General features: G+C 42.4%; 6 protein-coding genes and 1 long non-coding RNA gene across 15 annotated transcripts in view; 5 read left to right on the forward strand and 2 right to left on the reverse strand.

The window, feature by feature from the left end:
- Positions 1 to 48,615, forward strand: part of LOC105921033 (zinc finger protein Aiolos) — a 51,479-nt gene extending 2,864 nt beyond the window's left edge. Inside the window, exons 1-10 of one of the 6 annotated variants that reach the window (XM_036137081.1) lie at positions 10,371 to 10,482; positions 11,129 to 11,216; positions 33,700 to 33,999; positions 34,743 to 34,851; positions 35,181 to 35,288; positions 38,491 to 38,877; positions 41,672 to 41,839; positions 42,292 to 42,408; positions 43,225 to 43,338; positions 47,498 to 48,615. In XM_036137081.1, the coding sequence (XP_035992974.1) occupies positions 34,800 to 34,851; positions 35,181 to 35,288; positions 38,491 to 38,877; positions 41,672 to 41,839; positions 42,292 to 42,408; positions 43,225 to 43,338; positions 47,498 to 48,129 (1,578 nt within the window). In that variant the 5' untranslated portion in view covers positions 10,371 to 10,482; positions 11,129 to 11,216; positions 33,700 to 33,999; positions 34,743 to 34,799 and the 3' untranslated portion in view covers positions 48,130 to 48,615. Of the gene's footprint in view, positions 1 to 10,370; positions 10,483 to 11,116; positions 11,217 to 33,699; positions 34,000 to 34,297; positions 34,648 to 34,742; positions 34,852 to 35,180; positions 35,289 to 38,490; positions 38,878 to 41,671; positions 41,840 to 42,291; positions 42,409 to 43,224; positions 43,339 to 47,497 lie in introns of those variants that run through there. The other 5 variants (XM_036137084.1, XM_036137082.1, XM_036137083.1 and 2 more) reach the window with 5 other exon arrangements.
- LOC105921160 (insulin-like growth factor-binding protein 4) lies at positions 2,079 to 28,221 on the reverse strand. Of its 2 annotated transcripts, none has more exons than XM_012856868.3 (4): positions 27,259 to 28,221; positions 14,240 to 14,400; positions 8,115 to 8,240; positions 2,079 to 5,562 (listed from the first exon to the last, which is right to left on the reverse strand). In XM_012856868.3, the coding sequence occupies exons 1-4, from the start codon at positions 27,608 to 27,610 to the stop codon at positions 5,425 to 5,427; spliced, it is 777 nt and encodes a 258-aa protein (XP_012712322.2). In that variant the 5' UTR covers positions 27,611 to 28,221; the 3' UTR covers positions 2,079 to 5,424. The 2 variants fall into 2 exon arrangements, with proteins under 2 accessions (XP_012712322.2, XP_012712314.2); XM_012856860.3 differs by having other exon boundaries at positions 14,240 to 14,403; positions 27,259 to 28,218.
- Positions 48,616 to 58,051: 9,436 nt separating the features above from the next.
- On the forward strand, positions 58,052 to 88,469 carry LOC105921185 (MLLT6, PHD finger containing). Of its 2 annotated transcripts, none has more exons than XM_036137085.1 (20): positions 58,052 to 58,450; positions 60,567 to 60,646; positions 60,730 to 60,790; positions 60,886 to 60,995; positions 64,675 to 64,778; positions 67,531 to 67,624; positions 68,078 to 68,185; positions 68,824 to 68,913; positions 70,606 to 70,753; positions 70,839 to 71,666; positions 72,105 to 72,304; positions 73,813 to 73,930; positions 74,080 to 74,146; positions 75,864 to 76,012; positions 77,196 to 77,393; positions 77,670 to 77,731; positions 77,869 to 78,239; positions 79,553 to 79,646; positions 82,203 to 82,415; positions 85,135 to 88,469. In XM_036137085.1, exons 1-20 carry the CDS (start codon positions 58,342 to 58,344, stop codon positions 85,168 to 85,170), a joined length of 3,240 nt encoding a protein of 1,079 aa, XP_035992978.1. In that variant the 5' UTR covers positions 58,052 to 58,341; the 3' UTR covers positions 85,171 to 88,469. The 2 variants fall into 2 exon arrangements, with proteins under 2 accessions (XP_035992978.1, XP_012712337.2); XM_012856883.3 differs by having other exon boundaries at positions 60,736 to 60,790.
- A 2,477-nt stretch (positions 88,470 to 90,946) lies between these two features.
- LOC105921196 (CDGSH iron-sulfur domain-containing protein 3, mitochondrial) lies at positions 90,947 to 95,663 on the forward strand. The gene is made up of 3 exons (XM_012856894.3): positions 90,947 to 91,143; positions 91,817 to 91,933; positions 95,125 to 95,663. The coding sequence occupies exons 1-3, from the start codon at positions 91,033 to 91,035 to the stop codon at positions 95,311 to 95,313; spliced, it is 417 nt and encodes a 138-aa protein (XP_012712348.2). The 5' UTR covers positions 90,947 to 91,032; the 3' UTR covers positions 95,314 to 95,663.
- Positions 95,664 to 97,107: 1,444 nt separating this feature from the next.
- Positions 97,108 to 104,332, forward strand: LOC105921208 (CDGSH iron-sulfur domain-containing protein 3, mitochondrial). The gene is made up of 3 exons (XM_012856912.3): positions 97,108 to 97,331; positions 102,266 to 102,382; positions 103,098 to 104,332. The coding sequence occupies exons 1-3, from the start codon at positions 97,245 to 97,247 to the stop codon at positions 103,278 to 103,280; spliced, it is 387 nt and encodes a 128-aa protein (XP_012712366.2). The 5' UTR covers positions 97,108 to 97,244; the 3' UTR covers positions 103,281 to 104,332.
- LOC118563158 lies at positions 99,846 to 100,544 on the forward strand. The gene is made up of 2 exons (XR_004931056.1): positions 99,846 to 99,885; positions 100,088 to 100,544. It is a non-coding gene; the product is annotated as an uncharacterized LOC118563158 (long non-coding RNA).
- Positions 104,333 to 107,397: 3,065 nt separating the features above from the next.
- On the reverse strand, positions 107,398 to 121,100 carry LOC105921219 (polycomb complex protein BMI-1). Of its 2 annotated transcripts, XM_012856922.3 has the most exons (9): positions 120,778 to 121,100; positions 120,015 to 120,142; positions 118,010 to 118,106; positions 117,866 to 117,921; positions 117,638 to 117,767; positions 115,286 to 115,325; positions 115,090 to 115,188; positions 110,039 to 110,119; positions 107,398 to 108,704 (listed from the first exon to the last, which is right to left on the reverse strand). In XM_012856922.3, exons 2-9 carry the CDS (start codon positions 120,130 to 120,132, stop codon positions 108,324 to 108,326), a joined length of 1,002 nt encoding a protein of 333 aa, XP_012712376.1. In that variant the 5' UTR covers positions 120,133 to 120,142; positions 120,778 to 121,100; the 3' UTR covers positions 107,398 to 108,323. The 2 variants fall into 2 exon arrangements, with proteins under 2 accessions (XP_012712376.1, XP_021168831.2); XM_021313156.2 differs by lacking the exon at positions 120,778 to 121,100 and having other exon boundaries at positions 120,015 to 120,752.
- Between the last annotated feature and the right edge of the window lie 796 nt (positions 121,101 to 121,896).

Raw genomic sequence — 121,896 nt, forward strand, 5'->3', positions numbered from 1 at the left:
CAGGACAGCAAGGTGTGGTTGTTGTTCTCACCTTTCTCCTGCAGGGTGCAACATGCAGCCGCTGGCTAGCAGGTGTTTTCCATCATCATCTAATCATGAGGAGCATATAAGGCGGCTGGAGAGGAAGGAAGGCGTCAGAGCATTAGCTCACCTGAGTGGTACCTGACCACAGCATTGCACTTTGTTGTTCTCAACTCAGTGTCGCTACTCTTGTTTAACTCTTTATCTTACCTCTTTAGATCCAGTTCTGTTGTTTCTCATCAAGTCCAGTCTCTCTCTGGTTATCTTCACTCAGGTCTGCTGACAGTTCCGAATCCCCTGAGCCTTCCTGGAACTCCAGTCAACCTGGCTTAGCTGGCTGGACGCCTAGCTTGCTGGTCTCCAGCCATACTCCTGGCCTGTGCAGTGTGCACCCTGTGTCAAAGAACTATCCACCGGACTTGGAATCACACCTTGACCTGCCACTGATCAGTACAACCAGACTTGCAATCCTCTGGTTCGTCACTCCACAAGCAGCCTCTTAACACCAGCCTGTCTGTTGTCGGTGCTCACCGTTTCTCTCTTCTTCAGTCTGCAACCAGAGCCTTCCCAGCCGGCCAATATTCCCATCTCCTCCATATTCCTTCTGTCCTCTGTCACTTTACCCTAAACCGTTATCTGTCTCTGTGTTTGTTGCTTCCGGGTCAACATAGAAAACAAATATATGACATCTGCCATAAAATCACTAAATGGCTTGGCACCAAAATACATCACAGACTTATGAGTGAATCAGACCACTCAGATCTTCTGGCTAAAATCTACTCCGCATTCCCAGAACCAAACATGGGGAGGCTGCATTTAATTCTTATGCTCCAATTTTCTGGAACAAACTCCCAGAAGACTGTAAAAGTGCTGAAACCCAGAGTTCCTTTAAATCAAGGTTACAACTTGTTTAGTGGCCTTTGACTGTTAATGTTTTAGTTTGTAGTCCAATGTGGCTTATATCTTAACCTCCTGCTACTATTCCACTGCAATGTGCTTTCCTCTATAATGTTTTCTTTTGTTCTGTTCATGTACAGCACTTTGAACTGTCTTGTTACTCAAATGTGCTATACAAATAAACTTGCCTTGCCAAACCCTAGACCTTGTTAAGCAGCTCTGCAGCAAATACTGTGACATGATTGTTCAGCAAAAAATAATAGAAAACAGAGAAAACAGAATGGCTTGAAAATATGACCCAAATAGAATGTAAAGATATCCACGCAGCCCCTGCAGAGATTACATTCCAATTTTCTGCATTCTTTGAGACTGCAAGCACACGACAAAATGTATTTAAGTTCTTAAAAAAAAGGATTTAGCATAACATGTCCCCTTTAAAAGCATATTCTTAGTATATATAAACTTCATAATTTAAATTTGAACAATGCAATAAAAAGCGCCCCAAAATGTCTTTCAGATTACTCCTTGCATTTAGCAACAACAAAAAAAGATCTTGGTAATTCTAAATGACCCAAAGCAGGGAAATTTGTCTGATTTAATGTCCAACAGTTTGGAAACAAATGGTTATTTGTCTCTTCATGCAGTGTATGTGACTTTTTGGTTTCAACTGTATATGCATGTAGAAATACAGCTGCTTTGGTTGATTAATTTAGGTTCTGAGGCTTGAATTAAAATACACACAACTCATAGAAATGTGGAAACACGACAGATTTTGAATGATTGCATCTGAAATGCAATTGACTTTTTTTATATCTAGGTGGAGTTGTTTAAAAAAGAAGTCTCACATTACTGGGAGTGAAAACAGTCCAGTGTTGATCCAACAGATCAGAGCATTAACCTTATTCTGGATTGTCTTTAGATACAGAACTTAGCTTATTTTAATTGAAACAATATGCAGAAAAAAAAGATTTTACATACATTTCCTTTCCACCTATATTACACAAGCAGTTGGAGAGCTCATCAAATGCTATCCAAGGACGATAAACTGATATAACCTCTTGTACTTACAGCCTAACATACCAACATTAATGTGTTTTATGTTACAACCATCCAGTTCTGTTAATACTGCTTCTCTCACTAAGAATTACACAGGTACAGAGTAGTTTCTATCATATTTTAATTGATACATTACAATGAGTACATTTTATTTTCAGGTCAACATTATTAATATCCGCTCTACTGCACAGTCCTCTTCTAGACAAGACAGACGTCCTCTGTCTCTGGTTTATTTGTATGCATGCAAACATTAATTCATACAATCTAGACATAAACAGATAATATAAGATGCAAACAAGAACAGTCTATTCTCAAGAAACAGTTTAAAACTGCAAAGTCTTAGATCAAGCAGCTTACTATCAAGTAACTATGCACTCAGAAGGCATTTAGAAATGAAAGATAAACGTCTTTGTTTTCTTTGCTAAAGGTTTAAACTTTAAAACAAAGAAATTATTTTCAACATGTTTAGTGGCATAAAGATAGATTCAGGTAAAACATTCATCTGTGGCCCATTGAAATATAGATGACTGTGTTTTTGTCTGTGGTTGTTTGTCATATTTCCATGTCTGAGAAGGGTTCTCTAGCACTGTCTTCGACCATCAGTTAATTAGAAATAGCATTGAAAACCTTTACATTTTCAACAATATTAGTTAAACTTTTCCTTGCATGAAATACATTCTTCAATGAAAGGATAAAAATTAATCAGTTCCTTGAAAATTTTGATTGATCTATTGACATGTAATGGTTGTGAAGAGCAAATAAAAGAATTCAAAGTTTGCATTAGATAGCGGTGGCAGAAAAAAAACAAGAATGCAAAAAAACAAGAAAACACTCTAGCTGGAATTGTGCATCTAAATAAAGCTACAAGGTGTAAATTTATAGAAATTGAGCTTGTTTTTTTTAATAACCATTTATTACGCTTTTATATTACTATCTAAATTTTCTTCAAAAAATACAATAGGTAAAAGGGGCAAAATTAGTCAGTAATGGGCCAGCCCATACCAGTTTTCTTAGTTTAATGTGTAGACTTCTATTTTGATACCTAAGACTCTTATGTCATCATTGTTCTCACAATAAATAATTAAGAGGAGTTTTTTCCCTTCCATTTTGTCAATGTTATAAAGTTGTATTCTTTGACATTAAAATTTGCAACTTATTTTCCATTTGACCACTGTTATGATCTGCGTTTGGGCCAATTGACCTTTATGGAAATATGACAGAGTATGAGTCCTGATTAGAGCTGCACAATATATTGAATTAGAATAATCATCGCAACACCACGCACATGTGTGCAATGTCACAATTTCAAAGCACCAGTTGGATACAATGTTTGTATATTTCACTGTCCCTGAATTATTTGCCATCTAGGTCATTTGTCTAGATCTTTGTGAAAGAAATGGTAAAGGTTAGGGAAAGTTACGGTTATGATAGAGAAGAGAGTAGCATGGAAAGCCTAGGTTAATTGGAGTCGATAGTGTCATTGAGATGTTCGTCAGTAATATTGCAATGTCATGTTTTCCTGATATTGTGCAGTCCTGCCCCAGATCCTACCAGAGCAATTCTGGGTGACCTCCTACTGCTGGTAGGTTGAAATTATTGTCACAAAGCCATATTTCCCTTACAGTAGACTATGAGTGGATTGGAGAAAAGAACTTTAAATTCAAAATGTCCTGAAGGCGGGTATAAGCTGACGTATGGTGGTCAGGAAACTTCTAATGACTCCTTTGTCAAGTACAAATAAATTTGAAACTGTGACAAAGAAAATCTGATCCCACCAACGAGGCTTAGTGTTTGGCTAGTGTCAATCCTTTTCTTCACAGTCTCACTTTCTATTCAAACTTTGGTGCTTTTGGTCTACACAAAACACGAACCCAACGACAGAAATAATAACTTTCAATGAACATTCAAATAAAGCAGTCCCCGTCTAAAAAACGTTAAAAAGTTTGCTTAAATCCAGTACTCTGTTCTGAATGCCCACTAGTACACCTTATTGCAATTAGCTTGCTACTAGCTAGAGCTACTAGTTACTTTCTGTAATATTACACTGCTAAGAACATTTCTTTGTTTCCTCTGGATATTTGTGGTAAACATGCTGCAATACTGGATTAAAACACTCAATTTGTGGGTTAGAAGTCACCCAGAGGTTATTACAAGACGCCGTTTTGTTTAACAGAAATGCTCTGCCTGCTTTAGAACACTAGCCATTTGAAAATGTGTCAGCAGCAATGATAGTGCAAAGATGAATATTACGTTTTCATAGTTTCAAAGAAAAGGACAGCGTTCAATAGCTAAAGCAGAAAGCTGCACACACAGTTGCTCCTCACATACGCCAATGCTAATTCCCCATTTCTTTTTCCTTTTTTTTTTTGAAAACAATTGGCCAAAAAAAGTGCAGAAACCTCCTTCGCTTAACATTATGGCACAGTCAGAATATAGCACCGTGAAAATCTTGCCAAGCAGTCTGCTGGGGAGAAATCCTGTATGCCGAAGCAAATCCACTCAAACACAAGGGTCGTACTGGCATCTTTTAGCACCAGCTGGAGAAAGAAGATTAGCCTATCAGCAATGTACAGAGTTGTTAGCAGAGCAACGCTGCCAATGCTTATTCTGCTACTGATGCTCATCAGAGAATACGACGGTGTTGTTCACTGCCGGATGATGAATCAAATCCGCAGATTTTCTTGCTTAATTTCACTTTTCACTTTGGTGCTGTCGTGTGAAAGGCTATGGCTCTTTGTTTGTTAGCTCACAAGGGTTTTGCAGTGTTTGCCAGCCCCTTCTCATCATTTCACAGAATCCGTCCCTACATTTTTGCTACTTTTATGCTGTCGCTCAGTTAAACTCTTTATCATGCCGTTGTGCTTTATTCTACGTAGAGAATATGAGATACAAACAAAAAAAAAGAACAAAAATTGCTAATGAGCCATATCTTTCAAATCTAAGTATTTCTGGATTGTCCTGATTCAGTATTTCCAACCATCCTCGTGCTCCAGAAAGAAGAAAACATCAACAGCTTCTGTTGTTCATTGGGTATACTTAAGTGGAGTAAATGCTTTTTGGTCACTTTTAGGAGGATTACATAAAAGATGTTAGAGTCTCGTACATAGATCACATGTACAGCAACCCCTTTCTGAAGAAGTGTGTTCTGTTTGTCTACCACCTGATGCTTTAAAGCGCACATGTTTAAAGACGATCTGTCTTAAGTTCACATGGTAGGAACAAAACAAGACAAGTGCTCAAAAGACTCAAGTCACGTACGCTCACATACAGAAACGTAATAGTAAAATAACTCAATTTAACGGTTTTTCTTTCTGTTGCACAAACGCCACAACCGTTTGCCTTTGGTAGAGGAAGGCTGAAGTATAAAGTCCTTTAGTCATATGGTCCTACTAACAGCACCAGTAAATTCAGCTGGTCCAGCAAACCCAATCTGTCTCTTTTCTGCCCCCCTTAGTCTCTTAGGGTTGCGGTCATTAACTGGTGGCAGTCCAGATCCCCACGCAGCTCCAGGGGCCCCGGCAGCCTCATGCCCGTCTTCGGATCCACACACCAGCACTTTCCCCGATGGCCGTCGCGTGCGGGATGGCACTGTGGATGTAAAGACGAAGGAATTATTCGCAGAAATGCAGTTAGACTGATTGCACTATTCTGTTTCCACATAACTTTATCATTACAGAGGAACTTTGGGCAAAGCACACCACTTCACAACATGGCTTCAGTTTGTTAAGGCTTGAAGGGTCTGTAAAGCCCACTGTAGCCATTCTGTTGTAGATTTACTGGTGTAGGTGGGCCAAGCTTCAGCGGTCAGATGGATGGTCAAACATTTGACTCTAGAACTATTTGGTATACAGATGAGTTCATGGTCCACTCAAACAGTGCACAGTGGCCTCATCCTGTGACTGCAAATTTTATTTATTTTCTTAAAAAGCCAGGTTGTGCTGTTTTATTGATATTTTACAGATAATAGACCTTCTTTTGGCAACCCTTCCAAACAACCCATAATTGTTCATTAGTTGGATTTGGGCTTTTCCAAATTTTGCAATGTTAGTATGACAATATGTTGTTGTGTCTCCAAATCAGAAAATGTGTTACAAACGATTTTTGTTGAATTAAGCACCCACTGCATTGATTCTAATAATTGCTCAGTCCAAAGATTACCTTCACTACTGTATTCTATGTGTGTGTGTGTGTGTGCGTGCGTGCGTGTGTGTGTGCATCATCAAATATGCATTATCAAGCTAATCTTTCTTATGCAGGGTTATCAAATTAAGATTCTTTGGAATTTGCCCCCTCCAGATTGACGGCCAGCGGCAGTTGCCTTTCCTTCATGTACCATTCTGCTTACAGCCTCCAGGAGAGCAAACTGTCAAAAATTCTGTTTTTATAGTGCTTGCCACACCAGCTTTTGATCAGTTGACTGAGTCTGATTTATTAGCATCACCAGACTGTTATTTTCCCTCGTAAATCTTGTAGAAATGGCAAAGATGTATTTTTGTTTCTTACAAATGCACCTGTAAAGTCACAACTTGAATCTGGGAACGGGTTTACATCCAGCCAATAGGATTTGACAGTTTCTTGTGCAGAGCAAACTCCTATTAACAGAATAAAGTTATAAATATTAACTAATGTATTTTTGTGATTTAAGAAAATAAACATTTCTCTCATAAGTAGAAATATTGGACTGAAAAGGAGTGAAAGAGCTCCCAAGTCCCCCAAAAAGTTTTTTTTTTTCAAAAGAAAACTAGAAAACATTGATCACCATAAAAAATACAAATAAGTGTAGCTTTATTAACAAAATAAAAAAATAGTATAATCCCTGTGGGTTTTTTTTTGTTAGAATGTGTGTGCGTGTGTTTAAGAAAATTCAACCATCTAATAAATGTAACAATTGGCTACCATGAAAATCCAAATATTTGAAGAATATGTGACCTAGATACCTACATAGCTGCAGAGGAATGCAGACATTGCTCTGCATGTACTGGATGAGCAAATAAGCAGCTTGCTCTTTTGACTCTTTACTTTTCGTGGCCAGTGTTCTCTAAAATGGTGCGAATTCTTTTAAATCCACTCTGGTCGATAAGCAGTAGCCACTAACTCAGTTGTCAAACGCAATACTCCAACACCTAATCTTTTAAAGAGATCAAAATCATATGTTAAAGTAATTCACAACAATCTGGTGATTAACGTGGCACTAAACAAACAGTAAAACACATTTGGGTAATTAGATTATCAGATTCAAATCCCCACATTCCCCCTGTGAGCTTTCAGCTGTTCCCGTAATACGGTTTTTGCGTGCGTTCGGACCTTTTAACAAGATGATTTCAGGTTTTTTTTTAAAAGCTTCTAACACTGCCGGCTAAAAAAAAATCTCGGCGCAACCCCGGCTTAAAATTGGTCCCAGTCGTCCTTAATGACCTGTGCTTTGCTTCCCTTTGGGTATTATCGCGGTGCAGTTTTAGTTAAACAGTAAACAGATGCCTGAGAACCTGAGCAGACTTAGATACTTTAACCACGTTACACAATCAGCATAACTCAGACATTTGATGGCTGGTGCCTTAGCAGAGCTTTCTTTGTATCACACAGTCTGAGTCTGCAACTTAAAGTGGTCTTATCTCTGGGGTTTTTTTATGTTCTTTGATTCTCTCACTCTTATCTGCACGTTTGCTGAGTCTTGCAAAAGCAGGATAACAAAAGAAAAGAAAAGAAGAAAGAAAAAAAAAACACAGCAGCTGCGTCCAAAACCTAATTGCATCCTTCACAGTGATAAAGTGACTGTTGTTCAACAGTTTAGGGCAAACTGCCTTACACATGACATCTTAATTTCTGAGCGTAAATCACTTTCCACACCAGCTTGGGAAAACAAGGCCTTGGCTTCACCGCGGCAGTCTGTTTGGAGACGCTTTTGTTGATCTTGAACGAGTAAGATAGTATGTCATCGTCTGCGGGGCCTGTTTTGAGTACTGGCCCACAGATTGCTGATGCGGTCTGAAGAGAGACGTTTGAAGTTTAAAGATCTGTGTTTTCATTTGATTTGGCGTAACAATAGGGATTCGCGGGTTCACCAGAAGACATGGCCCAAAGAGCTGTCTGCTCGGTGCTTCCAGAAAGCTCACGCTGAGTTCGTGCTCCGAGTCACAGACCTGCTTTGGGTGGAAATCGCCGTTCTTGTCACAATTAGGGATGGGGATGGTGAAGAGGTCGTCATGGGTGCGGCTGTTAGATGCCAATCTGTCCAGTGCTCTTTGCAGCTCAGCACGGCACGGCGCCTTTTGGGAGAAACAGGTTTTTGATTAGACTCATGTGCAGCATCCTAATCAGTTGATTTGTGTACGTACTGAACAGCTGCAAAAAAAATAAAAATAAAAAAACTCACCAAAGAAATGTGGAAAGCTGAGTTAAACTGGAATAATAGTAAATATTACAACAGGAAAACTACAAATAAATATTTGGAATTTAATGTCTTTTTGACTTTTTAAACTTTTTTGGCTAATTTAGAAATATTTCCAGCTGCATATGTAAAAAAGGTTATCCTCTGATACAAATGAGCTCCTGTTTTAACAAAACCCTTTGTTTGGAGCAAGGTGACCTTTTCAATCATCTGCTTAATAGTTCAGGGTCTCCCTTTCCCCTGTTTTTCAGTATTATAAAGCTCCAAATGTTTTCAGGGGGTGACAGGACAGACTGCAGGATTGCTAGGTTTGGCACACAGACCCTTGTTGTAGATGGTAATGCTCACAAATCACTTTCTCCAAGTTAAGTCTCAAGCAAGCATTGACAAGCCGCACCATATACCCTGTGTATATGGTTCAAAAGTCATTATTTCCGAGCGTAGTGGTGGCACAGGGGTAGCGTGCACAAATCATGTATGGAAGCCTCTGGACGTGTGTTAAGGCTATCCTGGGTTTGAGTCCTGCACTTGCTGCACGTCTTCCCTCTTTCTCTCAACATTATTTCCTGTCAGCTTACTGTCAAATAAAGGCTACTAAAGCCACAAAAACAAAAATATAAATGACATTATTTCCATTATACGTAGGGATTAAAGTCGTTATTACCAAAGAAAGTTCCGCAGGGATCTGCAGCGTTGCCAGTGTTGGGCTTCTTTTGAACACATTGGGCTGGAAAAAAAACAGCCTTGGACGGGTTGTTAAAATTTGGGCTGCTTTTCACATCATTTGACGGGTCTTTAGAAAGTTTTCATAGGAAAATCTTGTAGAAATAGTTGTCATTGTGTCGCAGAAAAGCAGTTTAAATAAAAACCCATTTCCTTGCACTCATTTTTATTAGTTCTTCTATTTTGGAATGCCTAGAATTTATCAAACCTGACATCTTCAATGATTTATTGTCATTGATTGATCAAGTGTCTCTATGAAATGGTCAATGTTAGTAAACACCCCAAATGGGGTAAAGAGTTCAACCGATCAACTTAAAAATATTTCATGTCCGTGTGTGAAAGAGAACTGTTAGATTGAACTATACTCGGTGAGACTAAAAAATGTTGTATTTAGTTAGATATGCAACACATGTTGGTAGGCTATTGATAACTTTTTTTGCAGCTGCTATGTCAACATGATTGGGGAAAGTGATTTTTGCTTGTAGTATATGGTTGCCTGGTTGCACATCTTGAGGGTGTGGTTATATGTTGTGTTTGGGCACTGAGCTATATAATACACTGGAGTGCTGATTTTGCCGAAAAACTGAAGTCACTGGCCGCCATCTTGCTACTCCCTACTCTCACAGAATCCCATAGGATTTGGTTGCAACAACAAGCAGTTTTCTGACTGAGTGAAAACGTTTCATAGGTAATTCTACAGTCAGTGGATGTACTAACACTATCAACTACTAGGAAATTAGGTGCTGAAATATTTTACATGTTATTCATATTAAATATACATACATGTATATATAAGTATGTGTATATGTATATATGTATATATATGTATACACATATGTAAATATATGTTTTTGTATATTGTTATTGATATATTTATAAATGTTAAACATATATATTTAAATGAATAAAATGCAAAATATTTCAGCACATGACTTTCTCAGTACTTGATATTTTTAGAACACAGCATAAAAGTATATGGCATTTGACATTTTAAAAGTTTTAAGCCCCCCCCCCCCCCCCCCTCCCTGAACATGAGAAAATCCTCGTTATTCGATGCTGTAGCGCACATATTCCCTAGTTACTGGATGAAAATAGGGAGTACCAATATGGCGGCTGGTGGCTTCACAGCGACTCGTTCATGACGGTGATTAGCACTCCAGTGTATTATATAGCTCAGTGTGTTTGGGAAAAAAAAAAAAAAAAAAAAAAAAAAAAAAAAAAAAAAAAAGCTCAGTGTGTTTGGGCTGGAAACTGTCAGTCAGATCTGGCAACCCTGTTACCCACTGCACCTCCCTTAGCAGACCTGGTCACGCATTCTGTCTAGAGATTGGTCTGTCTTCTTGGAAAATTGGATGTAAGCTTAAAACACAGGAGCGCCATCAGTGATTTTTATTAAGGTAATGAAAGTTCTTCTGAAAGTAAACTTTGCATGATAAAAGTCCAGTGCAGTGTGTCTGCTAACCCAGAGTGTAGGCGACCTGACCGAGCTAATTAGCTACCTGAGCTAATTAGCTAATGAGCTAACTAAGCTCATTAGCTAACAGCGCTAATTAGCTACCCAATATTAGCCTTCTGTCTTTCTCCATAAAGAAGCAGATAGGAGTAGTAAGGCAGAAAGACATTATTTTGCACTATAAGTAGATTTATCTAAATCTTTTAACTATATTCTGCCTTTTGTTTCTTCAATGTTTTACTGTATTCATCCACCACCCTGTATATGTGTAATATTAAATAAAATGGCTTACTATCTTAGCTAACACCAAATTGTATCCCCTAGTAAATTAAATGCGCTTTAATTCTTAATTCATCTCAACATATTTAGCTGAAAAGAAGAAAAAAAAACTAATTAGCAATGCATTTGTCTGACTACATGAAACTGTTGACTGTCAGCAAGCCACTCATAAATACATCTGTAATGTTATTATTTTAGCAGCAGCAATGCAACAGCTGTTGCTTGTTTTTTAAAGATTGTTAGATCGTGTTATACTTATTGTTTCAAATGTTTGTGTTTAATACAGTGAAGCGGTGGTACTTTTTCTTCAGGTCAAAGCGGGAGAATCTCATGGCGGGCCCAAGATGTGTCAGAGCACGCTTGGAGGGGATCAGATGTTGCTCCAACACCTTAACTAGGGTGAGCTTTGAAGGAAAATGTTTAGGCTTGCTTGTGCCAGTAAGAGGTTCTCACAGTATGAGAAGCTTGAACAGAAATTACATAGTTTTACAATATTTCGGTAATTTCACAAAGATTAGAAATGAAAATGCAAAACATGGTTTAATTCAACTGTATTTATCTTAAAACACATAAGCAACAACTATACTACCTCTGACAAAAATATCTAACATATGGTTTATAATAATGTTAATAATAATAATAATAATAATAATAATAATAATAATAATAATAATAATAATAATATGAACACCTGCATCTTACTGTGCTTTTGCACAGAATAGTATACGTTCCTGCACTTTAAAAGTTCTTCCTTTGTTATTAATCTTAATATTTTCCTTTTTTCTGCTAATGGAAATATTTTTAACTGACAAATGTGTCTTTCTAGTGAGCGGGGGGGAGGTTTTTTTAGTCAGTTGACTGGCATTATACTGCATCAGATGGTCGAGAGGCAACAGCTCTATGCTACATACAAGTGAAGAAAACTCCAGTCCCATTTGACACTGACACACCATCCGGATTTATAAAATGTAGGAATACTATGGTGGAAACCTTATGCAGTTTTGAAACCATCTGCTGGTTGATATACTCTGGTCCATGACTCTAGCTCTTGAGGTCTGGGTTCCTACAACCTTTAGATCCATATGTGGTCCAGTGAACTTCAATCAAATGGCCTAATTACATCCTCAGCAGGAACTCAAGAGTTACAAAGTCCAACTAAAGGACTGATTATTTGATTTGGCTGTTGAAGCAAAGAAACCTCTGAAAGTTGCAGGGAAAGCAGCATAGATAGCTTAGATTATGAAAGTTATGTTAACTAAGTTGCTAACATGTGTGTTTTAGAACAGATAAGCCTTAAATTTGCTTAAACACATTATATTTCTGAACTTCTATTAATTAGATAGTGGCAGAATTTGAGCAGCCTTTAAAAGTCGAATAAAAAAAAGTATTCTATTGTGTTAACCATAATTCAATAAAGAAGTTGTTCTGCATTATACAGTTGTGAAAGGAAAACCTTTGATCCCCAAAGAGTAAGATTGCTCACTTCTAAAGAGATGCAGTCTTATCCTTTGGTAGCTTCAGTTTGTTGTAGAGAGACTGACTGGCATCAAAGTTTGCCATTTACCGAGTGAAATAAGAATGTGATCCCCTACAACACAGCCTGAATTCTGGCTCCCACAAACTGGTAAAGTTCCCATGTGGCAGATGAATCAATCAATTACAGATGCACCTGATGTCGACTCATCACCGGTGTTAAGCACGTTTGCCACAAAATCAGTTTCTTTCATGCAAACTTCTCCAACATGATGAGCAAGACCAAATATTAGTCAAACTATGCTGAAAACAATACATACAAGGTATTTGGATATGTAAGAAAATAAACAGAAATTTTTGACACCTGGTTTGGAGATCCGTAAAATATCCGACGATATATCGATAATAGAAAAAAAGGTCAATAAAAGGTTCAATAGAATAGTTTTCCTTTTTGCATTCTACCCTATCATGTAGGTTAATACTAGTCTCTGTATCCTCCAAACCAATCATAAATGCAGACCCAGGAACGCTCCGTCACCAAGCGCCGCACCTTTAAAGAGTTCAAAAAGCACATATGAAAAAAATAAATTATAGTTTTGGTAAAAAGTTGGTTGAATATTGGGTTGAGCTAGAATTCAGTGTTTGTGCGTTCTGTATCTAAAAATAGGTTGCTAAGCAACAGCATTAAATGGCCATGGCTGCACTTAAAATAAGTGTTTTGAATTTGTTGGTAATTAGCGCTATCGATCAATATGATTTTTATTTTATCTATACGCTTTTTTTTCCCTATATCGTCCAGCCCTATGGTCGGGTGACGGCAAAATCGAGACTTTGGGTATCAACACAACACACACAGGTCTTTGGGAGGTAAATAAATGCTGGGTATGATCCAAAGAGCGGCATCTGTCTGGAGAATGTAGTGGGAGTCATAATGCTGTAAGGATGCTGTTCTGCTAAAGTACACCCGAGGATGACTTCACCAAAGTGAGGGGCCGTCCCTAAATCTTGAATCAAAACGGTGTTTCTGCAGTCAATACACTGAAAGTGAGTCGTGTATGGGCCCCCATGCAATATTTCCAAGATTTACCTATCTGCCATCACGGCGGAGGAGTGGATCGAGAAAAGTCACTTAGTGTGATCTAGACATTCCTTGGACCTTACTACTCAAAATCCCTCTTGGGATGTCTGCAAGTCTGATGCCCAACCACAAGAAATGTTTAATTGCTGTATTTAACAAGAAAGGGTTTTCTGAGTTTAAGTTCCCTCAATTATAGATAGTGTCTTTTTGAACTTTTAATTGATTTGCTTTTTTAATGCAGTTTTGATTCATATTTTGTCTCATCACCTCAAAATGCAACAACTACAACAAAAATAATTAGTAGCGTCATGAAATGAAAAAAATAAGCAGACTTAAATGTCTTGCGTATTTCTGCGATTCTATCTTCATGTACAAATGGTTGAGAATCAGTTTGTCTGGGCCTTACAGTTGTGTGTGTGAATGGAAAATACTGTCCGGCTGCGTTCTCAAAGACAAGTTAGAACCTCCCATATCTACTTTGGGTGGGGGTCTACCTACCAGTGGACAGCTGACATTAATCTGTGTGTGTATTCATGGCTATGCCATGTTTTCTCTGTGTACATTAAGGTATTAAAACATGAGGCTGGCATTGACTAATGGACTGTTATGACCGTTCCTTTGCCAGCAAACACAGCAAGCTGCACACTGATGCCAGTGTGTGTTCAAACTTTATTCCCCAAGATGTTTATTTAATGTTATGGTGTGTAAATAACTAATTTGTGGAATTTATAACCTCGCTGTTCCACTCGAAGACCTTTTTAAAATCCTAATGTGAAACATCTGCCTGGGGTTTAGGTATGTATTGGAGCGCAGATGGTCTAGTTGTTGTTTTTTTTCTGTTGTTTTCTGTTAAGGTGATCATTTGTCTCACCAGCACTGGCTTGGTCTCCTCTCTGGCGCTGTTGCTTCTCAGATTTGTGGATTTCAGAGGGTGTCGTGCCATGGTCTTCTGTATGCAGCGCTTGTCCTGTGGACTGCACCGGATATTGCTGTTGTTTGGGTGTTCAGGGATGATCTCCTCCTGTCTTTCCACTGCTAAAAACATGGACATGGAGAGGATTTAGTTTTCCAAGGCATGCAGTTTGTCTGAACTTTTTTTCTTTTTGCTTGTTACATGCTATTAATTACAGCTTTATAATATTTCATTTAGCACATCCAGCCATTCTGCTCTACTAGTCTTCCTCATCTTTCATTGCACACTCCCTCACAATCGTAGATACAGCTTGAACATTTTCACATTTGGTCACAGTACAACCCCACACAAATTGCATTTTAAATGGAACTTTATGTGTTAGTGCATTTTAATGCCATCCCCAAGTTCTTTTTGGAGGTATGTGTCTACCAGCTTTGCTTTTCTGGAGCGCAAAAAAAAAAAAAAAAAGAAAAATCAAATTGTCGAATCTGGTGCACCTTCTGTACGTAGTTGACAAGAATCAGACAGAGAGCCTGGTGGTGCTGAGGGCTGACTGCTCACAGCAAAGATGACAGGCAGGTAGGCGTCCGGGAGACAGGCTTGGGTCACGCACAGGTTGTCAGAAACAGGGCAGAGAGATCCAGGGGCTTGGCAAGGCCTCCGGGTCGTGTGGCACAATTCCAGGTCATGGTCCAGAAATCAGAAACCAGCGTAGATGTCCGACAGCAGGGGTCAAAAAACGTGGCAAATGGGCCTGGAGAAACGCTGGACACTTGTTAGAGGCTTTCAATAATCTGGCACTGGTCTGCTGTCGGCAATGAGCCTAAAAAGAGCAGGAAACAGGTGTGCAGAACGAGGTTGATTACGCAGCAGATCGGAGAGGCGGGGTTCACAGTGTGCAGAGCACGAGGCATGATTATCACCAAGCCTGGGAGGATTGACAGGACAAAGATCATGATGCAGCATCAGAATGCCTTATGGTTTTTGCTCTTCCGTAAGGACAATACCCGACTATTCTCTCGCCCACAGAGTCTCCCACCTGAGCTGCGCACCTCTGCAGCTCCTCCGGGTTACTTCGTTAGATCAAGGCTCTCCTTACCTGGCACGTGAGTTTAGGCGGGCGGGCAGTTCTTGGTGGGATTGCAGTTGTGCCTTTATACTATTTCCATTTTCAGGAGATGGATGTAGAAGAGCACAGTGAGAACAGCTGGAGCGCTACAAAGAGGAGATTACGCACAGGCGGACTCCCTTTACTAGTTAGGTTACTCCTAAAAGCAAATAACTACCCTGGATTTTATGCTTATCACAGTGTTCAAAATTCCAGACAAAGTAAATTAAAGGAGGTTGTTGGAAAGTGTCAAAATGTGAGGGGGTTAAAAGGGACGAAGCCCTGCGATCGGGCTCTGTTCCCCAGCGCTGACCTTAAGCACCCTTCAGCTACCGTGTTGCAACCAAGCTCTGCAGTGTTTCAAAGTGATGTTCTTTCATCCTCTCTGCGTTGTGGTCAGCACCACGTTCACCTCTGTGTGCCTATAATTGTGCAGCTCTTTGGGCCCGAAGGCACCCAGCTGCTTCCTGAGGAAATGCCCCCCCCTCGCTCCGCTCTCCGTCCTCGAGAAGGCCTCAGCACCGTTCGCTCGGCTCCGAATGGAGGTTGTTAAAGGGCATTCGCTCTGTCCTAGGAGGGCACCGGTCAGTGACTGTGGAGGCAGGAAAGGCCAAAATATTTCATAAACGTTGTAATCCTTTGTGCTCAGGCATTTTTCTGTTTACTTGTGGCTCGAAAGAACTTTGGCACCAGTATCAAAGCTCTTTTTAAGTTTCCTCACAGCACACAAAACATTTTTGCTCTGATCGCTAAGCCAGATTTTAGCTTTGGCTAGAGCCACTACCAGACATCTCGTTATTTGCAGTTTGCCAAACAACAGCGAAGCAAAGGTTCAAAAGCCTCTTTCTAAGGATTTTTGTTGCTCTACACAGCCTCCCATCCAGAGCAGTCCTGTATCTACTTTACGTTTGTGCCTCTCAAGCAAGAGGGGAAACCAGGAGCTCAGAATCGGCTTTATTTGCCAGGTATGCGTACACGTACGAGGAATTTGACTCCGAGCTGAACAATGACCGGCTTTCTCAGAGCCACGTAGACAGTTGTGTTGCTTGTCCGAAAATGGAAAGCGTCTCTCAGCTGTTTTGTATTTTTAGTCTTGTTGGTGTTAAGCACTTTCTTCAGGGAGAAGCGGCAGCATTTCAGCTGCTTGCTTCACTTTGTCCTTTTGCTCTTCGTTCAGCTCATACTTCTCTGATTCCAGGGGTGGGTCAGGGGTGGCACGTCCTGTTTCCTACCCTGCTGTTTTACACGCAGGAAGTCGCTACTTCTGCGTGTAGCTTCACTTAAAATTTTTCCTACGCTATGTGGCACTGACAGGAGATGGGTAATGGTAATAGCAGGTGAGGATGAATTGTGATTTTAGTTGTTGTTTTTTTTGGTTTTTTTTTTTGAAGGCCTCGCAACAAAGAATAATGTGTGCTGTGCTTTGTACACTGCAAAAACGGATCTAAAAAAAAAAGTAAAATGTTCTTAAAATTGGTGTATTTATCCTTGATTTGAGCAGGTAAATAAGATTATCTGCCAATGTAATGAGTATTTTGACCCCTAAAATAAGATAATTAGACATACTGCACTTGAAATTAGATGACTGAGATGGATTGTTCCTATTTTAAGTGCAAAATTCTTATTCCATTGGCAAATCATCTTATTTACCTGCTCAAATCAACGACAAATACACAGATTTTAAGAACATTTTACTTATTTCTAGTTCCGTTTTTGCAGTGTAAAATGCTTCATACACCATGAACCTCTTCACACTTTAAGTTAAAACGACAAGACCCAATGCGTTTTCCGTGGGGTTTTATGTAGTAGACCAACGCAAAGTAGCCCATAATTTTGAAGGGGAACGAAAAAAAAATATCTTAGATGAAAAATGTTTGAAAAAATGAAAACCTGTGTTTTTATTGTGGCAAGCATTTTTTGGTTAGCGGTGCAGAGTCAGTACTTTGTAGAAATTTTCTGCAATTACAACTCTGGAGGTACGGTATGTCTCAGAGAAATACATTTCGTCCACTTTTTAAATAAAAATAGGTAAAGGCTAAGGAGACTGGGTAAAGATAAGTCTGTTAACGTCGACTTTCAGGTCTTGCCGCTGGTGAAACCTTGTTTGCCATCTCAGAGTAAAAAAAAAAAAATGAATGGCTTGTTAAATCATTGTCACATTTTTTGGATTTTTATCCAAACCATTTTGTAACAATGTGCTTCAGCACTGCATATCAATTAGATTTTTTTAGTATTTGTTTTTGAACATATATGGAGACAAATCGTCATACAAATACTGCTTTACTACATACTAGTTTGTATGTTAATTTAATTTTGTATAAATTCAAACCCACACTTTGAATTGGTTGTGTTTTGTATCTCTATTTAGGCCAAAACAGCGGAGGAACCACCTGCAGGAAATTACTGTATTTCTCTGATTCATACAATATTTCCTTCTTGTAGACAGTAAACCGATCACACTGGAATTTCAGTGTATGAAATGTTTATTTATGCTCTGCCCATCAACAATCAGTCAGATGGACTCTTACTTCCTAGACATGCCCATACCCACACGTGTATGTTATTGGTGGCTAAAATATTAAAGCTCCAGGAAAGAGGTGGAGACATGTTGCATTGATAATTTAAGAAAACATCTGACAGATGTAAGTGAATCATAATAACATTTCTAGTTTCAGCAATAGCATATTTTCTTGATAATGTGCAGACCTGGAACAGATTATTAAACATTACTTTAATCAGTTGTCAAAGTAGGTATGAATTATGCATCTGACAGCACCTGTCAGACTGTCTGGAGTCTGAAATGTAACTTGGAGTATTTTATTTATGTACTTCTCTGACTTCAGGATCTGAAAAGATTGGTCCCTGTCTTAGATGACTTTTGAATTGTAAGAAAGTAGACGGTGACGCAGGAGCAAGAGAGTTCGGACTCACTTGTCTGGACACAGTGCCATTGTGTGGTCGCATGTCTGCTGCTATAAAGACTCCAACGGTATTTGGTTGAATGCCACAAACAGCTGGATTTTGACTTTGGCCAATTTCTCTGCACGAGTTGGTAATGTTTGTATTTGGCTTGACTTTATTCCAGTTCAGTACTTGGGTTCAGCGTGAAGTGAGTTACAAACCCTGCCACAAAACTTCGCTTGGGTCCTCCTTCCTTTCTCCTTCACCACTGTAGCTGAATGAGAAACCCTAATGCTTGCAAATAGCAAATTGTAGATATGACTGGGAATGCCTAAACTTTGTTAATTAGGCTGCAGAGGGGGAACGTTGAATTATTAGTTCGACACATCAACAGTCTGCTTTTGTTCAGGTTTCAAAACAAGATCAGTATCAGCACGATAAGTAAAACTGGGCCAATATTAACAACCAATGTTTATTTCCATGCACTTTGTGCCCTTAGTTTAAAGAGGGGGAGGGGAGTGGGGTGGTCATGTGGTTTTTGTTTGGTCATGTGACAGTGAGGTACTGGAGCCAGGATAGTGGGCTTTTTTAATGAAGCATATATATATATATATATATATATATATATATATATATATATATATATATATATATATATATATATATATAGAGAGAGAGAGAGAGCAGTGTGTAAATGTCAAGACTCAAAAATATTGAGTATTGAAATATTGAAAAAATATGATAAACTAGCAAAGTTTTCAGTCAGTACAAAATGTTACAAAATTTGATCATCACAGAAATGTAAGTGTGTAAATGTAAGCTTTTGGACTATCTGCGGCCGACTGTTTAGGTACAAAATACAGCCTTCTTTCTGCCACGGGACATTTTGTACTGACATTGCCTCAGTTTGTACCAGCTTTAGGTACATTTCCTCCCCTGTTTTGTCATCTGATGATTTAAAGTCATTACTGCGATCTTTTCATTGTCTACTGTTACGATGCGAGGTTATCTGACTCCCGTAAATGAAGGTCACTCACAGTTGCTTTGATTTGATCAGGGGTCAATAGGCCCCAATCTGATCAGAACTACAGTGAATGGAAATATTGTGTAATATAGAATATCTACAAAACAAAGCTAATCCATCTCTTCTTTATATTGTGTTAACGAAAACCTGGTGGTTTCGCTGCATTAAACTTGGGCTTTTTAAAAGGATGCATATGATTTCCAGCACATATCTGCCTTTCATCTCCTAAAAAGCAAGAGACAGAATTGTATTACACAATGCTAATACAATACAAGTACTTTTGTGTTTTTCAAATGAATGGAGATATTGTGTAATATGTTATATATAGATTAGTACATTAGAGGCAGTATTAATCTGATGATAAACATAACTTTTCTTTCATTTGTAAATAAAACTCTAGCAATATAGACTGTACTCAGTTTCTACATTTTGCTCTTTATCTGTGGAAGACAATGCAGATCTTTATGAAAGAAAACATTTAAATAAAGACCCTGGGGACTTTAAACTCAGAGCTAAAACGATCATTTTAATGTGATTTCTTCCACATGCCTCAATAAACTGGTGCACCATCTTTGAGTTGTTGCTATTGCTCCCGCGGCGTCAAATAAAAACAGAAGACTTATAATAAACACAGTGTGTTAGTTTGATGAAAACCAGTTTGGACATAATTTATAATGCTGCATCTCCTACCCTGCCAGATAAACCATAAAAGCAAAAATAAAATGTCAAAGTTTTTTGATTCAGCCAATATGTCAAAGACTTAAGGTCAAACATGATAAATCTCTGCTGCAGTTACCCTGTCCTAACCGTTTAGTTGCGATGAAGATCCACTGCTCCCCTAAAATCAGGAGGATCGTGTTCGTTCCCCATGTTGGAAAAAGGCAACAGTAAACTTCTTTCAACAAATGAAAAACATGAAAAATGATAAATGCAAAAGTAACAAAGACATGAGAATTGATCCCATGTACAGTCTGTTAGATCCGCCCTAATTCACAAATGATTTACTCTGAACAGCAGTGTTAAAGTCTGTTAATCTAAATTATTTGCAAAAGTTCTGTGGATTTTGAGGATCTTTGGTTTTAATGAGCTCCTCCTAATGAATTTTCCTCAGGAAAACAAAACTTATCATGATCACATTGTTCAGTTTCCTCTGGGAAATCAGACATTTATGCCGTTTTTAGCAGTTTTCATCAAACAAAACAGGACCAAAAATTAAAAAAAATCTTAGTCTATGAGCACTTTATAGGATGAGTCCTAGTTTTATATTACACTGCCCAGTGTTGCATTTTATTCATTGTACTTAATTTTTTTTTCCTAATTTTCACCCCACTTAAAGTCTGTGGTCTGATAATTTTCCTCCTTGATAGGTAAATCACAGTTATCTTGTGTGGAAGTAAATGAGCCATTGTTGATACAAAATTAGTTTGATGTTTCTTAATATGCTTTTAATTTCTCTTCTTACTTGTTGCGCCTGTTTTAAAAACTTTAATGTTTTAAGTTATTTGGGAAATAAAGAGAAACGCACTGACAAATACCGTATTATTTTTAATTTCCACATGGGGGGCAGCACACAGTATTTGTGCTCGGGGGCCCCCAGATGGCTAGCACCGCCCCTGATCTCGCCCAGGCGTTTGTGCAGCAACAGGTTCCCTGCTGGACGCGCTAATGCCAGAGGAGTCCGACCTCAAGTTTTCTTGAGCAGTGAAGGATTTGTTCAGTGTTGTCATTTGAATCTGCTCTAGTTTGGGTCTTCTGAGGCCAAACTAAACATCACAGCCATGATCATTTTTTTCCTCTTTTCTTCCGTCATGCGCCGCGCCTACATCCACTTGAATGTAGGGCAAGCGTTGTGCGCCAAAGCAATGGGTATGAGGCAATTTTTTTTAAAATCAACAAATAGGCTACAAGCTGTAAAATGTAGGGATGCCCCGGTTCACCAAGAGGTAAAATTTAGAAGTGCCAGTACTGCATACTGGCCCACTAAAAGCACTGATTACTAGGCTTCTTCATTACACTATACAGAACACTGTATTCCTCGCCGACCGCAAATTTTACAAGATTCTGGCAGAAAGTTAAAAAGTCATCCAGGCTCAAAACAAAAAAGGCTTTTTTTTATGTCAGAGTATCCGTGTCAGACCTTCAGCTTCCTGGCAAAAACAATTCTTAAAAACGGGTTAATGATCAGCTGGTGTCTGATTCAGTTGTACAAACACTGTTCAACACTAACAGCGGAGCCCATGTCAAATCCCTCTGCCCATTCTCTGTCCTTTTTTATACCAATGAAAGGATTTGAGTAAAGCTAAATCGACATTCGATCAAGAAGGCAAGAAAACCAGTTGCAGCTGCATCTGATTCTGCGTTCAGTTGTAGCCGTGTCGAAACAGGGCTGCTGCATGTTAGTTTGTTCGAATCCAAACACAGCAAACGCAGTGTTGACTCGTTGTTTAGGGAGCTCGAGATGAACTGAAGATACAATTCTTCAGCATTGGAAAGGTATGCCTGCTTCAAATTCAAGTTTTGTACATGGATTACATAATTAATACCACTGTAGAACAATGCGTATAGAAACAAGCTGTTTTCCAAGATACTATCACTCGTGTCTAGCTTCTTAGAAAGTGAAAAATACCTTTGCTGATTTTGAAAAGCAGACTTTGAGGCCTCAGGCTGAACGGACTTCAGCTTGAAGCCCCAAACATTTACGAGCCAGGGATAACAAACGCACACAGGTGTGGATCAGATTGAAAAATACGGTTTAAAGGGCAGAGCAGAACCTCTTCCACATGGCTCGTCAACAAAGAAAACGTTGTCTTTAATTCTGTGATGGGCTATGGGATCAAAGCATTGTCCGCTCCTTCCTTGGAGACTCTTGGTTTCTTCTGTTTTTCAGGAAGGAATTTTATTTTTCTTCTCTATTGAAACCGAATCTGAAGTCATGTCGGTTATCCAACAATATCAGAGGAATGAGCGGTGGTGTAATTGTGTGTCTTTGGCCTCAGGAAGTCTGCCGCAGCAGTGAATTAGGCTAAACTACTTTGGAATGCACATTTGTCTTCCTTTTTTAAGGTGAATGTACAAATATAATGTAGGGAGGTGAGCGGTGCTGTCCTGTTCTCATGTTCAGAGAAGTTATTCTGTTTTAAATCTTGCTGAAAATCACTTAGGAGGTGGAAGAAATGTCACTTTGCTATCAGTAGATGTTGATGCAGTGGCCCATAAAGACTCATTGTCCTCAAAATAATGATCTCATGACCAGGACAAGTTGAATTGTTGGTGTCTCTCTTGGCTTCTAGTTTAGAAGGAGGTCAGAGTGAGCTAATCTCATTTACTCCATCATAACAGCTCCAGCTGTCCAAATGCAAAGCACAGCCCAAAGAAAGCAAACAGACATCGCTAAGGCACATCTGCTAAAAGAATCTCAGATATCGGTGTTCTTATAAAGTTGCCTACTTTGATGCAAGCTTCCAAGACTTTTAAAAAGAAGGCAAGGTTCCAATAACTTGTTAAAAGATTTCAAAAATAAGATTTATTTTAGTATGATGACAGATAAGAAAGCTTTTTGATCATCCAAAACTTCTTATGCCGTTTTCAGACTGTCGGGCTGAACTTTTTTCAAACTACCTGTCGAGATTTGAAAACGGCTACCTTTTCCAATGTCCTGTTGCAGCTTGCGACTAAACGGTAAGAGTAGCACGTGCTTTTAGTTATAGATTTGTTTTATTATTGTCAGCATTTAATTTTAACTCACCTGCCGACCACCTAGAAAGTCTCGCCCACTGTAGCGTACGCTACACCCGTGCAAAGATTGTGGAAATGTGACCGACAACCCAACACCACCACAACGGCGGAGAGGGCTTTTGAAGAGAACGTTTGAAGCGGAGGCGGAAGAAGATCCCTTGTTCATTCCAAAAAAAGTAAAAAACAAAGCAACTGGACTTGTTTTCCGTAGTTGAAGACGTTTCGCTTCCTTTCCAGGAAGCTTTCTCAATTCAAAAAGTCTGGCGTAATCTGGAGTACTAAGCTTTATACTAGTAAAGTCTGGAGTAATACTCAACATTACTCCAGACTTTTTGAATTGAGAAAGCTGGAGAGGAAGCGAAATGTCTTCAACTACGGAAAACAAGTCCAGTTGCTTTGTTTTTTACTTTTTTTGGAATGACCATGACCTGGATGACTGAGAATCTTCACCAGAAGATGCCTTGTTATTCGCGCTTACTAAAAAAATGGGCAAAACAAGTGAACACAGGTGGCACGTTCGACCGCTCGGTACCACCAGTGTCTTAGTTGAATAAAGGTGTGAGATGGACGACGAAAGACATTTTTCATATACGTCCGGATCTGTTGACGACCTTGTTTGTTGGACCACGGCACGCATCCACACACGCACACAGAATGCTCACGTCCATCCAGGAAAGATTAGCAGTCTGTCTGCTATATAAAGAACAAAAAGTGGGAAATGACAACCACACCCATCCTAATCCTGACCAATCATAGAACAGTTGTCGGACACCCTGTGAGAAGAAGGTTTTGCCCAGACGGCGTGTCGAGAACAAGCAGCTGTAGGAGTGGGAGCAAATTTCTCGCTTCTCACAGAGTATGTGACGGCCTTTAGTCGTCACAGTGCTTACAAATTTGTTTGTTGTTTGTCAATCTCTCACTGTTTCACTAAAATACCAATAACATCACCAGACAAACAACTTAAACGTGGTAAATGCTTCGTCAGTGCTTTTTGGCCAACATTGTGCTAAAAATGACCAAATTCTATTTCACCTTTCCCGTGGAATGCTTTAAGGCAACATCTCTGGTAAATCAAGGCTGTGTTACTATCACCTGCTTCAGTGAACAGGATGGCCGAGTGTTTGGAAGTGCAAATGCATATAAATACATTTTCATTAGCTCGGACTAATAGTAGTTAGCCTGGCCACTGGTTCATTGTTTTCTAGCACACAACTAGCTCAAGAATTTGAGTCCATCTGGAAAATTATGAATTCCAAAATGTCCACTGTGCCCCAGTGGTACCCATGCCACAGTTTGACAACAATGAAATTAAAAGTTTCACAAATTGCAAATTGTGCCTTCCAGAATCTGGAATCAGTGACACACTTCAGCCCAGGCTTCAGTCCAGATACTGTGGGATGTGTACTGCATTCTGTGGTGGTCTCAAAACCAAGAAAACATCTAAAGTTTCCATTCTGTTCCCCCCAAATAGGATAAAGGTTTCATAAAAATACAACTATGTCCAGTCACAAATTATTCAGTTCCGGTTTGACTAATCTCAGTATTCCAGACTATGGGCTTTTTTAGTTAGGTGCTACTAAGAAGTTATGAAGGGAATCTCAGTTTCAGCATCTGTACATCGGCATCTTTTGTCAAATACTTAAAATATGGCCTCACAAAAGGTTTATTAAAAGAGTTGGGGGGGGGGGGGGGTTGTAAATGCTTGCGCAATCTAGTGGTATAGGCCAGCGCAATGCAGGGAAACTGAGGACCACTATATTGAGTTAGATTTTTTTCCTGCAGAGGGCTTTAGTATTGAATTTGTTGCAAAGCTAAGCTTTAGAAATAAACAGAACCTAGAGAAATTTATTCCAGACTTCCAACTAGTCTGAAACTGGCAAAAAAAAAAAGACTCGAGCAACAATGTCTCCATCAGCGTGGGGCTTTTATAACAACCTGCGTGCGTCACAGTAAACAGTGTGGCCAAGGTCCAGCTCGACTGACAGCTTTATTTATCAGATCCCCCTGGGACCTGTAGGCGTAGGACTTTTCATCGCCTGACATCAGTATGCATCCGTTCGTAAACGATATCCACGCTCGCCACCAGAGAAAAGCACCCCAATACCTGACACCCGGGTGCTCTCGGCAGGAATGCGGGGACGGATGCCAACACACGCATAATGATTTATTCTGAGTATTAAGACAAGATTGTTTCTAGGAAGAAACGCTCAAGCAGTCTTTTACTTTACCGTGAGATTCAGAATATGAGGAAAGACACGTTATAAACATCAACTGAACTTTCTAAGACTCCTGTTGGATGCATCACTTCTACTATGGTGTTTTTTTTATAATTTTTTTGAGGTTGTAGTGAAATTGAATGACAAAAATTTGTGTTTTAAAAGCATTTTGCGAGCAGAGCTGTTGCACCCAGCCCAAACATCCTAAAATTCCTCTCAGCAAAGATGTGCCTCCCTCCATCCCAGCTCCTTGTATTATGAATCCTCTTGGTTTTTAAAAACCCTCTTCTATTTTTATCTTGCATGTTCACTGTTGCTAGGAGCGGGGCATGGATTCAGGAGATGCACCCCCTTGTTTAATAATGCATAAGTGCAGTGAATGCGCCACAAAGGAAATCTACTGCCTGTGAATGAAGTTGCCTTTCTCCAATTTCCTCGTTTCTGATTGTTTCTCATCACACTCGCTGGATCGCAGAAGCCTTTTGCAGAAGTGATTTACTCTGAGATTTATGGGAAACACTGCACCCCTTTGTTATGACAGACTCCTCGGGGGTGGGGTGGATGGGGCAGGGGGGGGCGAGGGGGATACTATGCACTCAGATTACAGAACACCCAAAAAACAAAAGTTTCCAAAAGCTTTTGTTCTCAGGCAGAAAAAAAAAACAAAAAAAAACAGACATGACTCCCCATTATCTAACTGCAGCCTACATTCAGGGCCGCTTTTAATGGTCAGCGCGACATCAAAGGGCAGCAGTAACGCTCAGGCGCGGACAGATGAAAACCAAGACAAACTGAGACAGCTGCTTTTTTTAAAAAAAAAAAAATCATACTCAAAAAAAAAAAAAATCAGCTTCCTCCTTCTCTCTGACTTCATGCAGTCACGCTAACCTATGCCGGCCTCGCACACACAGAGAGCAGAAGGCTCTAATTTCAGTCCTGGCAGCCAGGGTGCCGATGAGCTCATCCTCATCAAGGAGCTGGAGGCGCTGGGTGACGCGCTCCAAGGCTCTTTGGGGCGCACGGGAGGTGGGGTGGATCGGGTCAGGGGGAGCAGATGCTGCAGTCAGGATGCACCTCCTGGGAGCTTTCTATTGGCTGAGGGCTCACCCACTTCGAGGGGCGATCTGGGAGCTTTGAGCTCAGCCCGAGCAATTGGAGACCAAGATTGAAGATGATGCATAAGATATGGCAACACATTATGAGAACGGTTTGATTTTCAGTTGTCGATATTGTCATCAGGAGAAAAAAAGAAAGTTACGGCATTAAACGTTCCTCCTACAGTGTGATATGGAAGAAGACTTTCTTCTTTTTCAGGGGGTTGCTATAATAAGGGAGGGGGGTGCAGAAGAGCATGATAGCGAGATGAGAAGTGTTAGAAATCTGCAGCAGCAGCAGGAGGAAGGAGGGTATCCATGAAAGAGCACCAAGTGAATTACTGATTGCAGAGAGCGCTAATAGCCCCAGACTGGCCTCGCTCCATTACAGTCATTTCATACAGCGGCTTTTATTACCTCCTCCCATTACAAAGGCACACACACGGACTCGCCGCCGCCACGGTTTACATCCCTGCTCCTGCCTGACCGCTTCCTCCTCGAACCTTTCTCTCTAATCCACTCTTTTCACTGAAGCAGGTAAGGTGTAACTTCCCCCGGCCCGGCGCCGGGACGCTCGCCCGTCTTGAGCCCCGCGCCGCACAGCGGGGGCCCCCCCCCCCCTGTCACAGCGAGCAGCCGGGAGACAGCAGAGGGTCTGTGTGTGAGCTCGGCCGACAGGAAGCATGCTCCGCTTCACGGCTTAGCTGAGATTAGGATGAACACGCGGGACCTTGTCGCAGCCCGCTCCACGGGTCAGGTGAGGCCGAGTGAGCGAGAGGGGCAGGAATTCGACCCCGGTCAGCCGGGGACCGACGGGCTGCAGGCTTGACATTTCCCGCGAGTCCGGCTGGCGGCGGGGGCTGAAAGGGGGATGCGCGCTCGTGTCTGTTCGCTCTTACCTGAGTTCTCCTCCACCTCCCGCTCGTCCGTGCAGACGCCCTGGCCGTGCATGAGGGAGTGCAGCGGCCTCTCCACCCCGCGCGGCGGGTAGCAGCGGAGCCCCGTGCCACACCGGGGCGAGTACACGCCACAGTGCGCCCCTTTAGGGAGGGCGCAGGTAGGGCAGCAGCCGCAGCCCGGCTCGCGCACCGTTTCCTCGCAGCTTTCGGGCAGACGACAGGTGGCCAGCCTCTCCTCGGAGCACACCTGACAGCGGATGGCCTGGTCGGACAGGCACAGCGCCGCCAGCGACAGGGCGCCGAACGTCCACAGGCCCCAGCAGGTCGGAGCCGCGCCACGTCCTCGCACCATGACACCTGCGACGTAGTCTTTTGCCCTTTTTTGTCAGCGGTCCTCTCAGGTTCGACCCTTCCCCGTCCCTTGTCTTGCCTTTTTTGATGGCTCAGACAGACGCAAAGAAGGTTTGAGAGGAAGACTCTGTCCAGGAATCTCTTGATACCTCAGCTGGTTTCTCAGTGCTTCAACTGCAGGGACACAATGCCTCTGCTGTGTCGCCTCTCTTCTTCTGGTTCGGTTTCACAGTGGAGAAACTGGAGCCTGCCTCTTAAGAGCTAGTAAATGTGGTTGAGAAAAAAATTAAAAAAAGAAGCAATTTTTTTAGTTGAGGTTGAAGGATACACAATGGTTTCTTCAGGTGTCTACGGTCCACCTTTTTGAGGAAGCGGCACAGAAAGAAAAACACCTGGTCAACAAGTGTCCAAATGCAAGGCAGGTCATGAAAGGGAAAAAAAAAGCGTTAGAGCCACAGTTTCCTCCTCCTTGTCGGCGTGCAACACGAAGGACCGTCTTCTGAGAATGGCTCAACACCAGCGGCTCTCTTTGGACTTTATACTGGTCCGTAGACACGCCTCTCTCTCCAGGCGCAGCAGAGAAAAAGCTCGGCTGAAGCTCTCTCCTCTGTCTCCCTCTGTCTCTCCAAAGCTTTCTCACACTCGCCGACCTGCAAACTTGTGCGCACTCCCCCCCCCCCCCTCCTTTGCTTGTCCTCTCAGTCCTGATTGCACAGTGGAAAACAGCTGAATTGCCCTCTCGTTTGTTCTCACTCAATATCCACTCAGACCTGGTGTATTTTACGTGACAGGCGGTCTCTTGTATTGATTTGCAGTCTGCAAGATAATGCATTTAGGTTTTTTGTTTTTTTTAAAAAAAAGAAGCACAAACCCTTCAGCGACTCTACTTTAATCAGCCCCAAATGTAGAAAATAGACGTACGATCCTCTGTGGGTAAGTATTGTTCCAGCAGCAAAACAACCTCTGCTCCTTCAACAAGGTCTTGGTGTGTTTTTTATGGCCTCCCCCCCCCCCACCACCACCCCCCCCTCCACTCCCTGCTTCATTATGTCAGCCCCCAGATCTGTTTTCCTCTCCCTTGCTGCTCACAGAGGTGGGCCGCTGTAAAAGGCAAAGGGACACTCACACACCACTCGTCCTGATCCAGCCCAGCCCCCACCGGTCCTAAAAAAAAAGCCCCCCCTACCCTTCAATATTCTGTTTAAACAGCACTGCACAGCAGGGACAGTTTATCATATGTGTGTTTCTGATCATGAAAGACTCTGTACTTTGTTCTTGTTTGCCAGTGTGAGCTGATATGCCCTCCACCCAGCTTTTAATGGCTTTTATTGGTCAACATCTCCCCCCCTCTTTCTTTTTTTTTTTTTTTCTTGTGTTCCTTTGCTTTCATTTTGCCATGGAAACCCAGCATGCATTGTAATGCTTTTGTGCTCTTTCTGCTTCTTCTTTTTTTTTTTTTGTAAGCCGGTGGCTGGTTGCCATAGACGAGCTATGGGCGGCAGCCAAACCTTCACAAGGCACCAATCAGGTGGGCACTGCAGCATCGTTTGTTGCTGGATTCTAGCGGGCGAGTGTTGATTTATCGATGGCGGTGATGCCGTGTTTGTTTACACAGGTCATTCTATACCAGGGCCAAATTGGCTCGTGTTGAGTCGTGTTGGAACAGGAAAACACCTGTTGGCTTTTCATTAAACTCCTTTAATGAGATGATCAACTAGTGTATCAGGGAGCCAACTCAATAGGTAGTTTGTTAGTTCCCATTTCATTATGTGCTTGGGGGTTTTTTAAGCGCAGGGGCTAGTGGACAAAGGGTGGGTTACTTAGTAGTTAATAGTGGCTACACTGTTTGGTGCATATTAAAGGGAACGTATCATGTTTTTCAGTTCTTCCTTTTAACATTGAAGTCATTCAGTTGTGGTCTGTATATAGTGGAACTGCAGCACTTTGGTCTGAATCCCTCTTCAATTCACCCCCACGTTCCCCCTTTTTGCCCCTGTTCTGAGGTGCATCTGAGAGCAACTCGTTTTGGCGCCGTCTCTTTAAATCTAAAGTAGGCGCTTCACACCCCGCCGACCTCCGCTTCGCAGAGCGCTGTAGTATGCTGGGGGACGTTGTAATTAACAGCCGGACATTTTCACTTATCCACTTGTAGCTGCAGCATCCTTCAGCTTGGACTGGAAACTATTTCTGAGAAATAAAAATGGTGGATCCGCAAAATTGGTAAGCCGGACGTCCACGATCTTGTTTAGCAGCTCTGCAGCAAATAGCAGTGTTGTAGTCAAGTCACTATGCCTCGAGTCTGAGTCCAGGTTCGAGTCTCCAGTGTTCAAGTCCGAGTCATAAAAAAAAAATCAGAGTCAAGTCCGAGTCAAGTCCAAGTCATTAAAAAAAAAATCTGAGTCGAGTCACTATTGATCCAAGTCGAGTCCTTATTGATCAAGTCGAGTCCATGTTCCATTGTAACATTCCATTGCACTAATAATTTAAATATTAAAATCATACACCAAATAATATTCTAATGACATATTAAAATTATAGCCTAATGATATAAAAAAAAGTCGAATCTTTTTCTCAATTTCCGAGTCAGAATGATCTGAATGTAGGAGTCCGAGTCCAAGTTTGAGTCATCAGTGCTCAAGTCCAAGTCAAGTCATGAGTCTCTAAATTTAGTTAATGACTCGGACTCGAGTTCGAGTCTTGGACTCGAGTCCTACAACACTGGCAAATAGTGTTACGTAATTGTTCTAAAAAACGTAATGGAAAACTAAGAAAAATATGACCCAAACAGAATATCAAGATATCTATGCAGCTCCTGGGCAGACTATAAAAATGTTCTGCATTCCTAGAGAAGTCCAAGGAGACAGAAAAATGTATTTAAGGGCTAAAAAAGTGGTATGTCCTCTTTAAGGTCAGAGAAAGTGCCATGCATCAGTGCTCCTTGAACTTTTTAACATTTTACTGTGTCACAGACTTAATGTTTTTTTTTTGGGGGGTGGGGGGCTTAAATAATTGTGGAGTGGAGGTAAAATGATAGTTTTCAATTCTTTTTAAAGCTTACATCTGAAAACAGCGGTGAGCATTTTTTTTTTTATTCAGCCCTCTTTACTTTTTTTCCCCTAAATAAAATCCTTTGCAACCAGTGGCCTTCAGTAACCACCTACTTGGTGTCAACACTGGTGTATGTAATCCACAGCTGTCCTCTGAAGGCTTCGGGGGGGTTTGTTAGAGATCAGTGATGAGCAACCAGCATGAGGAAAACCAAGGAGCACAGCAGACAGATCGGGGATAAAGTTGTGAAGTTTAAAGCCGGGTTAGGTTACAGAACAATATCCCAAGTTGAACATCTCCCTGTTAAACACCATCAACCCCCAAAATGGAAAGAGGATGGCAAAAAATTCCTCTTGTTTGCCACAAGACGCGTAGGGGACACAGCAAACCTGACGAAGAGGCCGTTAGAGGCTGATTAGATGAGACTTGGACTGCATGCTACGTGTGGCAGAAAACGACCACTAACACACGAACACCCTTAACAAACCAACACACACAAACCGTGGTGATGAACAGCATGTGTTCCTCCGGGGTCTCATTGTACTTTTCTGCATTAACGCTCCTATCACAGAGGTGGAAACGAGCTTCGCCCAAACCGCAACGTCTGGCGTTTGGACTTGTTGCTGAGAACAGTCCGGATTGTTTTCTCTAGACTGGAGACCACCACCAAAAAAAAAAAAAAAAAAAAAATCTCTGGAACACTGATCCATCTGACCACATAGTCTTTCAATGAGACTATGCAGTTTTAACAGGAAAAATTACAGTGAAAGACTCCTTTTATAAAGAAGGCTTTTGTGAATTCTGCTTTTGAAACTTTTTATTATTACAACCACCTGATGGCTTTTCTTGTCAGAATTTTATTTTTTTCTTCTAGTGCTAACCACAGATTTATCCCAACTCAGCATTCTGTGATGTGTCATAGACTTTATATACCGTAATCAGTTTGATGAGACAAAACAGAACTATAATAAAAGGAAAAGTAAACCTGGTTATTTCTTCGTATAATTACAGCATTTTGAGATTTTAATGTAGGTTGTTTTAATAAGGTCTTTGCAATCATGTGGGGTAACTTAAAAATGAACAGAAGTATTTTCTTTTTTTTTTTTTTCGTTTTTGCACTTTATGGCTCCATTTTTTTTTTTTTTTTTTTTTGCTGAGAGGTTGAAAAATTAAATGAACAGAGAGGAGAAAAGGTTGGGGATAATAAAACGCAAAGAAGACCAGATGTGAGGATTGCACAGCGGGTTATGATCGGCACGTTAAAGTTCAAAAAGGCAAAATGAGAAGTCAGCGAACACATCCTTGGCTTTTGCTTTGACGGGGGGAGTAGCTTTAAGACCACACTCGGGCATCATTGTAAAAGATTGATCTTGAACAGCGCTTTGGTAGCTTCAACACACACTGCCAATTAATTATTACTAAAGGATTTGGTTAGGCGTTACAAATGTCCTGTTACACCCAAAAACAGAACCAAGCCTTAACGGGCAGGATGATGGCGGAAAGTGAGTGAAAGTTAAGAAAAAGGTGCTCCCAGATCACAGAGAGGAGCCTTTTGGCTTCAGCTCCTCTGTAGTTAAAACCAGGTGTTTGCCGCAATGTTCCGAGTTATTTTCTCGCTTGTGTTCATTACACTTTGTTTTAATTTTCCTCCCTGACACATAGCAGAGCTTGGTTTATTAACGTCCCACATGTGGAGCAAAGTTGAGAGAACAAGACGCAGAGGAGCTCTCAGGTTGCTGCTCCTCTTGTGTCTTGCTGAGCTGAGCTTACAATCTTTCGTAGGAAGAGACTTCTTAGGGTTCCTCTGAACCCCTGGCATATGGTTTGACATTTAAGGTAAAAGGAAAAACACAAACTGACTCAGTTTATTTTTAATGCTCCAGCTCTTTGCAAATCAGTCCTTCATTTCCTGATACTTGCGATGCCCTCTAAAAGTATTCATACCTATTGAACCTTTTATGCGTTTCGCCGTCTTACAACCGGAGACATCAGTATGTCTTGTTTAGACTTTAAATTACTGCCTAATTCAATTTGTTATATAAATACAAATCTTAAACGTGTAACGTGTAGTTGTAATGGGCACCCCTTGAGACAATACTATGTAGAACCACTTATTTTTGCTGCAATTACAGCTGCTAGTCTCTACCTGTTTTGCACACCTACTACATGAATAATTTGTCCATTCTTCTTTGCATCATAGCTCGACCTGAGTAAGACTGGATGGAAAGCATCTGTGCTTCAAAGCATTCCTGTTCGTTTTCCAATTAAATATGATCAAATGTTGTGCATATCCTTTAATTAATTGTAGGAAAGTACGACTCAGACACCAAGAGTATGTGCCCATTATTTTTGCGTAGTTCGTAAACTGTAACAACACACTGACTGGACATGCAAAATAAAAGACTTGTTCTGGATGCAATTAGACTGTGTGTGTGTGTGTGTGTGTGTGTGTGTGTGTGTGTGTGTGTGTGTGTGTGTGTGTGTGTGTGTGTGTGTGTGTGTGTGTGTGTGTGTGTTTCCTTTCCAAGTGCCTGTGCCAGGGGGGCACTTACATTTTTCCATAGAGCCAAGTTGATATGGACAGCTTTTTCCCCTAATAGAATATTTTCAGGGCTCCTTAGATCTAATAGTAAAACTAAGTTGTTGATCTGAAATATTTCAATGTGACAACAACAAAAAAAAAGCAAAACCAGAAGAAATATGTAAGAAAGCAGATAGTTTTGCTAATAAAAGATAATTCACTGATTATTTATTTATTTAAATGCTTCAATTCAAAGCAAATCAAACTACAGCGTCGACACATATCCTGATAATTTGCTCGACCTGTGCTCAGAGCTATAGTAAACATACGGTCGGAGGTCAGGCTTTTCCTGCTTACTAATGACTAAATTAAAAAAAATAATTAAGCTGGTGTGAAAAGTAGCTCTGCGGTTTGGCCACAAGGTGGAGTCATGACTCCTTAGATGGAAACCAGCCAGTGACAGCGAGGACTGACAGAAAGGATAACAAAAGCCTAATCTGCTCTGCGTTTCCCTCCATTAGGATGTGGTGCGGTGGAGTCCTCACGTCCAGGCAGGGTGGGTCCAGACGATCGGCACTCTCACCCTCTGACCGCGCCGGGCCGGGCCGGGCCGCCTGAGAGCCCGCTCTCGCCGCTCCGCTGGATGTCAGGTCTTTGTTGCTCCACCTCGTTCGCAATGAGTTCCTGTTCCTTTAAGGGATCTCTCCAGCGTTCGCCGTAGTCACGCTGCGCAGGATCCATATTCAGAGAAAGTCCAGCGGTGGAGTGGGGGAAATACCAGAGCAGCTCTCCTCTCCTCTGGGTGCTGAGCAACAGGCAAGGTAAGTTAGCGTTCTCATCATCCAAAGCTAAAGGAGCATAAACTAGACCAGCTGTAGCACAGAGCTGCCTCTTCGCAGTAACATGTGGACGCGGCACAGCTCCGTTTCATTTAGAGAACTTTTTGAGGAGAAGCCTGTAACTTTAGTGATTTTTTTTTTTTAGTTTTCTCTATCATTCAGAATCAAAGAAGCTTTCGCTCTTAGGCTGATCTTCTAATTTCCCCTCCCCGAAACCCGAGGAGATGTCTCTGCCGCCGCTTTAATTAGAAATGCACATTATTAGGATGGAGGTTCGTTCTCAAACTCTGCCCACAAGTGTAGGAGTGTTTGGCTGCTGGAGTGGAAAGCTCTTTTTTACATGCGCTCCTGTGTACAAGCCCGGCAGGAAATACGTGTGCGGAGAGAATATCATGTCTTTCTCATAAGGCTAAATGTAGAGACAGGGTCGAGCAATCAACCGTGGGCTTTCACCCACTTTTATTTTTGTAGGCTTCTATTTTTTTTTTTGCGCCGTCCAAACCAACAGGAACAGTCAGAGACAAGTGTTGCTTCTATTTCTTCACCGGCTTCGTTGAAATAGACAGGACTTCTTTTATTAGGCGCTGCGAAATGTTATATTAACCCCCATATTAAACCGACAGGATGAAAGTGAGGAACATATATTTTCCCTTTCACATCGTCACCGCTCGGTGAACTCGGGTCTCACAAAGCTAGCCTCTGAAATTCCCCCCCCCCCGGCACAGGGACCCGACTGGACCCGACTGGACCCGCAAAGACCGTCAGACGACCAGCGCCTCGCCATGAACGCAGACAGGCATCCCGAGCTCGCGTCCCCGCAGGAGGAAGAGATGGGTGAGTGTCTGAATCCCGGTCTCGCAAGCGTACGTGATCAGTCTGAGCTCTTTTCTCCGCAGAAACCACCGTCCGGCCCGAAGCGCCGCTTCGAAAAAGATCGAGGCGTAATTGTGGAATTTGTGCAGGCTGCAGATGTGATAGATAAGTCTGTGTCTCTGCAGGTGCACGAGACAGATTTTATGCACGTGTTAGTTGCTTGTAGGGAAGATTTGATTATGCCTTTTTTTTAATGCAGAAAAAAAAAACCCTCTTTCATGGTTTAATTACTAATTTGAGCGGTAACTGGAGCTTATTTGAACGGACTGGGTTTGTGTCTTTTTATTCAGAAGCGTGCAGTGATGTCGCAGAGGTGAAGAAACAGGAGGAGGACGAGCACAACGAGGACGCCTCCGTCACTATGAACGGGATGCACTCCGACGCTGTCATGGATGCACGTATGTGTGCACACACCTATGCACAGAATATGTCCACACGTACGACAATCCAGGGCACTTTGTAGTTGAAGCAGCATGCTCGCACTCAGATAAAGCGCAACTTCAAATGCAAGGGAGATAATGGAAACAGGATTGTTGTTTTTTTTTTATTGGTTGTACAAATGATGCATTAGTGGGTTTTACGCATCTCTTTTAGTTTACCTTCATTTATTTAGTTTGGACGAGGAGGAGGTGGAATGAAAATCTGTTTTTACAAGGCTGCCACGGCCAAGATGGGTTGCAAGGCTGTTCTGCATGCAGATATCCCACAGAGAAACCATAATGCATGATTTCGAATGTCAGAAAAAACCCAAAGCATCAACAAAAATAGCAGACAAAGCTGGTTAAACGCAGGACATTCCGCACATTTACAAGCAAATATATCAACCTGTCACAGTACTTCATTCATGGGGTTTAGTAGCTTATTTTTAAGCAGAATGAACACTTATATACAAGTAAGGATTTTGGGGGAAAAACTTTAAATCCAACACAAGGATGTAGAAGCTGATCAGTTGGAGAAGTTATTAGTTAATATATATTTGGTTAAATATAATAAACTAAGATGACAAATAAGGGCATCTGGTATAGAACATATAATCAGGTCCTGCCCTTCAAAGCTCTTCATTCTTTTTTTCTGAATTTTGTTGAAAGATTTTATCAATTCCCAGTAAACATAGAAACAAGGTTCCATTCTATGCAGTTTCGTATACGAGTTTTTCAGCGGAAAAGCTCGCCGTAACCCATCTGCGCTGTGTGTTTAAAAAGAAATTGTTGAATTTGCCAGAAGGCGCCAGAATCTCAACAAAAGTAACCCATCGGAACAGCGTTATTGTTGTTGTTTATTTTTTTTTTCCAACTCCAAAAGGTTTATAACCTGTGGCCTGAGAGACAGAGAACGCTGCTGTGGAGGCAGCGCTCCCTTCTTCTTTCTGGTTGGCAGCCACCGGCGCCGCTCGGTGCACTTCCTAAAGCCCCGCTCTGCGTTCTGCTGCATGCCCCTGCGGTTCGCTGCTCTCAGAGACCCTGGACTCTATCTTGGGTGTCACGGATCTCTGTGCTTGTAAAGTTTCCATAGCACCTCTGAGCGCTCTCAACAATACAAGGCGCTGCTCTTTAGCTCATCATAAGTCACCGCCAAGACCACAGTGTGGTTTCTGGATGGAACTGAGCAGCTCTCAGCGTTGGTTCACGCTTAGCAAGAGGCTAGGTGAGAGGTCCTGCAAGACGGGCCTCAGGACTCTGCATGTCAGCAGCCGCGCTGCTCATACATAACTGTGCATGCAGCAGGCTGAGTCCTCTGAGCTGCCATGGCAAAGCACACAGCGCCTTGCAGAGGCATTCACACTCCAAGTTCAAGTTCGTCAGCTGCTGTCACGTCACACCACAGACTTCGATGTGTTTTATTAGATATTTGGTTTGCCTGTAACGGGCGAACACAAAGTAGTGCATAATTGTGAAGTGGAAGAAAAAAATGACACGTTTCGATTTCTACAAATAGAAATCTGAAAGGTGTGATGTGCCTTTTATGTTCAGTGCTATTCACTCTGAAATGCCTAAATTTAATCAAGTGCGGCGAAGTGCCTTCAGAGACGTGGCCGTCCACCTAAACTGACCAGCCGGTTCTGGGAGGTGCGTTGATCAAAGAAACAGTCACGAGGCACACGGTAACTCTGGAGGAGCTGCAGAGACCCGCAGCTCAAGTGAACCTTTTGGCTCGCCAAATGCCGCGTGGCGGAAAATTAAGTAAGTAAGTAAGTAAACTTTATTTCTATAGCACTTTTCACAGACCAGGGTCACAAAGTGCTGCACAAGTTTGTAAAAAAATAAATTAGAACAACATACAGAAACAGTAAAACACAGTATTGAGCTAAAAAACAAGTTTAAAAAAGTGGGTCTTTAGTTGTTTCCTAAAAGTGTCTATACAAACAAGAGAACGAATGGTACAAGGTAGCTCATTCCAGAGGCGAGGCGCCACCGCTTTAAAAGATCTGTCTCCCCGGGTCTTAAAATGGGTCCGAGGAACCATCAGCAAGTTCATTAAAACCTCACGTCACTCCAAACTTACGATCCCCAGCATGAAATACGGTTTGGACAGCATCAGGCGGTGGGGATAGCTTTGTTGAGCACAGACGGGAAGATGGACGGAGCTAAATACAGGGCAGTCTTGGATACGGCGAGAGTTGCCGTGGAAACTGTTGGGTCTAAGCCTATTAGTGTGCAGGAACGGCCTAGTCAAAGTCCAGACTCAAATCCTTCCGGGAATCTGAGGGAAGACTCGAAAACTGTTGCACACAGACGCTTTCCATCCAAGCTGACGGCGTTTTAGCTGTGTTGCACAGAAAATTGAACAAAATCAGTCAGTAGATGTGCAACGCTGGAAGGGGCCTACCCACAAAGACTTGAAACTTTAATGTGGTTCTACAAGCTGTTGACTCAGAGAGGGGGGCTGATTTCAAATGTGTGCAACGCTTTTTCTTTTTTTTGAGTTTTGGTTGCAAGAAAATGGAAAACCTTGTTTCCCCCTCCCTCCCTTCCACTTCACAAATAAGCACTACTTTGTTTACGGCTATCACAGAACATCCCATCACTATTATAGACATTATGTTTTATGTGAATAGGTTAATGGAGTGGAAAAGCCTTTGTATGAGGCTGTATATTTACATCTGGAGGCTATAAAAAGAGTCCATAAAGGAAAGAAAGCAGGTCATATTACTGCTGGTGAGCCTGTGGAAGTGACCGCCTGTGTGACAGAGCTCGTGCTGTCTGTCTGAGGTGCCTGCTACGCTTTTTTCTCCTGTCCTGGTTCTACTTTCTGTGTATTCGGAGGAAACGCTTTCCTCTTATCTCCGGCGCACATCTACTGAATCTCTTTGAGACTCTATGCGTCGGCCCAAATTAAGCTACCCACACTTTGGAGACGAGCCTGAGCTAATACCGAACTTTAAATATAAAAGTAGAAGTGAAGACGCGACTTTGTTTCACATTCTGGCTCGCAGTCGCGTCTCATCTAGCTTTTTCAGCTCCTTATTTGGAAGCGGGGAAATGATCTGCACATCGGTTTGCGCTCAGCCGGTTGAGTTTAACTGTTTGTTTGGATTGAAAGGCCTCTAAATGTTTGCCCCCCCCCCCCCTCGCTTCTCGATTACGCCCGTGTGTTGACCAGGCATGATAAAGACGGAGGCCAAGGAGGCGGACGACAACGAGCCGGCGACGATCGTGCCCAAAGAGGAAGCGGCGGGGGACAGCGAGGATGGCATGGAGGACGGCGTCGACGAGGAGCGGACGGAGGACGACAACGACGAGCAGAGAGACGAGGACGGCCTGAACGAGCCCCAGGACCTGTCGCTGGCGGACTACTCGCGTTACGAAGCAGCGTCCCTGCCAGAGGGCCGAACGGCAACCGCGTCGGACGACGGCGCCGACGACGCCGGCTACCCGCCCGGATCCACGGGGCCCCGCACTCCGACGCAGGGGAAACTCAGCTGCGACATCTGCGGCCTGTCCTGCATCAGCATTAACGTGTTGCTGGTGCACAAGCGAAGCCACACTGGTAAGCCCCCCCCCCCACCCGCCCATCCACCCCCACCCAACGACCTGAAACACTCAAACAGCTGCACGATCATCAGATAGCAAGAGAATCGGCTCTTATTGATGGGGTCAGTGCTTTTGTTGTGTGTGCGTGTGGCACGTCACTTCACCCTAATCGGCCCGCGGGATCTGGTTGTGAAATTTTCTTCCATTGTTGTTCAGTAACGAGCACAGAGCAGTTAAATGTTTGATTTGATGGCAGCGACAGATAAGTATTCGGCGTGCGAAGATCGGAGCTGCAGGATGGAAAATAATCTTGATTTGTGGACATGAAGCAACACTGAGATGCACAAACTCTTTTTTTTTTTTTTTTTATGGGACAGAGTTATGAATTCCTTAAAAAAAAAAAAAAAAAGACCCCATGGTGGCCCTGATAATATAATACCTATTTGCTGACATTTAACACTTTCAGACCAACGCTGTAAGCTTGTCCAGACCTTAGCGAAGGCTTTCGAGGACAGTTTCGAAGGGTCCCAAAAATACCTTTTTGAACTTTTAAATAAACTCCTAAGCTCATATCACTGCAAGGTGGATTTATGCCAGCCAACCTTTGCATATGGACATATGGGATATAACGAGTTGTCACTAAGTTTCATAATAGTCCTGTATTATTGCCTTTAATAGGTTTAATGCAGAAACCCCCCAGCTAAAAAGTGGGAACCATCTAGGGCCCAGATGGGGAGCAATTTGAGCAAAATTTCATAACTCCAACTTTTGACGCTGCAAAGACCTACCCGTATGGGGCCCACCTGGATTTGCTGCTGTTTTATTTAGTAAATTGATTCAAAGGAATCCTCCTACAAGAAGCCCACAGTGATCCCAGGGCCATCTATAACTAAGAATAGGTGATTGTTTTGTTTGTGATTAAGCGGGGGAAGAAATACGGTGCCAAGAACTGTAATATATCACGATTACAATGAACACTAACTGAAAGCTAACTTCCTAAATAGTTTTGTAATTTTCAACATCTGGATAAAAAAAGGAAAACTGTAAATAAATAACTAAGGTTTCCATACTTTCTACAGGAGAGAAGATAAACTCTATTGGGTTATGTCTGAGTGACACGTATTTTTGATTTGACACATTGCAACTTGACTTTAACAGCTTTAGCAAACAGTTCTTGGTTTTTAAGTTTCTGGCTGACAATTCAAAGTCAAATGCGATTTTATGAGAAAATTTCAGATAAACCACAATTTCATCACATTTTTTTGGCCATTTTTAAATCATGGCTTTAAACTGGACCTTTGGTTCCTATACTGAGATTAATCTATGGTGGTTCAGATGCCAGAGTATTGAGACGGCTATTTTTATATTATATTCATAAGGCTTTTGTAAAGCCTTTATTTGATGTATTCAGACTGGAAATGGGCAGAGAGAGAAAGAGGAAGACGTGCAGCCAAGGTCGGTGGTGGAACCTCGTACGGCTCCGCTGAGGACTAATCGCTTCTGTACATGGGAGGCACCGTTCTACCGCAACGCGCTGCCCTGAAACCATTGTTTTGATCTATTTTATAAGTAGAATAGAAGTTTTAAAGATCACATATTATGCTTTAAAGAATCCATCCTGATTTGAGAAGTCAAATATTTATAGAAATAGAAATGGAGCCGTTGCAATAGCTGGTCCAGATCCCGAAAATGTGGAACAGCGTTGTGTCTTGATTTCAGATAATAAGTCCTGACTGTTACACTGCAATGTCAAGACAGCCACATAAACTGAAAATTCAGTCTGGAAAGGTATGGACCCCCCCCCCCCCCCCAAATCATATTTGAGAAAAAAAATTTATTTACATTTTAAACTAAAATTGGCATGACAAAAAATATAAACCCCTTTCTTAATAATCAGTGGAAACATCTTTATTGGCATTACAGCAATCAACCCTTTCTTTTAATTGCTGAGCAGCTTTTTGCATGTTTACGATGGTATTTGAACAACTTATTTTTTAGATTTTTTCGCCAATAACCTACCCTTTTATGTAGCTCTATCAGATTCTGACTCTGGCTGGGCCACTGCAGATCGTCAATATTGCCTCCCGACTGAAGAAACATGTTGAGCCAAGTGAATCTAAATCTGGCTCTAACTGTTTCATTGCTCCTTTTTGTTTTTGGTGCATTTCAGTGATGCACCGCAAAACCATATAAAGAACATGGATTGTTCGGGCCGTTTTTTGGTCCTTGTTTTCTGTACCGACGAGGCCATTTCTAGAAATGACAAATATAAAGATCATTTCGAGGAAACGCCTGACGAAGATGCATAACTATCGATGTATCGTAATTTTACACCTGTAAAAGAAACGTGTGCGGGACACCAAAAGCGGCTCCAGCCCAGGGGCCACACATCCCCCCCCCCTAAATTCGTCCAAGTTCACTGGACCGGCGGGTAAAAATGTGAAGTGTCACACGGCTTTCAGCTGAGGCTTTTTTTTTCAACATCTTCTTCACAACTCGTTTGGTGGTCTGGGTCGTGAGAACGCCGTCTCTACGCGATCAGAGTGGATGTTGCTTTGTTCCCCTTTCAAAAAATGGTGAAGGATTCTGTGTTTTGCAATTCACCGTTATAATGGGAAACTATCTAGCAAGTGCTAAAAAAACAGAAATGCAGCTTTACAGAGAAAAAAAAAAAAAAAAAAAACACGCTGTGGCTAATGAGTCAATAAAGGTAGTAAATCTGCAGGAAATTTCTTGTGCATTGAATGAGTTAAACTTTGTGGGTTGCTTCTCTCACCCCCCTCCTCTGTGTGTTATTTTCTGTTTCTCAGGTGAGAGGCCATTCCACTGCACTCAGTGCGGGGCCTCCTTCACCCAGAAGGGAAACCTGCTTCGCCACATCAAACTGCACTCTGGAGAGAAGCCTTTCAAATGCCCGATGTGCAGCTACGCCTGCCGACGGCGCGACGCTCTGAGCGGGCACCTGCGCACCCATTCTGGTAGCTGCCAGCCACACGCATGCACGCTCCAATCACTCAAAACCCGCACACACACACACCTATCGCCAGCACGCCAGATTTGGATCGCTCCCGCCCTTTTTTTTTTTGTAACCGCGACCCGTGAGGGGTTTGCGGGAGGCTCTCTTGGCTTTTCCAGTAACAGCCCCGCCAATGCGCCGAGCGCACACACACACACACACACATCACATATGATATCTTTTACTCAATCACCTGTGGAAACTTACTCATTCACTTTCAGATCACGTGCTTTACCTGCCTCCAGTCTCAAAACAAGAAGGGAGAAAGACACACACACATAGAAAAATAAAAAGAAACACCTCATCAGTTTTTTTTTTAAGCGAAACTGCACACTTGGTGAAATCAAACGTGCTTGTGCCAGTTTTTTTTTTTGTTGATGTATTTGGCGATTAACTGAAACTCTTCGCTCGCAGTGGAGAAGCCCTTCAAGTGCAACCACTGCAGTCGCAGCTACAAGCAGCGGAGCTCCCTCGACGAGCACAGAGAGAGGTGCCATGTGTACATTCAGAGCAAAGGTCCCGCCGACAGAGGTGAGGCAGCCGTCGCAGCCTCGGAAAAAAAACGTCTCCGAAACTTCACACATGCAGCTGCTGCAGCCATCAAGTCCACAAAAAAGCACGTTGTTGGCTTTTTTCTTTTCTCTCTTTTTTTTTTTTTTTGGTGAGCGCGCGCAGCGGGCGTGCAGTTAAAACGCCGGCAGATCCTGTTTTTATGGCCTCGTTAAATTAATGAACTTATAGCTGGTGCCCCATGATTACAGACTAAATAGGTTATGGCCGCTGTGGTGTAATGGCTGAGCGCTGCGGAGACCGCTTCTCATGTCTGTATCAGCAGACATGAGAAGGGGAAGCCAAATAGGGCAAACGTTTTGGGCCCGGGCCGCCCCCGGCGCAGGCACGCTCGCTTAAGACATCGGCCCCCACCGCCGACTGTGCCGTATTGTACCGGTAGGACAGTTGCACTATTGCAACACACAAGACAGTGCACTGTTTCTGTGGTCACCTAATGTCGTAAGTTTTGCTTGATAGTGCTATAGCGGTGAGGAAGTACATCCTCATCCTGTGGTCTCTCCTCCTGCACTGATGAGGTAAAGAAAAATAGAAGAAAAAAACAACCAGGAAGTGAGGTCAGAGGAGCGTCGGATCTCAAATTAATATTTTGTTCCTCCCTTGCGGGGCTCTTCTGTTTTTATTCTTCTGTACTTTAACTTTTTGGAGAGCAGCGACTCTGTGTTGCCCGTGATCGACGGCAGGTCTTCGTTTTCTTGACATTGCTGTTTTTTTTTCTCTCTTTCTCTCTTTCGTTCTTCCTTTTTTTTTTTTTTTTTTTCTGCTTTTGTGGTCCAGCAGAGGACAGCCACACCGTCAGGTCTCAGATGGGCTCTGAGCGCGCGCTGCTTCTCGACAGGCTCGCCAGCAACGTTGCCAAGCGGAAAAGTTCAATGCCACAGAAGTTCACTGGTAAGAGCAAGCACAGTGGCGCACTTCAAGCTGCAAAAAGGGCTTATTTTTGTGAAGCAGCCTTATTTGATGCGCTTCGTACTCAAGTTTTGCCTTTTTTTTTTAAGTGTTTTGTATGAAATTACACCTGTTCTCCAACTAGCTTTTGCTGCAAATGCTGCTATTGTTTTGACGTGTTTACAGTGCCTTGCAAAAGTCTTCATACTACTTGAAATGTTCTGCTTTGTGTCACAGTACAGCACACTTCGATGTATTCGTGATAGACCGACACAAGTTTAGATTCGACCTCGGCCGTTCCGTTGCAGCCCTGGCTGTACGTCAAGGTTCGTTTTCTTGGTCCAAGGTGACTCTTTGCATCAGTCACGGGTCTTTAGCAGCCTCTGACGTTTTTTTTTTTCCCAGAATCGCCCTGTATTTAGCTCCATGCATCTTCCCATCCTCTCTGACCTGCTTCCTTGTCCCAGTTCAAGAAAAACATGCCCATAGTATGATGCTGCCACCACCGTGTTTCAGCATCGGGATCAGAGTGATGTGCACGTAGCGTTTTGTGTGTAGGCCAAAAATATTAGTTTTAGTGTCATTTCTTCCTCCCATCTGAGCTGAGGATCTCTGTAGCTCCTCTGTAGCTCTCTTTGGCCGGCTTATCCATTGAAGTGACCCTCTTGTCTTGGCAGGAAGCAGTTGGGCCGTACCTTTTTTTTTTCAATCCATTATCTGTATCAGATAATGGATTGATCGCTGCTCTGTTAGATGTTCAAAACCTGCCGTATCACAAGTATTTTTTTTATTTAACCCCACTCCAAACGTCTTCACAACTTGATCCCCCGAGGTACCTGCTGTGTACCCGGTCTTCATGAAGCCGTTTCTTCATTAATGCCAAAACCGCGTTTTGCCTCTGTTATGGAAACCGATGTGTTCGGGGTGAGCACATCCGAGATCAAAACTGACCACACACTTAGTTTGTCCTGCAGGTGGTCTGTAAAACACCCCGGGCTTTACATTTTTCCACAGCTGCAGGATGCTGTTGGTTCCCTGATGTTCTCTTACAAACCTCGGAGGCCTTCACAGAACAGCTGGACATGCAGTGAGATCAGACTGCACACAGGCGGACTCTTCTTACCGATAAAGTGACGGAAATGGTCGGACTGGTTTCTGTTTAGGCGTAGCAGATGAAAGCGAGGAGAAAAGACACGTCACACTTTGGAGATTCTGTTATTATTAAAACAAAGAAATTCGCAATCGTGCGTCATTTTCACTGGACTCCGCGGTTACGCACTACTTTGAATCGGTCTATCACATCAAATCCATTGAAGGTTGTGACTGTAATGGGACAAAGAAAAATGTGAATACAGTCAAAGTGCATGAAAACCTTTGAAAGACACTGTATGTGTTACATTGCATCTGTTTTCCTACCGGCTTCTTGTGTAAACGCTGCTTTCTTTTTGACCGGTTTATATCAATTTGCTTCTAGGAATGCTTTAAAAGCTTTTAAATATAATAAAAAAAATGGATTATAAATGATTTCTGTCTGCCTGAGCTTCTTGTTTGTCTGTTTATCTCTGCTGGCTTCTGTCTCTTGTCAGACAAGACCTGAGGCCAGAACACCTGGCTCATAGCTGCCCACAGCACAGAGTGGTTCCCACTACCCTAGATTCTCTGCCCAGAGTGGCATCATAGGTGGGTATAAAGTGATCGTGCATGGTTAATTAATCCATGTAAAAAAAAAAAAAAAAAAAGACATGAACTTCAAAGTTCTCAGCAGTATTACTCATTTTCTGTGCTTTGAATTGATCTCGGATAATCCGCTGGAGTGATGAATGATCAGAAGCTATCAGTTTCAGTAAACGGCTGAGTTGGCGCTGCCATTTCCCAAACTTTATGAGCGTATGCACAATTTTTCAATAGTCTCCTCTCACCTCTCTGGTTAAGCTCAACATTGGGTTGTAGTTTCGCAATCACGCCTCAACCTTCCCGCGAGCACACACACATACACATTAAAAGACACACACACACACACACACACACACATACAACACTCCTACGTCTATCAGCTTGGCAAATGAAGTGAGATCTTTCAATATGACAACCACAGGGGAAAAGAGAAGTAAGAGAGTCTGCAACCACAGAGAAAGATAGAACAGGCGGGAGGCGAGAAACGTGAGCAGGTGTTTCTCTGTCGATACTTCTGTAGCAGCTGCACCAAAGACCTTCGTCTGCGCCGTCTGCTTCCTCTCAGCCCTCTGTCCTCTCCTGGCTCAGGATGTTTTCTCGCTTTAGGCTTCTTCTTCTTCTTTTTTTTTTTTCTTTTTTTTTTCTTTTGTCCCGTGAAACGCCTGCATTCCGGGTTTGCCAAAAGGGGTGTATTTTTTTTTTTTTGCTCTGTGCATTCTGCACACCAAAGAGAGGACCCCTCAGAGCCCCATCTGGATCTGCCTTAGCTCCTGCCCATCTGTAAACAATAAGCGTTCTGACTGCAGCTTGCTGCTGCTGCTGCTGCCGCTGGTCCATGTGCGGTGCCTTGCAAGCAATATATTCACAGCTTTTGTACTTTTTCCCATTTTGCCACTTTGAAACCACTAACTTCAGTGGATTTTATTCCGAGTTTATGTCCTCGATCACAAAGTGGTGTATAGTTGTGAAGTGGAAGGAAAAAATGTACACGGTTTTTTAATAAGTTGTTTAAATAGACTGGACGCACGGTATATAGCACCTTTGTGGTCATGCTGACCACGCAAAGCACTTTTACACCAGAGCCACATTCACCCCCGACGCGCTATCAATACTCACACGTTCAGACATAAGGGCCTTTCCCAAGGAGGCCCACAGACAGGTGATAAAAGCTGGAGTCAAATCCAAAACTACAGTGTCCCTCCTAGTGAACAACAGTCATCTCAAACATTTGTCTGATTTATTTTAACAAAGCTCGTTTGTATTCAGCCCCCCTGTTTTAATACTTTGCAGACCCAACTATGTCGGCTACTATGTTGGGTTCTTTGGCGAACTAAAAATAAGTAATATTTTCTTAAAATGAGTGTATCTGTCCTTGATTTGAGCAGGTAAACAAGATGATCTGCCAATGGAATAAGATTTTTGCACTTAAAATGGGAATATCTCATCTCCATCATCTTATTTCAAGTGCAGGATGTCTATTTATCTTATTTTAGGGGTCAAAATACTCATTCCATTGGCAGATAATATTATTTACCTGCTCAAATCTAGGACAAAAACGCACATTTTAAGAACACTTATTTTTAGATTAGTTTTTGCAGTGACAGCTCAGAAAAGGTTAGATGTGTCTTTGAACGTTGTTTTTTTAAGTCTCGGCATAGATTTTCCAATGGATTGTTTTGTTAATTTGTTTATTATGGTTGTCCTGAGGGAAGGTGAGCCTCTGCCCCGGCCTAAATTGTATCGCATTCTCTGGCTGCCCTGTAATTAGCTCCAACCATCCGACCCTCCACTTGGACAAGCTTCCCTCCCCACTGCATGGTGTAGTGCAGCCGCCATATTTCTCCGTAGAGGTGGTTTGCTTAGAGTTCAGTGTTAGTTTTAGTGTTAGTTATAACCGATCTCGCATTCAAAAATGTGAGATCGGTGGAGTGCAGTAGTTGCTCCTGCAGAGTTGCCGTGGGCTTCTTTGCTGCTTCTCTGATTAATGATGTTTTCAGGTTTTTCAGTTTTTGTGGATCACCCGATCCTGGTAGGTTTGCAGTTGTGTCATTCTTTTTCCTTTTCCAGAAGACAGAGTAGTGCTTCATGAGATGTTTGGGGTATTATTTTATAACCTCACTTTGTGCTCTGATTCTTAGTCTTTGCTATATTATTTGTTGTTTTTATTAAGGTTCTCTAACTTTGAAAGAATAGCTGGATTCATAGTGAGATCAGATTTCACACATATAAAGGGAGCTGAATCCAAATTCACACTGCTGTAACGGTTTTGAAGTCCCCGTCTCCTTTTCCTTTCACTTCACCAGATTACATTACTCTGTGTTGGGCGATCGAATGAAACTTCAATAAAACGTGGCTGTAACGTGGCAAAATGTGAAAAGGTTAAAGTGTTGTGAATACTTCTTGGTTGTGCTACGGTGTTCTCTAGTGAAGTATGTGAAGCCACCCCCTGTCGAGTCTTCAGCGCTCTCTTGTCGTGTCACTGGTGTAGGCGACAACGGGGTCTGCCTGGACCTGAGCTTTAACAGGGAGCTGCTCCACCGAGCTGACATGAAGGAACCTCCGCCAGGCTCACCTGGGGCCGAGGGCCAGCTGCAGACTGTCCTCGCAGGCCCAGACGGTGGCGACGCGCCTCCCACCCACAGACCCTACCCGATCCCGCTCAACCGCACCGACATCAACCCAATGGGCCTCACCAACGGCCACAAGATGCCTCTCCTGGGCCTTCCTCACGGAGCACAGCCGTCCCTCGGCATGGACTCCTTCCACAACGACGCGTCCCAGATGGCCCAGCCCGTCATGTACAGCTTGGGTCACCTGTTGGGGGGGATCGGTCACCAGAACGGCGTCCCCCACCCGCACAGCCAGCCCATTCCACTGTCGCCCCTGGAGGCCCTGCGGGTGATGCGGGCGGACGGGGAGGCTGGGGCGCTGCCCGGCGCCGTGTACCCCTGCGGCCACTGCAAGGTGCTCTTCCTGGACTACGTCATGTTCACCATCCACATGGGCTGCCACGGCTTCCGCGATCCACTCGAATGCAACGTGTGCGGCCACCGCAGCCGGGACCGTTACGAGTTCTCCTCCCACATAGCCCGCGGCGAGCACCGTCTAGAACTCAAGTAGACTGCATTCTCCTGCACACAAACGGTCCCCGCTCTATGGAGACAGACAGCGATCTAGTCATATAAGTAGCCGGTAGTATTAGAAATGAAAGCATAAAGTAGCAGCTCTGTCTGTCCTTTGTGTTTGTTAAAGTGTGTGTGAGTATAGACGTTGTAGGAGTGTGGCGGCCGTTCTTAGTCATCAGTACTCATCTGAAAAGATGGCCTGTAAAGAGTTATTGCAGGAGTATTTCTACTCCTTAGCATGCATATATTTGTGCTTAACGGGGTTGTCTGTTTGCATCATAAAGCCATGTGTTTCAGCTCACACAAAGCGGCACAAAATACTGTATTTATGCTGTATCTACCGTTTTATTCTGTCTGTATAAAGATGTTTAAAAAATAAATAAAAGAACCGCTCTGTCGTCACACACAAACTGCACAATGTCGAGAGATGTTTTAGTCTGCCAATTCTAACTGCAAAAAAAAAAAAAAAAAAAAAAAAAAATCAACATCCTATTATCTCGAAGGTCACATGTCTCTTTTTTTAAGGCTGTGGTTTTCAGAGATCTGCAGTTCACGGCTTCAAAGGACACCACTCTGCACCATGTGCTGGTTTCTCACTCCAGAATAATATACTCATTTAGCGTTCCCACGAGGTAAAAAAAAAAGGCCTCAGTTTTACTAAGACATGTCTGAAGCACAGAACAGAGCCATCGTGCTGCAGCAGATGATAAAAAAAACCTATCCCAGGGCCTACCATGTAAATCACTTACTGGATCATCCCTCTGACTTACTGGTTCAGATCTTACTGTTCACCCTTTCTGGTGACGAGAAACTGATTTTTGTCTTATCAGACGTCTCTTCTTGTCATTGTGATTGCAGGGGGAGAAAAAAAAAAAGCCAATTAGAAGTGTCAAAGTTAAGGGAGGAGTCTCAGTCAAAATGAATTCGGTTATTCGGTTGGGAAAGGATGAGGCGTTATTTCAGTCAGCAGTTTCTCTCCTCCTCATTCTCGCATAACCCACAGAATGGATGCTATCAGTAATTCCCACAGCGTGATGCTGCCGCCGCCGCCGCCATCATGCCAGTAAAACTCCAGATATGGGAATTTATCTGTGTGAGGGCAAAAAATATATATTTAAAAATTGAGGGTTTTGTGTGAATTCTCGACATGACACACTTTTAAAAACTTCCGCTGACGGCCAAAATGTGCACAGCGGGGAAGTTTTGGTGAGTTCACAAAAAAAAAAAAGTCAAGCCACAGAACTACTTTATCATTAACGTGCGTCAGGGTGTGCGCGCCAGTGTGGATGCGCTTCGCCCACACGGCATTGCAGGAACTCGTTCACGCCTTGCTGGCTTCAAGACCAGAAAGAGGGTGTTAGCTTCTTCCAGCTGCTGCCTCACTATCTGTCCTCTCCATCAGAGCCAGTTCCCCTTTCTGTCTTTGGGTTTGAAGAGAAGTGACACTTGAAAAGGCAAACTGTTTTCACAGCTTCAATTCCACATGTCGAATTAAAAAGCCAAGTCATCCATTACAACGGCACAGCTTTGGTGCTTCTCTTTTTCCCAGGCACGAAACGTTGAGCTCAAGGCATTCGTCTTCGGGGTAGAGTATGATACTGAGAAAATGAAACTGTGTCCAGAGGAGAGGTAGTGCTGGTTCATTTAAGCGTGGGAATGATTTTATTTTATTTTTTAAAACTTAACGTGTCATTGGATAAAAAAAAAAAAAAGGTTCTACTTGTGCCCTAAAGTCTCATTTCCCAGATAAATCCCAGAGAGTTAAGAAGTCAAGATCAATACGTCATCAGAAAAAGTCAGGTTTTTAGTGACATCTACTGACTGAGTGCTGGGATTCGGGTATTGAAATCTCCACTTAATGCATTCCCATCTAGATTCACCTTTTGAAATGGGCTCCTCCGACTGTGCCGCAAGGAGCCTTAGGCGAAACATGGGCTGCCTTTTGGGTCAGAAGAGACTTTGGTATCAACTATTTCCAATGTAAAAATGAAGAAACTGTAGAGCTAACAGGCTCAAACAGGATAAAAGATGAGCAGTTTGGTTCCATTGCTCTTTACTACAGACCCCAAAAGGGATGTTGGTTAAAGAGCAGCTCAGGAACCCTCCGGTACAAGCTGAAGCAGGCGGACAACATGACCCGAAAAAAGGCACCAGCGGTTATTTATGCTGTGTTCCATCAACCCTGACCTAACCATGTTCTAGTTTCAAGTTGGGAAACCCTTGGCCAGTTTTGGTACTCAGTCATCAGGCAAACAACTACTAGCAATATGAACAAATGCCAGAGTACGTGTCTGTACGCCACGCGCTCAAAAAGTCGAGGAAACGCTCATAAAACTTAATTGTGAAAATGAGATACATACTGCCAGAAGTGCAAAAATGAACTGTTAATTACTGCAGCCATTACTGTGAAACACTGGGCAGCCATATTGGATTTTAAGGAGAGGGGTGGAGAGAAATCTGTTTTTCTCTTCTTGGATTTCTGGCTTCAGGAGGCCATCTTGCTTACTTCTCCAAGTTGTAGTATGGATATTTTTACTGAAAAGAACCAGTGCAAACAAATATGGGGGTTTGTTGTGACAAAATGCATGGACTGACAAAAATTAAACTCTTTCATTTATAAAAAAAAAATGTCTTTGGATGGCTTAGAGGAAGGTACAGAACAAAAAAACTACAGATCAGTTCCCAAACTCTGTATAATGTTTCACATTTGTTTGCTGTTTTGTTTGAGTATAATATACATACAACTCATTATTTTCCCGCAGAGTCCAATACCTGAATAAGTTAAATGGAGAATATTCTAAAGTTCTAAAAACATGTAGGTACCATTGTGTTTTATTTTTTACATTTTTATAGATAATGTGAAGATAAATGTTGCCAATAAAAATATTCTGTTTAGAAAAAGGCATGTTTCATTTTTTCAAAATGTCTTTCGTTGTTGTCTTCTGCAATACCTTCTAAATCCATTTTATCTGTGATAAATCAGATATGTTATCTGTGAATCTTACCCGTCATGGCTTAACGGTTGGGCTACAGCTGTTCTAGTCAGTGTAGTTGGTCTGAATTTGTCTCGCAGAGCAGTGTAAGAAATCAAGTTTTCATATCTTTTGTCGTTTTGATCGACACGTTTGCCACAATCGGCTGTTCTGACCATGTGTCAGATTGAGCTCACCTTTTGAGATGTTCCGCATCTGCTTCGACAACCAACAATTTAAAACCGTTTTATATAATCTACTCGTAGTGTACTCTAAGAAATGAGAGTTTTATGGCTTGAGTAATATTTGTTTCCAGGTCTTAGTCGTTTTTGTTCGATCGGCAGTCATAATGGGTCACATTTCCAAAGAGTTAACTGGCCATTATGGGCGTCTGAAACAAAATACATTTAAATAAAATAGGACGTAATCCAAAATTTTCACAAAATATCATAATTTAGTTTTTAAAATGTATCATCTGGTATAAGCGTTTTGAGAATGTATCACCTATTAAGGAAAATAATAACCAGACAAAACAAAATTATGCATAAAAGTTTACAGTAAGTACATGGGTATGTGGTTTGATTATGAGCATGAAATGTAGAAACAAAGAAGCTACAAAAGAGGGTGCGAATTGATAAAGGAGGGAAGTGAACAAGTAACAGTTTGATTTATTTCATGCCGCACTGCAGCGCAGGAACCCTTGGAGCACTGCGCAAAACTTTTAGGCGAGTGTACAAAAAGGCTGTAAACTAACAATGCTTTCAAAAATATAGCTTATTCGTATCATTTTAACAAAATGCAAAAGAAAAAGAACAAAAGAAGAAAGCTAAATCAATATCTTCAATATTTGGTGTTGCTATCGTTTGCCTTCAAGTCAGCATTAGTTCTTAAAAAAATTCAGGGATCCTGTGGGATTGTGGTCCGGTGTATGATCAACCAGTAATACCAAGCGGGTGCTAATGCTCATTAATGTCACATGTAGGCTGAAGCGCAGTGATTAACTGAAACAGAAACAGCTGCGTAGGAGGATTAAAACCGTCAGGAGCAGCCAAGCTCTACAACTGAGGCGAGGTTGTGTAAAAGAGTTTCAGGTCTGAACCCTATGGCAAGACTGTTCACACACACACACAAGGTATCCATCAGGTCGCTCCCTGGCAAATATTTCAAAGCAGGCTTGTGTTCAAGATCTGCTGTTCAAGCTCCTTTTTTGAGAAGCAAAAAGAAATTTGTAACACTGAGGATCGTAGACTAAGTGGCGGACCAGGAACACCAGTGTAGTCGATGGAAAAATACATCAAAGTTGTTTCCATTTGAAATCGGAAGATTACCGGCAGTGCCATCAGCTCACATCTGGCAGAAATCAGTGGGAACCAGGTCCACCCAGCTGCTGACTGGAGAAGTCTGACCAGAAGTTGTCTTTATTGAACAGTTGCAGCCAAAAAGCCATACCTCCGACATGGTAACCAGGCCAAGGGACTCAACTATGCACAAAAACATAGGAACTGGAGTGCAGAAGAGAAAAAAAAAATGGCGGCAGGTAATCTGGACTGATGAGTCAAAACGTGAAATCTTTGCACGTAGCAGAAGGTAGTCTGCTCACCGACAGGCTGGAGAGCGGTACAATAATGAGTGTCTGCAGGCAACAGCGAAGCACGGTGGAGGTTCCTTGCAAGCTTGAGGCCACGTTTCTGCAAATGCAGTTGGAGATTTGGTCAGGATTAGTGGCGTCAATGTTGAGAAATACAGGCAGATACTTATCCATCATGCAATACCATCACGGAGGCGTTTAAATTTATGCTGCAGCAGGAAGACGACGGCAAAACAAACAGTGAAGGTCGTTAAGGGCTATTTTCAGCATAAAGAAGCACAAGAAGTCCTGGAAGTGATGGCATGGCCTCCACAAAGCCCCGGTCTCAACTTTATTGAGCGTATCTCTGATTACATGAAGAGACGGAAGGGTTTAAGGTGGCCTACAGCCACAGAAGATCTGTGGTAAGTTCTCCAAGATGTCTGGAACAACGTACCCACCGAGTTCCTTCAATAACGGTGAGCAAGTGTACCTGGAAGGAAAAGGGTGTTCACACCAAATATTGATTTGATTCAGATCTAACTTGTGTCCATTGACTGTATTTTGTGATTTGATGAAAATAAACTGTTGCCACTTCAACTGTTGAGCACTTCAGTTTGTCATAGTTATCAAAAATTTTTTCATATCAGCCTAAACCTTTTGCACAGTTCTGTATCAGAATCGGAATTTGGTTTGTTGACCAAATATTTTTACATACAAGGAATTTGACGTGGTGTTGAGGTGCAGAACATGAAACTTGATAAGCTTCATGTAAATAAGTATGTTAGAATAAAAAGGCAAGATCGATAAGTAGGACAATATGGACCAAATAAACTCAAGATAAACTAAAAATGAAGAACTACGGACTAACAGTGCATACATGGAAGATGGATTTTATTTATGTGGAAAGCTGAACAATGGCATCAGCACCCCTGGGTCCACTAGATCATCCAGAGAAGCACCCAGTTCGGCGAGTACCACCACCTGTAGATGCCTGGATGAAGATACTCCAGCGGTACTTCTGTCTTTCCAGGACCCAGCATGAAGATCTGCCGCCCTACGTTGGGGGACAGATCTCCAGGACACAAACTAAAGGCGTCTTCAGTCAGTAAGTCCACTTCTTGATAGAAATAGAGCCTAAAGGTAATGTCTAAATAGGACACATTAAAAAAACAACACATTTTCATGCCTAAAATGTAACGTGACACGAATTGAATGAAAAGATTTATAATGTTATAATGTTAAGAACATGATATACATTACATTTTAATGAGTGCAGTAGCAGAGGGATAGAAACTGTTCTTGTGGCAGGATGTTTTGGTACTGATAGACTAGAGGGGAGAGTCCCAAAAAGCCCATGTCTGGGGTGGAAGGGGTCATTGTGATTTTTTTTTCTGCTCACCTCAGGGTCGTGTATAGGGCTGTGGCACCCAACTACCTTCTCTGCAGAGTGATTGCAGCTCGCCTTTGTCCTTGGCGGTGGCGGCAGCGCACCAGGCGGTGATGGAGGCGGTGAGGTTAGACTGCGATGGCCGGGTAAGAAGTGCGCCATCATGGACTGAATCCAAAAGGTTCTAAAATAAAACTCTTTCATGAGGTCAACAGCGAGAACACTATGGTGGGAAAGAAGGGAACTTCAGTCGCGAAATGACGTCAATACGCAACAGAAACGCACGTGGATGATTCTGGTCCAAACCTGTGCCTACAGCTTTCCGAAAATGAACTACAACTTTGGGATGCAGCCATTTGGCAGGTTCAACTTCTTCAGCTGGAAACAGAAGGACTCCACTGTAATGACTGGCAGACACGGGTAAATCCAGCTTCAGAAATTAAAAACCCTGCCTAGTTGTCCTTCATCCTGTTCACTTAACTAGGTCCCTGCAACCCTGAACCTGGATTACCCACCTCCAGTAAAAAAAATTTATATATATATATATATATATATATATATATATATATATATATATATATATATATATATATATATATATATATATATGTATATGTGTGTGTGTGTCTATTCCCTCTTATTGTATGAGAGGCAGGGTACTTACCCATCTATGATTGATGGAGTTTGCAGGGAGAACCTGCGAAAGTTAATAAACTCTGTTAAAGGCATTTTTATTCCAATACGTTTTTAGCTAGATATATGCATTTATGATTGTACTGTATTTATATTTTATTTTGTATACTGCTGTGCATTCCGTCGGGTTACCCTTGTAAGGCACTTTGTGACATCCTGTCTTTAAAAAGGTGCTACATAAATAAACTTTACATACATTTATTCATTATCGGATAAATTTAAATAAAATTGAAAATGATTTGTGAATGACCTTGCTAATTTATTACATGATGGCCAGAGGTGGAAAGGGTACCAAAAATTATGTACTCAAGTAAAACTTTGATTAAGCTTTACTTAAATACAAATCAAGTTACCAGTGTAAAACATTACTCAAGTTAAAGAAAAAAGTAGCACATAAAATTTTTACTTTAAAAGGCACATAGTGCAAGTTTTGAAATTAAATATTTATTTTCTTACCCATATGTGACTTACAATTGCCCGACGTGTAAAATCAGTTATCCTCTATTTACCGCAGTTGCATCTATAGGCAGGATAGTCAGTTCATGAGAGAGTGATTGGGGTTTGGGTGTTCTGCCTTTGGGGTGAACCAGTTTTTGTCTTAGAGGGTTATTAGGTTTGAAATTTACCGGTGTGTTGTATTTGGAGAAAATTCTCCGACGTTTCTCAGTAACTCAGGAGAACATTAAGATAGCTACACAACTCCTGGACAGACTGCATTCAACTTTTCTCCATCTCTAGAGACTCCGTGTAGACGACAAAATGTATTTAAGGGCTAAAAAAAGTTAATTTTGCATGATATGCCCCCTTCAAAGGCGCTATCTTAGCATCCTTGTCTGTCACACCAAACCCCCTGCGATCTTCACTTCTGCTTCTCTGTGGTTATCATCTTCTTCAGAAACGGGCGGTTCTGGTCTTCATCCCACCTCTTTTCCATTATATCTACTATCCCTCATAATAATAGTTTTAAATAACTGACTCCAAATTAGTCGCCTGATCCTAAGTAGTCAGCGTTAGTCAGTACGAATTAAAATCACAAGTACCAGATAAAACCGATAGTATTAACTGATAAAATATGATTTAGCTCTATTGCTGCTATTTTAAACTTTAGATTGTGTCTGGTAACAACTTTAAAAAGTTTTTAAAAAAAAGAAAAAAATATTAGCATGTTATGCACGCTGTCTAAGAAAAATTAACATAGTTTCACACTAAAATCTAAACCGTTTTGTTTTGCTTACCTCCACACTGTTGCATAGGTTTGATGAGTTTTTAAAAGCAGATAACTCGATCTCTTTAGGGCAAAAAAAGTTTGCATTGCATTATAATGCTGTTGCCTTTTTTTGTACTTTTGTACTCAACTTGTAGTTGATGTGTTTTTGCTAGAGCGACTAAAATCCAACTGATGGTAAATGATACTTCATTATATATTAAGCAAAAATAATAGAAGAAAATACAACTAAGGTTTCTATAAATGTAGATGCAAGATTGTCTTGGATATTTTTAAGGCTTAATCCACCGGGATAAATATATGGATCACACATCTACATCATAATAAAAAAATTATTAGCTCACCAGCTTCGGACCTTTCTTCCAAGGGGGCTTACAGGGGTTTCCAGGGGTCCGAGCCCCCTGCAGCGGCCTCTGGTGCCAGAACGGACCGGTTCCTTCACCTGGCTGTTTTCAGTGATGGAGGTACAGGTTATGGCTTTATATGAGGTCTTTTGCCTCGTCCATGGAGGGAGCGAGGAGAACAGGTTAATAGAATGCTTTAGACAAAACAGCTTTCAGTGTGTGTAAAATGCGAGAAAGACTCGATAAATCCGCGGATCTGACACAGCACGTCTGGGTATAGAAAGCTGAAGTGTCCTTTATCTTTTTTTTTTTTCTTTCAGACGTGGTTGCTTTGACCCACTGTGTTTGTTGTGATCCTTAAGATCAATGTCGTCGCTCTTCGGTTTTTCAGGACTTCCTAGGAGAAAAACCTCGTTTTCCCTCGCCCTGAGGACAATCACTGAAAAGCGGTGTGATCGCTCAAAACTTCTCGAGTCAGCTCGGTTTGATCCCACTGTTCAGCGGGCCGGAGGAACCCAGGATGGTCCTGGGAAAGAAAAAAAAAAACACTGGCAAGTGAGCAGAGCCATGCTGTGCGGGGTCAGTATGAGCCGATGGAACTGGGCCATGTGTTGGGATGTTATAACTCTGACTTCAAACCCAGGCCGACTGATTACTGCTATTGCTTCCAGTGTTTGTCAGTTATTTACTTAGTGACATATAATTTGAAATGTAACTGAGGACAATATTCCAAAAAAGTAAAAAAAAAAACAAAGCGACTGGACTTGTTCTTCGTAGTTGAGGACGTTTTGCTTCCTCTCCAGGAAGCTTTCTCAATTCAAAAAGTCTGGAGTAATTTGGAGTACCAAGCTTTATACTACTGCCAATCAAATGCCTTGTAATGGCAAATTCAACCGAAACAGGTCCACCCCTTAGTAATGGGCGGTCGTTAAAGACACTAAGTCAGCAGATTGAACCGAAACTGGTCCACTCCTCTGTAACGAGGAGTCGTTAGGGTTGTTATTGGCTTGGCTTAAAGGAGCAATGTATTGATCACTCGTATAAGGGTGAGATTTGAGGTGATGATTCGCCGGAATTAACCCTATAGCTGTGTTGTAAGTTTTTGAGAGTTGGAACCTAAGGCCTCCTCCTCTGTTTAAGGTTGGGTTTTCTCTCTTCCATTAAAAATGGTTGATTTTTCACCGTCTTCAACTACGAAAAACAAGTCTAGTTGCTTTGTTTTTTTTTTTTTACTTTTTTGGAATAACCAACCATGACCTGGATGACTGAGAATCTTCACCAGCATGAGGACAATATTTAAATCAAATCATAGTCAAGTACAAGTTCAGCTTTTGTAAACTACTTTAAAGAGTAGAGAATACACACAAATTGTACTTAGTCACAGTAACTTGAGGGAATGTATGTAACATTACTTTCCAGCCCTGATGGGGGCCGATCGGGACGCTGGATGGTGAAATACCTTGCAATTGCTGCGCCGTTTATTGCTCATTCCAGCAGATGGCGCTGTTTCTTCACAGTTGATCAAATAAGAGCAGTCAGCAGTTTTTGCTGCTCGGCGTGTCCGTAATTTAAACAGATAAATTCAGCTATGGGTGAAATGTGCAGGCTTTTCGTTTTAAAATCAACATTAAAGGCCTAAACCACCAGAGTTTAAAATGGCGACTCAGAAAACGGGTTCAGATCCCAACTTGATGCCTTTGCCTCAGCCCCGACGAGATCAGCTGTGACTGAGCATGCGCACTGCATCGATGCTATGAGGACGGGAGGACATCACAGGGTTGAACGTAGAGGCAGCGAAGCAGCGCATTTTTTTTACACGCCGAGATTTGGTTTCAGCGCTGCGGCAAAAAAAAAAAAAAAAAATACAACACACAAAAAAATAATAATAACCCACCCGACGCCACCGACGAATATGCCCGGTGCGGCGTTAACGTGCCGGACGTCTACCTGACAGGCCTGGCCGAGGTCTGAGCCGTTACCCGTGGGGAGACATTTATTTCTTCATATGGGAGAAGCATGCGGGAAATGGTCGGAGGCTGCTGCGTGTGTTCAGACGAGCGAGGCTGGGCTGAGAACCCGCTGGTGTACTGTGATGGACACGGCTGCAGCGTCGCCGTTCACCAAGGTAACGTCTTAGCCCGCCGTTAGCTTGCAATTAGCGGGCAGCCGCGGCGGCTGCGGGCGGCCAGCGGTGCCCGGGGGGGGGGGGGGGCGGCAGGTCTCGGAGGCAGAGGCTCGCCGCTGGCTACGTGCGTGTTCCGAGTGGGAGGGAGGGAAGAGTGGGAGGGGGGGGTGGGCGTGCTGTTTGTTGTGGACGGCTCAGGGCCAGCCAGGCTTTGCTGACACCCGAGACAGGATGGAGCCTCCGCGGCCGGTGCCTGTGTGGCTGTCTGCCCCCCCCCCGGTTGCTGCCCCGTGGGGTCCGTGACACGCAGCCGGTTTCCTCCACCGCGGACCGGCGCCGCTTGCTTTGTTTCGTTCCTCTCGCCTAAACCGGGAAGCGGCTAACCGGGACGGCTCGCGTTTCTGCGCGGCGACGAACCCCGCGGATGTCCGCCCGCTGGTTATTATTTCTGGCACACAAGTGTTCACTTCTTGAACTTTTCCCCCACGCACACGCACACATTGTTCGCCTTACAGCCGCGAACTTGTTAGCGCATAATACAGAAGTTATAGGTGTTTGTTTTAGTAGTCTTATGCAAAACGTGCGGTTTCCCCTTCACTCTAAAACCCTCTAAATAAAACCTATAAATTCACTTAAAAATGGTTGTAATTAAGTTAGTTTGAAGGCCTCCGGAAGTGACTGAACATCTTAGAGAGCTAAGAAAAAAAAAATGTTAATGTGGGGAAGATTAAAGCGGACCAGGCTATAAAACAATATTCCATGTTGTGATCACACAGAGCACTGTTTAGTGCCATCATCGCCTGAAAGAGGAAGAGGGTGCAGCACCAGCATCCTGGTGAGGAGCGCAGAGATCAGAGAGGTAGCCCAGTGGTAACTCTGGAGGAGCTGGAGAGATCCACAGCTCAGGTGGGGCCGCTTGTTGCAAGGACAGGTTCACCGTCAGGTGGGGAAACAGAAATCTAGAGAAAAGAGCAGCCGGATGAAAGCGTAGCTGTGTGTTAGAGTGATCCGGGTGAAAGTCCAGACAAGAATCCGTGTGCAAGACTTGAAAATTTGATGTTCAAAAGGCAGGCGCTACGCACATCTGGCTCAAGTTGTTTTGGCCGGTTGGGGAAGCAAACGGCAAGAGACTTTGGCTTGGATTGGCAGCAAAGACAAGATCTGCAAAATATTGGCTGAGAGGAGTAGAAATACAAACATTCTGGACTTCTCTGGGTTGGATCCAATAAATAGTAAGAGCTTTTAAAAAAAGAAGAGGGGAAAAAAAAAACACTTTAGTTTCTGGAGTGACCAAGAAGTGCTTTAGGTGAAGCAGATGTTTCTGAGGACTCCCAAAACTAAACTACGTCCCATGGGAAGAAGGACCACGCACAGTTTTCTGTGGCTCTTCACTGCCGTGTATCATCAGACGCATTACTTTTTAAATTGCTTTACATTAGTTTTTTGTTTTTTTTTTATCTTTTAGCATTCTTCCAACTTGCAGTTCCTCATGTTAGATCACGTTGACGCCAGGAGCTTGTCTCTCTTCTAAGAGTTTAAGACATTTACGGCTTCACTCGTGATTCAGACTGCCGGAGATTTGCTGAGTCCTTTTTGGGACCAGCGGGAAGTGTCGTCATCTGGCATCGATCGCTGCCAAAGACAAATGAGAATCCTGTAAGATTTGGCTTAACGGATCATTTACGATTTTCTTTTTCATTTAAAAAAAAGGTTTGTGCTCAAAACTTTTGGACATCAGGTAGAAGTATATGTTGGTGAGCTATAAGCGAGCTGCACCTTTAAATCACATTCTACACTGCAGTGTCACTGCGGTCAGTATTAGATTGAATATTTCGTGGGCTAAGAAGGTTCAGGAGCCGTGCATTAAAACGCTGATGGGTGATCCGTGTTACAAAAATGTTTCTCCACCTCTCAGGCACACCGGGCGGATAAAATCCTTTTTCTTCACCAGCTGAACCCGTAGCTGTAGCGCTGACCCGGGACCTCCTTGTTGACGTCCAGCATTAAGACGACAGCTATCAGCTCCCGTCCTCCGGGCTTCACGTCGCCCCGTGACGATGTGGGTTTGTTGTCCTGCAGCTAGAAGAGTGACTCGTTTCGTTTGTGTTTGTCCCAGCGTGCTACGGCATCGTCCAGGTTCCCACCGGCCCGTGGTTCTGCAGGAAGTGCGAGTCGCAGGAACGAGCGGCGCGAGTAGTGAGTATGCCGGCACGGCCGCCTCTTCCCGCGTCGGGTTAGCCGTCCGCTCACCACGAGTTCTGCTGTCTCCTCGTCTTTTGCCTCAGAGATGCGAGCTGTGTCCCCACAAGGATGGCGCCCTCAAACGGACGGACAGTGGCGGTGAGTCTCCGTGCGCCTTAATTCCCCCCCGACGGCTCTCACGCAGACCAACGGTCGCCATAAAGTCGTCTCCCTCTAATCTCTCCACTGATCAGGCTGGGCCCACGTTGTGTGCGCGCTCTACATCCCCGAGGTGCAGTTTGCCAACGTCCTCACCATGGAGCCCATCATCCTGCAGTATGTCCCTCATGAGCGATACGTGAAGGTACAAACACACACGTCCGAGTGGAACACCTGCTTTAGTGCTGCTGCGTTGGAGAGCAGAGCTTTGTCTAAAGTCAGAATGCCGGCTTGTATCGGTCGACCCTGAGGCCGGCTTCAGTCTGGTTTAGCTGCATTTTTATTTATTTATTTATGAAAATTTAGTCATGCTAGAGCTTAAAAAAAGTGACCTAGAAACAGCTGCTCAAAGGCACACCTGAAACTGGCAATACGTTTGATAATTTCTTAGAATAATACATGTTTGTTGTTGTTTTTTTTTGGCAGGAAACTCATTTAAACTGAGCAAGCATTAGAGAGATTGTGACAAAAGTGACCCACCCCCTCCCCTCACCCACCTCCAGCAAAAGAGTTCAGTTATGGGATTTTAGTCAAACTTGTCACATGAGACAAAGTGAGATGCCTCCTCTGCGTTTAATAAACACATTATTACCATTAGACAAAACTTCTGCAGGAAGAGTTTAACTGTGACCTCAGTTTCCTTTTATTTAATGTTCTGTTTAGAGAGGAACACAGATTTTGTGGCTGGTTTCTGATCACCAATTCAATCTTTTTTTTTTTTTTCAATTCTGAGCTGCCTTTTCTGCTTTTAGCTAATTATTTCTCTGTGAGACTTAAATTATTACAATTATTCCACGTTTTGCAGATAAATATGCATTTTTAACTGTTGAGAATAATCTATAATGTCATGACCAAGGTAGTTTTAAAAACAGGCCAGAGTTATAGAGCTGTCTCTTTGTAGCACCCAAGATTAATGAACAAAAAGGTCTGTGCAAAAATACCAGAATAAAATGGATTAAAGAAATTCTGCTTTACTTATTTGCAAGACACATTATAGCTTTAAAAAAAATCACATTATTTGCAAGGCCCACCCTCAATAAATGACCACTATGTACAAAAAACTCAGATGCGCTCTTAGGTGTTAGATTGTTAAATCATTCATGTATTAATTATGATGAAACGAGCATTTCTGTGATCAGTCATTATTTATATCAGGACCACAGATGAAGTCGCTGCCAAAATGCAACAGTCTGGAGGGAAATAAAGATTAGGGTAATGGCAAGGAGGGCTTCCAGCCTCAAATATTTGGAGCTTGTCACCAATAATAAATCATCAAAATAGCAGTAGGAAACGTGTATAAAAACTGATCAGCAATTAAAGCTCCGGTTTCACTTTCCATCATTTATTTTTTTTTAAAAGGGTATAAAATGCATCTTTTCAGTACTGCAGCAACGTCCACAGTAGTGGTGTCAGGACAACCAGATGGGGCTTGGTGTGGTGCATTCACTGACCTTAAAAAGGATCAGGTTTTTAGTTTCTGACGTCTGATTCAGGGAATTCAGGGCCTTCTATAAAAGGGCCGTCTATAAAAGTAGAGGTGAAATCGCTACTCAGAGGAGGGGATACTATTTATTTAACATTTTATGTATGCCCCATAAAATAATCTGTCAAGTTCCTTGAAATAGTCAAACCTATTCGATCAGAATGCCAAACTGTCAACAAGCTGTTTTTAAACCTTTCGCCGCTGCTCGTAATCAAGAGGTAAAGTTTCCATCAAGGTTTTTTCTTTCCTTCTGACAACAGTTCCTGTTTTAGCTATTTGGGAAATTACAGTTTATAGCTCTAGCAAAACTTAGCGGCGTATGTGCTGAGATCATTTTTAGGCACCCGAGGCCGTAATCGGCTCTGAAGTGGCTACATGACAGAGATGTGCCTAAAGGAAATGAACAGCAGTACTCCTTTGACAAATCGTGACGTCATGTTGTTTCAGCTCATGAGACAACAGCCGAACCTTCCAGAGAAAATGAGAAAAAGGGTTTTGCTTCAGATCCCCGGCGCTTGGTTCCCACCTACACGTCCTGTAAAAGCTCTGAGCTGAGTGTGGCGAGGTCACGGCGGCGGCTCTTCTGGGAACCGTGGAAGGTTTCCAGCCAGAGCAGATGTAGGCTGGAGTAGCACGAAACAGAGACGCATTCGCCATCAGCAAATTAAAAAACGATTAAAGAAAATCCTCCGTTGTATTTCCTAGATTGAAGGTGTCGATTTTTTTTTTTTTTTGCTTTCTAGGTCCCTGAGATGTGAATGTTTATAGTCTGTAAGCTGTGGTTCGTGTTCATCTGTGAAATTACTGAAACCTACTCAGTCATAATCGTGCTGAAACAGAGAAGAAACCCCAGGCGCCTTCCACGTCAAAACTGATTTTTTTTTTTTTAGTTAGACATCTTTCCAAGCTTTCAACCTTCGTCTCAGATTTCCCAAAACAAAAGTGTAGTAATCTTTCTTTAGCCAGCTGACAGGCAATGTGCAGCAACAGGTGGTGAGGAGGCAGCGCTGTGCTAACTCTGCTACACACAGCCGAAGAAAACCCCGGGTACTTTCTCAAGGATCTCTTTAAAAAGACTTGAACACGTAGGAACAGCATGATGTAAGGGTTTTGAATACTTTAAGTAAAAAAAAAACAATGTTACTTTTTTTCATTAACTGGCCAAAAGTTAAAATCTGTGGACCATCAGCAGGACTGGAAGAATTTTCTGCAAGGCTTACTTTGACTGATTGCCTGAAAGTCTGTGTCCCGGGATGGTAAATCGGTGAATTGAGACTTTTGCCAGCTGTTCACCTTTAAAAAAAAAAAAAAAAAAAAACGTGTCTGTCGATAAGCCATCTTGAAAACAAAGCCCATTTGGAGATCCGGTGTCTTTGATGCGAGCGCATATGGCCGCATAGAAACGCACACATGTGAGTGTTTGAGCGCCTGGTCTCATATTACCGCCAGCTACAGTAAATTGTATGCAGCTTTGCCCCCGTCAGAGCCATTCATTCAGATTTTTTTGCAGTCCGCATTCCTCGACGGCCTCACAATGGACGGCGAAAACCCGAGAAGCCTCCCTTTTCCCTTTTTGCACGCCCGCCGTTGGCTGTGTCTCGGGCTTCTCGCTGCGCCGCCGTCGTCCTCTGAGAGCGAAACGGAGAAGCTCTGTGGGATGCGGGGAGCGGAGGGAGAAAAAGGGGAGAGAAAAAAGCCAAACGGAGGCGGCCGGAGTGAAAAAGGTGAAGAGCCTGCTGTTCCTTTGTCTCGCACCTGTTGCTAGGCCTCTCCTGCCCCCCACCAGCCGGCCCTGCTTGCTGAGGGAACGCCGAAGGGACAAATACAAAAGCTGGTTGGCTTCAGCTCGTTTCAGATGATTGCGTGGCATTTAGCAAACAGTAGTGATTTTTTTTTTTTGATGACGCCAACTGACCCAAACAGAAAAGTTTTAGTGTGATTTAAAGTTGGACAATGAGGGAAGATGGCTCTTTTTATAAAGTTCTGGTTTCAATTGCACACGAGTTGGCTTGTTTTGTGGACGCGCTCAAAGTCCTTCGAACACAATCGCAAATATCGTATGTAGAAGAGTGCATAAAGGGGACGAGAAACAGAGTCCAGCTTCCCTGAACATCTGGGAAACAGCTCTGCTGCATCAAGCCCCCTAGAAAGCGTTTCGTTTTAAACATCCTGATCACTTCCTGTAGAGCTCCAGCTGGTCTCCAGCGAACAAGTGTTCAGTCTTTTTATTCAGGGCGACTTTCTGTCGCGTGTTTGGCCCGGCCGCACTGGCAGAAGCGCTTCTCGTTGTGTTAATCAGTGATGTTTGTGTGTTCCTTTGGTCTCGTCCTCCGCTGTCCAGACGTGTTACATCTGCGAGGACCACGGGAGGGAGAGCAAAGCGGCCTGTGGAGCCTGCATGACCTGCAACAGGCAGGGCTGCAGACAAGCTTTCCACGTTACCTGGTGAGTGATCCCTGGGTTTGATGTTTTCTAGACTCAAGCCATATGGGGGTGTTCTTTGAAAGGGGAAACCACACAAAAGATAAAAGCAAATACTCTGACGTATTAATACAGGGATCCTTATGCCCTGCGTCTGCTATATTCATGCCGTATTCCTCGTTTTTGAAGGTTTGGTACTTTTCTTCGTGTGGCTCAGCGGCCTAGAGTTTGTTCGACTGATTATGAGAACCAAGAACTTAATCGACCAGCTTTTGCTAAAATTAAATGTATTCAAAATTACCATTATTTTCCTCCTATGAGGAAAGGATCTGGCTGTAGATCTGTATTTGGAACCATTATTGCCTTAACTCACATCTTGCTCCTTAGCTTTAAAAGCCTAGACATGCACCAGTCAGGGAACTCGTATCCAGCTTACAATGTGCAAAGAAGCTCCGACTCCAGATACCAATTTCAGATGATTACAAATTTTCTTCGACAAATGGAAATTACAGATCTGACAGACCTTCAAATAAGCCTTTATAGTTAAATAAATAAAAGAAAGTCAAAGATGGGACCAGGTTACAGAACTTTCACTCAGCGTCTCTGGAAATCTTACAATTATTAAAGATGTCCCAATAAATTGGCTGGTGACTGAAATTGTCCAGTTTTCCTTTTGATCGGCTGGTGATCGACCAGCCAGAAATAAAAAAAATAAAAAATATTATTTTTTTTCACTCTGTGAAAGCAGCATTCGACGTGTTAGCAGTTTTCACCAAGAACAACACTCTTTGGTGCAGATGTTGTTACCGAGTGAAGAAGACTCCAAGTTTGCTGTTAGGATAAATTGTTTAAAATTAAGATTCACCGAGAGGAAAAGACGGTTTAAAAAAGGAAACTGGGATGCTGACACATAATGTATATGTTTTATTCTATGTTTTTCTTTCAGGCTAGGAGAGCAAAACTGTCAGTAGACAGCGGGAAGGCTGAACAAAGTTGCTCTGTTTGAAGTTTTCAATCTTTGTCATGAACTTCACGTCTGGAAACATTGGCATCCTATTAGAAATCTCAGGCTCAGAGGTTTTGAATTTTGGTTCCTTTACCTCATGCAGAATGGGGTCACTTCAGTGTGAGCTTTTTGGGAAACTGCGTCCTTCCGTGAAGGTGGTGGACAGTAACAAGTTACTCTGACATGCTCTGTGTCAACGACTATAAAACCTGGAGAGCGCAGAAACGTACCTTCTTCAGTTCTGCTGCACAACTGAAGCAAAAGATGTTTTATAGCTGGACAAAAGTAAGGGTCTACATTCCTTTAAGGTAATTATCTCCAGCCTTCTTCCTGAGAGCCGCACTTCCTCCACCAAAAAGAACAAAAGGTTTTTGAAGCGGATCTGCCATTTGGTCTCAGTGTAAACAGTGTTTCATATCAACAAGGAACTCCATTTTAATAATCAATCCGAAACAGTTATTACAGTGTAGTTATGTATATTATACAATTTTAATGTCATTAATATGCCTGGACAATGGCTGTTCTTTGGGTAAAATGCAGTTAATGCAAATAAAGTATTAGATTTTCACTCTAGTTATGATTATCATGTAGTAAAGCTATTAGTTTTTTTGTACAGGTTATATTAACAGTTTTTTTGCCATTAAATCCTGCTGTGTCCATGAGCTCTATAGCACCTTTCTTAGGCAGGATGACACATAGAGTCTGTTTTAGTAATGCTAGCTGCACTAACCATACTGATTGCTAACTTAAAGTTACGAAAATGAATAAAAATGTAATTATCCTTAACATTTTGACTTTCTTTTTAAATGATAGCCAGACCTTGCTCGCTGTCCTAATCATTTTAACTTTGTTTTAAAATGGCCCTGCTCTCCGTCATGCGCCGTAACATCGGCTCTACTCCTGATCTAAATAATCGTCTGCTGAAAAAGTTGATTTCCAAACCTTTTCTTCTTGTATCTTCCAGCTACACCATTTGGAAGTGAGGAGCCACTATAAAACACGGTTTTACCCTTATTTTAAACCACGGACATAATGACATTATAAGCTGCCTTTAGCTTATTGTAGTAGCGATTGGCCTGATTAGCATTACTAACTCCAAACAGCATTTTCTGTGCGTGTTACCTGAGGAGAATGTGGATCCTAACTCTGAAATTTCCAAAAGCGTGTCATCATTTCCAGATCCACCATGTTTCACACGAGACAGAGGTTGAAAGCTCACGATGATCAAACAGAGCAACTTCACTATATTCAGCCTTCCTGTTATCTGCATAGTGTCACTCTCTGTTTATAAATAGCACGCTCAATGAACAGAAAATGGTCGGCGTTAAAATAGCTCTTCACTCCTTTCTGCTATTTCTGAGTTCCTTTTTAGGCTCCTGACCGATGCTGTAAATAACTAACTTTTCGTCTTCTTCCCTTCGTAAAAAAACGTCCACCTGGTAACACTCAGGTATGACGTGTTTACAGGTAAAGAAGATCCTAAGTAAACCTCTATCACATAAAATTAACTCTAAACACCTGCGTCGGCATTACATTTTCCTTCACTGAATGAGGGGTTTTAATGTTAGAAGAATAAGTCAAGATTTGATCAGCTCAGAGCATTTATCTGGTCATGGCTTGAAGGGGATTGGTATTAATCCAGAGGCCTGTGCGTCTGAGGCTGTGCAGAAAACTCATTAGGTCACGAATGACCCCTCAGGTACAACTGTGCTGTGTTGTTTGTGTAGAAGCTTGACTCTGACTTGTGATCCTGTGTTAAACTTTGCTCAGCGCTCAGATGGCAGGGCTGCTGTGTGAGGAAGAGGGCCCCGAAGCCGACAACGTCAAATACTGTGGTTACTGCAAGCACCACTACAACAAAATGGTACGAGGAGAGAATTATTGTTCTACAACATCTCTACACACCATTCAGGCTTTAGCTTACGTTTCAGGCAGATTTCTATTGTTTTTGTCACTGTGGTAATGTTCTGAATAATCCTAGAATGGTTTGAATTACATTTGTAACCACAACCAAAGATTACTAAGTGAAGTGGTGAAACATTTCAAGGTATTGTCTTATCTTTTATTCTCGGAATAACTCTGCAAACCAAGTGTGAACATGGAGATGTTCTTATCCTTTTTTTCCTCCTCATATTTAAACAAGACATTTAGCTGAAAACAGTCTCAAAGACGCCACTGACTGATTTTAACTTAGCCTGTCAGAGCCTAGGTAAAAACTGGTTCACGAGAAGCTGCCATATGAAAAGCGTCTTATGTATAAGTAAAAAAAACTGCCACTCTTAAAGGCAAAGCTAACCTTTTCTGTTTTTTTCTACAGCAGAAGAAGTTGCGCTCCAGTGAAAATACAAGTAGCTCCTTCAGTCATTCCAGGGGGCGCTCCAGTTCTCCACCACAGGAAAAACATCACCACCATAAACAGAGGAAGGTAAACGCCTCTTTGGTCTGATTTGGACTAATATTTGAAAACCAGTTTTCTGCTATAAAACTATTTGACGTTTAAGCTGAAAAATGTAAAGTTTTCCTCTAAAAATACTGAAGCTAGTCAGTAATAAATGTCAATTAATGAGAAAAATGCTAATGGGAGAAATTCAAACAATGCATTTTATTTATACAGAGCTTGATCAGCATTAAAAACCATATGGTACTTTACATAAAAGCACACAGGACGAGTTTAAATGCCAATGAAAGGGAGCTCCGTACAGTCTGATACTGGACAATTAATAAAATGGCGCTTATCAATTGAAATCAGCAGACTGAACTGAATCTAGACTTTAATGGAATCTCTCATGCTGATTAAGTACAGAGCGCCAGTGGGGAGGAACAACTCCCTTTCAACAGAAACTAATCGGGCATTTAAAAGCACACCCGCAGCAATGTGCCCTAAAACATTTACATTATGGAATAGTGGAGTTTGATCTGGTAGATCTTTAAATGTAAAGAGATTAATTTTTAAATTCAATCCTGAATTTACAGGGAGCTAATGATGAGGAGGTAAAATTGGAGAAATATTTGTTTAACTCTTTCACACAATACCTGTCTGGTCATGTTTGTGTGTATTTTCAGAGTCATAAAGACAAGATTCGTCAAAAAGAACGACACAAGAAGTCTGGAGAAAGTCTGAGCTCCTCCATAACAACAAGCGGTATAGAAAAGGTACAAACACCCAAACCACAGAGTGGCTTGAGACGTGTTGGTCACAGCGGTGCAGAACATTGATAGACACATAATTCGGTTTAACTACAAGCTGACCCAATTTCCTCCATTGGTATCAAAGTGTTTGTAATGTACTTTGGTGAGTGGCGTTACAGTAGCATTGCACAATAATGACTTCAAAGTGATTCATTGCCTTGTTGTCCTCTGAGCTTGTGGAAATAGATTAACTGTTGGTTTAAAAACCAACAACTACTCATCAAATAGTTTTAATATTTCACTTAAGAGGTACATTGAATGGAGACAATAGACCATGATTTGAGGTGGACTGTGAATGATGGTGGCTAAAAATGGTAAGGATGCCAGACACAGACCAAGTAAGGATTGGTAAAAACAAAGTACATGAATTCTTCTGTTATTGTTGCAGCAAACGGTATTGCAAAGGAAAGACAAAGTTTTTTTTTTTGCTACTTTTTTTTGCTACTTTTCCTTAAAGTTAAGGAAAAAAGTTAAGTCACTTTTCACGAGGCTGACTCATACAGATAGATCTAAGATCCTCCAGAGACCCGGGTCCTTTCTTATGCTGCGTTATTGTCGGCTCACCCCACAAGTTTTTTTACAAAATTCAAGCCTGGGGACTGAGATGGCCATCAAAGACGGCTGATCTTTGGGTCCTGGGGACCACTTCTGTGTTGAACTGGATGTATATTTTCAAACATTATCCTGCTAAAATACCCAATGAAGGCCAATTTTAAACTTTCTGGTAGTGTCCACCTGATTGATATTCAAAATTGGCTTTGATTTTAAAGGGTTATGCTGTGAAATGCAAAAGGGTTCCCACAGAGAGGCCCACAGCATCACAGCCCCTTCACTCTACTTAGTGGCCTGAGGTGCTTTTCTACACTTTTATATAAATTTGTTTGTGCTTAAAAGCTCAATCCTACTTTGATCTGAGCAAAGCTTCCTGCACTGCAATTAAATGTTCTTCAAATTAGTGTAGTTTTCCTTGATTTGAGCAGCTAAATAAGACTATTTGCCAATGGAATGAGTATTTCTACCCCTAAAATAAGATTACTAGCTATTCTGCACTTGAAATAAGATGATTAATTTTTATTATTTTAAGTGCAAAAATCTCATTCCATTGGCAAATCTTATTAGCCTGCTCAAATCAAAGGAATACACACTAATTTCAGGAACATTTTACTGAATTTTAGTTCCATTTTTGCAGTGTTGTCCAGTTAAAGTCCCAGTTGCATTTAGCAAACTCAACATATTTACACAGATGGTGATGGGACAGAGGAGGCTTTTTCCCATATTACCTCCCAAACAACCAGTTGGCATGTAGATGGCATTTAACATTTTTTTCGGGGACTTTGTGACTCTAAGACACGACTCCTTGCATTTATTAAGGGGTTGTTACCAATAGTTATACTACCTCTTGAGTGATGATTTTTTTTTTTTTCCCCTGACCAAATGCTTTCTAGTCAAAGGTTTGACTTCTCTAAAGCTTTCATTGTGAAATTGTCCTGTTGCATTAAAAAAGAGGGATATATTTTAAGGCTTTTAGCCCAAAAAAGGCCACAATAGCAGGATGTCTAAATTCTTCATGTTTCAAGACATGAAGAGTAGAAATTTTGCCTCAGTTTTAGATGAAAGTGTTAATTGCCGTGTGTTGCTTTGGGTGTGCTTGGCCAGATCTCCTCCACACACCACAGCAGCAAGGACGGTGAAGGAAAGTCCAAGAAGCTGAGCTCCCACAGTCACGGCCACCGCAGCAAGAAGACGGGAAGCCTGGGAAAAAGCTGCTCCTCCTCCTCGTGCTCCTCCAGCCCGTTCAACACAGGTACTGCCTCAAGCATTGCCGTCGGCGACGCGAGAAGTTGTTTTTTAAGCGTGTGTGTCTGACTGTTGCCGTGTGTCGTCTGCAGGCGGATCCCTGTCAGCCACTCAGGATTTCCATCAGTTCTCATCTTCCTCCCGCCTGGAACGCGAGCACGACCGCGGAGGCGATGACCACAATGGAGAGAAGCGCAAAGAGCGCCACAGGAGGGCCGCAGTACAGGAGGAGGAGGAGGAAGAAGAGGAGGAGGAAGAGGAAAAAGATGACAAAGATGCAGAGGAGGAGGAGGAAGAAGAAGAAGAGGAGGAAGAAGAAGACTGTAAATACCAAAAGCCGCCCGCGTTGACCCCGGCTGACTGTCCCCTGGCCGGGTCTCAAAGTCACGAGCGGACGGAGAGCAACTCGAGCCCCTTCGAGAACAAAGTCACCATCTCCACCTTCGGCTCCATCATGCGCATCACCTCCTCCTCCGGCCTGGGCAGCACCTGCAAAATCCGCAAGATCTCGTCCTCCAGCGACTACAAGCCCTCCAAATCCCTCTCCAAGCCGCCTCAGGCCGGCGCGCCTCCCGCCGCGGAGGACGGCGGCCTGAAAGACAAGGTCCCGCCCCCGCCGCCGCCCCGAGAGAGGAGGCACCACAGCAACAAGAAGAGCCGGCACGGGCCGGGGCGCCCGCGGGGGAGCAAGAACCGGGAGCGGAGGGAGGAGGACCACCACCACCACCACCACGACTCCACAGCGCCGCCTCCCCCAGCCCCGAGCTCCTCGCTCTACCAGAGCCCGTCGTCCGTGCCCCACCCTACTTTCCCCGCCACGCTACCTCCCACCTCTTCCTCCTCCTCCTCCTCTGTCGCCTCCTCTTCCTCCTCTGCGAGGAGTTTTTCTGCAGGCCGCAGCAGCTCTTTGCTCGGCTCTGGTGAGTCTGAGCGGGTGGGCGTGTGGTAGCCCTCTGACTTCCTGTGTATGTGCGGCGCGCACCGTCGCTGTTCGGTTTTGAACTTCGCTCTGCAGCCCGACTCTGAATTGTTAAAATATTTCCACCGCAGCCAGCGGCTTATCCTAAGCATCGTTACCTCAGAGTTGTGGAGGAAGCGAAAAGCCAACCAGGATCAACAGATTTAGCCTCATTGACGCTTTTTCTAATTTGTAAATCTGCTTCAGAGTGCTGTTTTAATCTGTGTGAGGCAGAGATATCGTCCTAGATATGGTTTGCTGTGTGAGCTGCACATTTCCTGACCTACTTTTTAACTCAGCCTCACGGGTGCCATACATGGTTTCTGAGCCTCTTGCCACGAGTGAAGAAACAAACACTAAAGGGGGGTTTGCTTCCTTGCTTGTTTTTGTTTTTAATCAGGTATCTACTCCAGTCTCAAGGACCCGCTCACGCTGGGCAGCGGAGTGTGCAGCACCCCTCTTTCCCTCGGCGGAGGAGTGTGCAGCACCTCCTCGTCCCTGGGAGGGGCAATGTGTAGCACCCCTCTCTCCTCAGGACTCCTTTCATCCCACAGCTCCTCGCTCTCTCTTCCGTCAGTCAGTGCCGTCTCAAGCACACAGGTACGTCAGACCAAAACTGACTCAGGGAAGTTAAGTCATAGTCCTTTCTGATCAGCAAAGGGGCTCTGCAAGCTGCAAAAGTATTCATACGGATTCAACTCTTCCACATTTGTCACGTTAGTAACTCAAAGTAGCGGAAAAACCCGAAATTAACCGAAGATTTCGTTCCTAAGAAATAAAAAATCTTAAAAGTGCAGCATGAATATGTGTTTAGCTCCCTTTTAACCTGATAGTTCCAATTCACCTAATTAGTAAATAGTCAATTTAGTAAACAGAACCCACAAATGTGTAATTGTGGGCGAATGTGGCTCAGTGGGTAGAGTAGCTGTCCGAAAGTTGTGGGTTCGACTCCAGATGTTGATGCCTGCTGCGCAAGTTGCCTATGAATGTGTGTGTTTTTGTGAGTCAAAAGTGGGTGAATGTGACCCCAGTACAAAGTGCTTTGAGGGGTCAGCATGACTGGAAGAGCGCTGTATAAATCCAGTCCATTCATGGGTTTTAGTTTAACCTCGGTATAAATCCAGCTGTTCCGTAGAGACCTCCGAGGTTTGTTGGAGAACTTTAGTGAACAAACCGCAGCAGGAAGATCAAGAAGTAGAGACGACTGGTGAAACAGATGTTAATCCATCAGTGGTTTCCCAAGCGGATCACGGTTCTGCCTAGTTGTAATTTACAAATCTGAAGAGTTTCAGCCTCTTTAAAGGTATACTATGCAACCGGGGTTGATTTTCCAGCGAGGCTCCCCCCAGAGGGCGAAAGTAAAAGTGCACTGTCATAAAGATGCTCAGCTGTTCTGGTTCCTCCGTCAAGCCAGGCGCGGTTGTTTTGAGCTTAGCAGACAGGCGAACGCAACGAAAAGTGGAAAAAACGGCAGTACAAACAATGACTAACACAGTGAAGGTATGAACATCAAGCTTCCCGCAGCGCTATCTTGGCGGCCGCCTCACCATGCCGCGGCCGCCGCCTCGGCAGTTTTATTATTATTATTTTTTTATTTTTATTTTTTATTTTTTATGTTGGCGAGACGCTACCGCCACCGCCTTGCCAACATAAAAAAAAAAAAATAATAATAATAATAATAATAATAATAATAAAACTCAATATGCTTGCATGTTTATTTGACGTTAACACGCGGTTCTTTGTTGTTGCTTTCGCGCGTGCATATAGTGAATGGCAGGGCAAAAACACATGGAGTTCTCGCTGTAAAGCGAGACTTCTGTGTGTGCGGGCCGTGAGCTCTTGCAATTGCAAGTGCGGTATTTCCCCCACAGACCCCCAGGGTGGCCGAGAAAACCTTTGTTCGACCTGAAATGACTCATTTAATCATCCAAAACGGTATGGAACACATTAATTAACTGAAAAATGTTGCATAGTATGCCTTTAACACCTTTCCATGCGTTTGCTTAGAGTTTCAGATCTAGTTTTAAGCATTAAAATGTTTCCTGCCAGAGCCATCCTTCACAGACTTTTACGACCCGGTTAGTCTGACGCTGATCTTTGTCTCTCAGGTCCATTCTGGATCCAGCACCTCCTACAGTCTGAACTCCTCCCAGCCTTTCGCCAGCTGTCTCTCCACATCCTCCACGCTGCCGCAACTACTGAGCCAAGGCCAGACCTCACTGCCAGGTGACAGCAAGTGTATTTTCTGATCTTCCTCAAAAACTCTCCTATGTCTCCCTGGTAATAACGCTGGATCTAATTCCTGCACCTCGAGCACAGCGAGGCTTTAATGATGCTGCCGTTCTGTTAGTGAGTAAATGATCTCCTCCCTTCAGAGTCCGACATTGATGACTGCCGCTTCCAGTGTCAGGGAAACTCGCCGAGAGAGAGTCTTTCCTCGCAGTACGTCTTTGCTCTTTTATCAGTATTTATTTATTTCTTAAAGAAACATTTCATCAAGCTTAGTAGACAGAAGCAATGGGGGGGGGGCAAAAAGTGCCACAATTAAATAAATAAATGAGTCATTACATCACTGACAGTCAGGTATAAATTTAAAAAATACATTTTTTATCATTGCTGTGCAGATTTTCGGAGATACGTAGTTAAATAATTAGATTATAAATGCATGTAAGAAAGTTTGAATTTATTTTGTATTAATGCAAAATTATTTTAGGAATGTACTTCAGTTGCTTCACGGTTCCTTTGCTTCACTGCAATGTGAATTCATTTAAACTTTGCCGACATCTGATTGGTTAACCTGCAAACAGGTTGGCCAATCGTCTTGACTGAAGCGGTTTTAGCGTTTCATGGCTGATTCAAGACATAAAATGCATTCGTGACTGGCGGGACGATGGGGTCATGAAGTAAATAATTCATGTTTATTGAAACTAAAATATATTAAATAATCATTTAATAACATCCATATTTTGTAAATATAATGTTCCTTTCCATTTTAATTGAATGTGTCAGACATATACTTATTCAATTAATGTTTTATTTACAGAATAGAATAGAGGATAGAACGATCCTTTATTGTCCCACAAAGGGGAAATTCTGGATTAAAAAATACCCTAAAACATAAATGTATATTTATGCATTAGAACAACAACAAACTATTTACAAAAAGTAAAAAATACTCCAGATAGCCGCAGGGAAGTGAAAGCTTCTTGAGTTTGTTGGGAGCAGTAATGGTTATGAACAGCAGCTGGGGGGGAAGCATCTGTGAAAACGCTCCTTAGAGCATCTGGGATGCAGCAGTCTGTCACTGAAGGAGCTCTGCAGCTCTGCAACAGCTCCACGCATGCGGTTGGAGACGCTGTCCAACTGTGATGTTAGTTTCACCAGAGTCTTTCTGTCTCTCACCACCTGCATCTGCAAGGGTGACATCCCGGGTCAGAGCTTGCCTTTCTAATGAGCTTATCCAACCACTTCCTCTCAGCTACAGATAAGCTGCTGCTCAAACAAACCACACTGTGGAAGATGGCTGATGCCACCACAGAGTTAAAGAAGCTCTTCAAGAGCGCCACTTGCTCTCCGAAAGACGTCAGCCTCCTCAGGAAGGTAGAGTCTGCTCTGACTCTTCCTGTAAAGGGCATCCAGTCTACAAAATGTGTTACAGAGGAGGGAACAGGACGGTGCCAGCGCTGCGGACCAGCCTGTCAGAGACTCAGCTCTGGGTCCTCACATACTGCGGGCAGCCAGTGAGGCAGTTCAGTACGCCTCCTTGCTGTCTGCGTAGAATAAGTCCAGCGTTTTATTGTTTACTGTTGTCTCTGCGGTGGCAGGCACCAGTGGGGTGAATGAAAAGCAGGGAGACATGATTAAAATCATCGAAGATCAGAAAAAGGCTCAGGGATGCTTTGTTTGGATTCTGCTGCTCAAAAGTATGGAAGACATTGCAGACATTTATTTGTTAAATTGTGGCACTTTTATCCCTCCTGATAGAAGAACGTGTTTTACCTCAAGATAAAAAAAACACATGAATTATTTTAACTGTATTTGATCGTTATCACCTGGGGGAAAAAAATGGCAGCTGTCTTGACTAACAAGGTGACGGGGGGGGGATTAAAAATGAAAAACACCCCAAAGCCACAAGTTTTGTCCTCCTCCCCACACACAGGTCTCCCATGAGCTGTCTTCCTCTTCTGTTTGACCAGAGAGACGGGCTCGGCTCTGGACTCAGAGCCCGCCCTGAGAACGTTCCTCCTGCAAGCTCCCACATCGAGTTCCTGTTGGAGAAACATGGAAACGGAGAGATGGGAGTCAACAGTGAGTTGTCTGTCTGAATGAAATTCAGTAGTTTCCTGTCTGTCGGAATCTTAATAAGTTAAATTTACACATTGTTTTTTTTGTTAATCATCGTAACAGTGTCTAACAATCCTTGCCTTTGAGTTTAGGGACCCTTTTAGGACTAAATGGCAAAAAGAATAAGTAGCTTTCGAAGCTAGTTTCCTTTTTCTTTTTGTAAACACCTTGAATAATAGGTCTCCAGGTCATTTCGCCCCATTGTTATTTTGAACTCGCAGTTTTAGTCTTTTTGTCCCTGACTTCTTTGGTTATGAGGAGTCGTCTGTCTCTGGAGGTTTGCACATTTCACACCAAAAACATTCATCTCTGGGACACAGAACCCGTGTCCCTCCTGAACAGATGGGATGGCTGGACTTTTCCTTGCCGTTTATTCATACATATCAATACTTTAACAGAGAAATGCGTCACTTTCAGCCATCTGGAAATTCTAACCAAGGAATGTGCTTCATCTGTTTCCCTAAAATACACTATACAGCCAAACGTATTCGCTCTCCCATCCAAATGATGGAAATCAGGTGCTGTAATCCCCTCCATGGCCACAGGTGTATTCCCTGCAGGCTGTTTCTACAAACATTGTTTGTAGAAACACTTTAATACAAAAAAGGACCTTCCTCAGGACCGACAAGCTCACTGCAGAAAGGGAACTCAAAGTAGGTAAAATCCTCTTAAAATGAGGGTATTTTTCCTTGATTTGAGCTGGTAAATCAGACTATTTGCCAATGGAATAAGATTTTTGCACTTAAAATAAGAACAATTCATCTCCATCATCTTATTTTAAGTGCAGGATGTCTAATTATCTTATTTTGGGGATAGAAATTCTCATTGGATTGGCAAATAGTCTTATTTAGCTGCTCAAATCAAGGAAAAATACACTAATTATAGGAACATTTTACTTATTCTTAGTTCCCTTTTTGCACTTTGGTCAGATCAGGAAGCTACTAGTTTTGTTTTGTTTTTGCCTTCTTTTCTGTTTGACGTTTTATTTTTTCCTTATACTATTCTGACCCCAGAGACAGGCCATCTAGCTATGTCACTGCACATATACTTTGATTCTCGGGCGTTTTCCCTTTACGTCTTACACCCTTTCCATCAAAACCCTCCATCACTGAAAGCTGTTGCTGACCTCCACTCTCCTTCCTTCCAGTTGTGGAGATGTTAAAGTCGCTGCACTCGCTGCAGCAGGAGAACCAGCGCCTCCAGGACCAGATCCTCAGCCTGACCGCTAAAAGGGAGCGGCTGCAGCTGCTCAACACGGAGCTGGCCGTTCCCTTCCAGCCCCACATCTACTCCGGCCCGGGCCTGCACTCGTCCGCTCAGCTCAGCTTCCTGTCGTCCTCTCAAGGTTAGCGTCTTCGCCTCTGACTCTCTCTCTCGCCCACACCCTCGGGCCCGTGTACCTCACGGTGTCATGGAGTTACTGTCTCCTTCCTTCCTGTGTGAGCAGCCCTTTCTTTCTCACACTCCCACTTTCGTTTAGCAGCATCAGCGTGTTGATGTCATTAGACCGGAGTGAGGTGGTGCAGTTCTGACATAGGTGTTAGCTGCAGCTTCAGAAAACGGTGCTAATCTTAGATGTTGTCGTTTTTACCCTGTGAAAATGTCTCTCACGTCTTTTTAGACCACCTGAGCAACAATAAAAGCTGCTTCCTGAACGACACCTCCTTCGTTACCTCGTCAGAGGTGAGAAACTGCTCAGCAGCCTTATCACCTTTTTGAAGTCTCTTTGAGCCGGTCGCTACACCTGTCTTTGTCTGGATTTATCGCAAAAGAAGCATAAGCAAAGTTCTCCAACGTCTGCTTGTGTGCTGTTGGTCCAGGAGCTTCACTCCGGCAGCCCGTCCCGCAGCAGCTCGTCGCTCTCCTTCCAGGGTACCCCGCCTCCTCAGCCGAGCCCCGCCTCCTTCGGCCAGCCCCTGCTGAACGGTCTGGGTCGAGGTCCGACCGACGGTCTGGGAGGCGTCGGCCAGTCCGGCGGCTCGGCTCTGCCTGCGGTGGGCGGGCTCATGGCGTCCATGGCGGGGAGCCCGCAGCTGAACGTGAACGGCGTGCTCGGCGGTCTGAACGGCGTCATCCAGTCGCCCGCGCAGAGCGCTCAGCAGCCGGCGCTCCCGGCCCTGCGCCCCCAGCCGCCGCCGCTCAACCCCCAGACGCTGGCGCAGGGGTTCCAGCTTCCCAAGAACGTGAGCCCGTACGTACCGCCGTCGCTCCAGTTTGGTCGAGATGCACCGGTCCAAACGACGGGTTAATATGTCGTAGACTGGTTGGATTTCAGAAGGGGGTGCAGTGCCTTGCAAAAGTGGTCACACTCCCTGATTATTTAGTGTTTCTGTTGCGTTACTATAACCTTTGATATACTTCAGTGGGGTTTGATGTGATGGACCCACACAAAGTATTGCATAATTGTAAAGCGGGGGAAAAAAGGTTTGCAAATAAAAAATGTGAAATGTGGTCTTCCTACGGGTTTGTTCAAAATAATAGCTGAGAGATTTAAAAAGTGAAACCTCCTCGCAAGTAGAGTTGCAGACTGCTGTCTCTGCTCTGCAGTCTCTGCCTCCAGTACGAGCCACGCGGTTCTTAACTGAACCAATGACCTCACGGTTATTACTTGATTGATAATTTAATTGCACAGAAGCTGCCGGTTCTCTACTACACCTGCTCCAGAAACGGCGACTCTGCTTTTCACAGAGCTGTAATAGTTCAGCTCGAGTCGACGCTTGGCAGCAGCAGCCTTCGTTGCACTTGCAGCTGCAACCGTTTGGGGTTTATTATACGATCAATGCACACGGAGACACCGACACTTTTGCAAATTGTTCTCTGCAGAATGTCTGAAGCTGAGTCAGATCAGATGGCCTGTGATTGGGGCCGCTCTAACACAGGAACATGCTTTGGTCTGAACCGTCTCCCTTGTAGCTCTGGCTGCATGTTTAAGGCCGTTGTCCCTGACCAGGTCTAAAGTCTGATGCAGCCTCTAATAGGGTTACTTACCGGGAACGCCCTGTTTTTAGCTCCTTCCATCTCCTGCCAACCTGACCAGCTTTCCTGCCTCTGCTGAGGAGAAGCGTCCCCTCAGCATGATGCTGCCACCACCATGTTTTAGGTGGGGGTCCTTGTGTGGGGGGGAGGGTGTTCACGGTGGTGTGCTGTTAGTTGTCCTGCATGCAGGACTCCTCCGTCTGCTGTGACTTTATGGTGCTTCACTAATGTTCTCTAACAAACCTGAGGCCTCCTCCAGACAGGCTGAACACCTTCAGTTATCTGCTTTGCATTTCCAGTAAAATACGTTAAAGTTTATGGTATTTAATATCGTTTTTGATCAAGGTCCTATTTGCAAGGCGCTGCACACTTGAACCCTGGATCTGTATCTATTTTCCATTGTTTTACTTAAGGATAAACGTTTTAAAGGGAACTATTTTAATTTCTTTCTATTGTTTTTGGGTATGTAATGAACGAAATGTTGGTTTAAACGTTTATTACCTGACTTGATGTCGACCTTCGTTCCAGGTCGTCTCTTCTGTCTGAGCAGCAGAAGCAGCTTCTTCTAGAACAGCAGCAGCAGCAGCTCCAGCAGTTCCTCGCCTCACAGAACTTCACACCGGTAGTGGCTCCATTCTTATCGCTTTGTCTTGAACTTCACGATTTAACGTGTGCACGCAGGTACACTCATTAAAAGGAGAAACCAGAGCCTCTGCTTTGCAGCCCTGTTAAGTACGAGAGGAAGGGATGGCAGCTGCACCAGGATGGGACTCAGATGTTACTCTTATCACTTGTTTAGTTTGTATAAATAGATGAATCATTTCTGAGGTTTGTAATGGTTTGTAATACCTTCCTAGCTTGCTGGGAGAGGTCAGCAGGGTTTAACGAAGAAAGGAATCAAATCAAGAATCTTTGTCATTACGCAGCCATAATGACATTCTAGTGAGATGTCAGCTCTGAATGCACACAGACACAAATGGAAAAACAAAGAATAAGCGTTCCTAAAGCTGGCCCTCAGGAATGCAAAAACCAGAATATGAAGAAAAAGGCTAAATTTAAGGTGAATCTGTTCAACAGAGGAGAAGGACTCGTCAGAAGGGGAAACGTGCTGTGCAGCTATTAATAGATTATGCGGCCTATTTAAATGCTAATGTTCTGTCGATTCACAGAGCGATGTGCGGTTCACATGAATGTACCAGACAGACACTCCCCGTGTGCAAATATCCATCAGCGTCTTATAAAAGTGACACGTTCAAAAAAGAGGAAGAACAGCAGTCTATTTACAGAATGATTTAAAAACTGCTATTTGCGTGATTTGTCCAAACACTCCCTGAGAAGCTTAAAGTCGTGCAATCGAACATCAGCGGGGGAGAGATAGTTTAATAATTCATGTTTATAAACATGTAACGGACTATGAACTGGGCTGCTGGTTTCATAATTGATTCTCAGCAGGGGGCGGTGGCCCTCACAGCTTTGAGAAAGAAGCTGTTTTTAGGATGTTCCTGCATGGTTTTCCTGATAAAAGAGGGACAAACAGTGCGTTGGCCAGGTGAGTGGCATGTGTGGCAATGTACTGACAATCAAGCTAAAAGCATGCAAACAGGTGACCGTGGTGCAAGAAACTTAACAAACGCAATTACTGATAAACTTTTGGTTAATCCAGTTGTCTGAACCTATGCTGGGGAGGAGGGGGGTGTCAGGTCACAGCTCGGTAGACATTTATTCCCATTCGGCACCTCAGAGCAAACAAACATCTGCATTTTCATACACTTTGATATTGAAACACTGTATAATTTGCAATGGGGGTCCATTCAGTTGTTGTTGTTAGTAGTAGTAGAAACATGATTAGTACTTATACTTTCCCTTTCTTAATTCGTGGCTCTTTTTTTCTTTTTTGCTCCCATCATCTTAGTAGATGCTGTTAAGGTTATTTTATTTACTATATGTTGCTTTAATGTCACAGATAATAACATAAAATATTTAATTATGATCGTTATCTTTATTATTACCACTTTTATCATTGCGGGTATCATTAGCTTCATCAATTTTCTCTATTTCATGTCGAATATAATTAGCACCGTGGTCATGCATTATTAGTAGTTCCTACTGTCTATTTCTTGTTTCAAACTTATATTTATTGCCATTATCCTTATAGAAAGTTTTTATGTAACTTTGCACAATAAGCTTCAATAATCCCGTCTTGTCTTGTCGTTGGTTTTGGTGGATATTCACCATTAATTTTTGTTTTAGGAAAACGCAGCATTTAACCTGTCAGACATAACCGAGGGCAAAAACTGTAAGCGAACGTCAAAAAACATGTTTCTCCAAAAATTAAACTTCCTGTGTATCAAATTCCACCTTTTCTTTGTGAAACGTCTGATCCTCACATGGTTGGATACATTTGGTGGAGGGTTCTGCTTTGTGGGAAGGCCTTTGCAAAAAAAAAAAGAAAAGACAAATAAGTGCAGATTTAACCTGTTGATCCTGACTTTTCTAACTCATCTGCAGCCTTGGAGAGGTCCTTATTTGAAGCTTATTTGCCTCAGTTCACAGAATTAAGCTTATTTAGTTATTTTTCTCTTTAAAGTTGCAAACTGAACATCTTGAGGTTGCAAAACAACAAAAAAAAAGAAAGCCTAAAGTGCTACGAGCAGCTTCCTCCTCCCGTATGGAGTGTTTCATCGTGCAACGCTTATTTGACTTGCAAACTGCTGAGAGTCTGCTGGGGTTTCAACCAGTCATGTGCTGTGACGATCTCTAATTATAGAAACCCGTTTTGTTTCCTGTTTGACTCTGAAGTTCACTCTTCGCCACAATAGGAGCACTGAAGATTTTCACTTTTGTTCCGTTACACAAAAAAGGGTCAAAAATAACAAGTTAAATTTTAGGGTTTGCTGCTCTTTAGCCAGGCAGTGCATCTGAAACAAGAACGGCAAGACTCCGCTCTCCCAAGTTTTCTAAAGCAAAGCAAAGTGACGTTTCTTAATCTCCCCTGATGCCTCTGAATCGTTTTCACCTCAGTAGATCTGGTTGCCCCCCCCCCTCTCTCCCTCTCTTTCACGGTAACTTTCACTGTTTCAAACATGGCTGCTCCTCATTGTTAATCTACAGGGTTTTTTTTTTAGCGTTATCTCGGTGCACAGATCAGTAACCCTGCAGTGGTCTCCTCCTCCCCCAGGAGCAGCAGGCGGTGGTGTGCCAGATGCTGCATCAGCAGCGACAGAGGGAGCTGCAGCGCCTCACGCTGACGGGAGCGCTGAACTCAACCCCCAACTCGCCCCTGATCTCCCAGTCGCCCAACCTGCTGTCCTCAGCGACGGCGTCCCCGCTGCAGGGCGCTGCAGGGGGCGGTCTCTTCGGGCTGCAGGACAACCTGCTCCACAAACCCGGGGTGAGTAGTCTCTGCGGAGGTTTTTTTTCCGGCTGTAAAACGTGAACAGACGGCGCTCCTAACGCGGCGAACCCCCCAACAACGACTTCGTTCTTTGTGGTTGAAGTTAACAAGCTGTTTTACTGGCGACACTAAATCCTGGTTTTCCTTCAGACCTGAGCTGCCATTTCTGGCTTTTTTCCTGATCCTGATTTTTCCTCCACAGGACTACAGGACTAGCTAATATAATCTGAACTGCAAAACGTTCTGTAGGAGGAAGAGCATATTCTCCTGTTCTTTTTGAGGACTTAAGAGATTTATCAGAGCTGCAGTGATGCAAAGAAGAAAATCCCTGTCTTGATGTCTGACTTTTCTCAAATAGAGTGATATCTTTTCCCCGTTTTAGATGTTTCCTCCAACATGAATCTGATAAAGTCTGGAGTTTGACTTCAGTATTGATATTACTTTAGGATAAAGGAAGAGAAATAAAAAAATGTTTGTATTTCCAGACTTTATTCCTTATTATCCCATTATTTAAATGTTTTGTCCTTCTTTACATCCTTTCTTCCCTGTGTCCTTTCATCCCACCTTCATTCCTTTTGTTCTTCCTTCATTCTCCCTCCCTTCTGTCCTAACTTCTTTCCTTCCTCATTTCCTTCTTTCCTTGTCCCTGCTTCCTTCATTTGGTACTCGTTTCCTTTCTTTTGCTTTTTCATGTCGTTTCTTCCTAAAGTTGTTTATTCCTTTCCTCCTTCCTTCCATATTCAATATTTCTGGCTACAGGTAAGGTGCACTGAAAGGGAAGTTTTAGTATTTCGATTTTTTTTTATTTTTTTTTTTACATTATTTTTATTAATGAATGATTTGGAAGCGTGGAAAGGTAGTATTTGTGGTATTCATTTAAAATATGGGGAAACCCGGTTGACGTCATCAGAAACATATTTAATGTTACAAATAGCATAATTAGGTCCAAATGAATGCTTTTAGTGAAGCAGTATATATTAAAACAGTTTGCATAATTTGTTGGATTACCTTTTATGACATTATGAATGTTATGGGTAAGATATTGTTCATTGCGTGAGGAAAGATTTAATGCAACGCTGTAAAATAGAGGTAAGATACTTTGCAAAAGTGCTCATGGTACGACCACAAACGTCTTTATTTCACTGGGATTTTGTGTGATAGAACAACACAAAGTAGGCCATGGCTGTGAAGTGAAAGGACATTTTATAAAAATTTGAATCAGTTCGGTTTGAATCTTTTGCATTCAGCTCCTTTAATCTGATTCACCTTAATAAGTCTGTCAGTAAACGGACTTAAAGTATGTAAATTGTATTTCTAGTAGCTGTTCTGACCCCTGAAGACTTCAGGGCTTTGTTGGAGAGCATCAGTGAACAAACAGCATCATGAAGACCGAGGAGCACGGCAGACGGGTCAGGGAGAAACCTGGGAAGTGCTTTTAATATCGGTTAGCTTAAAAAAACAATATCCCAAGCGAATTATGAGAGCATAACACAACTGCAAACCCATGAGAACAAGGCCGTCCAGCTAACCTGAGAGACGGTGCAAAGAGACGATAAAGCAGAGAAGCAGAAGTGACTCCGGTGGAGCTACGGAGCTCCTCTGCTCAAGTGGGAGAATCGTACCGACTGGCAAGAAGGAAGTCACAAGATCTAATCTGACACAGTCATACCGAGCTCTCAGAGCGCTTAACACTAGAACCACATTCACCCAGTCACTCTGCCAACCGCGCACACGTTCATTCTCAGGGATCACGGCCCTGAACATACAGCCTGCTCTGCTGCGGGCCCTTTAGATGAGGAGTTGGCGGCCTGGGGCTGTTGAGCCGGATGTGGCTCCCTTCAGTCTCTCTTCATAGCTTTGATCAGAAGTCACATAGTAAAGTATATGGAAACTGATAATTTCATGAATAAAAAGTCATTTGGAAAGAGGTTTAAACTACTTTTATCTTCTTAGACGTTTGACTTGTTCCACTTCAGAAATTATCTCTTCACTCTTGTAAATGCTTCTCTGGGTTCTTTAGCCTAAACATAGAAACAAGAATTATTATAGTTCTTTATTTCCCCACAAAAAATTAATTGTATTGTAGCATTTATTAAGAATAGAGCAGACTTTGTGGAACTGATGGCTGGTTTAGATCAAAGCATCATGAGATGTCGGAGTGGTCCAGTTAAAGTCCAGACCTAATTACAGCTGAGGCAGTGGAAAGATTTTAAACTGGCTTTCCCAGATGCTCTCCATCAGACTGATCCTGAGCTGGGTTTTCTTTTTGCACAGGAGAAATGGAAAAGGTTCATATTTAGATGTACAGAGGCGATTCTTCATAATATGGTGGGTAGAGTGGGGTGCTGGCGTCCTGAGAAGGCTGAAAATTCCCCAGTTCGAGTCCCACAGACTGCTGCTCCGGGTCCCTGAGCAAGACCCTTTGCCCTGGAATGCTCCCTGGGTGGATGTTGCAATGATGCATCAAAATAAATGTTATAACTTAACACAATGCAAATGTTTTCTTCCACTTTACAATTGTGTGTCGTTTGCTCATGCTTAGTTGGTCTACCGCATAAAATCCCAACAACATAAAATTTCTGGTTTTATTGTGATAAAATATGAGAACAATTCAAATGGTAAAAATACTTTTCCAAGCCTCTGTTTTAATTGCTAAAATAAGGCACTTTACACACGTTCTTGCAAACTAGTTGCATCGTGATATTTGTTTCCCCAGACAGCGGGAGAGAAGACGGGAGACAAGAACGGCTGACGTTTTGTCCCTCCTCGCTTCCTGTCCAGTTCGGATGACGACATCCTGCCTGAATCGCCGATTTCTGGGAAGATCTGGACTCCCAAGACTCTCCCTCCTCTGTCGTCTTCATCTGGCAAACTTATATGAATGTAAAACGTGACATTAAGGTGAAGTTTTGTGGTTTTTGAAGCTCTTAGTATCAGAGGTCCCTTTTTTTATGGTTTTATTTTCTTGATTTTAGGCAGCTTTCAGAGAGCATGAAAACAGTGGTCTCTTCTTTAAATTGCACTAATTTGTTAGCTCGACCAATGGGGGGGCTGCTTATGAAGCTCGCTGCTGCAGGAGCTGGGTGGGCTTCTTATTTCGGAGTTCGATCTAAAGCTCAAGATTTTTCGCTCTGACTTCTGGAGCGCTGAGATCTCGGCGTTTTCCCAGTCAGTCCGCGGGGGGGGAAACAAAAAAAAACAAAAAACAGACTTCTGACACTCCTAGCAACCTCGGCTGTCTTCCTCGAGACGTTTCGTCTTCCCGTTTGCGTTCACCCAGTTTCCTCCACACCCTCTGAACGTTTCAGCCTCCCGCTGGCACTGATTAAGTATAAGATGTAGTCACGTCGGTCGTGTCGTTTCCTCGTTGAGCTAGTTATTACCTCAAGCGTTCTGCCGGCTGTCCTCCGTTGTTTTATTTTGTGCAGAGTCATTACCGCAGCAGCCTTCAGTGGATAGGAACGGCCACCCTATTTAAAAAAATAAAAAAATACGGTGGCGTTTGCTCGTTTTAATGTAAAAAATAAATAAATAAATAAACTAAAAAGCAGCCTGCCGCGGACAGTGAGCGGCGTCGGCTTTTATTCCTTCCCACCATTGGAGTTCCTACCGTCTTTTTAAGTCCTAGTTGCTGGCGAGATTAAGCAGACGAAACCAAACATTGGGAAAGGGAATCATCGGTGTTCCTGAACAAGTGTGCACTTTGCATGTGTCGACGTCCACAGAGTCCCTACTAAAGTAGGCCGCTAGGAACTGAAGAGGTTTATGACTTGTGAGTATTTTTGCACTCTTGTCCTGAAGTTCTTTGTGTTACCTTCCCACATGGATAACTCTTAACTAGCTCTTCTTTTAGCAATACTGGATAGATAATGCCTTAATAAAGGGGTAGATTTGCAGGGAGAGCCAGCAGCCCTCAGGCTTGCTCTGTCTCTGTCTTTGATAGGTTTTTTTTTTATTATTATCTCGGGCACATGGAGGGTTTTTTTTTTGTTTGTTTGTTTGTCTTTAAATGAGCTTCTTAAACTCGTTTATACTTTTTGATAGCTGACTGACGATGATTTCAACAGCTGAAACGTGTGTATAACCGTACGGTAAATGGTCAAATCATTTTCTATTGTGACTTTTGTGTTCAGATCCAGAGCTCTTTAGTTTATTGTCGTGCTTCAGATGACTGAGAAACAATGATTTGTAGCACATGTTGCAGTCATAGGAAAGAGTTGAACTCTTGATATAGCAGTGTTTGATGCGTAATGTGACTGTTATCGGCACTGAGACGACAGTGAAACCCCGACGTAGAGGCTGACCTTCTCCCTCCACTCTGATTCTTCACCCGTAGCCTGTTTTTACTTCGGTTTTACCAACAGATCTCGCTCCCTAGCCCATATCGCTCTCTTCGGTTTCTCAACGGTGCGCCTTCTGTTCGCAGGTCTCCCAGACCTACGAGGTTTGCTTTGTTTCACAGGTTTGTGAGAACAGTGCCTTGGAAAAAAATATTCATTCCTCTTGAACTTTTTTTCAGGTTATCTGAAGTTTCATCTAGAGACGTTTGATTTGGATTTGTTGGTAGGGCAACACAAAGTAGTGCATCAGTGTGAAGTAGAAGGAGGTAACGAATGATTTGAAAAGACCGGTGTGCCTTTGTATTCAGCCCCTCTGAGTCATTACATTTCGCTCCAGTTAAATCTACGGGTCTGCTAATGGTTCAGTCTCGACAGACATTTCTGCTCCGTCCAGAAGGCCAGATTTGTCAAGTGCACGAATAAGAGTTGTCCTACCTGAGCTGTGACTCTGCAGCAGCTCCTCCAGAGTCACCACTAGCCTCTTGGCTGCTTCTCTGGCTCATTTTCTCCTCGCCACACCTGGATGTTTACGAGGTTATCCGTGTCTTGGTAGTGTGCCAAAGTCGTTGCGTGCTCAGATGAGGCATTGCACAGAGTTCGTTCTTGGTTCCCTGGTCTCTTTGTTCTCTGTTGTTCTCTGACAAATCCTCTGAGGCCTTCACTTGCACTGCATTTATACTGAGATTCATTCACACACATCTGCACTCTGCTCACTAAGTAGTTGCTTAGGATTTAATTAAGGATGTCAGGGTAACTGGGAGCGAACACAATTGCATGCCACACTTTTCAGATTTTTTACTTATTTTTATTTTATTTTTTTTGTCAAACAAAATATAAAAAACTATGGGTCGTCTTCTCTCCTCTTCACAATCATGTGCAGCTTTGTGTTGGCCGGCAACATTAAGGTCAAGATAAAACACGTAGAGGTTTTGTGGTTGTGAGACGACGAAAGGTGACGAAGTTTAAGGGTCTGAATGCTTTTGCCAGGCACTGTGTGCAGTTGTAGCAGCGACAGAAGGCGACTGTTGGTCACGTCGCGTTGGCGCGACTGCAAGATGGAGGTCTGTCATTAAATAGGATCTTCCTCTCAGTCAAAGAAAAAGCTGGTTCACAGAGTGGAGCAAAGGTTTTCCTGAAGCGGTTTCTTTGTCATGTTGCACTGGGGCCCTTCGAGCCCAAATGTAAATCGTTTTTTTTTATGACATTTTTTTATTATTATTATTTTAACGTTGGTTAAAATACGACTTGTAAACTTTAATATGTTTGTGGGAAAACACATTCACTCCTTTTTAAGCTTTGAGGCTTGGGTAGCCAACATATTCCATGTTATGAATGTCGTACTGTGTATCTTTTTATGTATTGCAACATTTAAGCACCTGGCTCTAAATGAGACTTCCGCTATTAGGAAATGGATTGCATGAAATGCAGAGACGTCTCTCAAATGTATAGCTAAATACCAAGTTATAACTATGCATCAATTAAAATGCATTGTTCCCTGAATAATACAAAAAAAAGCTAAATGAAATGAGCTCAGAATTATAAGTAAAGCACGTTGTTGTCGTTGTACAGTGAATTTGTTTGACAAAACCCATAGGAACAATTTGACGATTATTCAGATTTCAAAGCCCTGTAAAGTATTTTGATATTTTTGTGTGTAAAATTTAAAAGACAACTTTTCTTGTCAATAAATGTATTTTACTGAGTTGTTTCATGGCGTGTGCCACTGTCTGTTCTTTCTGGCAGTTTGCTCCTTATTGGAGTCATAAAGGCAGAAAAGCATCATTATAAAGTAGATACAAAGTTTGGGGTTTGCTTTTAGTACTTTTCTGGTCTGCAAAAACGCAGGATAAATGTGGATGTAAGAGTGACAGAACGGTTTTGCTATTTTATTCCTTGCTTTTTCCAAATAAAAAAAAAAATTGCAAGCAGGGAAGCATTATTTATCTATAACAATTAGTTTTAGTTCACATCGTTAAAGTTTAACATGCGGTATACACCGATGCATCACCATAGATTAGAATATTAAAAGTTAAGCAAAAATAAGTCGAATCATCAAACAGGGATACAGTTCAAATGTTTTTCTATTAAATTAATGAAAGCTGCAGAGCCGTGAGGAAGACGGCCGACTAAACCGCCGTCCAGCAGTCACACTCCACAGAGGGGGGCAGCCAGGAAAGGTTGCCGGCTTTTCACTCTGCTGTATCCAAGGACGTTGATGGAAAGTAGATAGAAAGGGGAGAAGTGTGGCAGAAACATTGTAAAAGGGAATAACTGCAACCTAGAAGGAGTCGTGATAACCTCGCCTGCAAGCTGAATTCTCGCGGTATTAGTGTTCACAAACATGCGGGAATGTGTTATGATGATGTGCAGAACGGAGAGCCCTACACATTATCAATTTGGGTGGCCAATTTAGAGTCGTGAAGCAGAGCCCATTTTTGGTTGAGATTAAAACTATGTGGACTGTGGCTGGAGAACCTTAACGACCTCCAATCACTGAGCAGTGACCTTCAAAATTCATGAAATAATGAAAGGAAAACTGGTTGAGCGGCTAGATATGAGAAATACATTTATTGTCCCACAATGGGGAAACTGGGGTTTGACGGTGGCAAAGACACAGTTACACACAAGATTAACATAAATAACAGGCTAATTTAAAGTTAAGTTGTAAAGCAAAAAAAAACTTGTCAGAAAAGGGGGGGGGGTATTGTGCAGTTATTGATAATGTGTCACATTCAGATTAAAATGCAGATGCAGGACTTTTGTGCAACTATTAACAACAGCCTCACATGTTCTTCGCAGTCCATAGAGGCAAAATAAAAGCCTTTTATCAAAAAGACAAAAACATTCAATGCAACCTAAAATACATTAGAAGGCTTATGCTGCTTCAGGACATCAGTGTCTATTTCTCTCACTGCTGGGTTCTACTGTTGTCCAATTTAAATTGTTTATTTCAACTTTTAACTTTTTGTTCTCTGTCATTTTTCTCTTCATATAAATTGTTTATTTCAACTTTTAACTTTTTGTTCTCTGTCATTTTTCTCTTCATAGTAGGTACACCTGGTCTGGCGTTCTGTTAGCTGTGACATCATCCAGGGGAGGCAGATCATCTGCTGTTACCCTATCATATAAAAGATTCCTGGATCAATGTGTGTTTCTGTGCCTTTTTGTGTCTCTGCTCTGTCTTCTCTAACCTCCAGTAGGTCGAGGCAGATAATCGTTCACACTGAGTCTGGTTCTGCTGGAGGTTTTCCTCCCGGTTAAAGGGGAGTTTTCCTCTCCACTGTCGCTTCATGCTTGCTCAGTATGGGGGATTGCTGCAAAGCCATCAACAATGCAGACGACTGTCCCTGTGGCTCTACGCTCTTTCAGGAGGAGTGAATGCTGCTTGTCAAGACTTGATGCAACCTGCTGGGTTTCCTTACATAGGAAACTTTTTGAAGTTGTGTGATTTGATTGAATTTGACTTTGTAAAAGTGCCTTGAGATGACGTGTTGTGTATTGAACTGAAGTCTCCCAATGTCTGGTCCAGTGAAACCAATGTAGGAGCAAAAACAACACTATCAACAGAACGCAAAAAACCCCACAGCGAGGCATGGCGGCGGCAGCATAATGCTCTGGGACTGTTACCTTTTGATGGAAGTTGCTGTTGTTGCTGGTATAAAACCCTCAGGCTTCTGCTAGAAACCCGATGGTGACGAGGAACCTTTCAATGCAACAACGATCCAAAACGTCCATCAACCAAGAAATACGACGGTTTAGATTGGGAACACTTTTACAAATTATTATAAAATGTGTTCTGAAATGCAACACAGCCTATATGTTGATTCAATCTGAAGAGAAAAGGCCAGCAAACTGCGGCAAGGAAGTGTGCGTGTTTTCTACGTGTTCAAGGCTTCAGGAAAAGAGCCAAGAGTTAAAAAAAAAAGGGGGGGGGGGGGCAAGTTCAAGGAGCAACCGAGTAGATGATTATCCTAACTACCCTGATTAGTGCTTGTTCTTCTGTCAGGCCTGGTGCTAATAAATCCCTTAGAGGCGACGATTTGACTAATCAGGAAGTTTACTCCCAGCAATCCTCCTTAGTGGGTGTGGCCCACAGATTCAAGCTGTCAGAGATAAATAAGTCAGAGGAGGAAGAGGAGGAGTCTGGCCATGTTCAAACCAGAGCTTCTATCTCAGACACGATCCGTGTGCTGCTGCTGAAGAAGAAGAAGAGGCATCATCGTCATCATCATTATCATCATCATCAGCGGCTGTTCCGCATAAAGTGCGCCAGGATGAACGTAGCCGGGCTGATCTGCGCAGCGCGGGCAACCTGCGCACAGACCTTCCGACGACCTCCGCTGCGGCTCCCGCTTTGCGCCTCCTCCTCCTCCTCCTCCTTCACGGTGAGTCTGTCTGCGGAAAGTCTCTGCGTTGCTGCTGCTGACTCAGTCAGGACGGGGTTTTTATTCACGTAATTTCTCACAGGAGTTAAGTTTCACTTTGAGAATGCTGCGTCATGGTTGTGGGTGTTCACGCAGGGTTTGATTTTTTTATTTTTTTTATTTTTTCCTCTGTGAGAAAGTCCAACCCCGGGCCCCCATTCTTCTTCTTCGCTCACCGTCACTGAAGGTAAACCTGCAGCCGGAGACTCCTTCGAGCTCATCGGCACTTTCTGCACCCAGGCAACGCGAGATCTAGTCGGTCCTGCAGAGACGCTGTGGTGCACGATCTTGTCTGAGAAGTCTGGCTTCTGTGACTTCTGCTTGAATCACACTTTGGAAATACTGTTAATCAAACTAAACTATGACTTCAAAACGTTTTAAAGTTTGAATTCTGACCTTTTTTTTTTCTTTCATCTGAGCAATGCACCCTTTCTAGTGTTTTTTTTTTTAAGTGTCCTTTGCTGATCATGACTAGTCTCAGTTGATTGTCAGCGTCAACTACGCCCCCACCATCACAGCCCCACACTGGAATCCACAGGCGCAGATCTAATCTGTCAATGGCACAAAGACGTGGGGGGTGTTGTTTTTTTTTTTTTTTTTTTTTTAAGTGTGCTTGTCCTGTTTTGTCCTCCAGGTTCAGAGGTGCCCGCAGTCCACTCAGGCCGTCCCTGCTGCCCGGCTCCCAAGCAGGGTGAAGCTGTCTGCTGGGAAACGTTACGCCTGGTGTGCCTGCGGTCACAGCAAGAAACAGGTGAGAGAGAAGCAGGCCGAGCTCGGCTGTCTTCCTTCAGATTCAAGGGCTCCTGAACCAATGAGCCTGGGCACTCGGACCCTGACTAGAACCTCCTCCCCGTAGATCGGCTTCTCAAAGAGTCAGCAAAGCCCAGGAGCTTTAGTGAAGGCTGCGTTCCCTTTCTTCAGCCGTGCATGACGACTATCTGTAGAGCCTCCTGAAAGCGACGTGCCGTTCCCATACATTCTTCTTGCCCTGCCCTTTTCAGTCATAAAGCCTGCTGTCAAATACGTCTATTCAGGCCTGAAAAATGATTGCAGGGAGGGTGCTTCACAAAGAGCTTTGTTTTATCAAAGAACGCCCAGAGTGGCCAAACAACAGCCAGGATGTCCCTAACAAAACACTCAAGTCTTGGACGTGAGCTTGTGTTGCACTAAGACTCGAGGCTTGAACTGAACTAGACTCCAGGGAAATAATCTTTAATTTATCTGATCAGCGGTGAACTTCAGCTGATCTGCAGGCCGCGGCGCAGACGGGGGTTGGCTTGTCCTCCTGGGAAAACGTGTAATTGATTCATCAAGAACGTTTTTGACCCATCGTCAGCGGTTATTGGCTCCTGAAAACCTGTTCAAGCAAGCTGTAGCCTCATGTCTCTCGACCAGAGCTTTATTTTTAAAACGGCTTCAGGTGAAACCTCCTCCCGTGTTTAAAGTAGCAGCAGGGATCATTTCCGGTTCTGCAAGTTCTTCTTAAATGTTTAGACTTGACGGCCTGTGTTTTAAGATCTATAGAAGTGCAATATATTCATTTTTAGCCATCCTGGCAGGATTGATGTGTGCAATATCACAATCACAGAGCAAGGGTTGGAGTCCCAGTAAACAGATTTTCACTGCCCTCCAAACTGGATCATTGACTTTAGTACGAAAGATGCAAAATCTAACAACGAGTGGCAGAGAAATTTAGCACTGGGATTACAATTAGATGTTTTTTTTTCCCTGATTGTCATGCAGGCGTAATTTGGACCGTAGTTTTCCTAATATCCTCCAACACAGAGTAAGCAGAGGAAAACCTTTGAAAGGTTATATAGTGCACTCTATGGTCCTCGTGAGTTAGTGGACAGTTTAAATGCAGGAAGTCGTTAACTACATCACCAGGAAGAGACGGTCAGACTGAAAGCACTTCCTGTTTTGATCCATTCAGAAATTAGACGAGTGAAAACCCATTGCGTTAAACCCATTGAGTTAAACAGTTCTTAGGGGTTTTGAAAACGGTCCCTTGGTTTTGAACAGTTTAAGGATAGTTAAATATCCCTGTGTTTTAAAAGATGCTGTTAATGATGACAGCAAAGTGAAATGGGGCGTGATTTGAACCCATAACCTGCGACGATACAGCGTGATAAACAGCGTTCATCTCAGTCATTAGAGACCAGGTCTTAAACTCTTTTCTAACATTTCGTTAAACAAGTAATTCCCAGATGGGATGACCTATATCTGAAGGTCATCCAAGGTCAAGGTTTCTACCAGTGTCTTGTTGAGTTCCTCGCCATCTATCTGGCTGTTGTCTTTCAGTGCATATAGTCGAAACACGAATCTTCAAAAAATGTTCTTGTTATCAAAAGCGCTACTTCTTGCTTTTATTACTTTACCATGATTTAAGTAGTGCAATTTTACCACTAAACAGCATACATATAGTTGAATTCTTGAGCATATTGATATTTGATTCTCTCACTGAAAGAATACTTCAAAATAATCTTTTTCATCACAACCCATCTGTGAGTTTTCATGACTAATTAATGACCGTACTGCTGTCATCCATTTGAGTTTATCATGAATCGCAATTTTTTTTCTTTCTTTTATTATACCAATAAAGATAAATGGTGCTCATCCTATTTAAAGTAATCGGCATCAGCTCAGTACAGAAGTGCAGCAGATTGGAAAATAATGGAGACTACAGTAGTACTGTGTGTCCAGCCTCATGGAGAAAGAGAGCTTTTGACCCCGTTTTTTTCTTCTTTATTGTGAGAATAAAGTCATAATATTACAAGAATAAAGTTTAAAAATTATGAGAATAAAGTTGTGCTTTTATAAGAACTCTCACAGTGCATGAAATACTACCCCCCCCCCCCCCCCAATCTGGTAACCTTTGATCTAGAAGATGGAGAAACGTTGGCTCTCAGGAAACCAGTCATTTTCTGATATTTGGGTCCTGCCCCAACATAGACATTTGTCAAACATGAATATTAAAGTTAAAAACCTCCTGTAGGATAATAATCCTTACAGCTATAACCAACATGAGAGACGGGCCCAAAACGGATGCTCAGGCTGCTGAAGATTGGTACGAAGAGGTGAAATTGCGATGGAATCTGGAGGAAATTGAAAACAAAAAGGCCTGTTTTTTGGATTCAATTGCACATCTTATGTGCATTTATTTATGAAAAAAAAAATGTTGCTATTAAATCATGGTGTTATTTTGATTTGTCTGCCTTTTTTTTTAAATGTTGGACTTATGTGGTTCAAAATAAGGGATATTGAAGATAAAAGGGACTCTGATCAGATTGTCAAGAAAACAAACTACAGAGATCTGCAACGCCATCCTTCCTTTTCGTTTTCAAACATGTGAGCTCAACACTCGTGATTACTAAAGTCACTAATGTTCACCCCCGTGAACTCGCACCTGCGCTGACATCCGCACATTGATATTTGTAATAAAGACGGATCAACTTTTTCCACCGAAAGAAGACAAATGTGGCTTCTTTTAAATCCTCTTGAAGCCGTCCCTTTTCTGAGAACCGTTGTCTTTGCTACCTCCTCCTGCACGAATCCCGTCACATTTCCCTTCTTTCACCAGTTTTTGTCTCTTGTGTTGAGCAATTTGTGCTTTTACATGCAAATAAAGTAGAATGTGGTAATATGACTGCTGCTGTTTAGCTCACACCAGATGCCTAATATGTTTTAGAAGAAATCTCAGCTTATTACTCGGCCTCTTAGCGACTTTAAACCATGTCTAAAGGAGACTTGCTAGTACTGAACCAGTCAGACTCAAAACCAAAGTCTACATTCATTTTGTTTTCTTAAATCCAATTAAAGTAACCATGATCTTGTTCAGAATGACATTTCCTATGTAAGAAGTAGGGGAAGCATGAAGAGCTCTAGCCCTAAGTGACAATAAATGAATTTGACATGTCTTTAATTTTATATCCTGTTTTGCAGCCTTTCTGTGACGGATCTCACCGAGCGAAAGCCCCAAAAATCTCGCCTCTACTCTTCACCCCGGACAAAAACAAGACGGTGTTGCTCTGCGCCTGCAAACAAACCAAAAACTCCCCGTACTGCGACGGCTCGCACTTCAAGGTCATCTATAGGGATGTGGTGAAGTATGTTAAAGGCCTGTTTAAATGATCCAGGTCGCCGTGTTTTACCTCAGCATAATCATGCCGTCCGACAGTGTGTAACATTTAAATCATTTTTCAGAACTGCTGCTTGACTTTATTAAAGATTTTGTAACGTTATATTTTTCTAAAGATGCATAACCTCATTGGTTTAGTGTGTCGTTGTGTCTGCGCTCGCAGGGCACCAAGAGAAATCTTACATTCATCGAAGAAGGATTTTAGTTGTTTAAACCCGATTCATGTAAAGGTTCAATATAAACATGTTAAAACAAATGGACTGTGTGGATGATTTGTACTGAGTATAACCCTAAACTTTTCCTGTTTTTGTGATTTCTAATAAAAGATTCTGGTGACAAAGTGTTTTGAATTACAGTGGATACGTGGATAACATTAGGAAAGAGTGAAGCTCTTGTGGAGGCCGATTTGGAAGTGTGAGAAGTTCCCCACAAGAAGAAAAAAAACCAAACATAGTTTTTGTTTATTTTACTATACTAGAGCAGGTTACAGTTCCACAGAGGTCTGGGCCAGGAAGGAGTTGCAACAATGAGAAACGGTGTTCCTGAGATGCTCATAAAAACAAGAGTAGTTCCTGCTCATGCAAACGCACTCAGCCAATCACAGCGGTCCCTGTTCCTAGTCTGCACGGCCATCAAAAGCAGCCGCAGCCAGAAGGTCAATGGGCCGACGATAGACAAAAATCTAATTCAGTATTTTGCTCATAAAATATCAGCGTATGACAATCCATGAAATGTCAGACAATACAAATGTTACCTTTCATCTACACTTTTCTAGTTGGTTACGGTAGGTGGCTTCAAGATTCAGTAATTTTATACATTCTTTGTTCAACATGCCAAACACTACTTGGATTTTTCTTTGTGTGTGTGTGTGTTTTTTTTTTTTTTTTTTTTGGCTTAACCTGTGAAGATCTTATAGGATTACACACTCAGGTCAGAAATCTAAGGTTTTTCATTCAATAGACGCCTTCATTTTCTGCTATTTCAAAATTAAATTACTCCGTTATCGTTCAATGTATGAAAGATGCTTTCCAAAACATGAAATTAGTAAATAAGTGTAAGAAGAGTATAATATAAATATATTTTTCTGTTTTGTCATTTCTGTTGTTTTGCCTCGATTGTATTTTAACATCAACGCTAGAGACATGTTTTACTTTGCCTGTTATCTATGCCAAATGCATCTGTTTTGTCCACAAAAATACAGATGCCTACATGAAAAAAAATCCAGTTATTATGGCTAACCTAAATTAAACAATTAACTCCATAAATATATATTCTTCCTATAGCATCAATAGTTTAGTATCAAAATGTTTGAAAAATTTGTAACAAATTACTCATCTGAATGCTTCTTTTCATTAGTTTGTGAGATTCAAAGCAACTTGCAAAGCAGCTGCTAATTATTTTTATAGAAAATATAAAGAATATTAGAATAAAGTAGATAAAGGTGAAGGGCACAATCTAGGTCTTGAATTTAAGAAATAATTTTCACCTAATGTCCCAGTTAAATCAATAGTGAAACTAATCTTTGCTCTTTGTTTCAAGTAAGTATCCTTACACACCTTAGTATTGGTAGAAAATGTACATTAAAAATACAAAAAAAAAGAAAAAAAAAATATATATATATAGAGAGAGAGAGAGAGAGAGAGAGAGAGAGAGAGATTTCAAAATAGTTTATTATATTAAAATATATTATTTTTGGTTGTACATTTTTCAATAAAGAAATTATTCATTTCCTAACACTGATTCCTCGCGAGAAGTAGACATCCACCTTCTGATTGGTTCAGCTGGCAACGTGGTTTTTTCGGAACTCTTCTCCTCCAATCAGCTTCGAGCTGTCGGCCGGACGTTTAATCGCCGCTGTTTTGATTTTGTCCTTGCTGTCTGGCGGTGATTGCTGTGTCAGCTGATCCCTGAGCTGCTTCTGATAATGATCCCCCTCCTCAGCAAGTTTCAGCCCAGATGGAGGAGTTTACCCTTCAGGCCACCGCCTGCAGGAGCTACGGTAGCTCCCAAGGTAAACAATTCTGCTTCGCTTTTTTTGTGTGTGTACTCTGCCGACCCCAAATATACTGAATATAAACGAAAAACAGGTTTCCTTCCCCACGCTTTAGATTCCCGATTAAACGCCATTACAGTTTTTATTTATTTTTACAACAACAAAAAAATAACATTTGAAATCATGAATGCATGTTTGAACCGTGCAAACTACTTCCAACCCAAACCTGATGTATACTGCATGTTTACTTACTCTTATAGTGGTACAGCAGGCTCAGCATATAGAGAACAATATTAACACGAACTCATCCAAGAAATCTCAGCTCCCCACAAACTCTGCGGGTTTGTGTGCCTGCAACATGTGCTTATTTTGCACTCGGTGACGTAACCGAAGGTGGGAAGAGCTGACAAAGCCTGTACCTGTGTAAAAGCAGCATTACTTCATGATAATAATACACATGTAGAAAAAAAAACATAATGTATGGTGCTGTAAAACTACTATTTAAAGTAAGAGCTTTTCAAACGGTTATGTAAGTAAATGCCACTTCACTTCTGGTGATGAGTTATGTGGCCTCTGGACATTGTTGATAACAAGAAGACGACTTTAAAAAAAGAGGCTGATGTTATTTAAAAACTAGATTTGATCAGAAATGAAATCAACAAAAACACTGATTGTGAGGTAATGACTCATAAATATGCCCCGCATATGGATATATGTATAGGCAAGGCAAGTTTATTTTTATATGGATATATGTCTGAGATGGCTGAAAGAGATGAGTCTCAGACCCTGTTGTTTCAAGGCAGGTAGAGAAAACTTAGTTACACTATTATAACAGTGCCTTGGTTGAAAGGGCTCTGTTTCAATTGTATATTGTACATTATTTGATAATAAGCCTCTGCACATATTTTAAACCAAAAGTTGTATCTGGAAGAAGCCATTTTCTGGAACTCATACTATTATAAGGATTAATTGTCAAATAAGATGATCAGTTTTGCATCTAAACGGAAGAGGTGCATTTCAAGATGGTACACAATATGTATCCTTCTAAGGCAGTGACTGTTTTAACTGATATTAAAGCTAAATGCCCTCCTTGTAAATCGTCATTCGTTAGTTTTATAATTGTTCTTGTAATTTTGGAGTAAGGTAAAAATTAATTTCTAACAAAAGTGGACAATCTGGGACAGTTAAAGTTGGTACATTCTCTGCAACAACAGAGACGTTTAATCCTGTGCTATGGGGTCAAGAACAAAGGTCTTTCTAGCCCGGACATTTTATCTTCTCTGACGTTATATTTGCAAGAACGTCAGAGCAGAACTCCTGGGAAGTCCTCATAGTTCCCACCCACTGCAGACCTTCTTAGTAGAGTAAACACGCCCACAGAAAGCCTCCAGAATTCACATAGACTCCTGGATAGGTGCCAATATGTACTCACAAGAACTGAGCGAAAGTCTGGTGGCCTTCAATTTAATCCTAACATAGCTGCCATGACTTGAATGATTGGAAATTTGCGCAGACTGGAAAGACTTCAAATTGATTCTGATCTGGGAACACATTTGGGTCTTCTAGAGCAAGCTTGAAGGTGCTGCTGGGGAGATGGATGGATGGATGGATGGATGGATGGATGGATGGATGGATGGATGGATGGATGGATGAATGAATGGAATAAACCCATTTCCCACTGTACATCCCATACAGTATTTTCTCCTCAGATTTATACTGATTTATACCTATATGAATTACTTCAACTTACCTAGAACCATAACTGAACATGAAGAAGCAGCATTTAGTTCCTATGCTCCACTTATCTGGAAAAAACTTCCAGAAAACTGTAAAAGTGCTGAAAGCCTGAGTTCCTTTAAATCAAGATTAAAAACACATTTGTTTAGGACTGCCTTCGACCGTTAAACTGTTTTACTAAAACATCACTAGTTCAACTTTGTAGTCCAGCTGTTTTTAATGTTTGCTTTTAGTTTCTGTTCTCCCATGTTCTATTTTGTTTCTACATTTTATTCCTTCTTGCTTTTATTCTGTTTTATTTTCCTATATTTTAATCATGTAAGGCCCTTTGCATTGTCTTTGTACTGAAATGTGCTATACAAACAAATTTGCCTTGCTTGCCTTCAACACTTTCAAACCAAATGAGCTATGGTCTCAGGCTATAGGCAGGTGGCCCTCAGTACCATTTAATAAAAAGAAAATAGCAGTTTAAAAGTAACGAGTAAAAGAAAACAGCTTTTTAATCTTAAATCAAAAGACCACTGAAGACGCCTTTCTACATGTTACCAGCAGAGTGCGCTGTTTACGCTATGGCCAAAGAGGAAGAACAACTTTTTTTTCCTGACTAAGGTTAAATGGGCCAAAAAGATTTGAGACAAAAAATAAAATTAAATAATAATTATATATATATATATATATATATATATATATATATATATGTGACAGCTGTTCCAACTGTCATATATATATATATATATATATATATATATATATATATATATATATATATATATATATATATATATATATATATATATGTGACAGCTGTTCCAACTGTCACACAGAGACAGGAATGGTAAAGGGTTTCTGTTATTCTTTTTAATATTACTTTACATATTGATTAGTGAATAGTTTAGGTTCATCTCTTTAAATTTGTTTTCATTAGTCTGACACTTTAGTTAACTATTTGCAGTGCACACATTTAGTTAACTTTGTTTGTCAGTTCTCTTGTATTTTGTTAAATGCAACAAATTAATTTTCTTCTTTTGAGTTACCAGTTTCCTCTGGCCCGGAAGCTGAAATCATACAGATGAGCTCCAGCTGATGGCTGTCAAACTTCATCAGCGGGTCGTTCCATTTGTTTGCCAGAGGAAGGGGAAATTTTGCCTTTAGTTTATTTAATTTTACCATTTATTTAATGTATCTTCTTTTTGTAACTTAGTTTAATAGTAATATTTATCCAATTTAAAGATTTAGTTATGTGCTGACCAGTATTTGTTTAAGTTCATGTGTGTTTAACTACCCCCTGTGTGTGAATTAGCAGTGGTCTGATCAGCCACTATTTAAGTTCCCCCTCATGTCTCGTTTGTGAGGTCAGTTTTGTGCTTGAGTTCTTTGTGTTACTACCTGAGTTGTAGTTTGTTATGTTGACCTCAGTTTTTGGGCCCCAATTTATCATTTTTGAATATATTTTGAATTTTTGTAATAAATTAAGAATATATTTTTGAAAATTCATCAATGTCTCTTTGGCTGGTCTATGTAAAACCCTCACAATATATATATATATATATATATATATATATATATATATATATATATATATATATATATATATGTATATGTATATATATGTATATGTATATGTATATATATGTATGTGTGTGTTGTCTGGTTCTTACACAATTAGGAGTTGAAATAACTAGTTTCTAATCTGGAGGAAAAAAAGATATTTTTTTATAATACAGTCAACCATCAGCAAATACATGCTTGCTACAAGGTCTCATACAAGTGAAAGGCATCAAACATTTCTGTGGCTTTTTTAGTGATTATTTAATTGTATGTGTGCCTGGAGCCCGCTGTGCACTGCAGAAATAAGGGATTTACTTCATTATAAAAATTCACATTTGTGTAATAATTAGGCAAACGTTAAATATGTTTGTGACAGATTAATAAAGAATAGTTCAAAAGGCCTCCTGGTAATTCTGGAGGAGCTGCAGAGACCCAGAGCTCATGGGAGAGAATCTCCAAGTGTCACAACTATTGGTCTCAGATGCATATGGAAAGACTTAAACTGCTGCCAACAGCTTCCTGTTCTCCTTCTATAGATGATGGCTTGGCTCTCAGAGTCTAAGCTCTCTCTCCCAAACGTAGCTATTGGCTGAACCTTTACTGTCACTTACCGGATGTGTTCACTTTCATCCTCTAGAACTGAAAACTGGCTCCGAGCTTATCGTTTTTACTATTTTCACCCATGGAAAGTACTCCTGCATCAATGTGTGTCTCTGCTCTGTCTTCTCTAACCCCAGTCGGTGGTGGTAGGTGGCCGTTCACACTGAGCCTGGTTCTGCTGGAGGGTTTTCTTCCTGTTAAAGGGGAGTTTTCCTCTCCACTGTCGCCTTATGCTTGCTCGCTATGAGGGATTGCTGCAACGACAACGCAGGCGACTCTCCGCTGTCTCCACATGCTCCAGGAGGAGTGAATGCTGCAGGTCAATGACTCGACGCAATCTGCTCGGTTTCCTGAAAATATCTTTTAACCAATTTCTATGATAAACTGATCCTGACTGCATCGTTTGGATCAGATGGAAAGTATATACTTCACCTGAAAGCTGTCTATCATTCAACTGAAGTGACTTTTCTGTATGTGGAGTGCCTTGAGTGTGTTGTGAATTGGGGCTACGTAAATAAACTGAATTGAATTTTAGCGTTGTTTTAAAAATGATAAAAACAAGACACAAATAATGGTGGGACATATAAATCAGTGGTTCATTTTAGTGGTGTGGAAAAGTAAGTTGGAAAAATGTTTAATTAGGCTTCATTTTTGAATACAATGCACATCCTGGTTCTGTCTGTTGTTGTTTTTTTTTCTTTAGCAACATGAGTGTTCATCTGAAGCGGTCTGTTGCAAACACAGAGGTTGTTAATTAATATAAAATAATGAGGGAAAAGAAAATGTTATCTTTCAGAATGAGCTCTGAAGCAGATGTCAATCTGAGAACTTGTGGTAAGATTTGAAAGCTGATGTCCCTGAACAGTCTTCTTCATGTCTTACTGGGCTGAGGGTCCGTCTGTGTATCATCCTGCAGGTTAATCTTCTGTCAGTTATATTTAAAGCCCAGCCGTCCTGTAAGGCATCCTTTTCAGAAGAGAATAGTTCAGGAGGAATTGTTCAGCCTAATTAAAGGAGCTTTAACGCGTCCAGCATCTGACTGTTTCCTTATTTCTTGGGATTCTCAGGTCAGGCTGTCCACAGCTCCTCCAGAACCCGTCATTCCCTCTAAGAAGCCCATAAAAGTGGAGCTAGTCGGAGGAAAGCGATACGCATGGTGCAGCTGTGGACACAGCAGGAAACAGGTGACAAAATCTTCTTTTTCATTTTAATTTATGTTTTAACGACAAAGCTCCCAAAAACGAACCCATTTTATATGTGTCTCTACAAACTATTCAAACCAACCTTTTGTTAATTCAAAAACATTAAAATTTAAAGATTTGGTTGACTTTAAAACTGCTCAATTCATGTACAAAGTAGAGAATAATTTGTTGCCCGTACACATTCAGGCGCTGTTTTTGATCAGGGACAGTGCTTATTATCTTAGAGGGTACAAAATGTTTAGCAAACCAAAAGCAAGAACAAATGTAAAACAATATTGTATTTCTTTTGTTGGGGTTGATGTATGGACTAAACTAGATCAGGAGCTAAAAGACTGTACAACATTGATAAGGTTTAGAAACATATTTAGGAATAATGTGATTAAACATTATGAATCATGTGAATGTAATTAATAGCAGTAATATATTGACTGTATTACATTTTTTTCAAAATGTTATTAATGTAGAAAAAAAAATCCTTTTCCTAAAATCATATTTTGGTATGTACTATAAAAGGTAGCCATCTCTTTTTTTCTTTTCTTGTCCAATGTAAATTGGTTTTGGAGGGTGGGCATTATAAGCTTATTGCTTCTGCCAATACACTGTTTTTTTTTATTTATGTATGTTACAAGGACATATATTAGCTATAGTATACTTGTGTGTCTGAAATAAATAAATAAATAAACTCTCTGTTTTTAAGCCGTTCTGCGATGGAGCCCACAAAACCAGAGCGCAGGGAATGACTCCGCTCCGCTTCGTACCAGAGAAAGACTCCACGGTGTGGCTGTGCGGATGCAAGCACACCAGCAGCCCTCCTTACTGCGACGGCACACACAAGCAGGACTTCATCGTGTCCGCGCCGCTGCACGAACACGCAGACTGAAGACGGCGGAGGAGGCCTCATCGGTCTGTGGCAGAGAAAACAGCCCTCTGGGCCAATCCCTGATTTCTTTTTTACTCTCGGGACGGGATCCGTTTTGCCCAAAACATTCATCGGTGGGACATGTCGCCGGGGAACTAAGAGCAAATCTACTTCTGCTGAAATGTGAGACTCTAAACAGCGCTAAGGACACAAAGGTTTCCCCCTCTTAACTTCTAAGACTAGTGTGTGATTTTTACCGCAAAATGGAGTATGACGTCAAAAAAAACCAATTCAAAGCCAAAATAAAATCATCATGATTCTTCCGTCTGTGTACCTTAGGTTCTCTAGACGCTGTAATTAGGGACTTCCTGCATTTCTGGTCTGGATTATTGTAACTGGACTAGTGACAAGTAAAAGAAAAACATCTCAAAGAGGTGATTGTATGCCTGAGTTTGTTACGAAATCAGAACAAAGCAACGATTCAGAGGGACATTCTTGTCGTGAAATGCTCTCCCTACTAGATATTCTCATGCGTTAGCGGTTTATAAACAAAGTGGAGGTGAATGGCGACTCAGACACAGAGCTGTCCCATAATGTGGACGCTGAGGCTCTCAGTGCACAGAGGTAACAGAATTTCCAAAGAATCAACGCCTACAGACCTCCAAACGCTGTGTAGCCGTCAGATCAGCTCATGAACGGGACATAGAGCGCTTCATTGGATGGTTTCGCCTGGCTGAGCTGCTGCATCCAAGCCTTACGTCGCGCAAAGCTTATTTTAAGTTACGCCTGGACTGTAGAGCGATGGAGACATGATCTTTGGGGTGATGAATCATGCCTTTCTGTCAGCAGTCTGACGGAGGCTCCTTCCTGTGCCAACATATCTGTACATGAAGTAATAATGACAGTTTGGTATCAAAGACCTTGATTCCTGACCAAAACACCAACAGAACCCCTTCAGGAGCCAGGCGTCCATCATCAGCGTCCGGCCTCACAAACGCACACTGGAAGGATAGTCCAATCATTTCCACACGCACACGTCGTGGAACGCCTTCGCAGAAGAGTTGGAAGCTGTTGTAGCTGGAAAGGAAACATCTGGATGGAGAACGAGAGGTCACTCAGGCAGGGGCGGTTCTAGACAGGGGCCAACAGGGGCCCATGCCCCTGTAGAAATAGTCCTGGCCTCTGTTATGGCCCCTGTACTAAAGACATGATATTAAATACACTTCTCAATTATTTGCAATGGCAAAGAAACCATAACTGATTGGTCACTTTGAAAAATATTTTTCACCTATACAGTTTTACTCTAAAAAGAATTTAAAACTTAAGATGTTTCACGTTTAGCTTTAGCTGTATTGATCTCGGGGAAAAGTTTTCAACTGCTAGATCAGGGGTCTGAAACCTGCAGTTCCAGAGCCACAAGTGGCTCACTTAATATTATTACACAGTTAAATATTGCCATTTTATTGTTTTTTTTATGCCCCTCTGAAAAAACACTGGCCCCACCTTGGCCCCCCTGGTAAATTTGGCCTAGAACCGCCACTGCACTCAGGGCCATCTGCTTGTGAAGGCAGACGAGTGAATGCCTAAGCGATGAATGGGCTGAGCTTATGCAACGCTCCTCTAGTCACACAGAGCGCTCAAAAATACACCAATATGCAGATAGGTAGGCGGCTTACCTTGCCCAAGGGCACGTCATCAACATGTGACAGGAGGAAGCTGGAATTAAACCCACGATCCTTCCACATTGCAAGATAGCCGTTCCACCCACTAAATCACTGTCACCATGTAATGTGATTGAATGGATTTGGGCTTCACTTCTTTTGCATTTAAATTAATATAATCTGGAGACATTTTGGAGCATGAAAGGACAAAAAGACAAGGTTTATTTTTAAAAGACATAAAAAAGCAAAACATTTGAAAAATAAATGTTTGAAAGAAGATATGTATGTTTTTAATATATTCCTCCGTCTATCCCAGAAAGACCTGCACACATCATTTATTTATTTTTTAATGTACTTTTATGGGTTTTCCTTTTCTTAGCAAAGAAGTGGAAAAGACAAATCTCGTTGATCAAGACTAGGACTATATTTTTAAAGTAATAATGTGCTCCACACTAATATCCCAAAGGACAGCTTGACATGCACTATGTTTTGGATATTGTTTTCCCAGGAGTCGTGAATTCCCACTTTGCATTTTAATGATGTTTTCAGCGTGTTGGAGGGAGTCTGGTTGCCGTAGGAGCTCATATCTGAGACAGATGACAAGATGCCAAAGGTAAAGGAGAGAGTTGGAAGAAAACACAAGAAAAATGTGGATTTATAGCAGATAACGTCATCACAGAATTGCAGGGTATATATAGCTGTCCTAATCAAGGCACAGCATGATACTCCACAGCTGCGTTTTAGGTTTTCCCGTGTCATTGTGTATAATTTCCAATGTGTGGATTTTAATGCGTCATGCCCCTTTATATTATTACTATAATTATTTGGTGCAACCAGATTTAATACAAAATGAGCTTCTTCCATGACCCCAACGCAGCAAGTCTGGGGGTCCTTCATGAATTTGCGGCTTAAACTGAATGCCTTCAATTTAAACTGCATTTATACAATTTCCCTTTACAGCTCGACATGGCAACAAAGCACACAACTTAATTTCTAAAAAAAAAAAAATAAAAAAATGGCTGCACAGATATGAACTTAATGTGTTCTCTTATCCACACACGGTTGGTATTACACAGACTCCAACCTTCCACCTAAATATTTTAAACGAGAACCCAAGAACGTCTTGATTAGACTTGAGGTTTTCATCAGTGATCATGTTCAACTTCTGCTGCTAGGTTCTCTTTGCCGCCATTAAAAAAAAAAGGGTGTTTGTTTGGCTCGTTAGATCCGTGAACCCGTCCGTGCCAAGGAACTCAGTGAAGATTTAGGAAGAGGATTTGTATTTTTACACAACCTGCACAAGTGTTTTGGAGCCATGTAAAAAAAAGCTGCAGATTCCAGAATTGCCGTTTCAAACAATTATACAGCCCCTAAAAATCTATTGATTCAGACGCGTTAAATCGTTGCCAAAAACTGAAAGGTGACGCAAACTTTTTACACTCATGAAACATGAGTATTTAGTATTTGTACTAACACTGAAACCTCCTGCCTCCTAGAGAAAGCTTTGGCCGTCGGGCCAGACAAAGGAAGAGCTTTTTGGTCAGAATGACGAGCATGTTTGGAGGAGTCAAGGTGAGATTCTGCAAGCGAAAAACAATGTATAAACTGCCAGCAGCATCGTGCTGTGGGGCTGTTTTACTGGGAGTGGTACTCGTGGATAAGCATAACAAGGGAAAAAAAAAAAAAGAGAGTACTTCCAAAATCTTAAACCAGAGCAAAATAAAAAGTGTTTAAAAGACAACCTGCTGAGAACTGCTGGAGCATGAGCGTCTCTCCACGGTGAAGCCGGCTTTACATAACCATGGACGATTAAGCTACCAACCAAGAAAGGAGGAGCTGGGCCAAAAAAAAAAAAAGAGGTAGACTGAAATATAGAACTGCTCACACAGGACAATCCAGATACTTTCTGGTTTTATGATAAAATAAAAATAAATAAATAAAAAAACAGCTGCAAAGTGTTAGAGCACAGAACCAACGATCAGTCATGGTGGTGGCAGCATTATGCTGTGTTTTTTTTTTCTCTGTGCATTACATGATCCATATGGAATAATAGAAGAGGCTTTCCTCTAAACTACACACCCTCATCTGAAAACAGCTGAATAGGTGGAAAATGAACACAACATGGTGTCAACAGGAATGAGTTAACGCCATAGCTGTGCCATATTTCTGGAGGATAATGGCTAGTCGCTGGGAAGAAAGAATGTATAACTGTTAAATGACTCTCTTTTCTGATATCAGGTATTTAAAATGTGGTTGTTAAGGTGCAACTTCCTAGGAAACATCTGTACAAGTATTAGTGTCAATCAGAATAATGTTAATGTGGATAACAGAAAAATCACATTAAACTTGTTCAGCTAACCTGTTTGGAAAAACATGTTTCCAATTAAAAGTTAATCCCAGGTGTTATGTGAAAAAAATATGACACTGGCAAAAAGGATCCTGAAACAGGATGAAATTATAAAAACAAGAGGCTCAGGTCAGAAAAACCTAGTAAGTAAACATTTTATTGACCTAAAACATGCACATATGGCTGATTTAGAAAACAAAAAAACAAAACAAAACAAAAAACCCAGAACGATTCTGTTGAAAAGCAACAAAAAGGGAATGTCGAAATGTACGGAACAACATACATTGCAAAATTTCCAAAAATCCCTTCTTATTCCCTTCAGTTCTTTGCAACAGAGACAGTGTTGCAGACGGACGCGTGGCGCGCCGGCGTGGTAGTGCTTGGACTTGAGTGTGATAATACAGCTGTAAAAATCCTCCTGCCGAGAGGAGGAGCGGCGGTTTCCATGACGGGACCTTCACAAAGTGCATCGACGGTTTTCCATAAATGTACACGCTACCTGATCAGGTGCTGCTTGTATCGGACACTTTCAGAAAAACTCCTTAAAAAAAAAAAAAAGTAGAGAATTAGCTTGTCTTTGCCTTTTTTTTTTTCTTTCCTTCCTTCTTTCATTAAAAACATCCAACTGAAAGCAGTGACTCGCACCAGAAAAAGCTTTCGGTGATTCTGCGGACACGTCTGTGGAAATGAAACGGACTCACTGCATATACGATACAAAAAAAAAAAACAAAAACAAAAAAAAAACGGGTACGATATCTTGTATAAAAGATAAGTTTATACATTATGTATGCACACATGCTCACGTTTGATACATACTGTACAGTTTTTGTATGTGTGCACGGCTCTAGTCTACCACACAAACACGCACATACATACGAGAGTCTATTTGGCTGCACGTCTCAGTCTTTCCAGGCCAAAGGGGGCGGCGGATCGCCCCCCCGCCTGTCCGGAAGGACGAAAGCTCGAGCCTCTGTCGGCTCCGTGAAGAAAAGGAAAAAAGGGAGCAGTTAAAGGATCACTGTCCTCCCCCCCCCCCGCCCCGCTGCTCCGTGGGTGTTAGGTCGTGGGAGGCGCGCCGCTTTTCTCGCCTCCCCGCGCCTCCTCTTTGCCGGCCCCGGAGCTCGTGCCGTTGACTGTCACCTTCCGGCTCCCGGAGGCCTGCTTGGAGGCGAGGGCGTGTCGCTGAGTGTTGTTGGGCGCGGCGGTGCCGTTGGGGCTCTGGACGGCGGGGGACACGTTGTGGGAGGCGGGGCTTGTCTGGGAGGCGGCTCTGGTCGGCTGGGCTGCGGCGGGGCTGTGGAGCTTGTCGCTCTGAGAGTCGCTCTCCGACGTCGGGCTGGTGTTGACTCCGTCGGAGTGGGCCTGGGCGACGGACTGCGAGGGTCTCCTGCGTTTCCGGGTGGGTTTGACCAGGTACTGCAAGGGGATGGGTCCGGTCTGTGTGGGATTACATACAAGATGAGGGAACCGTCACGTTTTCTAGCATCTTATGACAATAAAGCCGAGCCTGATGGGGCTCTCAGACTAGTCTAAGGCTACGTTCACACTGCAGCCTGAAGTGACCCAATTCCAATTTTTTTTGCCCATATGCGACCTGGATCTGATCTTTTTATGACAGTCTGAACAACACAGATCGGATTTTTTAAAATGTGACCCAGGCCGCTTGGATATGTGGTCCTGAATCCGATACGTATCTGATCTTTTCTAATGCGACCTGTGTCTGTACAGCCGGGTCACATTTATCCAACCTGTACGTCACCGATACTCAACAAACGTCACTATTCTGCGTCCTGCTATGCAGAAGCGGGAAAAAAGACGACACCCATAGCGGACAACAGTGACGAGAGCAGTCAATGGAGAGAAAGCTCCGGTTAGAAAATAAATTAATGACTGCAAAATGCGCGCCAGCATTATAATCCATGTTTACTTCCGCAAACACTGAGGACGCTTGCTACGTGTGACGTCATCGCGTCCTCGAGTCCATATGCGGGACACTTAAGTTTAACGCATTCAGTTCACACAGGAGATCACATACAAGTCACATATATTTGGAAATGTGAACGACCATGTAAAAAAATCCGATTTCACAAAAGAAAAATCGGAATTGAGCATTAAGACCTGCAGTGTGAACGTAGCCTCAGTCTCTAGCAAAAAGTGTTCATAGCTGAGGAGCTTTCTCTCATTTTGTCACATTATTATCATCCCAAACTTAAATCTATTTCAGTGGAATTTTCAGCGCAGAAATGTGTCAAAAGAAGAAAAGAAAAAAAACATGGTTTCTAAACGAACCAACAGTGGAGAAAATTGAAAAAAAAAAATGCATCGTTGTCCAGATAAATCCAAATTCTTATGATAAATTTAGTCACGATAACAATAAAACAATACGAGAAAGGCCCAGCCCTATTGTTGGATTTAATAAATGAAGGGCAGGTAGAATTTCCTGATTAATTAAGTTACTTGTCTCTCAAGTCTAGTGACCTTTCAGATAGTTGATTAAAAATGTGCAACCATGCATAATTGTTTTTTTTTTCCTACGATTATGTCATACTTTGAGTTCATTGAAGAGCATGGCTGTAACGTGAGAAAATGCAAAAAGTTATGCGAGCCACTGAGAAGTTAATGCTCTCACAAGGAACAGCAACGAGCCCTGAAACTTGTTTGTGTCGACTACGTTTTAATCTACCATACATCGTTCGGAGCCGTTTTAGAGTGAAACCAAACTTAGCAACAAATGTTCAAATTTCTAAAGGGTACGACATCCGGTCACTTACTCTTCTCCACTCGTAGAAGTAGGCGATATCCATTAGTGTGTAATAGTCTTTTAACGGCTCGTCCCCATACAACACCTCCACCTGTGACACACAGTAAGAGAAAATAATTAACAGTGGCACAATTATGATGTCTATCGTCACGAGCCTCATGAACCGGATCATCTCGTCACATTTCCTAAATTATTGTCCCGACATCACTGCAACAGTCAGGAGCCTAATGCACCAGAGCAGTTTCCTGTTAGAGATCCAGTATAAACAACATAAATGTCCTAGTGAAGATCAGTTAAGTGGTACTACGGAGCGGTCATCCTCTCAATGAATAAAAAACACAAGATGCTGAGGTTAGATTTCCATCAGACACTGGCTAAAGGGCTCCTTTCAGCTCTTTCTCCAGACTCTGGGACCTTAATTTCCACATAAAATGCAAACTTAACTTTAATCCGAGAAAAGGACTTTGTACCATTGAGCAATAGTTCTAACAGATGTTTTCCTTCCACTAAATCTTCTACAACTACTACAGTTATTAAAAACCAGCTTCTTTAGCAATGACCCTTTGTGGCTTTTTTGTGTCAGTGACACAGTCAGCAGTCTTCCCTACGATTGTGTCGCCTATTGACCCAGAGGCTCAGGAATTTTTTGTTTTTTTCGTTATCAGTAAGCTACAACCATTATAATGAATAAATGCTTAAAATATTTCACTTTCCATGTACTGAAACTGCTGATTTTGCAGGTTTTCCCACTTGCAAAGCATGTAGACGTCTTTCATTTTTTAATCATAGGTACTCTTCAACTGTGAATGACAGCATCTAAAACAAAAATCTATCAATTTGCATTTTATTGCATGACATAAGTATCTGATCACCTGCCAACCAGTCAGAACTCCGGCTCTCACAGGCCTGTTAGTTCTTCTTTAAGAGAAAAGCCCTCCTGTTCTCCACTCATTACCTCCATTAACTGCACCTGTTTTAACTCATTATCTAAATAAAAAGGACACCTGGCCAACACACTCAAACGCCAACCTCTCCACTGTGGCCAAGACTGGAGAGCTGTATATGGACATCAGGGATAAAATGGAAGGCACGCACAAGACTGGAATGGACTACAGGAAAATAGGTAAGCAGCTTGGTGAGAAGGCAGCAACTGTTGGCACAATTATAAGAAAATGGAAATAGTTCAAGATGACGTTCAATCTAACGCAGCCTGGGGCTCCATGCAAGGTAGCAATGATCATGAGGAAGGTGAGGGACCAGCCCAGAACTACACAAAAGGACCTGGTCAGTGACCTGAAGAGCGCTGGGACCTGTCTCAAAGAAGACAATTGGTAACACACCACACCACCATGGATTAAAATCCTGCAGTGCATGCAAGGTAGACGTGCAGAGGGACGGATGTCGTTGGCTAAGATCTCCTGATTCATGACCCCATACGGTGCACTCGGCCTGTCCTCTTTGCAGAAAAGCATCCCCAAAGAATGATGTTTCCACCTCTGTGCTTCACGAGTGTACTCATGCTTCTTCTTCTTCCTTCAAACACAGTAAGTGGCGTTCAGACCAAAAAGCTCTATTTTCATCAGACCTTCTCCCTTTCCTCCTCTGGATCATCCAGATGGTCATTGGCAAACTTCAGATGGGCCTGGACATGTTCTGGCTTAATTAATGGCATTGGGTCGTGGCTGGGTCTTCCAGCATGACATTCCAAAAAAGTAAAAAAACAAAGAAACTGGACTGGTTTTTCGTAGTTGAAGACGTTTCGCTTCCTCTCCAGGAAGCTTTCTCAATTCAAAAAGGGTCAAGAAAGCTTCTTGGAGAGGAAGCGAAACGTCTTCAACTACGAAAAACAAGTCCAGTTTCTTTGTTTTTTTTTTTTTACTTTTTTGGAATAACCATGACCTGGATGACTGAGAATATTCCAGCATGACAATGACACAATGCACAGAGCAACTAAGGAGTGGCTCCTTAAGAAGCGAACAACATAAGGATGTGGAGAGGATCTGTATGGAGGAGTGGTCCAAAATCCCTGCTGCAGTGTGTGCAAACCTTGTCAACAACTACAGGAAACATCTGATATCTGTAATTGCAAACAAATGGTTTCTTTACCAAATAATAAGTTTTGTTTTTCCCGTTGTATCAAATACTTTTGTATTGATTTTTCTGGATTTTTGTTTTAGATTCCATCACTCACTGTTGAAGAGTACCGATGATAAAAAAAATTAAAGACTTCTACATGATTTGCAAGTGGGGAAACCCTGCAAAATTGTCGGTGTATCAAATACTTGTTTGCCCCGCTGTACATAATGAACTTCACTTTCTAAAATGAACATTTTCCCAATATTGAAAGTTTTTTTAGACATACCTGTACAAGAAAAAGAGCAGACGTTTTATAAAAAGGTGCATTTGCAAGAGGAAATGTGTGAAATGTATGTTATCAAAATATACAAATTAAAAACTACCAACTCCTTGTCCTTAGTCTGGTGAGAGGCATTTATTATTTATTTACTGTTTCAGTCCGTTAAGAGTTCAGATAAGGCCACATACAGGTGTATCACAGCTTAAAGGTGGACAGTCACACTTTGCTGCGGCTTAATCAGGATTCGGCCATCTGCCCAAAGCAAAGATTCTCACTAGTTGACCTCTCCACCAGTTCAGGCCATACACAGGCTTATCATCGTACCAGTACCACGGCTGTGCACAACACTACACAACAACACAAAAGCAGTTAAATGGCAGCAGCTGCAAACTGAAGCTCCTGAATTAAGATTGACACTACCGGAGAAACGCCATGATGCATCTCCCTCATATTTTCAGGCTGTGTGAAGCACAAAGTAAAAAAAATAAATAAATAAATAAAAAGGCTTTGCCCCTCCCCCACATAATGCTGCATTCTTCTAGTCAGCTGGGTGAAGGAGGAATCCAACACTTTCAGCTTGCCTCTGTGCAAATGTGTCTGCTTGGAAAGGTTTCCGGTTGCAAGAGGCAGTCATGGAGCAGCGTCCATCGTTCCTACTATAGTAACAGCGTTTTTAAAGTGAAGCTCACAAATCATAACCAGCGTGTCCTTTCAGCATCCAGCCACAGGCTCTGTCCACGTAGATATTAAATTAATACGTTGCCTGCTGGCGCTGGTCAGAGGACCCGGCGGTGCCGACGTACGGCAGCGTCGCCCCTATCAGTCTGCCCCAGAGCAGCTGTGGCTACTAACGTCGCTCACCACCGTCAGGGTGGGAATGACTGACTGTAGTGTAAAGCGCTTTGGGGTCGTCAGCCTAGTTAAAGCGCTATACAAATACAAGCCTTTTACCATGTTGTAATTTACATGTTTGGTGAACATCAACTTGTTAGGCTCTCAGTTAGGGATCTTCTGATCTGATCCCAGGTACGTGAGAGATCTCTGCTCCTAATGACCAGATATTTACATACATTGTATGAAAAGAAGTTTTGTTTTCTCACCAATATTAAAATCAAGCTAAACTTTTCTTTTTTTTGGGTGAGTTTGGATTACCAAAACTATTTGCTAAATGCCAGAATAATGGGTGACGGGTTATTTTATTACCTTCTTTAAAGTCAGAAGCCTAACTCTAGAAGTTTTGGCAACAATGACAACATTTGGGAGGAAAACGCTTGCAAGGCTGAAAACACAGCATCCCTACTGTCAAGTACAGCTGGAGGATTGGTGCACTTCAAAAAATAAATATCATCATGTAGAAAAAAAATATTCAGAAATACTGAGGCAACATTTCGAGAAATTCCCCAGAAAGTTAAATCTTGGGCAGAACAGGGCTCTCCAAATGGACGGTGACCCGGACCGTTCCACCAAACTAGTAACAAACTGGCATAAAGACAACCGAGTCAACGTTTCGGAGTGGCCATCACAAAGTCCTGCTCTCAGTAACAATAAAGACCTGTGGACGGAGCTGAAAAAGTGTGTACCAGCAAGGTAGTCTAATCTACAAACCTGAGCCAGTTACAGCTGTTCTGTCCAGAAGAATGGACCAAAACTCTAGCAAACTATTGGGAAGCTTGTGGAGGGAAACCCAGAAGGCCTGACCAGGCCAGATGGTTTATAACGCAATTGTACCAGATATTCAGGAAAGAAACCTATGCAAACTTCTAAATTAGAAAAAAATATTCTATAAAACAAAATATTCTCTCCTATTATTCTGGCCTTTAACACAGAGAAATAATGTTGGCAACACCCACAGACCTTAAACGGGCCAAGTTAAAGCTCACTTGATGTCAGGCAGCGAGAAAAAAAAAGTGTTCTTCTCATACATTGTGTGTTAATATGCTTTAAACTGTCCAAATAATAGATTTTATTAACTTTAATGATGTATCGGACCGGACTTAAGATCAACGAAGTCCTATTCTTACATGATCCTAATTGGTAATAAGGACCAGAAATACGACACCTCTCTTCCCAGAGTCGCTCTATAAAGAGCAAAAGAGCAAAAATGGATTAAACTTGAAAAGCAACAACTAGATTTAGTAGGCCTTTTTTTCTATACTTTGCACAACAGTATATTAAAAAAATTGAAAGTAAAACAACAACAACTAAACCTCATAGATAACATATAGTAGTAACAATAGCATATTAATTATGATCTCCACAACATTAGGAGTTATCACAACAATTAGAAAAAGATATTTGACAAGAATTCCCGTCTTTTCGCTTTGAGTTCATAGCAAATATATACTCCTGATAATGAGTAGCAGCCTACCAGTCAACAGACCAAAGAAATTCAGTGTATCGTTTCCATGTCAACAACGAGGTTTTACTGAAAAAGCTGCTTCTGCCCTACATCTGCCGCTCTGAGGACGATACCACCTCTTCACCTAAAAACACGTTTTATGCCGCAATAAACAACTCGTTCAGCTGTTCTTCTGGATATGCACACTGTGTGCAGCAATACTACGATACAAATGATAGAGTTGCGATACGTTGTGCAGCCCCGTTTCCACAACTCTTTAATTTTCACCCAAATGCCCGGAAACCCATAATAATTTTACCCAAACGCTAAAAACAGCACAGGTTAGTGCGTGTGCGCGCCCACTTACCCGGTAGTTGTTCGGTATATCCATCTTGCTCCGGAGAAACTTTGCTAGGTGCATGATGGACATGGCGGCCGGGCACTGCAGGAAGCGCTTCCCGTTGGACTGGGAACGAGGAACGGCGCAGAGGAAGGGCGTTAATAGGATGAGGGGCAGAAAATTGAATTCAGATGACTAAATACGTCGCAGAAAACATCTGTACCTTCTCTCCTTCCATCTCCGATCGCTGCCTTTCATTGCTTCTGCAGACACAAATAAAATAACAATTTTAAGATTGTGAGAGCGCGACAGGGCTCCCACACGTTTTAACTTCTTGACTCCAGACTAATATGCAGCTGTAAGATTTTCCTGAATACTTTATATCATTTATTTAAACAATAAACATTTATCTATCCTAATTGTTCTTAGGTGTGGGTCATTTCATTGTTTTCTTGACATCAAGGACTCAAATAAACCAATAAGCCATGAAATATACACTAAATGCAGTTTCTTTACAAGCACATTTTTTAACCATTGCCACTTTTATTTTGTTTAAAAAAAACAATATAGTTAGGAGCCAAACTACGTGGAGCTGAATTTAAAGCGAAATAGCCTTTTTCCATCTAGTTTTCATGTGGCAGATCAAATAAAGCACATTGTCTATATAGAAGTCAATTTAAAACCCTCTGCGCATTTATTATGAGTCATTAGATTTTTGTCCTTTGGAGAACAGAAGAAAAAAAGGTGTCAAACCAAACATTTTCCATATAAATCTTTGTTATGTTTTCCCGTGTATGCATCTCTTGCAGCCATGAAAAAAGTCATCAAAACAAATCTCATACCTTTCAGGAGCCCTGCACCTAGTAAATATCTACCTGGATGAAGATCACCTTAGACTGACATGCACTTTATTGCCGAACGTATTCCCTCGCCTGCCTTGACTCGCGGATGAACTTCAGTGACGTCTCGTTCTTAATCCACAGGCTTTGCGGCTAAAACAGCTTCAATTGTTCTTGGAAGGCTGTCCTCAAGGTTCTGGAAATGTTTCTACCAAAAGTGCATTTGTGAGGAGACTGAAAGAAAGCCTGGCTCTCAGTCTCCGCCCTGAGGCTACGTTCACACTGCAGGTCTTGATGAAATCGGATTTTTTTTTTAAGAGGCCATTCATACTACTATTAAATGGGGTCTGTAATGGTAATGGTCTTTAGAAGTGTTCAATAAAGTTTTTGTTTAAAAAAAAAATGCAAATACCGCCCAGCATCTCTCCTTGTTATTATTAGAAAGTCGTTGAGCAATGGTAGCTGACAATATTAAGACCACATCATAGCAAGACCAAGTAAGGTAAGAAGACGGCAGCACAGCTATTAATGTTTCTTATGGAGCGGCGTTAGCTGATACTGCTGTGTGTTGGTGTGAAGTGAGGGACAGGAGAGCGACATGAAGGACGGATAAAGTGCGACATGACCGTCCAAACTGCGGTCTCCGAATTAGTGGCACAGATCGGAGTTGGGCCGTTCACCCTGCCATGAAAAAGACAGATATGAATCGCATATGGGCAAAAAGGTTGGATTTTGGTCTCATTTCCCTGCAGTGTGAACGTAGCCATACTCATCCCAAAGGTGTTCTGTCAGGTTGGGGGTCTGAATCTATGCAGGGTTAGTCAAGGCCATCCAGACCAAACCCTCTCATCCACATCTTTATGGACCTTGCTTTGTGTACAGTCATGTTGGAAGAGGAAGTGGACGTCTCTAAAGCGTTCCCACAACGTTGGGAGCATCAAATTGACCAAAATCTCTTGGTCTGCTGAAGCATTCAGAGTTCCTTTCTCTGGGAATAAGGAGCCAAGCTGAACTCCTGATAAACAACCTCACACCAGAATCCTCCCTCCACCAAACTTTACACTTGGCACAATGCAGTCAGATTAGTACCGTTCTCCTGGGGACCACCAAACCCAGACTCTTCCATCAGATTGTTAGATGGAGAAGCTCGCTCTGTCACTCCAGAGAAGGCGCCTCCAGTGCTCTGGAGTCCAGTGGCGGCGTGCTTTGCACCACAACATCGATGCTTTGTATTTCACTTGGGTGACGTATGGCTTGGATGCAGCTGATCAACCATGGAGAGCCACTCCATGAAGCTCCCTGCGCTCTGTTCCTGAGCTAATCTGAAGCCACATGAAGCCTGGAGCTCTGCAGTGACTGACTGTGCAGAAAGTTGCCGACCTCTGCAGACCTCAGCATCCGCTGCCCGTCAAGTTTACGGTAGCCTATCACTTGGTGGCTGAGGTGCTGTTGTTTCGCTTCCACCTTGTTATAAACGCCGCTGACAGGTGACTGGAGTATTTAGAGCCATACATCAATTCACTGAGCTCCCGTTCTGATTATTTAGACGGGTGAGCGAATACGTTTGGCAATAGGTGTAGCTATTTGTGCCTAGGCAGTTGGTGCTGTTTAATCATTTTTCCCTCATCATTAACTTTCCAACACACAGAAGACCACTCATTTCAGTTTTTTTTAACTAAAAGAAAAAGAAAGAAAGAAAAATGCTCAAAAAAAACCCCCGGAAATCTTGCACTCACCTGTTCCTCTCGTAGAACTGTATGGACAGACTGATTATTTCGTCCTCTGCTATGTTAAACGTCTCCACCACTTCGCCCGGTTCCAGCTCCCGGTTCTCCGCGTAGAAGTCTCGCCTCCTTTTCATCTCGTCTGGGTATCAGAAAAGAAAGGCGGCGATAAACGGACAAGGACAAAAAAACACAAAAAGGAGCGAGACCAGCAGCAGCTTTCAGGCTGAACCGTTTTACCTTTGAACAGGCCTGGAACCAGCTTATAAACTATGTCTTGCAGAGTTTTGTCCGCTCTGGAAAAAGGAAAAAAGGTTTGATCAGGCGATGGCGCCAAATACGTTTATGCCGTTAAATTTAAAAACAACAACAACTCCGGCTTACCTAATGCTGAGCTGTGGACATGTCTTGTGCACTTGGACGTCACAGCGAGGACAGAACTTATTGGTCTCAAGGAAGGCCACGATGCATGTTTTACAAACTGGAAAAAAGATGGGGGACAAAACCCAACTTCGTGTTAAGGAGTCACTGCAGACGAGGCTCAATTAACATCTTTATGTGGAGATACAAGAATGCATGTCAAAGTTAGCTGGCTCCACAACAAGCCCTATGAAGAAAGCATGAGAGACCTTTGAGAGGACATGAAAACTACAGACTTCACCGACCAATCAGCCAGTGATCAGAATCAGAAAGTTGCAGGCCGGAAAGACGGACACACCACACCGCGTGCTAACAACTGCAGGAGCAACATCAATACTTATATATTCATAGGACAAATCTATCAGTAAAATTCTGTTTATAATAGTATCTATCTCTATATTTATTCAGTAATAATCCATGTCCTGTACTTATGGAAACCATTGTTTATCCTGCACTTGCTGCTATTGCACTTCTGGTTAGACCTAAACTGCATTTCGTTGCCTAGTGCCTGTACCTGTGTAATGACAATAAAGTTGAATCTAATCTAATCTAAAACACTCTTCGATGCGGAGGTTGCTACCGAGCGAAGTAGACTTGGTCAGCCGTTTTCAGCGTTAGCGAGGTGCTTCAAATCAAAGTCGGAGGAAACAGGGAGGCGGATAAAAAAAAAAAGGTTCAATAAAAAGGAAACTGTATTTTCAGCTGTTGTTGTCGCATTTAAAAAGTAACAAACTCTGCGGAGCTGAGGAACGCCGCCTGCTCTCTCACAAACGCTGCGTGACATCGCCTCTGATCCCAGTGTTAAGAATCAATGACCGATCCCAGAGAGACTTCTTACCAGCTACAGCAGTTTTCTATAAACTCATAAATGACTGAACTATCCAGTGTTTTAGTAAATCAGAGCTATCACCTCTCAAAATGTGAAGTTAAACAGCTGGTATGTCTTTTCAAAGGATGTAGTGGAAAAAATAAATATCTTGCATCGCGCTGCTCCTTGACATTTTGAAGTTTGAAAAGGAACAAGAAGTTAGTTCGCTGGTAAAGGAGACTAATTTTAATAGTTCATATTCATAGTTAATATTCTTTGTATAGATTCCTCTGTGCCGCAACCAGGAAAGATTTTAACTTTATTTGCAGATTTTCAGTAATGCAGACCCAGAGACAGCTATTTTTGGGAAATAAACATTGATTTATTCTACTTTAAACATGTTATTGTTACCGCAGCAATACATCAAATTCATCTGCAAAGAAATGAAGATCTTTGGCAAGATGCCGCAGAATTAAACTAGTATCAAATCAGAGCACATCCTGTCTGCTTTACATCATATTAACATTTTTTTCATTTGCATACATCAGCCTCAGCTTTAAGGCTCCTTGCATCCAAATATGGCGGCCCCATGGTGTGTGCCCCCAAGCTACAGCCGAAATAAAAAGCTGGACATTTACAGGCAGCGTTAAATCAATTTGGCTGCTTATGATTTTATTTTCTGAAGATACATTTTTGGACTGTGGGAGGAAGCCGGAGGAAGCCGGAGTACCCGGAGCGAACCCATGCATGAACGGGGAAAACAAGCAGAGTCCATGCAGCGAGACCCCGGGGTGGGATTTAAATGGCTTTGCAAGGCAACAGCTCCAACAACCATGCAGCCCACCCCAAATTTTCACCAAAACAATCATTTCCCGACACCGGATTTTCCTCTCAGTGAGTTCATGTGTAAATCAAATCAATGATTTTCTAGTGTATAAATTTTTTCCTACTGCAATCAAAACTCTGATTTAAAGATTTGTTTGTCTACACCCAAAAGAAAGCAAGAATTTGTCCACATCTGTTCACGCAGCAGACTTTTAGAGGCCTAATTATGTAAAAGCAACATCTAATCTCAGCAGGCATGGACGTGTGAGGGTCCCTGAATCAGTGTGCAGTGCATGCAGGAATGGGTGCTGATGCCTTCATCTGAAGGGAACTTACAGGAGTGCAGACACTCTACGATGGTCGTGGCGTCAATCAGGTAGCCGGCGCACAGCGGACATGTGAGCAGGGGGTTCAGGTCTGTGATTTTGACCCGGTTCGGCTGCATCTTATCCATCTGTGCAGATCTGCAAGGGGGAGGGAAGCAGAAGCAGCCTGAATGGAAAAACGTCTCTGATTTGGTTACCTCCACGCCGCGGCTGCTCGCAGGCAGACAATCGTCTGCAGCTCGTCCTTGGGACAGCACCTTGTGGAACCACAACAAACGGACCCAAAACAACTCCGAACTGCACGCTGCTGCGACCAATACACACCCCCCCCCCCCCCTCCCTCCCTCCCTCCTCTCCCTCAGGGCAGCTACACGCAGCAACCCGCTATTCAATCGCCCTCTGTGTGGCCTCATCTTGTGCAACAAGCTCCCGACTGCCCCCACGGCCAACAAAGAGCGACTCCATTTCCCCGGAGCTCCGCCGTCCTCCGCCAGTCCGAGCAGGCAGGCTGGCGGCCGGGGGTGGAGGGGAGTTCCCTCCCCCCCTCCAGCACACCCACGGGGAGAACACCGATACCGACGGGGGGCTGCAGAATCACCCTGGTACACAAAGCAGCCATCTTAAATCCACTGACAGGGCTGAATCGGGAGAGCGAACAAGAGGCTCCTCAAAATGTGACACCGTGCAACTCTGCGTGCGCCTCCGCGAGCGGCGGCGCAAAGAGCCGCGCGACGGGGCAGCGGGTGCGCCGGTGCGTCGCGCGGCGTTCCTACCTGAAAAGACATCGACGTTGCCCCCTCTCTGCTGCCCAGCCGGACTCCGGGAGAAATTACTTGCACTTGAGCAGAATTGTGCAGCGGCGCCAGAAAATGGCTTTTTTCAGCCCCGTCAGAGGACTGCCCATTTTTGGTCACGTGACTTTATTTTGTCGCCTCGTCGCTCTCTGCGCTCGGGCCTGAACGGGGAGTCCGGACCCTCCGCAGGCCCTGCTCGCTCCGTGCACGACGCCTTCTCCCCTCACAGGCCGTGCGCGGCTCTCTCTCTCTCTCTCTCTTTCTCGTTCCCGTCAGCCCTTCTCTCACGAATCTCTGCCGCCGAGTGGGGATGGATGTGCTCCGCCACGCCCTCTGTTTGTTCCTGCCTGCGTGGAAAACGGTTCATCTGCTCCAGAGGCCCTGCAGGCCTCACGAGTCCAGGGCCCCAGCCCAGAGAGGGCCCTTAAACACACGATTCATTTGCGATACAAAGCTTGTCTTCTCGGGTTTTTTTTTTTAATCCTTGCTTTAAAAAAAAATGGCTACTTCAGTGGCACAAAACAAAAAGGAAGTTTTGGCTGTCTTGTGTTTACAAAAATACTAATAAAGGTTTTATGTATTTCAATTAAGTGAATCCGTATCGCAGCAGTTCAGAACATATATCTCATCTAAATGCATTTTTACAAGACGACACATCCAATTTGTACGTTGAAATATACACACACACGCTTGCTTGCACTACTCATGTCTTACACACAACTTTTATGTACATATAAATTCTCCTTTTGGTTTGCCGCTACATTCCTGACAAGTAACTAATACTAAGATTTATAATGCTCCTCTTTTATCTTCTGCTTTTACTCGGAGCCCTGCAACGAAATTTCATTCAAACGTACATTGTGAAGGTGCAGTTGAGTGACAATAAAATATGTCTAGATTATTTTATCAATTAAGTCATACAGACAGATTCAAATTCATTGTTAGCTATAACACATTTCAAACTTAGACTCATCTGTAAGGCAAGGCAAGGCAAGGCAAATTTATTTATATAGCACAATTCAGTACAGAGACAATGCAAAGTGCTTTACATGATTAAAATACAGGAAAACAAAACAGAACAAAAGCAAGTAGGGACAG

The sequence above is a fragment of the Fundulus heteroclitus genome, chromosome 5, assembly GCF_011125445.2.
Source record: "Fundulus heteroclitus isolate FHET01 chromosome 5, MU-UCD_Fhet_4.1, whole genome shotgun sequence".
In the NCBI taxonomy this organism is placed as follows: Eukaryota; Metazoa; Chordata; class Actinopteri; order Cyprinodontiformes; family Fundulidae; genus Fundulus; species Fundulus heteroclitus.

Bases quoted from the DNA above. Each gene is read 5' to 3' on its own strand.
- LOC105921219 (XM_021313156.2), bottom strand. From the start codon at position 120,417: ATGAGGCCACACAGAGGGCGATTGAATAGCGGGTTGCTGCGTGTAGCT. The intron at 115,326-117,637 runs GTGAGTGCAAGA...TTGTGTCTGCAG, and splicing joins CAGTTCTACGAGAGGAACAG to AAGCAATGAAAGGCAGCGAT. The intron at 115,189-115,285 runs GTACAGATGTTT...CCTCGTTCCCAG, and splicing joins CGGAGATGGAAGGAGAGAAG to TCCAACGGGAAGCGCTTCCT.
- LOC105921208 (XM_012856912.3), top strand. From the start codon at position 97,245: ATGATCCCCCTCCTCAGCAAGTTTCAGCCCAGATGGAGGAGTTTACCC. The intron at 97,332-102,265 runs GTAAACAATTCT...TGGGATTCTCAG, and splicing joins GAGCTACGGTAGCTCCCAAG to GTCAGGCTGTCCACAGCTCC. The intron at 102,383-103,097 runs GTGACAAAATCT...TCTGTTTTTAAG, and splicing joins GTGGACACAGCAGGAAACAG to CCGTTCTGCGATGGAGCCCA.
- LOC105921160 (XM_012856860.3), bottom strand. From the start codon at position 27,610: ATGGTGCGAGGACGTGGCGCGGCTCCGACCTGCTGGGGCCTGTGGACG. The intron at 14,404-27,258 runs GTAAGAGCGAAC...CCATGTTTTTAG, and splicing joins GGAGGTGGAGGAGAACTCAG to CAGTGGAAAGACAGGAGGAG. The intron at 5,563-8,114 runs GTCTGTGACTCG...TTACATCCACAG, and splicing joins GCGATTTCCACCCAAAGCAG to TGCCATCCCGCACGCGACGG.
- LOC105921185 (XM_036137085.1), top strand. From the start codon at position 58,342: ATGCGGGAAATGGTCGGAGGCTGCTGCGTGTGTTCAGACGAGCGAGGC. The intron at 60,996-64,674 runs GTACAAACACAC...TCCGCTGTCCAG, and splicing joins CTCATGAGCGATACGTGAAG to ACGTGTTACATCTGCGAGGA. The intron at 68,186-68,823 runs GTAAACGCCTCT...GTGTATTTTCAG, and splicing joins ACCACCATAAACAGAGGAAG to AGTCATAAAGACAAGATTCG.
- LOC105921196 (XM_012856894.3), top strand. From the start codon at position 91,033: ATGAACGTAGCCGGGCTGATCTGCGCAGCGCGGGCAACCTGCGCACAG. The intron at 91,144-91,816 runs GTGAGTCTGTCT...TTTGTCCTCCAG, and splicing joins CCTCCTCCTCCTCCTTCACG to GTTCAGAGGTGCCCGCAGTC. The intron at 91,934-95,124 runs GTGAGAGAGAAG...CCTGTTTTGCAG, and splicing joins GCGGTCACAGCAAGAAACAG to CCTTTCTGTGACGGATCTCA.